At 44.0% G+C, this 144179-nt stretch overlaps 1 protein-coding gene across 1 annotated transcript; it reads left to right on the forward strand.

Annotated features, from left to right (window-relative positions):
- The first annotated feature begins 4206 nt into the window (after positions 1-4206).
- SH3D21 (SH3 domain containing 21) lies at positions 4207-121194 on the forward strand. Its single transcript, XM_040424414.1, has 20 exons — positions 4207-4468; positions 22582-22742; positions 28495-28561; positions 29752-29864; positions 40185-40275; positions 42124-42206; positions 43148-43187; positions 56015-56133; positions 59803-59901; positions 62497-62542; positions 67334-67432; positions 69985-70083; positions 72788-72874; positions 75776-75893; positions 92634-92695; positions 93582-93697; positions 94668-94733; positions 102585-102760; positions 112780-112843; positions 119722-121194. The coding sequence occupies exons 1-20, from the start codon at positions 4456-4458 to the stop codon at positions 119758-119760; spliced, it is 1758 nt and encodes a 585-aa protein (XP_040280348.1). The 5' UTR covers positions 4207-4455; the 3' UTR covers positions 119761-121194.
- The last annotated feature ends 22985 nt before the right edge of the window (positions 121195-144179 follow it).

The raw sequence follows: 144179 nt of genomic DNA on the forward strand, positions 1-144179 counted from the left end.
TCACAAGTGAGAAAGCTGAAGCGAGCTTTAGATGCACATCAAATCTCTGATGCATGGAGAGTGTTTCACCCTCAGGGGAAAGATTATACCTTTTTCTCAGCTATGCACGGTACTTATAGAAGATTGGATTATATATTTTTGTCAAACCATCTCCTGGAGAGAGTGGAGTCTGTGAACATTGGTCCAATTACGGTGACAGATCATGCGCCCGTGTCAGTGGGAATCCATTTTCAGGGAGCCCCTCCTAGATCCTGGACCTGGAGGCTTAATGAGACCCTCCTAGAGGATGTCAGGCATAGGTCCCAGATAGAGGAGAAAATAAAAATGTTTTTTGAAATAAATGAAAACCCACAAATGGCCAAACCTATCATATGGGAGGCACACAAGGCCTTTGTAAGAGGGGAACTAATCGCCCTGGGTTCATGGGTCCGCAAACAAAGGATGAAGGAGGTCGACTTAGTAATATCCCAGATAGCGGTATTAGAAAACCTTAATAAGAAACAGCCCTCCAGGGTAACCCATGAGGATATAATCAAACTGCGCATGCAACTTAAAGATCTTCTAAATATTAGAACAGCAAAAATGCTTAAAATGGCGAAGTTCCAGACCTATGTCCATGGTAATAGAGGTTCGAAACTACTAACGAGATTAATAAAAGGTCAGAGAAAAAAGACGCATATTGCTCGCATCCAAAACGGTAAAGGTGAATCCCTGACCTCAACTCCAGCTATAGCAAATGAATTCACATCTTTCTATCCTTCCTTGTATAACTTACGAAAAATAGATCCTAAGGACAAACAAGAGAAGGACGCCTCCTTTATTCACTCAGTAGCCGTACCCAAACTCAGAGTAGAAGAGGCAGACAAGTTGTTAGCCCCCCGTCACGGAGGAAGAAGTGAGAGCGGTTCAAAAAGGGGTTTTAGGAAGGACACCATTTACCACTGGAAAACCTGCCTGAAAAACCTGGCCTGTGCATGAAGTAGTGTTTTAAAATATACCACACATCCATGGAGTATTCATTTAATTTCATCCTTTATGCTCCCTGTAATATTTCCACTTTATATCTCTGATTTAGTCCACCTTGCTTGCATATCCACTTTCCAACAATCACTGCATATTTTTCTCTGTGAGACAACCGTGCCCTTTCCACCCCTTAAAATGTTTGTACGGGGGTGCACTTTCCAAAAAGGGTTCACTTCTTGTTTTTTTAATTTTATTTCTGGGGACATCAGGAATGTTTTAAATGCGACATGGCACCTAAAATCCATTTATTCAGGCCTGCAAAAAAACATATTTTTTACTTTGCCTCTAGAGCCCTGCTGTGCACCCATACAGCAGGCTACAAGCACATATGGGGTGTTTGCAAAAAGGAGAGACAATAGGGAACATATACTGGGGTGCATTTTCTCCTTTAACCCCTTGTGAAAGTTGAAAATTGGGGTCTGCTAGTAATTTTTCATTTTTAGAAATGTATGCTTTGAAATCCTTTCTCTAGTATTTCTGTCTTAGCTGAGACACCTGTTTGCTGAAAAGTACCCTTTCTACCACTTAAAATGTTCATACGGGGGTGCTTTTTCTGAAATGGGGTCACTTGTTGGGGTTTTTCATTTCTGGGGCCTCGGGAATGAATTTAAGGCGACATGGCACCTAAAATACATGTCTGCCAATTCAGGTCAGCAAACTCCATAATTAGCTGTTTGACTCTAGAGCCCTACCATGCGCCCATACATCATTTTTTGAGCACACATGGGGTGTTGGCCTATTTGGGGGGAAATGGGGAACAAAATTTGGGGTGCATTTTGCCCTGTTACCCCTTGTAAAAGTGAAAAATGTGGGTGTAAAGCAACTTTTTCCAGATTTTTTTTTTAATTTTTCATTTTCACAGCCAAGCGTTCCTAATTCTGTGAAACGCCCGATGGGTTAAAGTGCTCACTACACACCTTGAAATATTCCTTGAGGGGTGTAGTTTCCGGAATGGGGCCAATTACTGGGGGTTTACTGTAGGGCCACCCCAGGGTGTCTTCACATGCGACATAGCTCCCAATTACCATTCCAGCTAAATCCGCTCTCCTAACGCCATATGGTGCTCCTTCCACTCTGAAGCCTGCTGTGCACCCATACATCATTTTTAGAGCACATATGGGGTGTTGGCGTATTCAGGGGGAAATGGGGAACAAAATTTGGGGTGCATTTTGTCCTGTTACCCCTCATGAAAGTGAAAAATGTGGGTGTAAAGCAACTTTTTCTGGAAAAAATTGTAGTTTTTTAATTTCACAGCCAAGCGTTTCCTAATTCTGTGAAACGCCCGATGGGTCAAAGTGCTCACTACACACCTTGAAATATTCCTTGAGAAGTGTAGTTTCTGGAATGGGTTCACTTTTTGGGGGCTTCCACTCTAGGGGGTACCTCAGCATGTGTTCAATTGCAAGATGGCGCCTGCCAATTATTCCAGTGAAATCTGCCTTCCAGATGCCAGTTGGTGCTCCTTTCCTTCTGACCCCTGTGGTACGCCCATATAGCAGTATACAAGCACATATGGGGTATTGCTGTAATCAGGAGAAAATGGGCAATAAATTAGGGGGTACATTTTCTCCAGTTCCCCCTTGTGAAAGTGAAAAATATGGGCCTAAAGTAACTTTTTCTGGAAAAAAAATTTATTTTTCATTTTCACAGCAAATACCATGAATCACTTTTGAGGACAACGTTCTCACTACACATCTTGAAATATTCCTTGAGGGGTGGTTTCCAGAATGGGGTCACTTTTTGGGGGTTTCCACTCTAGGGGTACCTCAGGGTGTCTTCATATGCAACATAGCTCCAAAAAGCCAATCCTGCAAAATCTGTCCTCCAAAAGCCCTATGCCACTACATCCCTATTGAACCCTGCCATGCACCCATACATAATTTTTGAGCACATATGGGGTGTTGGCGTATTCGGGGGGAAATGACTAGCACAATGTGGGGTAAATTTTTCATTTTCACAGCCAAGCGTTTCCTAATTCTGTGAATCGCCCGATGGGTCAAAGTGCTCACTACACACCTTGAAATATTCCTTGAGGGGGGTGTAGTTTCCGGAATGGGGTAACTTTTTTGGGGTTTCCACTGTAGGGCCACCTCAGGGTGTCTTCATATACGTCATAGTTTCCAATTACCATTCCAGCTAAATCCGCTCTCCAAAAGCCATATGGTGGTCCTTCCACTTTGAAGCATGCTGTGCGCCCATACATCAGTTTTTGAGCACACATGGGGTGTTTCTGTAAACTCCAGATTCAGGGTATTAGATTTTGAGTTTTGTTTGGCTGTTAACCCTTGATGTGTTGCAGAAAAAATAGGTTAAAATTTTAAATCTGCTAAAAGTGAAATTTAGAAATTTAATTCCCATTTTCCTTTAATTCTCGTGGGGCACCTAAAGGGTTAACAAAGTTTGTAAAATCAGTTTTAAATAGCTTGAGGGGTGTAGTTTCTAAAATTGGGTGGTTTCTAATATGACAGCCCCAGAAAGTGACTTCATAACTGAACTGGTCCTGAAAAAAATGGCTTTTGGAAATGTTAAGATTTGCTTCTAAACTTCTAAGCCTTCTAACGTCCCTAAAAAATAAAATGCCATTTTCAAAATGATCTAAACATGAAGTAGACATATGGGGATTGTAAAGTAATTACTTGTTTTGGAGTTAATACTATCTATTATAAAAGTAGAGAAATTGAAACTTGGAAATTTGCTAATTTTTCCACATTTTTGATAAATTTGGTCTTTTTTTATAAATAAAAATGAAAATTTTTGACTCATTTTTACCACTGTCAGCTCAGCTTAGCTCACATTCACTTTATTAGTATTCTTAAATATAGACATAAGTTAAATTTTATTATCTGGGACAAGTGAGGTAATTGGCCGAGCTAGGCTTTAGTTTTTGATGACATCTGAATGACCCTTACAGGGCTGCAATGACTACACCTTACTCACCATACATCCAGAAAGATGTGAGTTGTGACATTTGGATTCCCTGCAGGTCTCGTGGCCTGATAACGGATGTCTCGTGGTAATGCAATGTTACGGAGAGTAGTACTTTACTATTAGTTTTTTTTTCTCAACCCTACACATGTTCACCTTAAACACATTCCTGAATTGTTACCAACACATACCTCCAGCCTGTGCTGTGCTCCTGTAAAACCTGTTCACTCCTCTCCTGCTGTTCTAAACATGTGGCAGGCTCAGTATCTGTCTACCCTTGCATTCATACCTTCAACTCGCCTTTCCTGTTTTCTATCAACCAATCCTTGTGCTCAAGTTATGGCATGCTTTTTTTTTTCTCGTGAGCTTCAGGATTAAGGAACTGTTTCTTTTAGAAAGTTGCTATTGATTGTGAAAAGCAGGAAGCTGGGGCCACCGCAAGGCCTTATCGCATATATCTGGATGTAATTGTCCGTAGGCTGCCCCGCCTTGAGAAAGAGACACAACATGAGTGCACTGGGTAAGTGTTGCCGACTTTAGCTTATAGATATTGTATTCAATTCTAAGAATCTATAGGCAACAGGTAAATGAATATGCAGCCTGGGATACAGTCTAGAGCCACAGATAGCGCTTGCTAAGTGAGATTTATTGCTGACAGTCGACATGGAAAGGTATCCTAGCAGAATGAATGAATGAATATACTTACCCTGTTTCTTCAGCCGCAGTTTGCCACATTTCTTTTACATAGTGTATTATTTTAATATCTATGTTCTGCCTTGTGGGAACAAGAAGTGCACAATATAGTAGTGTAATATATTTTCTCTGATGAGGAATTGCTCAGGGCAGGGTCCTATTTATTCTCTCTGTATCGCTGTGTAAATACCAAGTAACCTTTATCCCTGTTTTGACAGAGGAAGTCACCTGTGGAAGGTGTTTGGTATTCTGGTGATTTTGTTCAGTGGAATAATCAAAAGCAACATGTACTGTAGATAGAGACAATATCTGATTCTCTGAAACCTACCATTGGTTGGCATAGGGTGCATTCACTCGACCGTATGTATTTTGTGGATCCGCAAAAAATACGGGTCACGTCCGCGTTTTTTTTTTTTTTTTGCGGATCCATTGTCCATCCCTGTTCGCAAAAGGCCTCTTTCACACGACCGTATGGCTTTTTCAGTGTTTTGCGGTCCGTTTTTTGACGGATCCACTGTTCCATTTTTTTTTTCCCGTTGTGTTTCAGTTTCTGTTCCGTTTTTCCGTATGGCATATACAGTAATTACATAGAAAAAATTGGGCTGGGCATAAAATTTTCAATAGATGGTTCCGCAAAAACGGAACAGATACGGAAGACATACGGATGTATTTCCGTATGTGTTCCATTTTTTTTGCGGACCCATTGGCTTGAATGTAGCCACGGAACGTGATTTGCGGGCAATAATAGGACATGTTCTATCTTTCAACGGAACGGAAAAACGGAAACGGAATGCATACGGAGTACATTCCTCTTTTTTTTTGTTGGCGGAACCATTGAAATGAATGGTTCCGTATACGGAACGCAAAAAACGGCCTGTAAACGGAAAAAAAAAACGGTCGTGTGAAAGATGCCAAACAGACAAGAATAAGACATGTTCTATCTTTTTTGCAGGGCTACGGAACAGACATACAAATGCAGACAGCACACGATGTGCTGTCTGCATTTTTTGAGACCCATTGAGATGAATGCCTCTGCATTCTATCCACAAAAAATGCAGATCGGATGCGGAACAAAAATACGGTCGTGTAAATGGAGCCTTACTTTAAATTGTGGTACATTTCTGTTGCAAAACAGTACATCTTCAGCCATGTCACGTTTACCGTAAATATCTGTACATATTTTACTTCACTTTTTACAGTTAATGGAGTTATCCTTTTTTTTTAAAATCTTGCCCCGTTAATGTGTAATATGATTTATGTATAGATGATCTTCTTTGCCTTACCGGAACTGCAGTGTGCTCCCAGGTCCAAATAAGTGGGCAGCACTTCGGGATCTTAGTGCGGTTACTACCTGCAATGTACGCAGGTTGGGCAGGCGCAGTTAGGTAGCCTCAGGCACTGACTGCTCAAAGCGCCCGAAGCTGTCTGACTGCGCATTGTGCAACCCCCGTACATTGCAGGTAGTAACCGGGCTAGGATTACAAGGCGAATGTGCAGCACATGATATCGGAACTGCCGGACACTTATTTAGGCAAGGTCCGGGTAACATCATCCTCTCTACAAACATCATATTACACATACAAGTGAGCAAATTAAAAAGAAAAATCGGGATAACCCCCTTAGATTTTGCAAGGGTCTCTGCTGCCCGCAATCAACGAGTCTGTATGGGGATGAGCGATGGCATTATCGATCGTTCCTCTCAATACTGTGGAGGAGATAGCAGCAGTCTCCACCACCTACAAGTAGTGCATGCACTACTTTTTTTTGGTGCGGAAGCACGGCCAGAAACACCACGGAAGCACTCCGTAGTGCTTCCGTGAGGTTCCGATCCGTGTTTTCACACCGCATCTCCGGGTTTGCGGACCCATTCAAGTGAATGGGTCTGCATCCGTAATGCAGAGTGCACACGGCCGGTGCCCCGTGTCTTGCGGACCCGCCGTATACGGGCTGCAATACGGCCACGGCGGGGCAACAGCCGTCTGCATGAGCCCTTAGGCTGCACTCTCACTATCACTGATGGAAATCACTGACTAAAACACTGCGTGAATGCAGCATAAGGGTTCATTCACATGTCTGTAGTGTATTGCGGATCCGCAATACACCCAGCCGGCCCCCTCATAGAACTGCCTATTCTTGTCCAAAATTGCGGACAAGAATAGGACATGTTCTATTTTTTTTGGGAGCTGCGGACCGGAAATGCGGATAGCACACTGTGTGCTGTCCACATCCATTCCTGCCCCATAGAGAATGAATGGGTCTGCACCCGTTCTGCAATATGCGGACCCATTCTGCGGACGTGTGAATGGACCCTAGAGGTCCCTTTAGATGGGACTATACAGCAGGTGATTGTCAGCAATGAAGCATTCTTTCCCGACGAGCGCCTGCTCATCAGTGAAGGAGACATCTTCGCAGTACTGGGAGGAGCGATCACTAATGCCATCACTTGTTCATCGAGTGATCCTGTCGTTCATGCAGGCACCAGTGATCATGGCTTCTGGACAGCAGATTGTGCTGTCTAAACAGCGATTTGCTGCTCAGAATCCATGATTCTGTATGAGGACGAGGGATCGTAATAGCGATTCCTTGTCCTCATATAGTGAAGGAGATTGCTGCATGTAAATGCAGCGGTCTCCTTCATTGAATGAGCAGCTGACTGTTGGGAAGAAACACTTCCTTCATGACAATCGGACACTTAGTCAGCCTGTGTAATTCCAGCTTAACAGGGACAAAATCCACACATGGCATTTAGTACAATGATATGTCTCAAAACAATGATTGTAGTATGAAGTGGTATTTTACATGAGACAGAGATATTCATGACTCATTTCCAGCAAAAATATATGTAACATATATATTTAAAGACTCAGAAGGTAATTTACTCGAGATAAATATAGGATAATAACAGTGAATTATAGTTATAATCACAATGATGACAACATACCTGTTCATGTTCTGATAATCCCAGAATCGATTCAGGAGAATTTCTTTGGGATGTGAGCATTTATAGTGCTTCAGTATTTCTTTCTTGTGAAAAAGATATTTGTTAAAGGTATTTCTATAACTTCTGATAAATTCCATGGGATCAGTATCCAACTCCTATCTGGCAAGGAGAATATCAGAGACAATATCTATTTAGTACTGGATCTGAAATAAATGTTAAAAGGAAGCGATCATTCCAACTAGTTCAGAAGGATCATGGATATACCAAGCGTATCCCTCACAATTTACTGCCACCCATACACAATAACACAAGCAGATCCATAGCCTGATCAGAAGAACCACAATATTGTTCAACATTTGCTTTTTTCAGATTAGGGTCCCCTTGAGCCGCATACTCAATTACGATCTCTTTGAAGACACACATACTGTATGCAGTCATGAGAAAACAAGATACATGCCCTTTGAATTGTATGGTTTTACGTCCCAGGACATAATAAAAGTATCTGGTCCTTAGAAGGTCTTAAAATGATACAACTTCAGGTGAACAACACGTGTACAGCGTGTAATTTATTTAGCAAAAACTAGGCCAAAATGAAGACTATGTGTGTAAAAAATTAAGTACACCCTTACTGCTTCCATAGAAATTAAGAGGGTAAGTAGCAGACAGGTGCTGCTAATCAAACACCCCTAATTGATCAACAGGAAGTGTGACCATTACAACCTCTATAAAAGCAGAAGTTTTGGCAGTTTGCTGGTTTGGAGCATTCAAGCATGTGTTAATATAATGCTAAGGAGGAAAATCTTCAGCAATGAACTTACAGAAGCAATTGTTGCTGCCCATCAATCTGGGAAGGGTTATAAGGCCATTTAGAAATTATAATGGGCAGTGGATGTGGACCTACTAAATTAACGAAACATTTTGACTGTGGGCTAGTCCTAAGTGTTATTCGGGCAATTGCCTGGTTTCTACCTTTTAACCCCTATACAGGCATCTGGCCTACAGTAAAGGTGACCAATCAGTCCGCTACCTCTTGGAATGGTCCGAGTGTAGTTGGCAGCTCACCCACAGGGATCAGAGACATCAGTGCAAAGCACCAATTGGTCAGGTGCTACTTATAGTCAGTAAAAAAACAGAAGTCAGGGCAGGCAGGTAGCAAAGGGTAGAATGGTAGGCAGGTAGCAAAGGGTAGGATGGTAGGCAGGCAGCAGAGTAACAGAATCTAACCAGAAGTTCAGTACACTGGAAGACAATAGCACACCTTCACTGGTTAACTAGACAGCTAGAAACCTAAAGCTCAGTCACCTTCTTCCAGGAGAAGGTGCCTCATAAACCCACAGGTGTCCAGCCATTGACTGGCAGAGATTTGAAGCAATTAAACACTGGCCTTGTAAGATGGATAGATGTGCGTGCGTGCACTAAGGCAGACAGGAAGAGGCCTTGCAGCCTCAGGAGTATTGTGATCATCTCAGCTACAAGAAGGAAGAGAAGAGCTAGCGAGGATCGCCAATCAAGCTAGATGAGCGATGCAGCATCTGTACCCACACCAGTTATGGGATGGCACCAAGTATGGAGCGCTGCTGTGATAGTACCCCTCCTTATAACCTCTCTTCTTTGAACCAGAACCTTTCAAAAACTTCTTCAGGAAGATCTGAGCATGAATGTTCTTCAAAAGTTCTCAGGATCTCTCCTAAGGGATAAAAGCTTTCCAGTCAACTGGTTTTGCCGCTAAGCTTCTTCATTTCCAGAATATTCTTCACTTCTTACAAATCTTCAGAACTTGCCAAATAAACAGCTAGACCAGGATGTCTGGAGTACCACAGGTTTGAGAAGTGACCCATGATAGGAATTGGGAATCTGCAAAGAAGCTGGGAGGGACAACTTATAAACAATCAGATTCAACTGCTTTAACTCCACGGAAAGTCCAATGAACCAAGGTTCCAGCTTGTAAGAGGGAACATTAAAAGGGTATTCTTCTATCCACAGAACAGAGAAAAACTAGGGTCCCCACCAATCATGAGAATAGGTGTCCCGTGCACCATTGAGTCCCCCGAAATGAGCAAAGGGCCAGTCAGGCGTGCAAGTGGCCACCCCATTTATTTCTATGGGAGATCTGGAGATAAAACAGAAAACGTTGAATAGCCCACAGGCTGATGGGTCGTAGCCAGTTCAGTACTGCTGATAATTTCTCAGGATCAATCTGTATGCCTCGATCGGATATTATATAAACCATGAATTGGAGGCAGTTTTTTGTCTGAAGATACACTTCTCAAACTTTGCATAAAGCCTGTTCTCCTTCAATTTCTGGAGAACTGTATGGACATGTTTGTGATGGGAAAGTAGATCAGATGAGTATATCAAGATGCAGTACAGGTAGAAAACAACACAGGTATCCCGGAAAATTAACAAATTTACATTTACAACTTCTTGGAAGACTACTGGGGCATTGGTGATCCCAAATGACATACCCAGGTATTTGTAATGGCCATAATCATGGGGATTGAATGGTCTTCCATTCATCTCCCTCACAGATCCATATCAGGTTGTAAGCACCACGCAAATCCAGTTTAGAGAAAATATTATCACCATGTAGCAAAACGGTAAGGAATATCTATTTTTTACAGTAATTTTATTCAAAACATGATAACCCGTGCAGGGTCTGAAGGATCCGTCCTTCTTCACAAAGAAAGAAACAGCTCCTGCTGCCGATAAGGACTGGTGGATGAAATCCCTCTCCAAGTTTTCTTAAATATACTCAGCTATGGCTTGGGTCTCAGGCTTGGATAGTGGGTCAACTCAACCTCGTGGAAAAGTGGTACCAAGAACTAGGTCTATAGGGACAATGGGGGGAGCAAGGTCTAGCTTCCTTTTTTTTTATCAAAGATGTCTGAACATCACCAATTCCACCAAATTTGCATGGGCTACCCACCTCCTACTCCAGCTACTCAAACAGGTAGAACAGTAGTCAGGCACTGTGTGCGACATGCAGTACCCCAGCATAGAAACTGTCCAGAGTTTCAGGACACAACAATGTAGGTGGTATCAAAGAAGCCCCAGAAGTACAGAACTAGTGGAGACTGTCAGAACGTACAAGGTTATTTTGTCTGAGTGGAGTTCGCCCAGATGAAGCTCCAAGGGCAATGTGACATATTGTATGGTCTCAATAAGAGACCTCTCATTAATTGATATCACCAGTAAGGACTTCATTGCTCCCTCATTGTAAAACCGCGGCACTCCCACAGTGATGAGGCCGGCGGCGATGCGCATGTCCTGTACATACAATGAGGTCGATGCCTTTAGCAGATAGGTGACACCACAGGCAGAGGGAGAGGGCATTGGTGATGTCGCAGAGAGTTAGGAGCGCACGGGTAGGCACTAGGCTCTCTAAATACGCCAGCAAGGACTCATTGAATAGGCAGACTTGGGCTCTTTGGACGCTTGGAAACACCCTGCTGGGGATTTTGTTCCTCATTTGCATATAGAACAAACATCATTTTCTGGTGATTGCAAATGCACAATAGAATACCAAAGGTATGTTTTAAACCATGTTTGAGTGCACAATAGCACCATAGCATTACTTATAAGGGATTCTCTTTAATGAACTAAAGCAAGGTTGTAAAGTAGGGCGGGCCGAAATTCCTCCAGAAGAGACTAATAAAGTCACACTGAAAATGAGTACTTCAAGTTATTGCTGGTCAAGGTGGTTCTACGAGCTACTGATTCATACAGTGTGGTGTATTTTTCACACATGGCTTCTGCACTTTGGTGTATTAAATAAATAGTGACACGGTATCATTTTATGTGGTGTTGTTCATCTGAGGTTGTATTTACCTAATTTAAGACCTTCTAAGGACCAGATTTTTTATTATGTCCTGAGATGTAAATGGAATTTAAAGAGGGTTTTTCTCATGACTGAATATAGAAACTGTTTCCTAGAATCTCAGACATCACTTTCTCTCAGACGGAAATACAAAGTCATAATCTAAATCTAGAGCAAGAGGGCCACACTGTAGGCCTATATATAGCAGGTAACCTTGTCAAAGAAGTGTGATGCATCAAAATAAGCATAAAAATCTGATACATTGATACACAATACATGAAAGACGTATAAAAAGTTATAATGAGAATAACCAGAACTAACATTCAGATCATATAAACTTAGTGGTGTTGGTTATTCAGTCTATAGAAACCATGACTTTTCTTGCCTAAGATATAAAGTCAACTTTTTCTCTGCTGCTTTAAGACTTGTTCAAGGCCTACAAATATTTACATACTTTATGATTATGAGAAAGTAGTTATGATAAACTGACCTTAAATGTTAGATTTTATGCAATTCATGTTTTATGCTCTATGATACAAAGCAACCATCTGACAACTAAACTGTTAAAGGTGTTCTCTGGTCCTGTACCTAAAAAGCCTTTTTCAGCTAAACTGTGGAAAGAGGACGCTATGAGCAGTACTTACCCTTCCATCACACCACCAATTCCAGCAATTCTGGATTGATTACTTAACCGCTTCACTGGCTGCAGGCTCTTCCTTTGATGTGCTCCTCTTTCTTACTAGTAAGCTACATCTACATTATGTAGTAGAGACTGAGGAATTGGTGGAGCCAAGAAAGGGTAAGTACTGCTCAAAGTGTATTCCCTTCACAAATTAGTTGAAAGGAGCCTTTTAAGTACAGGCCCAGAGAACCCCTTTAACTTCATTTAAAAATTACAGGAACACAGTATGCCGAGGAGGCATACTGTTAGCGCATCGCACAACCCACCGCTGATCAACTTCAGGCGGTTGATCAGCGATTTTGAAAAAAGAAAAATTCACATTTTTCCCCCTTTTTTTTGTCTTTTTTTTTTTTATTTGTTAGGTTTAGGGTGAGTTCGCGAACACCCGTGCCCCCACACACACGCACACCAAATAAAGATTTACACGCACGCACACACACACACACACACACACACACACACACACACACGCAGACTCACGCAGACACACACTCCCCTTAGGCCCGCCGGATGTTCTCGGCCGAGGAGGCATACGCCCAGCTTGCCTCCGAGTCCGAGAGTCCCAGTGAGGACGAGGATGAACCCACTTTCCTGTTGTCATCCGCGTCCTCATCATCTAGCTATGATGATGAGCCCCCAAGGCGGCGGAGACGCCGCCAGGCGGAGCAAGGGGACCGCCATGCTAGGGACCCTGTGGCCCACCCTTGTACGAGCAGCTCTGGGGCTCGTACTAGTTTTCCGGTCCACCAGTTAAATCCACCGGAGCCCCCTGCCGGTGAACTTGTCTGGTGTACCCCAGAGCGCTATGAGCCCGTGATTCCTGATTTTGAAGGCCAACCAGGAATCCAGTCTTTTTTTCAGTGACCACTTTGTAAATCTAATGGTGGAGCTAAGAGTTATTGGCATATGGAGATGACATTTCAGAATTTCTATTTCTGGTAACCTTGCCTCAAAAAAATGTAATATAGATAAACCAAAATTCATATGTACCCTAAAAATAGTCCCAATAAAACTGCCACCTTATCCCGTAGTTTCCAAAATGGGGTCACTTTTATGGAGTTTCTACTCTAGCGGTGCATCAGGGGGGCTTCAAATGGGACATGGTGTAAATAAACCAGTCCAGCAAAATATGCCTTCCAAAAACCATACGGTTCACCTTTCCCTCTACGCCCTACTGTGTGTCCGTACAGTAGTTTACGGCCACATATGGGGTGTTTCTGCAAACTACAGAATCGGGGCAATAAAAATAGCTTTTTTTTGGCTGTTAACCCTTGCTTTGTTACTGGAAAAAATGGATTAAAATGAAATTTGAGAATTAAAAAATTTTGGCAACTTTTCCATCTCCATTTGCCAATAACTCTTGTGCAACACCTAAAGGGTTAACAAAGTTTGTAAAATCTGTTTTGAATACCTTGAGGGGTGTAGTTTCTTAGATGGGGTCACTTTTATAGAGTTTCTACTCTAGGGGTGCATCAGGGGGGCGTTTCTGCAAACTACAGAATTGGGGCAATAAATATAGCATTTTGTTTGGCTGTTAACCCTTGCTTTGTTACTGGAAAAAATTAATTAAAATGGAAAATTTGCCAAAAAATCTAAATTCTGAAATTTTATCTCCATTTGCCATTAACTCTTGTGGAACACCTAAAGGGTTAACAACGTTTGTAAAATCCGTTTTGAATACCTTGAGGGGTGTAGTTTCTAGAATGGGGTAAATTTTGGGTGGTTTCTATTATATAAGCCTCACAAAGTGACTTCAGACCTGAACTGGTCCCTAAAAATTGGGTTTTTGAAAATTTCTGAAAAATTTCAAGATTTGCTTCTAAACTTCTAAGCCTTGTAACATCCCCAAAAAATAAAATATTCCCAAAATGATCCAAACATGAAGTAGACATATGGGGAATGTAAAGTAATAATTATTTTTGGAGATATTACTATGTATTATAGAAGTAGAGAAATTGAAACTTTGGAAATTTGCAATTTTTTTTAAATTTTTTGGCAAATATGGTATTTTTTAATAAATAAAAATGAATTTTTTTTACTTCATTTTACCAGTGACATGAAGTACAATATGTGACGAAAAAACAATCTCAGAATGGCCTGGATAAGTCAAAGCGTTTTAAAGTTATCAGCACTTAAAGTGACACTGGTCAGATTTGCAAAAAATGGCCTGGTCCTTAAGGAGTTAAGTTTAAGCATTGAATCAAATGAGGTCGCGCGCATCAATTAAAGAAGCATTTCAGAAATTTTATTCCCTGTCACCTATGCAGAGCAGGGGTTTATTCACGTCTAAAATTGTATAATGTCAACCCATAAATATAACAGAAAAATTACAGAAATGTATTATTCTGTCTATTTGGTAGAGCAGGGGTCTATGACAGAAAAAAAATTGTTTATTGTCACCCAAAAATGTTAAATAAAAATTATTGAAATTTATATTACACCCCAAAATTTGTGAATTTCACCCAAAAATGTAACAGACAAATTTTTTTTTTTTAACTGTCTACTAGGTATAGCAGTGGTACATCACACCCAAAAACGGGTGAATTTCACAAAATGTAACTGACAATTTTTTTTTTTTAACCTGTCTACTAGGTATAGAAGTGGTACATCACACCCAAAAATTGTTGAATTTCAACTGAAAATGTAACTGACAATTTTTTATTATTTTTTTTTTTACCTGTCTACTAGGTATAGAAGTGGTACATCACACCCAAAAATTGGTGAATTTCACCGGAAAAAGTAACTGACAATTATATATTTTTTTTTCGGTCTACTAGGTATAGCAGTGGTACATTACACCCAAAATCTGGTGAATTTCATCAGAAAATGTAACTGACAATTTATTTATTTTTTAAAATGTCTACTAGGTATAGCAGTGGTACTTGACACCCAAAAATTGTTGAATTTCAACAGAAAATGTGACTGACAATTTTTTTGATTGTTTAACCGGCCTACTAGGTATAGCAGTGGTACATAACACCCAAAAATTGGTGAATTTCACCCGAAAATATAACTGGCAATTTATTTATTTTTTAACCGGCCTACTAGGTATAGCAGTGGTACTATACACCCAAAAATTGGTGAATTTCACCGGAAAATGTAAATGACCATTTTTTTTTTTTTAACCAGTCTACTAGGTATAGCAGTGGTACTATGAACCAAAAAATTTGTGAATTTCACCCGAAAAAGTAAATGACAATTTTTTTTTTTGTAAACCCGTGTACTTAGTATAGCAGTATATTTTTGAAAATAGGGTACACCCTAAAAGAGTGTGAAATTTCCAAAATACAAGAATGAGCATTTGCACTGCAGTATAACAATGGCTGGTTAGTGCCGGTATACATGTCTATTCTGCACACGGTACGGACAAGTACTGAGGGATCCATGCCTGGTTCATTTTAATGGAAGTGAGCTTGTCCACGTTGGCTGTGGACAGGCGGCTGCGCTTGTCTGTGATGACGCCCCCTGCCGTGCTAAACACACGTTCAGATAATACACTGGCTGCAGGGCAGGCCAGCACCTCCAAGGCGTAAAGGGCAAGCTCAGGCCATGTGCCTAATTTTGAGACCCAGAAGTTGAAGGGGGCAGACCAGTCATTCAGTACGTGTAGGCGTGTGCACACATACTGCTCCAACATGTTGGTGAAATGCTGCCTCCTGCTAAGACGTTCCATATCAGGTGGTGGTGCTGGTTGTTGTGGCGTGCTGACAAAGCTTTTCCACATTTCGGCCATGCTAACCCTGCCTTCTGAGGTGCTGGCGGTGCCCCAGCTGCGTTGGCGACCTCTTCCTCATCCTTCGCCTTGTGCTTCCACTGTGCCCCCGCTGTCAGGTGGGAATGCCACCAGCAGCGCGTCTACCAGCGCGCGCTTGTACTCGCGCATCTTACGATCACGCTCCAGTGACGGAATTAAGGATGGTATGTTGTCCTTGTAACGGGGATCCAGCAGCGTGGCCACCCAGTAATCAGCACAAGTTAGAATGTGGGCAACTCGGCGGTCGTTGCGGAGACACTGCAGCATGTAATCGCTCATGTGTGCCAGGCTGCCCAGAGGCAACGAAAAGCTGTCCTCTGTGGGAGGTGTATCGTCTGTGTCCACTGTATCCCCCCATCCATGCACCAGTGATGGCCATGAGCTGGTCTGGGTGCCACCCTGCTGTGAACATGGTTCCTCCTCCTCCTCCTCCTCCTCCTCATCCTCCACCTCGTCATCCTCCAGAACTGTGCCCTGGCTGGACAATTGTGTATCTTGGGTTTGTGGGTGCAGGAACCCACCCTCGGAGCCACTTGGGAATGACTGGCCGGAAACCCTACGAAATGATCCCTCTTCCTCCTCCTGTGCCACATCCTCTTCCATCATCACCAGGAGTGTTTTTTCAAGAAGGCACAGAAGTGGTATCATAACGCTGAGAACAGCGTTATCGGCACTGGCCATGTTGGTGGAGTACTCGACCCAGCGCAACAAGGAAAACAGGCCTCGTATGGAGGCCCAGTCATTGGTGGTGAAGTGGTGCTGTTCCGCCGAGCGACTCACCCGTGCGTGCTGCAGCTGAAACTCCACTATCGCCTGCTGCTGCTCGCACAGTCTGGCCAGCATGTGCAAGGTGGAGTTCCACCTTGTGGGCACGTCGCATATGAGGCGGTGAGCGGGAAGGCCGAAGTTACGCTGCAGCGCTGACAGGCGAGCAGCAGCAGGGTGAGAACGCCGAAAGCGCGCACAGACGGCCCGCACTTTATGCAGCAGCTCTGACATATCGGGGTAATTTTTAAGGAATCTCTGCACCACCAAATTCAGCACATGCGCCAGGCAAGGGATGTGCGTCAAACCGGCTAGTCCCAGAACTGCTACGAGATTTCACCCATTATCGCACACCACCAGGCCGGGCTTGAGGCTGACTGGCACAAACCACTCATCGGTCTGTTGTTCAAGGCCCGTCCACAGCTCCTGCGCGGTGTGGGGTTTGTCCCCAAACAGATACGTTTTAAAACTGCCTGCTGTCGTTTACCCCTGGCTGTGCTGAAGTTGGTGGTGAAGGTGTTACGCTGACCGGATGAGGAGCTGGTAGAGGATGAGGAAGCAGAGTAGGAGGAGGAAGCAAACTGAAGCGCCCTGCAATCCTCGGTGGTGGAAGGACATGCGCCAAACTGCTATCTGCCTTAGCCCAGCCGCCACTGCATTTACCCAGTGTGCTGGTATGGAGATATAACGTCCCTGACCGTGCTTACTGGTCCACGTATCCGTAGTCAGGTGCACCTTGCCACAGATGGCGTTGCGCAGTGCACACCTGATTTTGTCCCCTACTTGGTTGTGCAGGGAAGGGATGGCTCGCCTGGAAAAGTAGTGGCGGCTGGGCATGACGTACTGTGGGACAGCCACCGCCATAAGGCCTTTAAAACTATCCGTCTCCACCAGACAGAATGACAGCATTTCAAAGGTCAGTAATTTAGAAATGCTGGCATTCAGGGCTAGGGATCGCGGGTGGGTAGGGGGGTACTTCCTTTCCCTCTCCAGCGTTTGGGAGATGGAGAGCTGAATGCTTCCGTGGGACATTGGGGAGATGCTTGGTGACCCAGGTGTTGGTGTTGCTGGCAGATTCTCTGTTTGCAGGGTGGCAGGTGGCACTGTCACTCCAGAGGTGGATGAAGAGGCCGGGACTGCAGAAGAAGAGGAAGCAGGAGGAGCCAGAGACCTTTCTTGGTTTTTGAGGTGTCTACTCCACTGCAGCTTGTGCTTTGCACTTAAATGCCTGGTCATGCAGGTTGTGCTCAGGTTGAGAACGTTTATGCCCCGCTTCAGGCTCTGATTGCACAGCATGCAAACCACTCGTGTCTTGTCGTCAGCACATTGTCTGAAGAACTGCCACGCCACGGAACTCCTTGGAAGCTGGCTTTGGTGTGCTCGGTCCCTTGCTGCGGTGGGCAGTAGCAGGCGTACTGTCTAGAGGACTGTGCTGGTGGCTCTGTGCGACCACCCCCTCTTCCTCCGAACTACATAGGTCACTCGCATGACCTTGATTCCATGTGGGGTCGAGGACCTCATCATCTTCCACCCAGTCTTCACCCCTGCCATCCTTGTCGGTCTGAACACTTTCGAAAGCCCCAGCAGTTGGCACCTGTGTTTCGTCATCATCCGAGACGTGCTGCGATGGTCCTCCCATGTACTCATCTTGAAAAATAAGTGGTTGGGCATCGGTGCATTCAATCTCTTCTACTTCTGGGGCAGGGCTAGGTGGATGGCCCTGGGAAACCCTGCTAACAGAGTCATCAAAAAGCAGAACAGACTGCTGCATGACTTGGGGCTCAGACTGCTTGGCTGATTTGCAAGGGGGTGAGGTGAAAGACTGATGGACATCGGCTGCAGGTGCCAACTGTGGTCTTTCAGCAGGAGACTTGGTGGGAGACAATGTGAAGGAACTGGATCCACTGTCAGCAACCCAATCTACTATCGCCTGTACTTGTTCAGGCCTCACCATTCGTAGAGCCGCATTAGGCCCGACCAAATACTGCTGCAGGTTCTGTCGCCTACTCGCATTTGAGGAAGGGGTTTCACTTGTGTGTGTAGCTGGCACAGATCGACCACGTCCTCTCCCTGCAACAGGAGCTCCACCAGCAGCACCACAACCTGGGCCATGTCCCTTATTTGACGGTCTCCTCATATTTTTCGAATTTAGGATCTTGCCCTAAATGGGTGTTTAATTAATAGTAGAATAGAACGACAGTATGTAAAGGGTGTATCTCACACGGCCTGAACCAGACTAGGCCTCAATTAAAGATTTCTTTGCCAAAAATGGCAGTATTTCAAATGCCTGAATCAAACCCCTGTATGTAAAGGGTGTATCTCACATGGCCTGAACCACTGTAGGCCTCAATTAAAGATTTCTTTGCCCAAAATGGCTGTATTTCAAATGCCTGAATCAAACCCCTGTATATAAAGGGTGCTTCTCACACGGCTTGACCCACTGTAGGCCTCAATTAAAGCTTTCTTTGCCCAAAATGGCAGTATTTCAAATGCCTGAATCAAACCCCTGTATGTAAAGGGTGTATCTCACACGGCCTGACCCACTGTAGGCATCAATTAAAGATTTCTTTGCCCAAAATGGCAGTATTTCAAATGCCTGAATCAAACCACTGTATGTAAAGGGTGTATCTCACAAGGCCTGAACCACTGTAGGCCTCAATTAAAGATTTCTTTGCCCAAAATGGCTGTATTTCAAATGCCTGATTCAAACCCCTGTATGTAAAAGGTGTATCTCACATGGCCTGAACCACTGTAGGCCTGAATTAAATATTGGTGCACCAAATGGCGGTATTTCAAATCTCTGAATCTAACCCAAATGTATTAAGGGTGTATCTCACAATGACATATGCAGCAAAGGCTGCCAAATAAACTTTTTTTGCACAAACGGGTGTTTGTTTAATAACTCAATATGGCAGCAGTATATAACCCAGGAATTTTAAATGTGCTTATGCTGCAAGGCCTGAAATATTGTGTATTTTGACCCAAAAAGGGTGTTTTATTAATGAAAGAATATAAGCCCTGTATATACAGGGTGTATCTCACACGGCCTGACACACAGTAGACCTGAATTAAAGATTGGTGCACCAAATGGAGGTATTTCAAATCTCTGAATCTAACCCAAATGTATTAAGGGTGTATCTCACAATGACATCTGCATCAAAGGCTGCCAACAATTTTTTTTTTTGCCCAAACAAGTGTTTGTTTAACAACTGAATTTGACAGCAGTATATAAGCCTGTAATTTCACACATGCTGATGCTGCAAGGCCTGAAAATAGTGGTTTTTGGCAAAAAAGTGTGTTTTTAAAACCACTGAAAATGATGTGTGTATTTCTAGCTTAAATTGCACACTGACTAATCCAGATGTTGTATATTGCCAAAAAAGTGTTTTTTTGGTAATGGAATATGAAAGCTGTATATATTAAACTTGAATTTAACACTTGCAGATCAGGAAAATACTTTTTTGGCAAAAAAAGTGTTGTTTTTAAAACCCAGAAATGATGGCTGTATTTCTAGCTTAAATTGCACACTGACTAATCCAGATGTTGTATATTGCCAAAAAATTGGGATTTTCAATGTCCCAAAAGCTCAGATGTAGTGCTGGTAGAACGCCCCACCTAACTGACTTATTAAAGTTATTTTTTTTCGGGCACTGGGCTCAGGGCAGGATAAAAAAAATTGTGCCCTGCACCCCAAACACAATGTATGTAGATCGCTGAGTTAGATTCAGATTTTGAGCAAAGAGTCTCTCCTATTCTCTCACTTGATATCACCAGCAGCATCCTCTCCCTACACTAAGCACAGCAGAGGTGACGTTGCAGCGATACGTGACTCCAGCTTATATAGAGGCTGGGTCACATGCTACACTGGGCCAATCACAGCCATGCCATTAGTAGGCATGGCTGTGATGGCTTCTAAGGTCAGACAGTTAACCGCTTGTTGATTGGCTGCTCTGCAGCCTTTCAAAAAGCGCCAAGATAGCGCCAAACACCGAACCCGAACCCAAACTTTTACTGAAATGTTCGGGTCCGGGGTCCAAAAATCCTAAAGTTCGGTACGAACCCGAACTTTACAGTTCGGGTTCGCTCAACCCTAGTTATGTGCTTAATATGCTCACCTTTGTTGGTTGTGCTGAGCAGGCACAATGCTGGGTGCAGTTATTTGGTAAGGTCTTTGTAACTACAACCATCTTCCACTAGCAGGAAAGAGTTAATAATAGCTGGAGTAAGGGCTCTTGATCTGATAAATTAGATCCAGGCAGAGGTACAGTATATATTAGGTAAATATATATTTGGATATGTGTTTCAGCACTGGAACGATGACTTTGTCAGGCCATATCTGATGGAGCCACTATGGCCTGATACATTCCGGTGATGAAACATGTCGCCAAATAAAAGTGGATGCAGTTCTTTTCCTTTGGATATACCAGACAATGGAGAACAAATGTATTAGACAGTAATAATCGTCATGAGTCCTATAGGAATCTCAAATAACTGAAGAATTTACAACAGCTTGTTGCATCCTGATTTAGTAAAAGCCTTTGGGGGAGATTTATCAAGACAGGCACTCGTCTTCAAATCCGTTGTATTACGAGTCTCAGGCCTGATCATAAGTTAGGCGCATCCTCCAGCGGTCCGTGCGCGGTAACTGGCATAAATGAGGATAAATTTGTCAGGGCAGCTGGCAACGTCCCCTTTAGGGAAAATGGCAAGAGGGTTTTAAATCCGAGAGATGCGAATTTTTTTTAAAAAGTAGTGTTAAAAAGCCACAAACACATATAGGGGAATTTATCATGAGGGCAATATATGAAGTCCGTTGAGTTGCTTGAGTCTGCGTTGGAGTACTTTATGCCACATTTATCAAATGTCACAGGTTGATAAATTTGGCTTGTACTTAAACCTAACACTTCTGTCTAGAGAAGCTACTCCAGTTTTCCTATTCCACCCTGCTCCTGGAGTGAGATTGTGACCTATTTGCGACTTTAAAAAAAAAAGTCGCAATCATAAATCTGGAGTGAAACTCATTAATATAGCTAACCACACCCATTTTTCCACCCATATTACAAAACTGAAGTAAATGGTGCAAAAATGCAAAAGTCGCAAAATAAAGCTTAGAATTCTCTATAGCCTTTCCCTCTATTGTATACAGAAATAAGGCAGAATTTTATATTAAATGACATGCCATATCTAGATGAATAACTTATTCATTTGCATTTGTAACTGTATTGCAAGTAAAATTCACCACTAACCGGAGGTACTTGACATGTCCTTAATGGTCCTAGTAGTAGTAAAATTATCACCAAGCGTTCCTGTTGGCCCACCGAAAATAGCCGAGTGGCGCGTTCGGCTATTATCGGAATCCCCATAGAAATGAATGGGAGCGCGGCTGCTGCTTCCATTCACTTCTATGGGGCTGACAAAAATAGCAGAGCCAGCACTCGATTATTTTTGGCGGCCCTCCTTCACTTTGTCAGCTACGTTTACTAGATAGATGCAGGTCCCAGAGGTGAGACCCACACCTATCAGACAATGGGGGCATATCCTAGCGATATGCCCCCATTGTCTGAGATGGGAAAACCCTTTTAAGTTTTATCACAACCTATACCAAAATTCAAACTGCTCATACAACTCTCTCACTCAGAGACAAAGTTTGTATTCACTTTCATGCTAGTTCTTCACTTCATTGTTTGTTGACACTGCAGTGCTTGAGAAGTTGTGGACCGTTGCCCAGGTTAAAGCCCCCAATGGGAGCAGCCTGTGACAGGGCTCGATCTCCACAGCATCTTAGGAGTGAGAAAGTCTAAGACTGCTCATGGTGATGTCTATTCAATGTGTGCAAATGACACAAACATAAGCCTGATGGTTCAAACTTTTAAGGACATACTTGTACATTTTTAGGATTGGAAGTCTTAAAATTTGCATTGTTGATGTCTGTAGGACTAATATACCACTAATTTGTTTTATTCATGTCTTATTCCTTGCAGGAGAAATGTTGGCCCTTGTGGACTTTAATGGGCAGCTTGAGGATGAGTTAACCATCAAAGCTGGTGAAGTAGTAAGAAATGTTAAGCAGACTGGTGAAGCAGGATGGCTAGAAGGAGAATTCAATGGAAAGAGAGGGTTCTTTCCTCAAATGTTTGTCAAGGTTAGTTTCCTTAATTGTTTGTCAAGGTATCATTAGTTCTCATTGACTTCTCTAATCTGGGTCTTTCTGTAGCTCAGAACAGCCATGCACAGAAGCCCATTGAGTTAAGAGGAGATATGGCCATCTTTGTACTGGCTTCAAAGCACATATTCTTACAGTATGTGGTAACATGATCTTCAGCACACCAAGTTGAAACTTAGTAGATCCGATAATTTTATTGAGGTTTATTCAAGGCAACAAAAATGTGATGTTTCGGTCTAAATTACCGTTATCAAACACTACAGATGAAACAGAACATTTGGGGTGTTATACTACCATGTGTCTCAGTTGTTTTACCATTGGTGAACTTTATGTTAGATGATTAGATCATCTCTATGCAACTATCGATGTGGTGGTTCCCCCTGCTGCTGCTGCCTCCATGAGGCAGCAGTGTCCAGTTGCCGGGAACCAGGGCTGCTGGGAGGATTCTGCTAATGTCGCAGCCCTGGGCCAATGAGGAGGTGCGCCGGGCCTCCCGGGCATCAGAGCGCGCGGCCGGCAGCTCCACCCAGCGTGCAGGCATGTCAGCATGAGCTGCCTTTCTTCAGTACAAAATGCCTGCACCTCTGGCTCCTCCTACTGGTCCCTTGTGTTTATTGAAGACTCATTTGGCTTGGAATTCTGGATTTGGTATTGTGACTATGTTTTTGGCTTCTTGGGTTTTGGTATTGTATTCATCTCCTGGTTCTGACTGGTGTGTTTAATTTTCTTGTATGCCTCTGGTGTATGTTGTACTGTATTGTCTGACTGGCATTTGACCTTTTTTCCGTACGATGACTCTCTTAGTGTTTCTCTGTTTTTTTGTCCCCGTTTGTGTGTCGCCCCTTCATGTATTGTAGTATAGGGACTGTCATCCAATGTGGAGTCACTGCCTAGGGTGACCATGCAAGTATGTAGTGAAAGTGGGTCCTGGCAGTTTTAGAGCTGCACTATTCCTGTTTGTTTTAGCCCAGCAAGTCCATAACCAGAAGACTATTCAAGGTCGCCGGGCAGTACCTCAAGCTTCACCACTAAGGAAACCTAAAATGTAATTTTCTGAGAAATTTGCAGGCGACAGAAAATCATTTTTTGCCTTAAGGAGGGCTGTAAACTTTTTCTAACGGTTTCTGAATAGCAGTGAGTGGGGATTGTCATTTCATTGTTACAGGGAGACCCCCAGGAGTGGGCATTCTCTCTTTCCTCCGATTCACCTGTTTTGACCTCGGTTGACCATTTCTTTTCAGCTTTAGGTCTGTTGTATGATGAACCTGACAAAGCAGCATATGCTGAAAGTAAGCTCATCAGTTTAAAAAAAAGGTAGTCATTGTAGATAAGTTTTGTGCAGAGTTTAGGAACATAGTTTATAAGAGGAGTTTATAAGGCTGAAAAAAGACATCTGTCCATCCACTTCAGCCTGTTATCCTGCAAGTTGATCCAGAGGAAGGCAAAAAAAAAAAAAAGTGAAGTAGAATCCAATGATCCTCACTTAGGGGGAAAAAATTCCTTCCCGACTTCATTCAGGCAATCAGAATGACTCCCTGGGTCAACAACCCATCTCTAGTAGCTATAACCTGTAATATTATTAAATAAAGAATCCTCTTCTATGTTTGTGTACAAACCTTCTTTCCTCCAGACGCAGAGGATGTCCCCTCGTCACAGTCCTGGGAATAAATAGATGATGGGAGAGATCTCTGTACTGACCCCTGATATATTTATACATAGTAATTAGATCTCCCCTTAGTCGTCTTTTTTCTAAAGTGAATAACCCTAATTTTGATAATCTTTCTGGGTACTGTAGTACATCCATTCCAGTTATTACTTTAGTTGCCCTTCTCTGAACCCTCTCCAGCTCAGCTATGTCTGCCTTGTTCACAGAAGCCCAGAACTGTACACAGTACTCCATGTGTGGTCTGACTAGTGATTTGTAAAGTGGCAGGGCTATGTTCTCATCATGGGCATCTATGCCCCTTTTGATGCAACTCATTATCTTATTGGCCTTGGCAGCAGCTGCCTGACACTGGTTTCTACAGTTTAGGGTACTTTCACACTAGCGGCAGGACGGATCCGACAGGCTGTTCACCCTGTCGGATCCGTCCTGACGCTATTTTGCCGTGCCGCTGGACTGCCGCTCCGTCCCCATTGACTATAATGGGGACGGGGGCAGAGCTCTGGCGCAGCACGCCAGTGTGCGGTGAGAGGCTGTCGGACTAAAAAGTCGGACATGCAGTACTTTGTCTGGCAGCCTCTCGCCGTGCACTGCTGTGCTGCTCCGGAGCTCTGCCCCCGTCCCCATTATAGTCAATGGGGACGGAGCGGCAGTCCGGCGGCACGGCGAAATAGCGGCAGGATGGATCAGACAGGGTGAACAGCCTGTCGGATCCATCCTGCCGCTAGTGTCAAAGTAGCCTTAGTTTGCTGTTCACTAAAATTCCTAAGTCCTTTTTTCATGTCAGTGTTACCTAGTGTTTTACCATTTAGTATGTACTGGTGACTTGTATTATTCCTTCCCATGTGCATAACCTTACATTTGTCAGTGTTAAACCTCATCTGCCACTTATCTGCCCAAGCCTCAAATCTATCCAGATCCATCTGTAGCAGTGTACAGTCCTCTTTTGTGTTAATTACTTTACACAGTTTTGTGTCATCTGCAAAAATTATATTTTACTGCGCAACAAAGATCATTAACAAATATATCGAAAAGAATAGGACCCAATACTGACCCCTGAGGTACCCCACTAGTGACGGTGACCCAATCTGAGTGTGTACCGTTAATAACCTGTTTTCTATCACTGAGCCAGTTACTTAGGCCGAATGCACACGGCCGTGTTCCGTGGTATGCCGGGCTGGATTCCTGTTCAGAGCAGGAGCGCACGGCATCATTGGTTGCTATAACGCCGTGCGCTTCATGTTGCTGCTGCACTACAGTAATACACTCGTATGATCTATACGAGTGTATTACTGTACAGCAGCAGCGGCATGAAGCGCACGGCGTTCATAGCAACTAATGACGCCGTGCGCTCCTGCTCTGACAGGAATCCAGCCCGGGCATACCCACGGACCGCTCGAGGAACACGGCCGTGTGCATTCGGCCTTACTCACATACAGACATTTTCTCCCAGCCAAAGCCTTCTCATTTTATATACCTATAGTGTTGAGCGAACTTGTGTTTTCAATAATAATAATAATAATGCTGGCCATAGACTTCAATTATGACGGAATGCAATACGGAATGCCTTATATAGGCTCCCGTGGTGCATGCTGTCATAGAATTCCGTTATGGTCCGTAGTAGCGGAATCCATAACGGGATTCTTAGATAACTCGAACCTTGTACGCCGGACTTGAAAACACAAATTCCCTCAACACAAATATATTACCTTTTATGTGGTACAGTAATCAAATGCTTTGGAGAAGTCAAGATATACGACATCTATTGATTCGTCGCGGTCAAGTCTAGAAGTTACCTCGTCATAGAACTGAATTAAATTAGTTTGACATGACGATCCCTCATGACAGCCCTGCTGATATGGCGTTATTTGCTTATTTTCATTGAGGTACTCTAAGATAGCATCTCTTAGAAAACCTTCAAACAGTTTACCCATGACAGATGTTAGTTTTTGGACCCTTTTTGAATATTGGAATTACATTAGCTATGCGCCAATCCTGTGGAACACTCCCTGTTAGGGCTGTTTCACACGAGGGAGTCCATTGCAGGAATCATGCTCCGTGTGTGAGTGTGATCCTCTGCTCTGGACTTGCAGGAGCGCATGGCATTATCATGATTTATAATGCTATGTGCCTCTGCTTGACCTTATTTCTACAGAATCATACTGACAGCTTTATGTCACTATGATTCTGTGGAAAAAAGGCCATGCAGAGACACATAGCATTATAAATCATGGTAAGGCCGTGCGCTCCTGCAAGTCCAGAGCGGAGGATCACACTCACACATGGAGCATGATTCCCGCAATGGACTCGCTCGTGTGAAACAGCCCTTAATATAGAGTCCTTAAATATCAGAAATAAAGGTCTGGCTTGACATTACTTAATTCTCTTTAGATATGGGACTGTATGCCATCTGGTTCCAGTGATTTGTCTATTTTAATCTTTTTAAGACCCCACTGTACTTCTTCCTCGGTCAAATAGGGCACTTTTAATGAGGAATTTACTTTTACATTCTGCATTTCAATTGGCGGTTTATTTTCCTCAGTGAATACAGTGGAGAATTTTTATTTTTTTAACAGCTTTGCTTTCTCCTCATCACTGTCTGCAACTCCCCCCTCATCCCTCTGTAAAGGGAAGTGGTGTGTTACCTCCAGTTGGACCCCATAGTATTCCTCTCCCCCCTTCCCCATAGTACCCACCATAATGTGTCCCAGTATAAAATTGTACTGTACAGAGCGCCCCATAAGAAAATACCCCTTCTTTGTGGCCTCAGTAGATGCCCCTATAGTCCTATAGTGCCCCCAATCATGTGCCTGTATTAATAACAGCCCCTCCCATGTGTCAGTATTAACAGCCCCTCCCATGTGCCAGTATTAACAGCCCCCCCGTGCCAGTATTAATAACAGCCCCCCCCCCTGTGCCTCGTGCCTGCAGCCTATCAGAGGAAGGGAAAGGGACACGCCTCTCCCTCCCCTGCCTCAGCACAGTCATCTGTATCGCTGTCCTGAGGACGGCGATACAGATGACTATGGATATCGAACGCTTCACACTGGAAGCGTTCATCTCCCTGTGCCCCGCCGCCAGCTTGGGGGGGGGGGGGGGGGCAATTGCACCGTTGCCCCCCCCCCCCCCCCCCCCCCCCCCCCCCCTGGATCCGCCACTGACCTGAGTACAGTATTTATATGAGTGCCACAAAACCTACTATTAACATATTTGTTTTACAGGTCATTTGCATTTTTACAAGTTTCTTGCTTAACAGGTTAGATTAGGCATGTTTTTCAAATTAGTGTTTTCCTAGTTATTTATTAATTTAATGAGGGTTTCTGGCATAGGCAACCCCATTACATATGCTATTTTAGTGCATGTTGAGCTTCTAGACACTCAGAAACAAAAGCTGTGTGAAGTCCTAAGCAATGCTGTTAGATGTTAAACACAGCAGCTGATGGTTGGGCACCCCGCTTTCAAAGCTGATGATAAAGAATTGCATTTTCTATTCCAGGGGATGGGATTTACGGTAATTGATTTGCTACAGATTTGTCTATGACAAAAATTATCAATTTTGTTTGTTCCCAGTACTGGACGGCTGGAGACAAATCTACTAGTGTGGACCATGCTGCATAGAAGGTCCGGTTGCACACAGTGAATCATCCAATATTAGGATTATTTCCTAACATTCCCTAATAGGATTAAGATAATCCAGAAAAGTATGGGTATTAATGTCCATGACTAGACAGGTCACACTCATTGAAGCCAAATTATCATAATGTGTATGCCAAACCTTTGGTTATTTCCCCTCGCTCTACAAAATGTTATATATGAATATGTTCTCCTGTTTAAATAGAAACAACTTTACTGCTTAGAATCTTGATTTTGTAAATGGCTCTGCCAAAGTATCTTGCGAGATGCCATTAGCTTTATGAAACAGGAAGAACACATTGTTTTACTACATATAGTTTCTGAAGGAGAAATGAGTCTTAGAATAACATTGTAGAATACTCATTGTTATACCGATTGTACATTATACATAAAATGCTTGCACTCATTCCAAATCTTTTTGTATTTCTGCCACAGGAAATTCCTTCACTTTTTCTTAACGATAATGGTCAGAGGTTTCCAAGATCCATCAGGAAAGTCAATGGTAAGAGCAACATTTGTTTAAATAGATAAAATTAATAAATGGTGACCCTTCTATTCTTGAGTTAGAATCAAATCATTTGAATTCTCCTTAAAAGGAATGGGTCTTTAGAAAGTGACCTATTTTTATATCAAGTTTTTATGTTAAAGATATATTTTTTAGAATTGTTTTGATTGTGATTTCTTTAATTTTCTATGTTGCTGGCTATATTTTTAAAAGATCCTAAAATGTTGCAGGCCATTAAGCCTGATATACAAACTTCTGTTCTGTACAGATCACTTTTCAACAGTCAGCTCAGGGGTGTAGCTATAGTGAAAACAAGGGAAATGGCTGCCACTCTGCCTGAACTCAGAAGGGGCCCCCTGGGAGGACTGAAAGATTTTATTGTCTGGTCCCCCTTAACAATGCAATGACATTACATACAGTGACAGTATATACAGCGACATGACATACAGTATATACGTGTAGGAATGGATTGTTAGCGGCTGTCTGGCCTGGACTGAGAGAACTATCTTGACTAGCTGCAGAAGTGAGAGTAGCATGGCAGGAGTGGTGTCACCACAAATGCAGTACAATCTGCAGTTAGCATGTTATTCAGTGGGAGAGGCTGAGCAGACTGATATATAGTTTTTTGGGAAAAGATTCAGGAAACCCTGTACATTTCTAAGGTAAGACCAGCTATGAATAGCTCTCAATACACACTGGAGGTGTTATCGGTGATTGATTGCATTCTCTGTATTAGGCCTCTTGCACATGAACGTGTGCTGCCCGTGCCCGTGCTGCGACCCGCAAATTGCGGTCCGCAATGTACGGACACCGAACGTGGGCCAGCCGCATGCGGATTGCGACCCCATTCACTTGAATGGGGTCCGCGATCCGTCTGTTCCGCAAAACGATTGGACAAGTTCTCTCTTTTTGCGGAACGGAAGCACGGAAGAACCCCACGAAAACACTCCGTAGTGCTTCCGTTCCGTGGTTCCATTCTGCACCGCATCTCCAGATTTGCAAACCCATTCAAGTGAATGGGTCCGCAACTGTGATGCGGAATGCAAACGGCCGGTTTCCCGTGTATTGCGGACCCACGGTTGTGTGCAAAAGGCCTAAGTGTGTACACACAGATAGCTGTCATTCCCTGGTAACATATATATGCAACATCATGCTGCCATTTAACAGTAATCATCTTTATTATTTAGTTTGTCCTCAGAAGAAGAAACAGCGTTGGTGTCGGGCAGAGTACTCATACAGCCCCAGTAAGCCAGATGAATTGGAGCTCATATGTGGAGAAGTTCTGGAAGTTCTAGAGGAGGTGACCTCATGAAAATGTCTTTTATTTCATTTCATGCTGCTGCATTTAGATTTTAGGGATAAAGTGCTCAGGCTTTGCTGTTTACAGAAATTACAGAGGAAACTTGTACAGAATCACAATATCAATCTGTAAAGGTGTGCAGCATGGAAAATATGAAAGATATGTATATGAACTTCCTGACTATGCCACAAGCAATGTATCAGTATCAGGCAAACCAATGACAGACAGATGACTGAGATAATTACAAACAGATATCTAAAATGTACTCACCACAAAATTCAGGAAATGATAGACTTTCGAGATATTTGAAATGTCAAACGCAAATAATAATTTAAGGAACATCTTACAAATTCCCACACACATAATGGGTAGGCTTTGTGACTTTTCACAAATTTTTTATGTCTTGGTAGGATGTCAGCTTTTTCAAAAGGAGAAATGAATTGGCCTTATTGGGTCATTTCCACTCATTTATTTTCCCTTCATTTGCGCTCATCGTCATCCATAGACATTATCATGTTATAATATACAGTATATATTAAATAGGTTATTTTTAGGGATGAGCGAACCCGAACTATATAGTTCGGGTTGTACCGAATTTTGGGGTGTCCGTGACACGGACCCGAACCCGAACATTTTCGTAAAAGTCCGGGTTCGGTGTTCGGCGCTTTCTTTGCGCTTTTTGAAAGGCTGCAAAGCAGCCAATCAACAAGCGTCAATACTACTTGCCCCAAGAGGCCATCACAGCCTTGCTTACTATTGGCATGGCTGTGATTGGCCAGTGCACCATGTGACCAGCCTCTATTTAAGCTGGAGTCACGTAGCGCCGCCGTCACTCTGCTATGATCAGTATAGGGAGAGGTTGCAGCTGCGACGTGTCTAGGCGAGAAGCCGATTAGGCAGATTAACTCCTCCAAAAGACTTCATTCTGTGATCGATCTGCAAGCTGTGGATCATTGAAGTGCTATTATTGACTTGCTCACTTTTTTGAGGCTGCCCAGAGCGGCTTTTTAGATCACTTTTTTTCTGGAGTGATCGGCGGCCATTTTGTGACTTGTGGTGCGCAGCCACGAGCTATCACCAAGTGTATTTACCATCGATAGTGTGGTTATTTTGTGCTATATCCTACATCAGCTGCAGGCTGAGCCTGTGTCACCGAAGTGCATTTAACCATCAACAGTCTGGTTATTTTTTGGCCATATATACATCAGCTGCAGGCTGAGCCCGTTTCACCCAAGTGCATTTAACCATCAACAGTCTGATTATTTTTTGGCCATATTACTACATCAGTTGCGGCTGAGCCTGTGTCACCCAAGAGCATTTAACATCAACAGTTCTGGTTATTTTTTGGCTTATATTACATCAGGGGCAAAGTTGAGCCTGTCACCCAGCGCTAAAAAATAGACCTGACATTTCTATTCAACCAAATCTGCACAGTTTTAGCTGCGTCAAGTTATTTGTAGTGACGTCAAAGCAGACTTTTTTGTTCTGGGTTGAAAAAGCATTCCCAAATTTGCCATTCTGAAAACTAACTAGATGTGGTATTTCAGGCCTACTTGAAATCTATCCCAAAAAGAAATCTTCCATTGAAGTTATTGATAGTATCATTCAGAAAAACCTAAGACACACGCTAGCGTGCTGATAGAAGTGTCATTCTGTGATTAAAACCTATAACTGTCACACAGCGCAAAAAAAAACAGGTCTCACATCTCTATTCAACCAAATCTGCACAGTTTTAGCTGGTCAAGTTATTTGTAGTGACCGTTCAAGCAGACTTTTTGTTCTGGGTTGAAAAGCATTCCCCAAATTTTGCCATTCTCAAAATTGTGTGTGACGGGAACAATGAGGAAAAATCTAATAAGGGACGCGGACGTGGCACATGGTCGTGGTGGTAGTGGGCCCCTCTGGTGCTGGGACGAGGACGTGGCCGTTCTGCCACAAGCCACACGTCCTAGTGAACCAACTACCTCAGGTCCCAGTAGCCGCCAGAATTTACAGGGATATTTGGTGGGGCCCAATGCCGTTCTAAGGATGGTAAGGCCTGAGCAGGTACAGGCATTAGTCAATTGGGTGGCCGACAGTGCATCCAGCACGTTCACATTATCTCCCACCCAGTCTTCTGCAGAAAGCGCACAGATGGCGCATGAAAACCAAGCCCATCAGTCTGTCACATTACCCCCATGCATATCAGGGAAACTGTCTGAGCCTCAAGTTATGCAGCAGTCTCTTATGCTGTTTGAAGACTCTGCTGCCAGGGTTTTCCAAGGGCATCCACCTAGCCCTTCACCAGGGGTGGAAGAGATAGAATGCACTAACGCACAACCACTTATGTTTCCTGATGATGAGGACATGGGAATACCACCTCAGCACGTCTCTGATGATGACGAAACACAGGTGCCAACTGCTGCGTCTTTCTGCAGTGTGCAGACTGAACAGGAGGTCAGGGGTCAAGACTGGGTGGAAGACGATGCAGGGGACGATGAGGTCCTAGACCCCACATGGAATGAAGGTCGTGCCACTGACTTTCACAGTTCGGAGGAAGAGGCAGTGGTGAGACCGAGCCAACAGCGTAGCAAAAGAGGGAGCAGTGGGCAAAATCAGAACACCCGCCACCAACTGACTCCGCCTGCTACTGACCGCCGCCATCTGGGACCGAGCACCCCAAAGGCAGCTTCAAGGAGTTCCCTGGCATGGCACTTCTTCAAACAATGTGCTGACGACAAGACCCGAGTGGTTTGCACGCTGTGCCATCAGAGCCTGAAGCGAGGCATTAACGTTCTGAACCTTAGCACAACCTGCATGACCAGGCACCTGCATGCAAAGCATGAACTGCAGTGGAGTAAACACCTTAAAAACAAGGAAGTCACTCAGGCTCCCCCTGCTACCTCTTCTGCTGCTGCCGCCTCGGCCTCTTCTGCTGCTGCTGCCGCCTCGGCCTCTTCTGCTGCTGCTGCCGCCTCGGCCTCTCCTCTGCCTCTGGAGGAACGTTGGCGCCTGCCCGCCCAGCAAACATGGAAGATACCACCAACACCACCACCTGCGTCACCAAGCCATCTCAACCATGTCACACGGCAGCGTTCAGCTCTCCATCTCACAAACATTTGAGAGAAAGCGAAAATTCCCCACCTAGCCACCTCGATTCCTGGCCCTGAATGCCAGCATTTCTAAACTACTGGCCTATGAAATGCTGTCATTCAGGCTGGTGGACACAGACAGCTTCAAACAGCTCATGTCGCTTGCTGTGTCCCACATTATGTTGTTCCCAGCCGGCACTACTTCTCCAAGAGAGCCGTGCCTTCCCTGCACAACCAAGTATCCGATAAAATCAAGTGTGCACTGCGCAACGCCATCTGTGGCAAGGTCCACCTAACCACAGATACGTGGACCAGTAAGCACGGCCAGGGACGCTATATATCTCCCTAACTGCACACTGGGTAAATGCAGTGGCGGCTGGGCCCCAGGCGAAGAGCTGTTTGGCGCACGTCCTTCTGCCACCAAGGATCGCAGGGCAACATTCTTTGCCTCCTGTCGCCTCCTCCTCCTACTCGGCTTCCTCCTCCTCTTCTTCCACCTGCTCATCCAGTCAGCCACACACCTTCATCACCAACTTCAGCACAGCCTGGGGTAAACGTCAGCAGGCCATTCTGAAACTCATATGTTTGGGGGACAGGCCCCACACCGCACAGGAGTGGCGGGGTATAGAACAACAGACCGACGAGTGGTTGCTGCCGGTGAGCCTCAAGCCCGGCCTGGTGGTGTGTGATAATGGGCGAAATCTCGTTGCAGCTCTGGGACTAGCCGGTTTGACGCACATCCCTTGCCTGGCGCATGTGCTGAATTTGGTGGTGCAGAAGTTCATTCACAACTACCCCAACATGTCAAAGCTGCTGCATAAAGTGCGGGCCGTCTGTTCGCGCTTCCGGCGTTCACATCCTGCCGCTGCTCGCCTGTCTGCGCTACAGCGTAACTTCGGCCTTCCCGCTCACCGCCTCATATGCGACGTGCCCACCAGGTGGAACTCCACCTTGCACATGCTGGACAGACTGTGCGAGCAGCAGCAGGCCATAGTGGAGTTTCAGCTGCAGCACGCACAGGTCAGTCGCACTGCGGAACAGCCCCACTTCACCACCAATGACTGGGCCTCCATGCGAGACCTGTGTGCCCTGTTGCGCTGTTTCGAGTACTCCACCAACATGGCTAGTGGCGATGACGCCGTTATCAGCGTTACAATACCACTTCTATGTCTCCTTGAGAAAACACTTAGGGCGATGATGGAAGAGGAGGTGGCCCAGGAGGAGGAGGAGGAGAAGGAAGAGGGGTCATTTTTAACACTTTCAGGCCAGTCTCTTCGAAGTGACTCAGAGGGAGGTTTTTTGCAACAGCAGAGGCCAGGTACAAATGTGGCCAGACAGGGCCCACTACTGGAGGACGAGGAGGACGAGGATGAGGAGGAGGTGGAGGAGGATGAGGATGAAGCATGTTCACAGCGGGGTGGCACCCCAAGCAGCTCGGGCCCATCACTGGTGCGTGGCTGGGGGGAAACACAGGACGATGACGATACGCCTCCCACAGAGGACAGCTTGTCCTTACCTCTGGGCAGCCTGGCACACATGAGCGACTACATGCTGCAGTGCCTGCGCAACGACAGCAGAGTTGCCCACATTTTAACATGTGCAGACTACTGGGTTGCCACCCTGCTGGATCCCCGGTACAAAGACAATGTGCCCACCTTACTTCCTACACTGGAGCGTGATAGGAAGATGCGCGAGTACAAGCGCACGTTGGTAGACGCGCTACTGAGGCATTCCCAAATGTCACAGGGGAACCAGTGGAAGCCCAAGGCGAAGGCAGAGGAGGAGCAAGAGGTCGCCAACGCAGCTGTGTCACGGCCAGCTCCTCTGAGGGCAGGGTTAGCATGGCAGAGATGTGGAAAAGTTTTGTCACCACGCCACAGCTAACTGCACCACCTCTGATACGGAACGTGTTAGCAGGAGGCAACATTTCACTAACATGGTGGAACAGTACCTGTGCACACCCCTCCACGTACTGACTGATGGTTCGGCCCCATTCAACTTCTGGGTCTCCAAATTGTCCACGTGGCCAGAGCTAGCCTTTTATGCCTTGGAGGTGCTGGCCTGCCCGGGGCCAGCGTTTTGTCTGAACGTGTATTCAGCACGGCAGGGGGCGTCATTACAGACAAACGCAGCCGCCTGTCTACAGCCAATGTGGACAAGCTGACGTTCATAAAAATAAACCAGGCATGGATCCCACAGGACCTGTCCATCCCTTGTGCAGATTAGATATTAACTACCTCCCCTTAACAATATATTATTCTACTCCAGGGCACTTCCTCATTCAATACTATTTTTAATTTCATTTTACCATTATATTGTGGGGCAACCCAAAGTTGAATGAACCTCTCCTCTGTCTGGGTGCCGGGGGCCTAAATGTGTGACAGTGGCCTGTTCCAGTGGTGGGTGACGTGAAGCCTGATTCTCTGCTATGACATGAATACAGATTCTGCACTGACATAAGGCCAGATTCTCTGTTACGGGACCTCTCTCCTCTGCCTGGGTGCCGGGGCCTAAATGTGTGACAGTGGCCTGTTCCAGTGGTGGGTGACGTGATGCCTGATTCTCTGCTATGACATTAAGACAGATTCTGTGCTGACATAAGGCCAGATTCTCTGTTACGGGACCTCTCTCCTCTGCCTGGGTGCCTGGGCCTAAATGTGTGACAGTGGCCTGTTCCAGTGGTGGGTGACGTGAAGCCTGATTCTCTGCTATGACATGAATACAGATTCTGCGCTGACATAAGGCCAGATTCTCTGTTACGGGACCTCTCTCCTCTGCCTGGGTGCCTGGGCCTAAATGTGTGACAGTGGCCTGTTCCAGTGGTGGGTGACGTGAAGCTTGATTCTCTGCTATGACATGAAGACAGATTCTGCGCTGACATAAGGCCAGATTCTCTGTTATGGGACCGCTCTCCTCTGTCTGGGTGCCGGGGCCTAAATGTGTGACAGTGGCCTGTTCCAGTGGTGGGTGACGTGAAGCCTGATTCTCTGCTATGACATTAAGACAGATTCTGTGCTGACATAAGGCCAGATTCTCTGTTACGGGACCTCTCTCCTCTGCCTGGGCCTAAATGTGTGACAGTGGCCTGTTCCAGTGGTGGGTGACGTGAAGCTTGATTCTCTGCTATGACATGAAGACAGATTCTGCGCTGACATAAGGCCAGATTCTCTGTTACGGGACCGCTCTCCTCTGTCTGGGTGCCGGGGCCTAAATGTGTGACAGTGGCCTGTTCCAGTGGTGGGTGACGTGAAGCCTGATTCTCTGCTATGACATGAATACAGATTCTGCGCTGACATAAGGCCAGATTCTCTGTTACGGGACCTCTCTCCTCTGCCTGGGTGCCTGGGCCCTAATGTGTGACAGTGGCCTGTTCCAGTGGTGGGTGACGTGAAGCCTGATTCTCTGCTATGACATGAATACAGATTCTGTGCTGACATAAGGCCAGATTCTCTATTACGGGACCTCTCTCCTCTGCCTGGGTGCCTGGGCCTAAATGTGTGACAGTGGCTGTTCCAGTGGTGGGTGACGTGATGCTGATTCTCTGCTATGACATGAAGACAGATTCTGTGCTGACATAAGGCCAGATTCTCTGTTACAGGACCTCTGTCTGGGTGCCGGGGCCTAAATGTGTGACAGTGGCCTGTTCCAGTGGTGGGTGACGTGATGCCTGATTCTCTGCTATGACATGAAGACAGATTCTGTGCTGACATAAGGCCAGAATCTCTGTTACAGGACCTCTCTCCTCTGCCTGGGTGCCTGGGCCTAAATGTGTGACAGTGGCCTGTTCCAGTGGTGGGTGACGTGAAGCCTGATTCTCTGCTATGACAGGAATACAGATTCTGCGCTGACATAAGGCCAGATTCTCTGTTACGGGACCTCTCTCCTCTGCCTGGGTGCCTGGGCCTAAATGTGTGACAGTGGCCTGTTCCAGTGGTGGGTGACGTGAAGCCTGATTCTCTGCTATGACATGAATACAGATTCTGCGCTGACATAAGGCCAGATTCTCTGTTACGGGACCTCTCTCCTCTGCCTGGGTGCCTGGGCCTAAATGTGTGACAGTGGCCTGTTCCAGTGGTGGGTGACGTGAAGCCTGATTCTCTGCTATGACATTAAGACAGATTCTGTGCTGACATAAGGCCAGATTCTCTGTTACTGGACCTCTCTCCTCTGCCTGGGTGCCTGGGCCTAATGTGTGACAGTGGCCTGTTCCAGTGGTGGGTGACGTGATGCCTGATTCTCTGCTATGACATGAAGACAGATTCTGTGCTGACATAAGGCCAGATTCTCTGTTACAGGACCTCTCTCCTCTGCCTGGGTGCCTGGGCCTAAATGTGTGACAGTGGCCTGTTCCAGTGGTGGGTGACGTGAAGCCTGATTCTCTGCTATGACATGAATACAGATTCTGCGCTGACATAAGGCCAGATTCTCTGTTACGGGACCTAAATGTGTGACCGTGGCCTGTTCCAGTGGTGGGTGACGTGAAGCTTGATTCTCTGCTATGACATGAAGACAGATTCTGCGCTGACATAAGGCCAGATTCTCTGTTACGGGACCGCTCTCCTCTGTCTGGGTGCCGGGGCCTAAATGTGTGACAGTGGCCTGTTCCAGTGGTGGGTGACGTGAAGCCTGATTCTCTGCTATGACATGAATACAGATTCTGCGCTGACATAAGGCCAGATTCTCTGTTACGGGACCTCTCTCCTCTGCCTGGGTGCCTGGGCCTAAATGTGTGACAGTGGCCTGTTCCAGTGGTGGGTGACGTGAAGCCTGATTCTCTGCTATGACATGAATACAGATTCTGTGCTGACATAAGGCCAGATTCTCTGTTACGGGACCTCTCTCCTCTGCCTGGGTGCCTGGGCCTAAATGTGTGACAGTGGCCTGTTCCAGTGGTGGGTGACGTGATGCCTGATTCTCTGCTATGACATGAAGACACATTCTGTGCTGACATAAGGCCAGATTCTCTGTTACGGGACCGCTCTCCTCTGTCTGGGTGCCGGGGCCTAAATGTGTGACAGTGGCCTGTTCCAGTGGTGGGTGACGTGAAGCCTGATTCTCTGCTATGACATGAAGACTGATTCTGTGCTGACATGAAGCCAGATTCTCTGCTATGGCATGAAGAGACTGATTCTCTGCTGACATGAAGCCAGATTCTTTGCTATGGCATGAAGAGACTGATTCTCTGCTGACGTGAAGCCAGATTCTCTGCTATGGGACCTCTGTCCAATTGATATTGGTTCATTTTTATTTTTTTAATTTTTATTTTAATTCATTTCCCTATCCACATTTGTTTGCAGGGGATTTACCTACATGTTGCTGCCTTTTGCAGCCCTCTAGCTCTTTCCTGGGCTGTTTTACAGCCTTTTTAGGGCCCAAAAGTTCGGGTCCCCATTGACTTCAATGGGGTTCGGGTTCGGGACGAAGTTCGGATCGGGTTCGGATCCCGAACCCGAACATTTCCGGGAAGTTCGGCCGAACTTCTCGAACCCGGACATCCAGGTGTTCGCTCAACTCTAGTTATTTTGCATTAGATATTGGTCAATATGTAAGATGTCTGACTGTACGTATGGCCCTCTGCTATACAGTTGGTTAGAATGAGTAGATCTTTTAACCAGAACTGGCCATACACAGTAGCTGTTACTCCTGACACCACTATAAACATGTACCCTAACTTGGTGGAGCATGCATGTTTTTTTAACTGGTGAAGTAGAATAATTTGCTCGCAGAGGGGTATTATCTCTTGCATTAAGAAATAATCAGTTATATTCAATTCTGACATACCTGACTCTTCCTTCACTCCTCATCTGCCTTCAGGGCAAAGTCAAAAATCTCACATACATATTAGATTTTTATATGATCCACCAAAATTGGCAGGTTATGATGTCCTTTAATGTGTATGGCCAGATTTGTCACATACGTGTATACATATAGATAGAGCAAGAAACTCTTAGGCTTAAAGAAACACTCCCATAGTTTTTTTTTCTTCTCAAAACCTAAAGTATGTCAAAACAGTTCTGTTGCTTCATCTCGTCTACAAGTCTCCTTTCAGGTTTTCCTGTGCTGGTCCGCCATCTTTATCTGCCTTTTCACTCTACTATAGTCATTATAAATGGCGACTTCTCTTTCAATTTTCCTTCCCATGTTGCTGCAGTCTTGCCTACAAGTCCCAGAATACTGCTTTCCTCAGGAGGAGAGTGTAAATGTGGGTGGACGTTTCCTCCATCATGTTCTTTCCACCCCTGACAGTCTGTATTCTCATTTTTATTTGATTAAATTATTATGTTTAATTTCCTTATATAAAGGGGCGTATAGAATATCTCACATAGACATATGCATTTGCTGGTTGTTTCATTTATCTGCTAAGTGTAACCTATGTTTGTGTGGGGTGGCACGTTTTTCGTCCACAAAGTGTCGTTGTTCGACAGGTGCCAGGCAGTTAAACATGGCATGGATCTAACAGCTATCTCTCTTCTTTTAATACAGGTATATGCATCTTTTAGTAACCCTGATTGCTATACATCTAATCCTGCATAATAACTCTGCTTTCTGTAAATCTCATCCTGCATAATTATCACATATGGTATGTGCATCTTTTAGCAACTCTGATTGCTGCACATCTCATCCTGCATAATAACTCTGCTTGCTGTACATTTCATCCTGCATAATCATCATTTATGGTATATATGACTATGGTATGTGACTTGATTTGGTCATATGACCTTAGCTTAGTAATTTTAAGCATTCTATGTGGGGGCTGGAGTGGGAGGAATGAAGAGAGGGTGGAGATACAGCAGATGACAATCTTCGTTCAGTATCTGCTTGTAGTTTCTATCTGCACAGGAAGGGCAGAAACTGGAAGACATAAGTATAAGGACAGAATGGTTAGTCCTAAGTCACATGATGCAGTAAATAAAAATGAAGATGTGAATTTCTGTATAACGAAGCATTTAAAAATATTACTTTATTAGTAAAGAAGGTTTAATGTCTATTTAAAATGCATGTCTGAAAATAACCATCGGAGTGGTTCTTTAAATATGCAATAACAATAATTGAGGGTCATTCATTTGCCTCAGACTGATGACTGCATACAAATCCTAATGCTGAAATGTGTGTTAATTGTTTTCTTTCAATATCCATGAATGATGGATGCGCACTTGTAATACTAACTCTAGCTTCTATGGTGCTCATGTATTGAACTGTAAATCACCCTTGAGATAAGCATCATGCAGTTTCTTCTGTATTTTTTCAGATTGAAGATGGCTGGTGGCTGGGCAAGAAGGGAGATTTGGTTGGAGCTTTTCCATCCAACTTTGTGCAAGAAACTTTTGAGCCTCCTCCAGGTATGTCTGACGGGGAAAATTTGAAAACCAGACAGTTCAAATAATCTAAAATGTCTCTGGCTCATTGAATACACACTGATCCATAGTTACTAATACTTTCTAAAAGTAAGGCTGTGTAAACTTAAACTGAATTTCAGGTGCCTATTTCACTATGAGAAGAACAAAAATTAAAGTACATTAGTAAAATTAATCACATTTGCAGTACATTTTGATAAAGTTTAGCTATAAATTTTGGTGCACTTTAAAAAAAAAAGTGTTGCAAGGCATGTGCACCATTTTTAGTGGCAAATTGTACCAGAATTCTGGAGTATTTTGAAGAGTAAATCTGAATTATATAGCTTTAGGCAAAACTTCCTTACTGAATTTTACAATCATATAATTGTCCATTTTGCACAATACCTTTTGTTAGAAGGATCCCTTGAAAATAGGATAATTAGAGGTTGTTCCACAAGTGGGATCGCCAGAGATCGAATATAATCTAAGCGGAACCTATTTAACCCTTTACCGGCACTCACTGTAGATATACGGTGGGTATCGGGTCTTTAACCCCTTCCCGACCTCCGCTTTTCATGTATGGTGGAGGTTGGGTCTTTAAACATGGTGCCCACTCAGAAGCTGAGCGGGCATCATAGATGCTTGGTGCCTGCCATCTTACATAGCAGACACCCAAATGCAATGTCTGTGATTGGCGATAACGCTGATCATGGACATTTAATCCCTCAGATACTGTGATCAATTGTGCTCACAGCATCTGAGAGGGCTTTCACTGAAAATTGCGGAGCTGTTCAGCTGCTGTAGCAGCCTCGGACCCTCTGAATGCTCAGAGGCCTGCCACAGTTATGTTCCTATGAATCTCACATATGATGCAATGGTAATTTATTTAATTCTATGAAACAAGCAATCTGACGACTGCATCTGAATGTCCCTTAGGCAAAGTTAAAAAAAAAAGTTAAAATTATTTTTTTTTCAATGATATATGTCCCACAATGGCCAAAGTATTAAAAAATAAATGTATTTATCTTGCATGGTGAACGCAGTTATAGAAAAAAATCTATTTGGAAGAAAATATTTGAATTAAAAGTGATCAATTGATCACTAACAACTACAGATTCCCCCCACATAAATGAACCCTCATGCAGCTTCATACATGTAAATATAAAAAAAAGTATGGGGGTCAGAATATGATGATGCAAAGAAAAAATACATTGTTTCCAAATTTTTTTGTTTTGTTAAGTATTAAAACACAAGAAAAACTATAAAAACATGGTATTGCTGTAATCATACTGAAGTAGAGAATGAAGGTAGTATGTCCGTTTTACCGTATAGGGAACGTCTTAAAAACAAAACCCATAAAACTGTGGTGGAATTGCATGTTTTTTCCAATTCCACCCAATTGAAAAATTTTTTCCAACTTCTCAGTACACTGTATGCAATATTAAATGGTGACATTAGAAAATACAAATTGTTCTGCAAAAAATAAAGCCCCCAGACTTGTTAATGGGAAAAATAAAAAAATTATGGCCTTGGGAAGGCAGGAAGTAAAAAAATGGAAAATCAGGAAGGGTTAATTCCAATCCCACCAAAGGCAAATTAAACATTACATGTTGCCCACTAAAATCCATGTAATGTTCGGGTGTGCTGGGTCCTCCATCGAAAAATAATCCTTTTTTGGCTGCTTTGTGCTCTGTCAAACTGATGTAGAGGTATCAGGTACTCCGCTCTATTAATTCTGAGTTCTGCAGTAAGATATTTTAAAGCAGCTTTATTAAACCCAGCAACCCCTTTAATGCTCTCAAACATTTATTTTCATACCTCACAATTTATTAGGTTTGCTTTCTTCTTATGCAGATAATGCAGTCATTTTGAAGAAAAATAATAAGCAAAGACCAAAAGTGTTGGACATAAGCTTTGCCCCTACGGAAGACAGCACGGTAAGACGCTGATGATTGTTACTGAAGTTTACTATACTGAAGAGTAGACAGAATACAATATACACGGATCAGCCATAATATTAAAACCACTGAAGGGAATAACATAGATGATTGTCATGTGACAATATCGCCTGTCATAGGGGGGATATATTAGGCAGCAAGTGAACAGTCAGTTCTTGATGTTGATGTTTTGGAAGCTGCAAAAACAGTGACCTGCTCATGGGTGACTGAGGCTCCTTGATGCACTATGGTAATCCCCCAGTGACTTTTTAGCAGGAAAAGGCATTCTGTCAGACCACAAAAATTGTTCACAAATGGTTTGAAGAGCATAACACAGCATTCAAGGTGATGATTTGACCAACAAATTTCCTAGATCTCAATCTGATCATATGTGGAGTGTTCTAAAAAAGCAAGTCCGACCTACGGAGGCACCAACTCTCAATTTACAGGACTAAAATGAGTTTGCCAAGTCTATAAGTTAGTCCCTAAGCACAGAATAGGGGATAACTAGCTGATCGCAGGGGTCCAAACGTTGGGAACCCAGCCAATCCCGAGAATGGGGGTCCTGTTTCCCCATTCTTATTGAGCAACAGCCCGATCATGCGCCCTGCTGCTCCACTCATTCTCTATGGAACGCTTGGAGATAGCCGACTGCTGCTGGCACAACCCCTTTAAGGGCTTAAAGGATATGCTGCTAACATCTTGCTGCTAGATGCCACAGAGCTCCTAAAGAGGTCTTGTGGAGCCCATACCTTGATGGGTCATTGCTGTTTGAGGACACAGGAGGATCTAGACATTATTAGACAGATGGTTTTAATGTTACAGCTGATCAGTGTAAGGTGGGGTGTCATCTTTTTTTCCTTATGTGTTCCATAAATATGGTATGAGCCATCTCTCTGTCTGTCCATCTATTAATTTTGTATATGTTTTCTTTATTTCAGATGAAGCAGAATGATAAGGTTGCAGTGAAAAATATAAAAGGTAAAACATTAAAATAAAGGAAATATTTTGTGAACAGTGCACCTAATTAGAATATTTACGGTATATTTTTGTTTAAAACGCTGTTCAAATTTTATGTTAAAGATTTTTTATGTCAGAAAAAGAGCACATACTGTATAGAGAAGGCAGATTGGTGGTTTTCTACTAAACACAGTTTATTCTTAACTTTCCAAACGTTGCAGTTATCCTTTTTAAGTATGGACCTGTGGAGGTCCATGAGTATGGACCATCACCAGGTACTACAATGAGGGATCCTGGAGCTCATAAGCTCTCCATGCCCCTATGGCATTTATTTTGACAATCTCAGCATTATAACTGAGGAACTAAGGCTACTTTCACACTAGCGTTTCTATTTTCAGGTATTGAGATCCGTCATAGGGTCTCAATACCGGAAAAAAACGCTTCCGTTTTGTCCCCATTCATTGTCAATGGGGACAAAACAACTGGACAGAACGGCATGCTCAAAAATTCATTACGTTCCGTTCTCATACCGGAGAGCAAACCGCAGTTTGCTTTCCGTCCTGGGATGCAGAGCAAAACAGATCCATCATGACCCACAATGCAATTCAATGGGGACGAATCAGTTTTCTCTGACACAATAGAAAACGGATCCATTGACTGTCAATAGAGTTCATGACGGATCCGTCTTGGCAATGTTAAAGATAATACAACCGGATTGTTCATAACGGACGCAGATGGTTGCATTATCAGTAACGGAAGTGTTTTTGCTGAGCCCTGCCGGATCCAACAAAAACGCTAGTGTGAAAGTAACCTAAAGAATGTAATGTGCCTGCCAAAGCCCATGTATCTTAGTGTTCACAAGGCCCTAGCTCTGAAACTGACTTTTCTTACATTAACCCATTAAGCACAATTATGGTGTAAAGGTTTCTTTTATTTTCACCTCACCACGTCCCAACAACAACTAAAAACTTTAAAAAGTTGGATTTTTCCATGTCACTATTTTAAAGTGATTTTAATGCAACAATTTTAAGACTGAATAAAATATCAATTCTGTCATTTTTTCAATTTATTTAATAAATTTAGCTTTTATGGACTTTTTATCTAATCTCTTTTTTTTGCCTAACAAGATTCTTTTTCTGCTTATTTACACTTTTATTCAAAAATGCATTGTATGCTTTGGGTGTTATAAATAGGTTGATGAAGGTAGTCTGCCTTCCTTTTTTTACACTAGTAGGTGCCATGGTCATATTGACCATTGTTGGCCTTCAGAGTTGAGATGTCAGTTGTCAAAACTTAGTTATTAAAGGGAATGTGTCACATTGACAATGATGTTGTCACGGGGTTCCGAAGGTGCACTCGGTCCCCCATTGCCCGCAGAACTGTTGCTTAGCTTTTGGAATGAGGTTCTGTGTTTGACCTCATTCCCAGGGCGGCTTTACTAGCTGGGTGGCTCCCTGCTCCTAGTCTGCCTTGAGCGCCGAGCTGATCACTCGGTGCTCGACTGGTTGGTCTGTCGGTCATGTGACGCTGGCCACGTCACATGACCCTCACTCCCCACTATAAATACAGGCAGCCTGCTGGCTACAGGTTGCCTGTTAATTTCTAGGTTCCTGGCTATTTGTTGGACTGCTGAATACTTACCTGATCCTGTTCCTGACCATCCTTTTGCCTGCTCCTCTTGTACTGCGCTTCCGTTCTGGTATTGTGACCTCGGCTCCCGCCTGACTACTCTCTTAGGACTCCTCTTGTGCTTCTCTGCTCTCCTGGTGTTTATGACCCCGGCTTCTCCTGACAATTCTCTGCTTGCTCCATTTGTACTTTGCAGCTTTCCTGGTATTGACTCGGTCCGTTCACGTCCTGTTGTTTGTCTGTCTGTCATCCCTGCACTTACTCCAAGTTAGGGATTGCCGTCCAGTTGTCCCCTGTCATTAGGACTCGCGAGGCAAGTAGGCAGGGCCAGGGGTAAGGGTGGAGCGCAGTGGTCACTTCCCTTCCCCCTGTGTGTGTGTGTACGCGACCGTTACAGATGTCTGAGCTGCAGGCAGCATGTTATAGAGCAGTAGGAGCTGAGCAGATTAATATATAGTTTTATGGAAAAATATTCAGTAAAACTTGTATTTCATTCATTTAAATTCCTGTTCATTCTGGACTTTGAAGTCAATGAGGCAGTCCTATAAGTGATTGACAGCTATGTGTATACACAGTCATAGAGGAAGGCTGCCAATCACTGATAGGGCCACTTCCCTGACTTCAAAGTCCAGAATGAGCAGTAGTTTAAATGAATAAAATACAAGTTATACTGAATCTTTTCCCATAAAACTATATATCAATCTACTCAGCTCCTCCTGCTCATGGTGCCTGTAGCTTTGCATTTGAACATTGCATTTTCATGATAACAGGTTGCCTTTAAATTCTTCAGAATATTGTAATATCACTCAGGCCGTGGTGAGCTTTTGGCTTAGTAATCTGTTCTGCAATTTGGTATAATAGCTGAGAATACCTCTTTCTATAATACACTGCTTTTAACCCGTAGGATACTAGCGCTGAGATCGGGCCCGATCAGCTGCAGGGGTCTGGCAGTCACTGATAGCTGGACCACTGCTGTATGCGCCGACATCGATGAAAACACTGATGGTGGCGCATTAACCCTTGCACTGCCTCGCTGACCGCGGCACATGCGGGGTGTCCATCGGGTCCCTGCGCTGCTGTGAATGGGGACCCGATGGCAGGGAAGGCAGCCCGATGCTTTCCTTAGGCATCGTGGCAGCCTTCCGTGAGAGCCTGTGAGATCCAGCCCCCTGGATCTCACAGGCAGGAAGCTGTAAGTGTATTACAGTGATCCAATGCATTAGAATACAGAAGTATTGTAATGCATTGTAAAGGGGATCAGACCCCCAAAGTTGAAGTCCCAGAGTGGGACAAAAAATGAAAAAAGTTAAAAAAATAAAGTTTTACCAAAAAATGTAACTTTTCAAGTTAAAAAAAAAGCGTCCTTTTCCCAAATAAAATAATTGTAATTTTTTTTTAGAAATAGGGAAGAAAAGAAAAGTAGACATATTAGGTATCGCCGCGTCCGTATCGTCCGGCTCTATAAAAATATCACTTGAACCACCCTGTCAGGTGAATGCTGTAAAAAAATTCTAGAAATAAAAACAGTGTCAAAAAAGCCATTTTCTGGTCACCTTGCCTCACAAAAAGTGTAATACCAAGTCTTATGTGCCCCAAAGTTATACAAATCAAACCGTCATCTCATCCTGCAAAAAATGAGCCCCTACCTAAGACAATCACCCAAAAAATAAATAAAAATGGCAACACAAAAACAAGATTTTATTCTGTTCAAAAATGATTTCACTGTGTAAAACCTAACAAAATAAAAATGATAGACATATTAGGTATCGCTGCATCCGTGACAACCTGCTCTATAAAAATATCACATTATATACCCCTCAGGTGAAAGCTGTAAATTTCTTTTTTTTTAAAACTATGCCCAAATTATTTTCACCTTGCCTCACAAAAAGTTTAATACCAAGCGATCAAAAAGTCATATAAGACAATCACTTAAAAAATAAAAACCAATGGCAGCCATAAACCTATCCATCAAAATCTGCACTGCAAAAGCCATTACGGCACTCCTTCCGTTCTGAGTACTGTCATGTGCACCCACAGCAGTTTACCACCACACATGGGGTGTTGCCGTATTCAGGAGAAAATGGGTAACAAATTACAGGGTGCTTTTTCTTCTGTTACCCCTTGTGAAAATGAAAAATTAGGGGCTAAAGCAACATTTTATTGCAAGAAACAAAACTTTTTATTTTTACAGCCAAGTTTTTCCAAATTCCGTAAAATGCTTAGGGGTCAAAGTGGTCAGTACCCCCCTTAATATATTCTTTAAGGGGTGTAGTTTCCAAAATGGTGTCACTGTAGGGATACGTCAGGGTCTCTTCAAATACAAAATGGTGCCTAAAAACCATTCTAGCGAAATCTGCCTCCAAAATCCATATGGTGCTCCTTTCCTTCTGACCACTGCAACGTGCCCATAGAGCAGTTTACCGCCACATATGGGGTATTTGTGTAAACTGCAGAATCAGAGTAATATATACTGATGTTTATTTTGCTGCTAACCCTTGCTGTGTTGCAAGAAAAAAATCTACCAAAAAAGTGAAATTTCTAAATTTCACCTTCATTTTCCTTTAATTCATGTGGAACACCTCAAGTGTTAACAACCTTTGTAACATCAGTTTTGAATAATTTGAGGGGTGTAGTTTCTAAAATGGGGTCATTTATGGGTGGTTTCCATTACGTAAGCCCCTCAAAATCACTTTATAACTGAATTGGTGCTTAAAAAAATGATTTTGGAATTTTTGTTGAAAATTTGAAAAATAGCTTCTAAACTTCTAAGCCTTCTAACGCCCCCTAAAAAATTAAAATGACATTTACAAAATTATGCCAACATAAAGAAGACATATGGAGAATGTTGATTGATGACCATTTTATGAGGTATTACTATCTATCTTAAAACTAGAGAAATTTAGAAAATTTAGAATTTTTCCAAATTTTTGGTACATTTTGGATTATTTTAAAAATAAAGGTGAAATATATCAAATTTTCCACTGTCATGAAGTACAATGTGTCACGAGAAAACTGTCGCTGAATGGCTTGGATAAGTAATAGCGTTCCAAAGTTATTACCGCATAAAGTGACACATGTCAGATTTGCAAAAATCGGCCTGGGATTTAAGGGGAAAAGTGTCCTGATACTGAAAGGGTTAAATAGAATTCACACACAAACTGTAAAACACAGACTTATTATTGTAAAAAAAATATTCCTAGGACCACTCTCTGCTGATAATTGATAAGGTGCTACCAATCACACTATGAATGCACAAATGATCATTCAGCAAGTGAAAGCAAAGTTAATGCAGTCAGCTAAATCATTGTTTCTGGGCACCAGATCGTGCTGATAAAACAGGGATCTACTGCCCAAAGGCAATGCTTCTCTATTGGGACCAGCGATCACAGTAGCCATCGCTGCTCTCCTTACAGAGGAGATGATTGCTGCACTTTTTACCTCCTATGATAAGAAGGAAATATGGTTCTTTCCCAACATTTGTCTTCTGAGTCAGCCCATGTAAAAGTGCCTTTAGTCCTTATTAATGATGGTGGGCCTAAGGAACCCCACTCTGACACATTTTTTTTCCCATCCTAACCTTCATACAGCAGCATGTAGTGAGACCAGTTTTCTCTTATGTGTTTGCTTCTGCCAGGTTTTCATAGGGAAGTGCTTGGCTTGTAGTAGGGCCTGGCTTGGGAAGGACTGCTGTAATTTTACAATCACGCTTCTTAACAAGATCAGACCTGTTCAGATGTGGTCGCTGAAGCTACTCAATGATAAGGAGGCATCACCCATGTCATTTAACAAGCACAATGTTTTGTAGAGCTCAGCCTGCAATGATGCATACATTTGGGCGTATTTCCTGATCTTTATGTGTCATTTTAATACATGGACTAGTTTCATTACATTCATTAGGTAGCCCAGTCTGAATGTATACAATTTTTCTGTCAGTAATCTAATAGTTCACCCATATTATTTCCTAGTCCTTGCATCTGCAAAGTCAATAATAATCCAGACTTGCACTTTCTTCCTCTTAAAGGGAATCTGTCACCTATTTTGAGCCTATAATACTGTTAACATAGCAATGTGCAATAAAGTACCTTCATTCCTGCATGTGTCCTCTTTCTTTTATTCAACTTTTCATTCAGATGAAAAAGCGATTTTTCTGATATGCAAATTAAGTCTCAAGGTGCCCAGAGGGGCGTTATTACTCTGCTCTAGTGCCCAGTAACGCCCCCCTGCAGTGCCCAGCCCGCCTTTCTTCCAACCCCTGCACGCCTCCTAAGAAATAAATGTACTCCTAGATCCTTGCCGAACGGCGCCGCCCCCTCCACTACGTCATTTAATTTATTCACTGCACTGTCCTTGCTTCCTCCTCTCTTGGCCTCCAAAATCCTGCGCAGGCGCAGTATTGATGAGTGCCTGCGCCTGTACGATACTCCTGCCTTTTCCGCCTGCTCATTCCAGTGGACTGTCACTGACTTGTGTCCCTTCAAAAGGCCTGTCAATGGTGCGGCGACTGTAGCAGAATTGGGGACAAACCTCATATAGTACCCCACCATACCCAGGAACGACTTTACTTGCCGAGTAGTGACAGGTTGGGGCCAATTCCTAATTGCCTCAATTTTGTTCACCTGAGGTTTGATCATTCCGCACCCAATGACATACCCCAGGTACTTGGTCTCTTCTAACCCTATCGAGCACTTTTTTGGGTTAGCGGTTAAGCCAGCCTTCCTAAGGGAGTCCACTACAGCCTGTACTTTAGGTAAGTGACTTTCCCAGTCGGTGCTATGGACAACGATATTGTCCAGGTACGCCGAAGCGTATCGACTATGTGGACGGAGTACAATATCCATTAACCTTTGAAACGTGGCGGGAGCGCCATGTAGACCAAAGGGTAATACCTTGTACTGATACAGCCCCTCTGGCGTGACGAAAGCCGTTTTTTCTTTGGCAGCCTCCGTCAAGGGTACCTGCAAGTACCCTTTGGTGAGGTTCAACACAGAAAAATACCGGGCTTGGCCCAACTTTTCAATAAGCTCATCCACTCGGGGCATGGGATACGCGTCAAACTTGGACACCTCGTTAAGTTTGCGGAAGTCATTACAGAACCGCAATGTCCCGTCTGGCTTGGGTATTAATACTATCAGACTGGCCCACTCACTTTTTGACTCTTCAATGACACCCAGCTGGAGCATTAGCTGCACTTCCTCTGTGATAGCTTGTCGCTGAGCCTCGGGTACCAGGTACGGTTTTAACCGGACTTTCGCCTGAGGCTCAGTGATAATGTCATGCCGGATTACGGACGTGTGTCCAGGGAGGTCTGAGAACACATCCGTGTTCCGACTAATGAACTCCCTGGCTTCCTGAGCCTGTTTAGAGGAGAGGCTGTCAGCAATTTTCACGGTGGCAGCCGCTTCCCCTGCTTCAGACCGAGGGGCCGAAACCGCTTCCCCTAGAAACCCTGGTCGCGGGCTGTCTTCCGTACAGGTTTCCCTTTCCTTCCACGGCTTGAACAGATTCACATGGTACACCTGCTGCGGCTTTCGCCTTCCTGGCTGGTGTACTTTGTAATCTACCTCTCCAATTTTTTCAAGTACTTCGTAGGGCCCCTGCCACCTAGCTAGGAACATACTGTCTACAGTTGGTACCAGAACCAACACCCGATCACCCGGGTAAAATTTTCGGACCTCAGCCTGCCAATTATAGACCCTACTCTGGGCTCACTGTGCTGCCTCCATATGCTCCCTAACCAGAGGTAACACTGTTTCCATCCGTCCCTGCATCTGGGTAACGTACTCAACAACACTTTTTGTGCGGTGTGGTTTGTTGTTCCCACGCCTCTTTGGCGACATCCAATAAACCACGAGGGTGTCTGCCGTATAGCAGTTCGAAGGGCAAGAACCCGGTAGAGGCCTGGGGCACTTCTCGCACTGCGAACATGAGATAGGGCAGAAGAAGGTCCCAGTCCCTCCCATCCTTAGACACCGCTCTTTTCAACATATTTTTTAGCGTCTGGTTAAACCTCTCTACCAGGCCATCCATTTGCGGATGATACACGGATGTCCGTAATTGTTTTATGTGGAGCAACTTACAGAGTTCTCTCATGACCTTGGACATAAATGGGGTCCCTTGTTCAGTTAGAACCTCCTTAGACCCACTCTAGAAAACATTTCCATCAACTCCTTAGCTATGAGTTTAGCTGACGTGTGACGCAGTGGCACCGCCTCCGGGTACCTCGTGGCGTAGTCGAGGATGACCAGGATGTGCTGGTGCCCTCTAGCTGACTTCGGTACTGGGCCTATGAGATCCATAGCGATCCGCTCGAATGGAACCTCAATAATCGGGAGAGGGACAGGTTAGCTCATGTGGTATTTTTATAGAGCAGGTTGTCATGGACACGACAATACCAAATATGACTACATAACAAAGCATTTTTTGGTTTGATTCATTAGTGTCTCCACATTCTAAAAGCAGTGGCAGGGTACGCCAATAGAGGCAGGGTACGCCACTGCTATGGGGCCTGCGGAACCGGGGGGCCCGGAGCGCTCGAAAGGCCCCACCCCCTGCAACTGCGCTCACTGCAGGCTCAGAGGCGGTCTGCACACTTATAATTGGCTCCCAGCGCCGCCGATAATACACGCCCCCCCCCGTCTGACTTCTCATTGACTGTGCGCTCCCTAGGACCCAGCCGCACTCCCTCGGCTCGTGCGTCTGCTGCGCCAGCACTGCTTCACATACTGGGCCAATCAGCATTAGCAGTGTGTTAAGATCCTGCTGCTGATTGGCCCAGCCAGTGCAGGCAGCCAGTGCAGGCAGCATGGAAGAACTTTAGAGTGAGTTGTGCTGCCCGCCCGCCGGCCGCGACAGACGCCAGTGCCACCCAAAACCATCATCTTACAGCCAGTCCGGACCTGTGCCACTGCCAGCCCGTCCACACAGTAGGACTATCTTTACAACCGGGATCATTAATGAAAAAAATGTCTGTACTAATAACAGTCTGTACTAATAACAGTCTCTCTTAGCACTGGCGTAACTAGAAATGACTGGGCAGTGGGCCCCACAGGAAATTTTTGAACGGGCCCCCCCCAGCTGTTTGGCACCTCTGACCGGCAGAGACACTTGACTTCTTCCCTAATACAGTCCAAATTCTAATTATCGTACAAAAGACAAGTCATGGAAATATATGTATACTGTAGTATGATATTTTGACAGTAAAGGTAAGAATAAAGGTCTTCTGGTTAGTACAGTATACTTTCTATATTTCCATGACTTGTCTATTGGACGATAATTGGACTGTATTAGGGAAGTCAAGTGTCTTTGCTGGTCAGAGGTGCCGGACAGCTGGGAGGGGGGCAATTCAAAAATTTCCTGTGGGGCCCAGTCATTTCTAATTACGCTAGTGCTAATAGAGACTGTATAAAACGTTCCAGTTCCAGAACTTCATGTATAGGACTTTCTGAGGGCAGCAGCAAGCAGAGTTCCTGTGGGGGTGGGCGGTACTGTAGGCTCATAGAGGACTCAGGAATGTGCCAACCCCCTCGCCCCCCCATGAACTCTGCTGTTAAAGGGAACCTGTCACCTCAAAAACACAAATAAAACCGCCAGCATTAGTCGTCCCCAGTCTGTTCATAATTAGAGATGAGCAAATTTCATATTTTAAAATTCGTTCATGCTTCGTTTGGTGGTGAATAGTGAATTGCATTATGGATTCCGTTACCATGGACCAGAATGCAATTCCATGACGGAATGCATAACTGAATGCCTTTATAGGCAGCTTTATAGGCATTCCATTATTCATTCTGTCATAATAGAAGTCTAGGGCCTGCATAACGGATCCGTCCGGTTTGCGTTATGCTGGAGTCCTCAGTAGGTCATGTATACATTTCTTTATTGGCAAATGGGGGTGTGGCAGGGGAGGAGCCAGGGCAGGAGGTAGGATGGGCCATGGTAGTGGGCGGGGTTAAGGGGCCCAATTCAGATTCTTGGCTATGGGGCCCAATGATTTCTATGTACGCCCCTGTCTAAAAGCCATAGTTTTATTTATTTTGAGAAACTGTCTTGTGTAGGGGCTAATTTTTTTCGGGATTAGATGACGGTTTGATTAGCACTATTTTGGGGTGCGCATGACTTTTTGATCGCTTGCTATTACACTTTTTGTGATGTAAGGTGACAAAAAATAGCTTTGTTTACACCGTTGTTTTTTTACGGTATTCATCTGAGGGGTTAGGTCTTGAGATATTTTTATAGAGCAGGTTATTACAGATGCGGCGATACCTAATATGTCTGCTTTTTTTTATTTATGTAAGTTTTACACAATGATTTCATTTTTTAAACAAAGAAAATCATGTTTTAGTGTCTCCATATTCTGAGAGTCATAGTTTTTTCAGTTTTTGGGCGATTATCTTAGGTAGGGTCTAATTTTTTGCGGGATGAGATGATGGTTTGATTGGCACTATTTTAGGGTGCATATGACTTTTAGATCGCTTGCTATTACACGCTTTTTTAACACCGTTATTTTTTTTTACGGTGTTCATCTGAGGTGTTAGGTCATGTGATATTTTTATAGGGCAGGTTCTTATGGACGCGGCGATAGCTAATATGTGTTTTTTTTATTTACTTAAGTTTTACACAATAACAGCTTTTTTAAAACATGGCTCTATATTCTGAGCCATATTTTTTTTTATTTTTTGGGCGTTTGTCTGAGGTAGGGGCTCATTTTTTGCGGGATTAGGTGATGGTTAGATTGGTACTATTTTGGTAGGCATACGCCTTTTTGATCGCTTGCTGTTGTACTTTTAGTGATGTAAGGTGACAAAAAAATGGTTTAATTAGCACAGTTTGTTTAGTTTTTTTCCGGTGTTCATTTGAGGGGGACTTCAATTTTTGGGGGTCCGATCCCCTTTACAATGCATTCCAATACTTCTGCATTGGAATACATTGGCTGTATGAGTAATACAGTGTGTATTACTCATACAGCCTACTGCCAGTGAGATCTAGGGGGCTGGATCTCACAGGCTCTTCACCGGAGGGCAGCCCCGATGCCTAAGGAAGGCATCGCGCTGCCTTCCATGCCATAGGGTCCCCATTACAGCAGCACGGGGACCCGATGGCAACGCCGATCCCCGCCGGAATGACCCGTAAATGATGCAAATCGCAGGTCTCAATTGACCTGCGGTTTGCAGCTATTGCCGATACGTGGGGGGGGGGGGGTCGCATGACACCCTTCAGCATTGTCACAGAGTGCCTGCTTAATGATTTCAGCAGGCACTCTATTCCGATCACTGCCCGCCGGAAATACACAGGGCGTACCTGTATGCCCTGTGTCCTTAAGTACCGGGACATCAGGGCGTACCTGTACACCCTGTGTCTCCAAGAGGTTAAACTAATGCTTGGTTGAAGCACCTTTTGATTTTATTACAGCCCTCAGTCTTTTTGGGAATGAGTCTATCAGCATGGCACATTTTGACTTGGATGATTTGCCCACTCTTCTTTGCAAAAACACTCCAAATCTGTCAGATTGCGAGTGCATCTCCTGTGCACAGCCCTCTTCAGATCACCCCACAGATTTTCAATCAGATTCAGGTCTGGGCTCTGGCTGGGCCATTCCAAAACTTGAATCTTCTTCTGGTGAAGCCATTCCTTTGTTGATTTGGATGTATGCTTTGGATCATTGTCATGCTGAAAGATGAAGTTCCTCTTCATGTTCAGCTTTCTAGCAGAAGCCTGAAGGTTTTGTGCCAATATTGACTGGTATTTGGAACTGTTCATAATTCCCTCTAGCTTAACCAAGGCCCCAGTTCCAGCTGAAGAAAAACAGCCCCAAAGCACATTATTTATATATTTTTTTTGTTTTCTTCCCTCCACCTAAAATATCTCAGTTTGTTTTTCAATTAAGTGGTAGAGTTTATAGGTCACATTAAAGGTGGAAAAAGTTTTGAAATTATTTATCTTTGTCTAATTTTTTTACATCACAGAAACCTGACAGGGGTGTGTAGACTTTTTATATCCACTGTATATACAGCAAGAAAAAACATGTATATGTATACCATCTGTATACTTTTTAAATTATCTATTTGAAGGATCCATCAAAAAGGGTATGCCGTTGTATACAGCTGGCATCTGATTAAGAGATTCATTTTTGGTCAAAAAGGATAACATATACAAATGTGTGCCAATATGCTTATATCTGTCTGCAATTCCATTACAAAAAAAAGTTGAACTTTATTTGTGGTTTCCTTGTTTCCTGGTTTTTGTGATAAGCATAGCAGCTGAGCATACACTTTTAAGTACTGTAAAAAAATTATCTGGGCATAAATCTGCCAGCATAGCATTTAAAATTAGTCTACCCTACATTTCAGCACTTACTATGCAGGTCAAACTGCCTGTTCGCTTCACCTCCTGGAGGCCAAATGGACAAATCTTGTATTGATGGTCCCTAGTTTTGTTGATAAGAGAATACAAATCATTAAATATAGCTAACAATAGGGATAGCTTTGATGTCCTTCTAGAGAAAGTTCAGAAACATCAAAATAAATTATTTTAGGACCCTTAAAACTTAACTTTTAATAAAGATTAAATTAAAATCGCCCAATGTACCTAGGCGAATGATATTAAATATACATGGGCAAAGATGTGGCCCAACTACCACTGAGCGTGTGTCATTCACTGGATAATCCCAGTGATGGAATGTGTAAATAGCTTAGAAAAAGGCAAAACCTAAGGCAGTAATAGTGGCAGGACTAGGAGGCCTGGGGCAATTATGTAAGTGCCAGGGAGAAGAAAGAAAAAACTTTTCCTGTACATGCCCTAACTAGGCCTCAGCCCAGGGGCAATCCCTAATGGTGGGATTTCCCCATCCTCGTAACTACCCTATTTGACCCTAGGAAGCCCTGAATGATAGAAAATACCCTGGATGGAGGGTAGATAGAAAAGATAATTACAGAGTATCCCTTGATAGTAATTAGTATTACCAACTCCGTGAGTAATAAGCACACAAACCCCATTGTACTATCTATACAGACAAAACAGGAAAAATGTGGGTGTCTATAATATTTCTGCTCCAGGAAAGTTTTTATAAACAAGATATAGCAGAAACAAAAAACCTGCAAGTTGTAAGTACAGACTTACAACTAATTAATGAATCAAATATAAAACACAAGAGACATTCCCTGTGGAATGCAACATACATTTTTGGGAATTGATAGAATCATGGTTGTAATTTGCTTCTTCTACAGATTCATCCTCTGGGCCAGTTCCTATCAGTGAATTTGCCAGGGTTATGTTTGACTATGTCCCCACTCTGCCTGATGAGCTAGCCCTGAAGAAGGGGGATGTGGTGGCAGTTATCAGTAAGGTATGTCACCCTTATATGGTTTTTAAATTAGGATTATTTTATTGAATGATAGTGAATTTATTGTGATTTCTTGACACTGATCAACACAAAAGAGCTCATAAAGAAACCTTCCTACTGATTGGCCACATTTATCCTCAGCACCTTCCACTGTACCCTAAGTATAAAGCCAGAACTACGCTGAAATAGGCATTCATGATAATGTTATGGAATGGCCAAGTCAGGTCTGGCTATTTATAATTTACTCCACAATGACCACATGTACAAAGCTGAAAGAAACATGACCGCTCAGTAATTGCTCTAAAAGTACCTTTCCTATCCTAATTACTTACTAAAAGGGGTCTATGATATCACACCAAGAAGAGGCTCCCATTTCAGTGTTCACTGGGTCCCTGTTGGTCTCTTCTTCCTGGTACCAGCTCGACACACAAGAAATGCCTAGAGATGTCTGCTCAGCTAATCACAGGCCGTTGTCATGACCTACCTTAGCCAGTGATTGGATGAGCAGACATTTCATGACATTTCCTGTGTATTGAGTTGGAACCAAGAAACAGAGACTAACAGGGATCCGAATGAGTGGCTGGGGATTGTGGGGGTGAGTATCCCTTCTTTTATTTATTTTTTATAGCACTCTAAACCATTTCTGAAGATTTCTTTTCCACCTGGACAACCCCTTTAAAGATAGAAAATGAACATTTATAGAAGTGATGCAAAAGGGGAAAAAAGGCCCAAATTATTCTTGTTAGCCACCACATTTGTGTCTGCAGTCATCTACAGTGAAAGTATGGATTTTGTTGTGAACGTATTCCATGCAGTGCATGAATAATAATAGCATTTAACACAGCGCTGTAAAATAAGTTATAGCAGGCATGCTCCACCTGCAGCCCTCCAGCTGTTTAAGTTATAGGATACCTTCACATTTATCGGTCCACTTTTACAATATAAACATAAGCAGAGGGCCCTGTTTGCAATCTACAAAGAACAAGGGGTTAAATAGGAACAATGTTTTTGTTATATTACTGCATTTGCACATATCAAAAGGTAAGATTAAAGTAAAATGTGTAAAGAAGTGCATAGATATTGTAAAGCAAGGTGAAAGTTATATACAGGATAGCCTTAAGACAGGAAGTGGGGAACAAGTGATGTACTTCATTAGCTAGGTACTGGGGCATGCTCCCTTGAAGAGGTGGCATTTTAGAGACAGGTTAAGTAACCACAATGTACATGGTTTACTTATTTTGCAGCATGTTGATCACGACAGATGAGTATTCATTTCCATGGGGATCACACAAATGCCTAAGTGTATCAGTCTTTATCAGTTCTGTCTTGATCATTTTTTTGATGAGATCTTTCATACCCAGTTGTATATATCATTGAGTTATTGGGTGACGGGCTGAAAAAACACTGATTTAAACTGAAATCAACTGATCATTAAAGTGGCATTTCTATTATGTGAAGTTATCCCCTATCTACAGGATAGAGGATAATAATTAGATTGGTGGGACATCCTACCACTAGGACTTCAATGATCATGAGAACAGGGACTTAGTAAACCTTGGAGACCTACAAAATGAACTGGGTGGTCGGACAGGCATGTCCGCAGCCAATCTATTCATTTCTATGGGAATTCTGGAGATAGCCATCTCAGCTATCTCCATAACTCCCATTGGAAAGAATGGAGGGGCTGCGTGCATGCCCAGCAGACCACTCTGTTCATTTTGGGAGACTCCAGCGGTACAAGGTCCTTGTTCCATCGTCAGCGGGGTTCCTGGCGGTAGGACACCCACCAATCTAATAGTTATCCTCTATCCTGCAGATAGGGGATAACTTCCCATAACCGGAGTACCCCTTTGACCTTTCATTAAGTTGCTGAGCGAAAAAAAAGTACTGTAAAAAATATTCTTCTACTAAAATAAAAATGTAAGAAATGCAGAACTCAATTCCTCACATACGTCCCCTTAAAAGGATTTTATTTCAATATCTGTGAACTAATTTTCTGAAAATAGAGTTTTCAGACCACAGGCCAATTTCTCTTCTTTAGCCACAGTGTGTTCTATGCAAAAGACATCACTCTCAGTGCATGAATTTTATTTAGGTGTTCTAAGTCCAGTCACAAACCACCACTTTAGGCCCTGCACTAAGTATTACAGGGTGTATCGGTGTTCCTTTAGAACTAGTTCTAGAAAATGTTACTAAACTGGTTCCACATGTATAAACCATAACCATGGTTTAATTTGTTGATTTAAATGACAGGACTTTCTCACTGTAGTTAATAAAGAAAAAACTAAAATCTCCAATAAAGCTGTGTCGCATAGGTCACGATGTAGTTTAAAAATAAGTGCAGCTAAACCCCAAAGTAATCACATCAGTGCTTAAAGGGGTTCCTCTGGATAGATCATCAGCATCTGATTGGTGGGGGTCCGACACCCGGGACCCCCGCTGATCAGCTGTTTGAGAAGACAGCGGCGCTCCAGGAAAGCCGCAGCCTTCTCACTGTTTACCGCTGGCCCAGTGAAGTCATGACTAGTATCAACTGGCCATTCAAGTGAACAGAGCTTAGCCCCACCCAGGCCAGTGATACTAGTCACTGGGCCTGCAGTAAACAGTGAGAAGGCCCCTGGAGTGCCGCTGTCTTCTCAAACAGCTGATCGACGGGGGACCCGGGTATCGGACACCCGCCGATCAGATGCTGATGATCCAGAGGGTAGATCATCAGCTTAAACTAACTGCAGAACCCCTTTAATTTCAGCAACCACAATTATTCCCTACTTGTTCAGTAGAGGCAGCAGTGACCCCCGCTCTTCCCTAGTATTCACAGCAGTGCCGCCCCAAATACTTACAGCAGGGTCTTACTCTCCCACAGTAGTCGTAGCAAAACCTCTTCCATTTCTTCAGTAGTCACATTAGTGTCCACCCTTCTCCCAGTGGTAACAGCAGTCCCATTCCCTAGTAGTCACAACAGTGCTTCATTCTTTTCTATACAGTCACACTTTCTTTAAGGATCACAGCTTGATGTTACTGTGGCAGTGCCTCTCTGCCCTAGTAAAACCAGTGTCTCTCTTCTACCTCCAATAGTCATGACAGTATATTTCTCCAATTTACTCCACTAATTACAGCAATATTCCCCATTTAGTTACATGATGTGATTGCTGTGGGGTTTATCTGCACATATTGTTTCAGAATTTTTTAAACTACAATGTGACCTATTCAAATTTTATCTAGTAATCACAGAATCACCCCCTTACCTTACAGCACAGTTGATTTCCTCTAACCCAGTAATTACAGCAGTGACTGTCTCCCATAGTAGTCACAACAGTGCCTCTCTTCTCCAGTAGTCATAGCAGTGTATTCCCCTTCTTCCTCCAGTGGCCACAGCAGTGACAAATTCTAACCCCCAATACCGTGTTGTTTCTCAAACGGGTTGTCCATTTTGGACAATCCCTTTTTGTTAGATGTGTTACACAGATAACAGAGTGTTCCGCAGCCCGGACCCCCAGTGATTCACTGAAATCTGCATGGGAACTTGGCAGATATGTCTGGTTCTTCAGAGTGCAAAATGCTCTTTGTAGTCAATAACCACTCAGGCTAATAGATGAGCGTCCTCTATTAACCCAGAATGTTCTATTCCAAACCTGATATACATTTTGTAATATTGTTTGCCTCTCTACACAGGAGACAGAAGATGAAGGCTGGTGGCGAGGTGAACTTAATGGAAAAACTGGGGTGTTTCCAGATAACTTTGTGATACTGATACCTCCAAGCTCACAAATTGTAAGTGTGAACAGCTTTGTTGGCTGGTAAATGTACATCTGATGACAAGTAGCCATGTGCATTGCAATATTTTGGTCCAAAAACGACCAGCTATGGTCAACTGTTGATTTTATTTACCTTGTGATCATGAATGTTTCACTGACCATGAATGGGGTTAGAAATCTCACTAGTGTATACCACTTTATGGTCTAGTAATTTATTGATCTTTGTACGATCTGGGATTTTTGGCAATAGCACATTGTTCATCCCCATAAAGTAATGACTTTGACACATTTGCTGTAGCATGAGATGTGACACAGCCTTCTATCGCTGAACACTGTAGCGCACAACTACAAAGTACAAACCACTTCCTGTTCTATAATACATTGTGACAACAATCTATTACACCACAAGACGACTGTTTAGCAGTTTACAGAGATACCATAGTGTGTATTTCTTTCCGCATCATAGTATCAGTATTTCTAAACTTCTTTATATCATCAGTATTGCTACTGTGGGCTAATATAAATCTCACACAGGCTGATATTGTAAGGTTGTGCACATGCAAACTGTGCTGCAAAAACGAACTTCACTTGATTTTGTCTGTAACATTGTATATGTGTAAAATGATGATCCAGCTGTTGGGAAGTCTCTACGACAATGCTCCCATGATTAAATAAAATTGGCTAAATATCTCTTCTAAAGAGATAAGGAAATTATCTTTCTAGTGCCTCCTATAGGTGGCTTTCCTCTAAATCACTGTCAGAAAACATAGGAACTTTGTTATTAAGACTGGAATGTGCTATGCCAGTCTTGATAGGGCCTGCGCTGCCGGAGGAGGCATGTCATTTATGTTAAACTTATTATCTTTGGTGCTTTTTTATAAATTTTCTACTAAGCCTAATAATATGCTTATATTTCCTGTTCTGTAGAAATCGCTTTTCAGCAGTCATCCTATTATCATCACAGACAGGATTACAGTGAAAGTTAACCCCTTTATATAGATAGCTCAAGATCCTCCATTCGCAATAGGTGATTTTACAGCTTATACATCCCCCCCCCCCGCACAATGATCTCTGCACAGTTGATACTTCAGGATGTTACACATGCTCTATGTCACTAAACTTCTGTTCCCCTGCTTCATAATGTTAGGTTTATGCATAATGTCATCTGCTAAAAGTTTGCATCATTTCCTCTACCATGTGTATTTTCCAGTTCTGTTGCATTATATTTATGCTGTAGGTGGCAGCAGTATGTAGCAGAATCAAGCCAGTTAGTATACCTAGACTGGAATAGACCATTCCAGGCTAGCTTCCCCCTACCTGAGGAGGAGTGGAATGTTCCCACACTCTACTTCAGAGGGAGGATAGAAAGTTCTAGGCAGTGTTCCAGCCACCCCCTGTTGGGGTAGGCTGTGTGAATAGGAGCTCCCAGAAAACAGGGATCCCAACAAAGGATTCAGGCCCTTGCTAGGCCCAAAGCAACATTCCCAGCCTGAGTTCCTTACCTCAGCTGGATGACAAAGAAAGCAGCCAACTTCAGAACTACTAGATCTCCAGGAAGAAACCACCATTCCCTGCGAGCAGTCCTGTAAGTACAGATTCCAAATACAAGGAGAAGATAAGTACCTCCATAGCTAGTCAGGCCCAAACCAAGCAGAACCCAAGACAGAGCAGAAGATAGATACCTGCCAGATTCTTAAAGGCGTATGTTCAGATGCAGAATATATATATAATTCCTGCCACATATTGCCAATACCTGCTGGGATCCTAGACTATTGCTGTAACATTGTATGGATCTACAGCTGCATAAGATAACCTCAAGTAAAGACAAGTTGGACCCTATTCTCTGTGTGGAATTCCATCATTCCTTCATTACTCCTATTTACAACACTCAATTTGTTGCATGTGAGCCAGGATACAGGAGTCCAGCCGTACTAGGGTAGGAGACACCGTGGACACAATACAGAGACAATATCCCCCTCTGGCATTTCTAACCTAATACATGAGCTATACCATCTTAAGGGGCCCTTTTACAGTACCTGCGCAAGCTGCAACTGGCGTCATGAACTTAGTTACACCTAAATCTGACCCACTGCATAGCAGCCCCAATGACCCAGTGTCCTGCTCATTGCACATGTCTCGAATACTCAGTGGACATCTGTCTATTTTGCTTATGGTCCATGTGGCTATTGGGAAGCACAGCTCTGAACCCATCCTAATCATGTACTGAAAATAAAATAAAAACATGTACAATCAGAAAAAGACAGATAAAAAAAAGGAAAAAGGAAAAAAGTTATTTGCAAATCTCTGTCACCATGATCTTGGTCTATCTGCAGTACTACATGAGTAATACTACAAATAAGCAGTCCAGATCAAAAAAATTTACTGTCCCACTACCCTTCAATCCCCCACAATCAGAGCTCTAAGTTGTGCTGACTGAAATTGTCACTGCAGTGCACATGTACTGAAGTCCAGGCTGTGAAATTCAGCGTCGGATTAGGCACTGACAGTGGTTGTCTGTTGGTGGGTCTTTGGAGACTGTTATACAGTCAGAGCCTGGTGTTGGACAGCAGCACTATTTAGTCATGTCATTTTTTATTATTAACATTTGCAGAAATCCAGCAAACCTCCTACACGAACTGCCACACTGAAAGGACCAGGTAAGCTATAAACTTCAATAAAATTTCTCAAGTAAGTATGCAATATATGAATAAGAGTATTGGGTCTCCTACAATGACATTCCATTGTAAGTCCCTAGGCATTAATGTAGATTTGGTCTCCCTTCTGCAGTTAAAACAGCTACTCTACTGGGAAACAAGATTTTGGAATGTGTCTGTGAATTTTTGCCTATTCATCCAAAAGAGCATTTGTGAAGTCAGACACTGATTTTGGACAACGACCTGGCTTTCAATCCCCACTCTAGTTCATCTCCAAGGTGTTCGATGAGGTTGAGGACAGGGTTCTGTGCTGGCCAGTCAAGTTGTTCCACACCAAACCATGCCTTTATTGACCTTGCAGGCGGGCCTTCCCCAAACTATTCATACAAAGTTGGAAGCATGCAATTGTGCAAAAATGTCTTGGTATGCTGAAGCATTAGGATTTCCCTTTTTTATTATTATTATTATTTATTTAAAATCGCCATTAATTCCATGGCGCTGTACATAAAGTGAGGGTTACACATACATAATATAAAAAAAACAAGTACAATAAGCATCAAACTATTAACTAACTGGTACAGAAGGGAAGAGGACCCTGCCCGCGAGAGCTTACAATCTACAAGGGAAGGGGAAGGACACAGTAGGTGAGGGCAGAACCTGCTCATCTGGTTGTATGGTGACAGCATGCTCATTGTAGATGGTAGGCTTTCCTGAGGAGGCGGGTTATCAGGTTGATTTTAAAGGTTTAAGTGTTAGGAGAGAATCTGATGTGCTGGGGAGTGAGTTCCAGAGTATGGGGGATGCACGTGAGACATCTTATATAAATTGTGTGAAGAACAGATGAGAGGAGAACAAAGAAGGTCCTATGAGGATCAAAGATTACTTGTGGGGATCTATCTGGAAAGCAGGTCAGAGATGTAAGGAGGAGACAGGTTGTGGATGGCCTTATATGTAGTTCGCTGGGCAATGAGGAGCCAATGAAGCGATTTGCAGAGGTGAGCAGCAGAGGAGAAATGAGCAGAGAGGTGGATTAACCAGGCAGCAGAGTTGAGGATAGATTGGAGGATTGGAGGGGTGCGAGAGTGCTAGATGGGAGTCCACAGAGGAGGATTTTGCAGTAGTGGGAGGAGAAGGGGTCTAGGTGAACCTCTGAAAAACAATCCCATAGCATTATCCCTTTTCCACTAAACTTCACAGTTGGCACAATGCAGTCAGGCAGGTACCATTCTCCTGGCATCCGTTACACCCAGACTCGTCCATCAGACTGCCAGATTGGGGAGGGAAGTATGATTTGTCACTCCATAGAACGTTTCCACTGCTCCATTGGTGGTGTGCTTTACATCACCCATCTGACATTTGGTATTGCACTTCATGATATAAGACTGGCATGCAGCTGCTCAGCCACTGAAACTCATGCCATGAAGCTTATAGTTTTTGTGCTGATGTTCATGCAAGAAGAGGATTGGAACTCTGCAGTCAGCAAAGAGTAGTGGTGACTTTTACGCACTCAGTGACCCTGCTCTGTAACTTTATGTGGTCTCCACTTCATGGCTGAGTTGCTGTGGTTCCTAAACTCTCCCATTTTGCAATAATACCACTCACAATTGGAATATCTAGGAGGGAAGACATTTCACAAACTAACTTGTAACATTGGTGCCATCCTATTACCGTACCACGCTGGAATTCAGTGAGCTCTTTAGAACGAGCCATTCTTTCACTAATGTGTGTAAAGGCAGACTGCATGTCTAGGTTTTTATACACCTGTGTCAATGGGACTGAATGAAACAATTATATATTAAGAAGGCCTGGACATGTTGGATTTCAACATGTTTGATCTTTTGTTTTCAGAGGCGCAGATAAGCCACTGCCACAGGGGTCTGGAAGTAGCTTATTCTCTACTGCCCACTGAAAAAACATGCATGCTTGGCTCAGCGCTCTTTTAGAGTGGCCACTTTTAAAATATAGTTTCAAATATTATTATATGTAAAAATATATTGGGGAATTGCCTAAAAAGCAGAATCACCTACTTTAGTTACCCATTAATTAATATTAAATGGATGGTCTGTTACGGACAACCACTGTTTATCTTCCTGAGGCCTCATGCACATGACCGTATCCGTTTTGCAGTCCAGATATCTTGGATCCACAAAATACACATACCGCCGGTGTTGCATCTGCATTTTTTGTTGACCCATTAAGATTTTCTTTTAGTAAAACTAAGGGCCCTAGCCCAACCCCTGAAAAACAATCCCATAGCATTATCTCTCCACCACCAAACTTCACAGTTGGCACAATGCGGATGCAACACAGACGGTATTCGCATTTTGCGGATCCGAGATTTGAAGGCTGCCAAACAGATACAATCATGTGCATGAGGCCTCAGGCACATGGACAGTGGTTGTCCATAAGAGACCATCCATTAAATATTATCGAATGGGTCACTTAGGTAAACTAAAGTATCTGATTTTCATTTTTAGCAAATGCACCCAGGCTTTGGTGCCAGAGGGAGCCCAAAGGCTTCTTTGCCACATAAGAAGACATCAGTAATGGTACAGTACTTGGTAGATGTGGATCCCTGTTAGAGATTTTGAGTCCTAGGGCTATGAGTTACGTCTCTGCATACCTTGTTTTAGACTAATTCAGTGACTTGGGTCCTGTATGATCAATGGAGTGGTTAGTGTACAATAATAGGACAATCAGATGGTTCAGTGCTAAGACTTATATTGATATCTGGTGTTGGTCACCACAGAAATACATAGCAGTAGCAGCATCTTTCAACTCATGCAGAAAAAAAATCAAAAAATCAAAACCTTATTACATCAAACACACTCGAGCTCCAACATTTCTTAAGTGGAGGAAGTCTTACCACCAAGTTGTTTAATTTCACTATGTTATAGTATCTCTACTACAGTGTCCAGTATATACTAAGATTTGATAGATTATACAACTCTGCTTTTTTTTTCTTTAGTTATGTGTTTTAGAGGTTTTATTCTTATCTATATTTTTTTTATTCTTCATTTTTGTTACTCTTTTGTTGTTTTTCCTTTTGGTATATTTTGCCAACTGTACCTAACAATTCTCATAGCTCCTAGTGTTATCACTGTGTCTTGATGGTACAGATAAACAATTGTACAGTATCGGGACAATCAGGGTGCCTGGTATGTAGCCCTTTGCCTAGGTCTAGTGACCACAACCCTGTCTAATTTCTACAGATTATTAAATTCTTTGAAAAGGACATAATCATTTACCAAATATCACTGAAAAGGCCACACTCACTGATATCAGGTTCACTGCAGGACACAGCCAGGCCCCAATGGTGTATGATGGAGGTAGCGCATGAGCAAAATACCGATGGACATCCACTTACACACCTATCATCCATAAGGGGGTAGATGTTTAGGATTCTAAAAGCGCATGACTAGAATTTCCATAAAGTGCCAGTTACGTGGTTACATGTGGGTCACCATCCTAGCTAAAAGCTTATTGGTAGTGCCCATGCAATTACATCAGGTGGGCTTATCCATCGTCACTGTAAGTACATGCTACAACTGCTACACCCCAAACATCACAAGGACTGGCTGCATGCTGCAAAAATTATTAACATGAGGTGTTAGTTGAAATTTTGGTAGGTTGTGGTGGCTCACTAGCAAGTAGTTAAGGTATGGTACTGCAAGCTCATATAGAGGGAATCACACCACCCTCTCTTAAAGGCAAATGTAATAATAGGAAAATGAGCAAGCACTCGTACACTTGGCAACCAAATTGACATATGGACCACTGAGGAAGGGAGAGTGAATCTACCCGAAACGCGTATGGTAAAACAAGTGATGTACCTGCATTGAAAAGCCTCAGATAAAACTGTATGGCCATACAGAAGAAAATTTCTACAGTAAAGGATTAACTATTCTTATCGTCGAAAGCTGCACCAAAGGAAATTGCGGAACAGAGTAGCAACTCCCGCGATCTTTGGAACTCCCGCGAAATTTAAACCAGCTTGATGTATGGAGCGACTTAATAAGCTGGCAAATATTTAAAGCTCCATTGAAGCAATAGGGAGACAGCAGACGCTAGACAGTAAGCCAAATATCGATTTAAAGTTTTCTTCGATTCAAAATTCATATCGACCTTAAAAGGATATGCTATAAGAGACTTTTCACATTATCAGGATTCCTGTGGACACTTTATGAACATATTGCACTCCCAGTGAATATACCTACAACATTTTCAGTGACATTAAGTTTCCCAAATTGGGATAGAGCTCTAGAAGATAATAACCCCTCTTTCCCAAATAACAGCATATACTTGAAGTTTTTGGTGTGATATATGTTATTGAATTTATCAACACTATTGAGTGGTATCGAATATTCTATCGAATATTTCAACATTGAATTTTCTACCATTCAATTTATCGAATATTTTTATCGATCATATCTACCACAATATATGTGATTGTAATGTTGTATATTATTGCTACATTGTTCTTATAAATTGTATTACTTGTATTTTATGGGGATTTAATAAATATTTTCTGCATATGTCAATTTGGTTGCCAAGTGTACGAGTGTACGCTCATTTTCCTATTATTACGTTAGTTGAAATTTGTTCAAAATACATAAATTTGCAACCTGCGTAAAAGGTCGTCATAGTCTTGTGAGTCTCTACACTAAAATCAAAAGCGATTCACTGAAAATGACAAATGTTGAGACAGTTGTTTTTTTTTTAGGGGTGTGTAAATGCAGTTTTATACTTATCTACCATTTTAATTTTTTTAAAAAATTTTTAAAATAATTTTAGTAGTGAAAAAGGACACAACTGCCGTGGAGCTCAAGAAACCCGTGAACAGTCCACAGTCACCCAATGCCAATTCCAGTGCCAGTTCCCCAGGGCAGAAAGGTAGTGCAGACAAGTGTGGATGTTTTAAAGTTTTTTTTTTCATGCATGGTATAATATACAGCAACCCTTAATAGAATGTGACTAGGATGGATTGCCATTGTAGAGCTGCTTAGGGGAGTTGAGGGTCTCACTACACTGCACTCTGTCTTCATTTTATATTGCTGAGATTTACTATCTGGCTGTTTAGTCTGACATATCATATGCACAACACTCCATTATTATGTATTGTAGAGTAGGAACTCTGCTTTACAAGATAGCAATGATGCCTTCTCGTGTGTGATATGCCGTCATGGCTGAGAAGCCAGCCTCTTCAATATATAGTAATAATGCCATATTGTGTGTATGGTATGCTCTTATGGCTGAGCACCATGCCAGGAAAGGAGAGAAGGATCACTCTACAATAGATGTTAATGATGCAGTTGGGTGTTCAATAAGCCATCATGGCTGAGTAGCCTTACAGAAACAAGGAGGAAGATTGCACCCCTCCTCCCTGTTCCTGTCAGGCAGACGCTACTCCATGATGATGGCATTCAAAAATTTCAGCAGTGTCATGTGAATGTAGCACAGTATAGTGAGGTCTTGCCCCCTCACCCACATTCTAGGATGGGTTGCTGGAGGCCTTTAAAGAGTAAGACATTTTGATGTTTTCACTGTTGGTGTAACAACTGTCCCTAATTGTCATAACTACTAGTATTGCCACTAAGTATGTATTGCTACATTTCTTGATGATACAGAATTACGGTAAAGTGTACAGTATGGCAGTGGAGCTGCCAGAGGGCCACATGACGGCCATTGAAAGGGTGTATCTCACCCAGAGGAGCCTGGGTGAGAACAGAAAAGTCCCGGTAAAGCATGGAAAGGGGGTGTTGTTTGCACCAGGAGTGTGTCACCAAGAGGCCCGGCCTTGGTGGAGTAAAGGCCCTAGATATAGGTGGCCACTAAGCTAGTTGGTGGACACCAAGCTACTTAGCTTAGCTGGCTCCAGCTAGTCCAAAGCGGGCTTTTACTAGGAACAGGCAATGTGTTGGGTGGGTGCCTGTTCCCCATGCTCCACTCCGGGATTTAAGAATATGCCCATGTCCAGGGATGCTATTTAATCCTGTTGCTGGACTTGGGTGGGGCTCTCAGTCTGAGGAAGGAGCAGGCTGTGCTAAAGCCTGTGGGAGCTGGGACCCTCTGACCCTGTGTGGGGTAAGCACTGCGGTTTTTTGGGGAGCTGGGTGGTAGACCCAGATCCTGCTAGAGAGGGACTGTTTAGTCAGTGGCCAGACGGCTGAGGATTTGTTTTGATTTATGTTTTGGTTGCTGTTTGTGCATGAAGACAAATAAATGCACTGTCTGGAAGAAGTCTGTGAGAATGACCCCCGAATAAAAAGACGATCCCTTACAACAGTTATGGGACAACCAGGCTGCTCAATGTTGAGCTCCATATCTACAGTGTGCCTAGTAACCAAGACACATCTGCTTTGTACATATTATATAATATATATATAATAGCTCAGTATATATGGTACCTGACACAGCATTTTATGGTGGTAAATGGAGTCCTTGCGGCTCCATCGTAAGGAACTGTGCATATCAATGTATTTATATCATTGTCTGGTGTAAATACAATGAAAAATAGAGGATTTGGACTCAGCACCATATGTATGAAGTCAGCGAGGGCGAGACTTTTCTACTTAGAAATATGTTGGAAAAAGTCTGATCTGGGATTTTTAGCCTAAGCCATATCCATCAACACAGCATGAACCGTGTTGATAAATGTTTTACCCCCGCCACAGGGTAGAGATACAGGCAGTGGGTAAGGGGGGTATGCTAAGTTTTGCTGTGGGGCCCTTTGTTTTCATCTGTCAGTCAATAGAAACATTCTTAGGCCACTTTCACACAGTCTGTGCTTGATCAGTGATTTCCATCGATGATTGTAAACCAAAACCAGGAGTGGAGCCTTCACAGAGATAAGGTATAAGGCAGGCATCCTCAAACTGCGGCCCTCCAGCTGTTGTAAAACTACAACTCCCACAATGCCCTGCTGTAGGCTGATACCTGTAGGCTGTTTGGGCATGCTGGGAGTTGTCGTTTTGCAACAGCTGGAGGGCCGCAGTTTGAGGATGCCTGGTATAAGGGAAAGATTTCCTCCAGACCTGCGTTTTTGACCGCACAAGGTTTAGGCTCACAATCACTGATGGAAACTACTGATTGACCGACTGTGTAAAATCTAAACAGTGAGAAATTAACACACAAAGTGTAATACAAAGCTAAACCACATTTATTTATACAGTGATGAAGCATTATTTATATAGGGTTGAACAACTCCTTTAGAATAAGCATGCCATACCTTACAGATCTCCACTGGTTGGTACTCCCACATGTCCAAACAAGGAGCTGAAGACATACCAGGTTTTGCATCATGGAATAATACAGTACTTCTAATTATATTCTTCAGTCCAGAACAATAAGCTCAGTCAGTTATATCCTACACCTTGATTATGTTGTTGATTATGTATGTGTATAAACAGGTCTTTACACCATTGCATTTTTACTCTTCAATTTAGTATCAAAAATGAACAATACAACCATGGACCTCAAGCCTCCAATAAACAGCTCCCAGTCTCCCAGTGGCAAGCTCTGTTCTGGTTCCACAGGACAAAAAGGTAGAAAATTCTTGTTTTTACTGCTGGTGCATTTTTAGCAACTGTGCAGGTACTCTGACAGTACTCCCTTAGGCCTCTTTCACACGGGCGTTGCGGGAGCGTTGCGGGAGCGTTGCGGGAACACCCGCGATTTTTCAACACGAGTGCAAAACATTGTAATGCGTTTTGCACTCGCGTGAGAAAAATCGCGCGTGTTTGGTACCCAAACCCGAACTTCTTCACAGAAGTTCGGGCTTGGGATCAGTGTTCTGTAGATTGTATTATTTTCCCTTATAACATGGTTATAAGGGAAAATAATAGCATTCTGAATACAGAATGCATAGTAAAACATCGCTGGAGGGGTTAAAAAATAAAAATAAAAAATGTAACTCACCTTAGTCCACTTGATCGCGATGCCCGGCATCTCCTTCTGGCTTCATCTGATCTCTGTGCAGCAACAGGACCTTTGGTGACATCATTCCGGTCATCACATGATCCATCACCATGGTAAAAGATCATGTGATGATCGGAGTGACGTCACCAAAGGTCCTTTACCTGTAAAATGCTCACCACAGGTCCTGTTCAGCAAAGGAGACAGAAGGAGATGCCGGGCCGCGATCAAGTAGACTAAGGTGAGTTAAATAATTTTTTATTTTTTTTAACCCCTCCAGCGATGTTTTACTATGCATTCTGTATTCAGAATGCTATTATTTTCACTTATAACCATGTTATAAGGGGAAATAATAATGATCGGGTCTCCATCCCGATCGTCTCCTAGCAACCGTGCGTGAAAATCGCACCGCATCCACACTTGCTTGCGGATGCTTGCGATTTTCACGCAACCCCATTCATTTCTATGGGGCCTGCGTTACGTGAAAAACGCACAAAGAGGAGCATGCTGCGATTTTCACGCAACGCACAAGTGATGCGTGAAAATCACCGCTCATGTGAACAGCCCCATAGAAATAAATGGGTCGGTATTCAGTGCAGGTGCAATGCGTTCACCTCCCGCATCGCATCCGCGCGGAATACTCGCTCGTGTGAAAGGGGCCTTATGGTACGGCTACATGTTCAGATTTCTGGATGCAATTTTGGAAGCCAAAATGAATCATAAAATGATATAAAATATAATGGTCAGATATGACTTCTCTTTTCTGAATTCGCAGCTGCTTTTGGCTTCCGAACCTGCATCAAGAAATCTGAACATGTGGTCGTACCTTTAGATACTGATTCAAAAAGGACCTTTATCGGTTTCTGTGAACATGTAGCACTGTAAAGTTCAGTAAAGACTGTATTAATATTCATCTAAAAGTTGTGATCTCTGGAACCAGGGTTGCAGTTATCTATTGAGGCCTTTAGTAATGCAGGTAAAGCTGAAATTTGGAGGTAGGAAGTTTTTAAAGGGTATATTTAGGGTATGGGACTGAAATGCTACAGTAAATCTACACCATTTCTGCTGGAAACCTACAGAAGAAAAAGAAACGCAGAATGGTGTGTGTTTTTTGTTGCGGATTTTGTTGCCATAGATGTCAATCTTTTGCATTGCATAGCACATGCTCGACCACAAGTCCATTCAAACTACTCCTAGCTGCTGTCTGTTGGCGATTGATGGAGATCCCAGCAGCCAGATTCAGCCAACTTAGTATTTATCACCTATCCATTGGCTTTTAATTAGAGCATAGGGTAGCCATAGCCGAATCCTACATGGTTATGAATTCATTTTGTAGGCCTAGAACCAGGAGAGGCAAGGTCCCCATCCAAAGAGGGCACCTTGTCATTGGTGGATGAGCCCACACAATTTTGAAGAAAACGTTCACAAAGTGCCTCATATTTTCATGTGCAGCAAGTATAGCAGTGAAGCAATTCAGATTAATCCATGTTTTCAATGTATATATATACTTTGCCCATGGAGCATATTTGCTTTTATATGTCAGCCATGGTAGCATGCACCTGTATGTTCATTTTGATCCAGTGGATGCATGACACCATAAATGCTTCAAGCTGGAAACCCCCTTTAAATGGTTCCATTTATTTGGAAGATCTCTTTAAACTTCATTTAGAAAACTGCATATCCTTGAAGGTATAGTGCTGGAACCATAATAGAACTATATTCATGTTTGAAATGATCCCTGCTCTCGATTGTGACTTTATATAACCCTATGTTATCACATACATAATTGATCATTTGCACTTTAAACAACCAATCACAATAAAAAAAATTACAGCAAATTAACGGTATTAGCTTTTTTTTTTTTTAGCTTTTAATATGTTGTCTCAATGAGTTATTTGTAAACTACGCCCTAATATTCTACTGGCACGTGTTTTCTATGTTCTGTGTGATACGGGAAAAATGATTAATAAGACACTTTGGTTATTCAGTGCCTAAACCTTGTCATAAGAGTGCATTAGAACAATACATGATGGTGCAGTGATCATCACCACAGACATACCTCTTATTTCAGCAGTAGCAGCTGTCAGCCCACACAGGAAAAGACTTGTAATATTTTATACAGCAGGTTGAACTCCTTCAGGTAGCAGCAAGAAGAAGAGCTCTTTTCACCAACATTTCTATGTTTAGTGCTATCAGGTATTTCTAACGACCTGAGTGAAAAAATAACTTCTGAAAAACTATCATGTGGCCTCCTTATATTGATTAAAGACATGGTGTTTTATGTGCAGTGGGCTCTTCAATATACTCTTTCTCATTCTCTGCTCTTCATTTTAGTTACCAAAATGGACACACCTACCATGGACCAAAAGTCCCCTGCGAACAGGCCACAGTCACCCGCTTCCAATTCTACAGGTCAAAAAGGTAGGACAAAATCTAAAACTCCTCAAGGACCTATCAGTGTATACAGTGTGTAGTGACTTTTCCTGTTTTCCAAGGCCATTAGTGATGCCACTGAACCAGCATTTGCTCAGTTGCCTGGCCAGAATAGGTGAGGACAATGTTGGTTTAAGGAATCATTCCATTTCAGATGTATTAGAGGCTTGAGGCCCATATGAGGATTTATAGTAATATACAGGATCACGAACCTCAACACTAACCTCTAGGTATAAAATTAGTAAAATTGTGTTTCCATTTTATTAAGGTATTGTTTTAAGTTATGGTTTTGGTAGGTTGATATCAATGGTTCTTGGTGGTCCTTCTGCTTCTTTTTCCTCTTTATTTGCCTCTGTCTCAGTTTACACGTGTGGAAGTTGCAACGTGTTACTTTATATTGGCTATTAACCCCAAATAGAATTTGTATTTTATAGAATAAATGACTTCAAATAACGTGAACTACTGAATGCTTGAGTGGCATATCCTACATAAAATACAAAAACTGTTCCTCAGTGCAGCCAAAGTTTTATATGTGCTAATTAGAGATGAGCAAATTGATTCTAATGAATTGATTCGTCTCTTCAGAAAAAGTTCTTCACTGGCGAGGGGCTATCCCCACAGGTGAAGTGTCCAGCTGCTTCTTGATTTACAAGCTCATGCATCTTGGCCAACCCTGACAATCTTGCGCCTGGGTCGAACCTCTGAGTAGCAGTACAAGGGCAGAGGCTCAGCTTCTGGTACTGGAGCAGCAACTGCTCATGCGCCGCTGCCGGGAAGCCCCTCACAGGTGAAGAACTTTTGCTGATGAGACAAATCGTTTTATAATTTCCTATTGACCAGCATGTAATATCTGGTAGAGGCATTTAAAAAAAAAAAAGAAAAATCCAGCGTTTTTTAAAACAAAACCCAGATATAGTGTGAAATCGCCATTAGGGTGCTAACACGCATGAATTATCAGTAAAAAAATAAATTACCATAAAAAAAAAAGCCAGAATAACTGCTGAAATTTTTGATGTTTTTTGTGATGGTATTTCTGGGTTTTTTGCAATCAGTGTATCTTACCACTAGTGTTTCCTTTTTGGCATTTTTCACGTATAGAGAAGATGTTGTGAAAAGGGCTCAAAAAACGGCAAGAGCTAAAGCATTCAGCGTTTTTTAAAAGACAACAAGAAAAACAAAAACCACCACTTAATGAACAAAAATGCCTGTTGAGACAACACTTGTGTGTCCTGCGTTTCATATCTCCCATACACATTCAGTTAACATATGGAACTGCCGCCAAAACACTGGAGCAACACCACTAAAAATGATTTCTGAAAGCATTTGAATGCTGTTTCCAGAATAGAAGTAGACCATATTCTAAAATCATATAAACATTTTTACGCTGAATGCCATTTAAAAGGTCTATACTCCTATAGACAAAGCATAGGCAATGGGGGGAGTGCCCGCTGTGCAACCACTTTTTACAGGGAGCAGCTTACAGAAAAGGGGTAGCTTTCGTATAAATAATGTGAAAAGCCACTGCTAAGCCATGATGAATTCAAAATCATTGCTGTATTTAGCATTTCATAAATAGCAAAAGGAAATGTTTCTTCAGAGGGTGTAGGTCATAAGCAATAGTCATGAAATGATTCATGCAGTCTGCACAGTGTGGAATAGATTTTTTGAAGTCTACATAATTATTCTATAAGTGCTGTCGCATAGACTAAGAGAAATCATATTCAATACTGACTGATGATCAAATTAAATCCAGATATTATCGGGTGCCCAAACTTTCTGATAACTTTTTAGAATCAGATACCACTATATACCACCATTGCATGATTTGTATCTGGCATTTTTTAACAATTTTCTCCTTTGCGTTCTCAGTTGTCTCTGAGCTGGTGTGAGGAGCTGCTCATCAGCTACCTATATAATACACATGGAGATAGGAGATTTGGCTTGCTAACTGTCTCTGACTCACTCATAATCTTTCATAAGTAGCATATACATCATTATAGAGGAGTACTAAGTAGTATACATGTGAATAAAACACTTGGGTGACATTAAAGAGTGGTACAGGCATGATATATTGATGACCTATCCTCAGGATAGGTCATCAATATCTGATAGTCATGGGATTGACACCTGGCACCAATCAGCTCTTTGAAGAGGAGGCAGAGCTCCATGTGAGCGCTGCTTCCTCTTCATTACATTGTGCGTTATCTCCCTTGCAGCGGCTATGTAGTGTGATTACAAGTACTCAAGTGAATGGAGCAAGTACTTGTAATTACACTGTGCCGCTGAGACTTCAGAGACAACAGGCAGTGTAATGAGGAATGAGGAGGAAGTAGTGCTTGCATGGAGTACCACTTCCTCTTCAAACAGCTGATTGTGGGGGTGCCGGGTGTCGGACCCCGACCAATCAGATATTCATGACCCCCTCCTGAGGATAGATCATCAATATATACTGCCTGCACAAATCCTTTAACACTTACTAGTGGCTGATGAATCTGCTGAATCAAGTCTGGTCTCTCTGCACTTTCTCCCTCCTCCTCCCTCTCACCTCTCCATAAACTTCTATGGGAGGATGTAATCCGATCCTTTGTTCAGCAGGCAGCCTGTCCTGGTCTCAGAGATGAATTTCTTTTAATTTCAGAGAGGAAGTTAGTTTACAAAAGGGTAGGGTGGGGTGATAACCTATATTGCAACCTTTCTTGTAGTCACCTGTACTAATAACAAAGCTGTCAGAAAGTGCAGTGTGGTTTAATAACAGTTGTCAAATGACATGTATAGATCTTGGACTAGTATTTTGTAGGGTCTGTAAGAAGAGAATGAAAGGGTATTTTGTCAACTGATAATAAATAAGAACATGACAAATTACACATAATATTACACTACTTTTTTCAGAGCAAAAAGAAAATAAGGCAGAGTCTGCTCCCAAGGTGGCACATCAACCAGGAAAGAAACCTGCGCCACCTCCACCAATACCAGCCAAGACCAAACCCAGCACTAGCCAAGCCAACAAGTGAGATTTTAAAATCATCAACACATTTTCCCACCCTGAACATTAATTCTCAAGTCCATTTTTTTTTTTTTACCAACTCTGAACAGTGGCTATCAAGAAATAGGACATATCCTATTTTATCTGTTTTCATGGCCCGACAGCCCCCATACAAGTCAGGGGGGACATTTTACATAGCCATTTTCAAGAAAGTTATCCATGAAAAAATGGCCACGAAAAATTGACCATTTAACTGTTTTTAATGTCATGTGAATATAGCCTAACTCCATGGTTATACCGGGAATACGAGAATAAGGCTGGGTTCACACGGGCGTTGCGGGAAAATGTGCGGGTGCTTTGCGGGAACACCCGCGATTTTTCCGCGCGAGTGCAAAACATTGTAATGCGTTTTGCACTCGCGTGAGAAAAATCTTGCATGTTTGGTACCCAAACCCGAACTTCTGTGCATTGTATTCTGTACATAGTTATAAGGGAAAATAATAGCATTCTGAATACAGAATGCATAGTAAACTAGCGCTGGAGGGGTTAAAAAAAAATAAAATATTTAACTCACCTTAGTCCACTTGATCGCGCTGCTGGCATCTCCTTCTGTCTCCTTTGTTGAACAGGACCTGTGGTGAGCATTAATTACAGGAACAGGTCCTTTGATGACGTCACTCCGGTCATCACATGATCCATCACCATGGTAAAAGATCATGTGACGTACCATGTGATGACTGGAGTGACGTCATCAAAGGTCCTGTTCCTGTAATTAATGCTCACCACAGGTCCTATTCAACAAAGGAGACAAAAGGAGATGCCGGGCCGCGATCAAGTGGATTAAGGTGAGTTAAATTATTATTTTATTTTTTAACCCCTTCAGCGCTGTTTTACTATGCATTCTGTATTTAGAATGCTATTATTTTCCCTTATAACCATGTTATAAGGGAAAATAATAATGATCGGGTCTCCATCCCGATCGTCTCCTAGCAACTGTGCGTGAAAATAGCACCGCATCCGCACTTGCTTGCGGATGCTTGCGATTTTCACGCAACCCCATTCACTTCTATGGGGCCTGCGTTGCGTGAAAAACGCTGAATATAGAGCATGCTGCGATTTTCACGCAACGCACAAGTGATGCGTGAAAATCACCGCTCATGTGAACAGCCCCATAGAAATGAATGGGTCGGTCGGTATTCAGTGCGGGTGCAATGCGTTCACCTCACGCATCGCATCCGCGCGGAATGCTCGCCCGTGTGAAAGGGGCCTAACAGAGCTTTGGCCAATATGAAGATTTATAGTGAGAAACTTACAAAAAGTACACAATGTTGTCCCCAGAAATGTTTAAAGGGGGTTGTGTCACTTCAGCAAATGGCATTTATTATGTAGAGAAAGTTAATACAAGGTACTTACTGATGTATTGTGATTGTCCATATTGCTTCCTTTGCTGGCTGGATCACATTATACACTACTCATTTCCATGGTTACGGCAACCCTGCAATACATCAGTGGTGGTTGTGGTGGCATACGCATGGCATATGTGTTTTGGCATTCTGGTTTTAGGAATTGGCAGAGGATCTCAAAACCGGGCCAAAATGGTTCAGTTTTGTCCCCATGCTTTTCCAAAGAGATCCATTCAGGATGCATCAGGATGCCTTCCATTCCATCAGCATTCCGTTTTGTGACCGGACACAAAACCATTGCAAGCTGCGTTTTTGTGCCTGGTCATCAAAACTGAATAAACCGGATCCGTCGCTAAAAACAATGTAAGTCAATGGTGACGGTTCCGGGTTTTTAGGATCCTAAAAAAAATTATCCATCACCCATTGACTTTCAATGTACACTGCTCAAAAAAATAAAGGGAACAAAAAAATAACACATCCTAGATCTGAATTAATTAAATATTCTTCTGAAATACTTTGTTCTTTACATAGTTGAATGTGCTGACAACAAAATCACACAAAAATAAAAAAATGGAAATCAAAATTTTCAACCCATGGAGGTCTGGATTTGGAGTCACACTCAAAATTAAAGTGGAAAATCACACTACAGGCTGATCCAACTTTGATGTAATGTCCTTAAAACAAGTCAAAATGAGGCTCAGTAGTGTGTGTGGCCTCCACGTGCCTGTATGACCTCCCTACAACGCCTGTGCATGCTCCTGATGAGGTGGCGGACGGTCTCCTGAGGGATCTCCTCCCAGACCTGGACTAAAGCATCTGCCAACTCCTGGACAGTCTATGGTGCAACGTGACGTTGGTGGATAGAGCGAGACATGATGTCCCAGGTGTGCTCAATTGGATTCAGGTCTGGGGAACGGGCGGGCCAGTCCATAGCATCAATGCCTTCATCTTGCAGGAACTGCTGACACACTCCAGCCACATGAGGTCTAGCATTGTCTTGCATTAGGAGGAACCCAGGGCCAACCGCACCAGCATATGGTCTCACAAGGGGTCTGAGTATCTCATCTCGGTACCTAATGGCAGTCAGGCTACCTCTGGCGAGCACATGGAGGGCTGTGCGGCCCTCCAAAGAAATGCCACCCCACACCATTACTGACCCAATGCCAAACCGGTCATGCTGGAGGATGTTGCAGGCAGCAGAACGTTCTCCACGGCGTCTCCAGACTCTGTCACGTCTGTCACATGTGCTCAGTGGGAACCTGCCAGTGGCGAATTTGCCAATTTTGGTGTTCTCTGGCAAATGCCATACGTCCTGCACGGTGTTGGGCTGTAAGCACAACCCCCACCTGTGGACGTCGGGCCCTCATATCACCCTCATGGAGTCTGTTTCTGACCGTTTGAGCAGACACATGCACATTTGTGGCCTGCTGGAGGCCATTTTGCAGGGCTCTGGCAGTGCTCCTCCTGTTCCTCCTTGCACAAAGGCGGAGGTAGCGGTCCTGCTGCTGGGTTGTTGCCCTCCTACGGCCTCCTCCACGTCTCCTGATGTACTGGCCTGTCTCCTGGTAGCGCCTCTATGCTCTGGACACTACGCTGACAGACACAGCAAACCTTCTTGCCACAGCTCGCATTGATGTGCCATTCTGGATAAGCTGCACTACCTGAGCCACTTGTGTGGGTTGTAGACTCCGTCTCATGCTACCACTAGAGTGAAAGCACCGCCAGCATTCAAAAGTGACCAAAACATCAGCCAGGAAGCATAGGAACTAAGAAGTGGTCTGTGGTTACCACCTGCAGAACCACTCCTTTATTGGGGGGGTCTTGCTAATTGCCTATAATTTCCACCTGTTGTCTATCCCATTTGCACAACAGCATGTGAAATTGATTGTCACTCAGTGTTGCTTCCTAAGTGGACAGTTTGATTTCACAGAAGTATGATTGACTTGGAGTTACATTGTGTTGTTTAAGTGTTCCCTTTATTTTTTTGAGCAGTGTATGTAGTGTCCCACTAGGTAAAGGTGGGCACTGCACAAAAGGGGTTAATGTGTCTTAATTGCATTTAATGTCATGTGTATGCATTTTCCCTGTGTTAACTGCGTGTCAGGCCTGTCAGGGTGCAGTTTAGCCTCCCAGACGTTAGAGGGAGCCAGAGAGCCCTGGTTATATATAGGTAGGCCCAGACAGGGGAAGTTAGTTCATTCCAGGGGACTAGAGGAGTTACTTCGTCTTCCTGAAGCTCCTGAGGCTAGGATTAGCTCAGTTGAGACACCCCAGTAGAAGGACAGAACCTCCTGGGAGAAACCTGCAGTCATTCACAAGTCAAGTAAGGATATTTCCAGCCAAGATAAGTACATTAATAGGCAGAGGAACTATAAAGCAAAGCAAGGATTTATACGGGAGGAAGATATATATATACCAAGGATTTAAGCCACCATTTAGGCATCCGGGCCTTGGGATTGAAACCAGACAGGAGTTCTAAAAGAACAGTGTACACTATTTCTGAGGAAAGGTACAACATGATTCTGAGTGTGTTGTGGATTTACCCTCTGAGTATCTTGCATGATCAATACCTGCCATCTTTTGAAATAAGCCTGCTTGTGAAGCTTGTGATCTAAAGGACTGTATTACTATCTTGATGTACAAAGTTAGACTGTTTAAGTAAAGCAACGTTTGGTTCACTATACCACCTGTGTACCTCACTTATTCCGACTATAAATCGGTGTGCCACCGTTACAGGCACTGGCGTCACGAATCCAAAAAGGACCTTGCCCCAGGCACTCAAAATACCTGTAACATCCAGGGCACCTCATCCACCATCAGGCCTGGTCCCTACATACCGAGTGTGCCACAGAGGAACTGTGTCTACCTCTCCTTCACTGCCGCATGCCTGCCCAGGGTTCTCCAATACAGTGAGCAACCATCGATTGCCCATAACCGTGACCTCACTTCGCTATACCCTGCAGGTCTGGCGTGCTGCATAAATTGGCGTCACGAACAGGATAACGAACATTCCTGCGCCATTGCGGATATAAAACTGTGTGCTGAAAATTGCCTTAAAGTGACCAAGCCCTATTGCTTTATTAAAAATTGCTGGGCCAAAGAACTGGAAAAATTAGCGGTGTGAAGATAATATTTTCTGGACTGTTTGCTGCTTATTTGAGCCACCGCTTGCTGTCAGTGAATAGACAGCGATTTTGCCACTTAACCTGAGGTGGATTGCAAGAGCGCCCGGTGAACCGTTTGGCGCGAAAAAGAGGACTTTGGCGCGAAAAGAACCAGGCTGAGTCATCACCCAGCCAGCGAGGAGGAAGAAAAGTGCCGCCTACCTGAGTCCCGGAGCTATGAGAGGCCGCGCCCACCCGCTGTACGCAGGACGTTCGACGCCCGTAGCCACGCATCTCGCGAGACTTGGAGCGAGCACCACCGGAGTGAGTACCGACTTAGAACTTTTGCCGGCTCCCCCGATCACCTTACCGGAATCTTCCTGACCCCTGCCAGGGTACCGGAGGGACCCCTGCTGGTAACCGGAGACTTTACTGTGAAAAAAGAATAAAAAAGTTGTTACCATTGCCACTCCGGTCCGCTCCGCTACATTTAAAGGGCCATACCCACCTAGGAACGCCATGTCTACGCCTGAGGAAATCGGACAGGTGGCCCCAGTCGTGCCTTCTGAAGTATCCCCAGCCAAACCTAGGGCCCCTGCCGCCGCGGCACCGCCAAGCCTGATGCCGCTAACTATGCCGTACTATTTTGGGGCCCCCTGGTTCCCACGTTATTCAGGGGAGGCCCACAAGTTAATGGACTTTAGGGAGCAGATACTGGCCTTGTTCCGGCTTTATCCCATAACTGCTGAACAGCAAATGGAGATCCTCCTAGCTCAGTTGGAAGGGGCCGCCCGCAGGGAAGTCATGTCGTGGCCCCGCTCTGAGAAAAGTAGCCTGGAACAAATCTTTGATCGCTTGGGCACCACATTTGAGGCCAGAACGGTGTCAGAAGTTAAAATGCGTTTCTTCAGCAGAAAGCAGCAGCCTGGAGAGTCGCTCCGCGATTTTGCCCTGTCCTTACAAGAGACACTGAGAGCTGTAGTCCAAGTGGATCCTAAGGAAGCTGAGGACCAGGACCGGACTCTTAGAGAGCAATTCATTGCGGGCGTAAGTACTGAGCATTTAAAGGGCCAGTTACGCATGTTGTCAGCTCAACACCCCCACTGTGCATTTCTGGACTTTAAGGAATTGGCCATCAGTATATTAGGCCAGAACCCTGCTCCAGGGCCCGCAGCCTCCTATGAACCCCAGGCTTGTCAGCCCAAGACTGTGAATGTGGGGTATGCAGGGGTCAGTCAGGCCACCCAAGCTCCAGTCACAGATGTAGTGGCAGCCCTCATGGAGCAAGTGAACCATCTTACTCTAAGTCTAGAGAAGGTGTGCAAGAAGTTAGAGGAGTGGGAGAGACCATTGTTACTAGAAGATGAAGGTCCTTTTCCTCCAAGGCTCCCACCTGCATATGGAGACGTATACCCAAAAGAGTCTGATGGGCGACCAAGGTACCGGCCCAGAAGTAGGAAACAGCCTGTCTGCCAGCACTGCAAGAAATATGGACATACTGAATCAATGTGCTGAGGCAGAGGACCGCCCCTCGGGAGGTAGAACAGTAGGTCCAAAGGATCCAAGCTGGATGCCTAAGTATGTAGGATCCCGTCCAAAAGTCAATATATGTATCAACGGGATACCCTTTGAAGCCCTGTTGGACACTGGGTCACAGGTCACCACCATTCATATATTGACTTTTGGACAAGTTCTGGGATCCAAGTCTCCTCACCCAGCCACCAGAGTCCTGGCTAGATATCATTGCCAGCAACGGTAAGCCAGTGAAAGTGCATGGGTATTGGGAACCTACCCTTCAGGTGGGAGAAGCCACCCTGCCACAGCAAGGCGTGATTGTGGTACAAGCAGGAGATAAAGGAGGACACCCTGTGATATTAGGGACTAACGTTCTAAAAAATTGTTACTCTGAAGTGCTTGACGCATTAAATCAAACTATATCTTCAGCCTCACCTGCTTCCAGAAGAGTTATTCAAAAGACTATTAGTGTGCTGTGTGCTCAACAAAAGTTCGCCAACAAGAAAGGCAAAATTTGCATTGTCCGGATCCGGGATAACCGGCCGGTAATTCTGCCTCCTAATTCCCAGATCATCCTGTGGTGCCGTGCGGTGTTAGGGATCCAGGGCCAGGACTATCAAGCCCTAGTGGAAACTATTCCCTTTGAAAATCATCCCTTCGTACGGACAGCCAAGAGCCTGGTGACTGTGTCTCAAGGTAAAGTGCCTGTCCGCTCAATTAACTTTGGTGATCATCCCGTTACTCTCCTTAAACATTGCCCCGTTGCTCAGCTTTTCCAGGTGTCTTTCCAGGATGTAATCCGTCTGCCTGCCACGGAGGCGTTCGAGACCGCACAGAGCAGCAGCACCTCTTCAACATCCTGGTGGGAAGAACTACATGTGGGGGATGAATCCACCCCAAAGGAGCAAATAGAGGGAGTCCTGAAGCTGGTGAAGGAGCACCACCAGGCTTTCAGCAAGCACTCCACGGACTACGGAGAGGTCAGTGTAATCAAACACACCATACCCACCGGCTCTCATCCTCCTATTAAGGAGAGGCACAGACCCATACCACCTACTACCTATCAGTCTGTGAAAGAGATGATACAAGAGATGAAAGACTCTAACATAATCCGGGACAGTCATAGTCCCTGGGCTGTGCCCCTAGTACTTGCCCGAAAAAAAGATGGCAGCATAAGGTTCTGCGTGGATTACAGAAAGATTAATCAAATCACCCACAAAGATGCATATCCATTGCCACGCATTGAAGAGTCCTTGACTGCCCTGGGGTCTTCAGCCTATTTCTCCACCTTGGACTTAACCAGTGGGTACTGGCAAGTACCCGTGGCCCCAGAAGATCGAGAAAAGACTGCTTTCACCACACCTATGGGCCTGTTTGAATTCAATTATATGCCGTTTGGACTGTGTAACGCTCCAGGAACGTTCCAGAGGCTGATGGAACGTTGTTTAGGCCATAGGAATTTTGAGACTGTACTCTTATATCTGGATGACGTCATTGTATACTCCAAGATGTATGAGGACCATTTAAAGCACCTGGGTGAGGTGTTTCAAGTTCTTGCTAAATATGGCCTCAAGATCAAGCCATCCAAGTGCCACCTGCTGAAACCAGCGGTCAAATACCTTGGGCACATTGTTAGTGCCGAAGGAATACAGCCTGATAAACTTGCTGCTGTTCGCAACTGGCCTACTCCGACAACCGTGAAAGAGGTGAGAAGCTTTCTCAGTTTTGCAGGGTACTACAGGCGTTTCATCCCGCATTTCGCACAAATTGCAGATCCCATCCAGGAACTTTTGAGGGGACATCCAAAGAAGAGCCCGAAAACTCCTATTCCTGTTGAATGGAACCAAGAACGAGAAATTGCCTTTCAAATCCTAAAGAAGAAGTTGACTGAACCCCCTGTTCTGGGTTACCCAGATTATCAGAAGCCATTCCTCCTCTACACGGATGCCAGTAAAAGAGGCCTGGGGGTCGTGTTGGCTCAAGTGCAAGATAACAAAGAAAGGGTAATTGCCTACGCCAGCAGATCCCTGAAGGGAGCTGAAAAGAACGACCAGAATTACAGTTCCTTCAAGCTGGAGTTTCTTGCCTTAGTGTGGGCTGTGACTGAAACGTTCAAAGACTATCTCGCTGCCACACCATTTGTTGCCTTCACGGACAATAATCCCCTGGCGCATCTGAATACAGCCAAATTAGGGGCACTGGAGCAAAGATGGGCCTCCCGCCTTGCCAACTATGACTTTACTGTGAAGTACCGGGCAGGCCGCTCCAACGATAACGCTGATGCTCTGTCGCGGCTTCCCACTACAGAGGCCCCAGATGAACCGAAAGATGCCTGGGAAGAAGTAGAGATGCCCGCGTTCTACAATAAATTTGCCCAGCAGGATAATATCCGTACTGAAAATCTTCCTGCTGCTGATCCTCCCTTATCAGATGATCCTGAGTCCAGAGGCGATCAAGAAAGGTGGATTAAGCTCTAGTCCGAAAGTAGAGTCCTCGGTGAACTGCTCGACTTCCTTACCAGTGGGAAAATCCCTGAGAGAATCCGCAGGAAGAGTGCAGACCCAGAACTAGTGAGACTGTGGAGACATCGCCACCAACTATTCCTTCAAAGAGGCCTGTTGCTCAGAAGGAGTCTGGATCCAGTGTCCTGTGATAGAGTGTACCATATTCTCCTGCCACGTCGGGATGCCAGCCTGGTACTGGACATGTACCACAACCAGTCCGGACACTTCGGTGTGCAAAAAACTGAGGCCACCATACGGAGAAGATTCTATTGGATTGGGATGAGAGAGGATATCGAGAAATGGTGCCGAGAATGCACTGCCTGTGCTGTGGGGCGGACTGAACGCCATGACCAGAGGGTGCCTCTCCATCCTATTGTAAGTACAGCTCCTTTAGAACTTGTCGCGATTGATCATGTGAAGTTGGAGCCGAGTCGCTCTGGGTATACATATGCCATGACTATAATTGATCACTTCACCAAGTTTGTCGTAGCAGTGTCTGTGAAAGACCTGACAGCCAAGACCACAGCGGAGGCGTTCTGAAAGCATTTCCTGTTGCCCTACGGCTGCCCAGAAAGGATCCTCACCGACCAAGGGTCTGCGTTTGAGTCACAGCTGTTCCATGAGATGTGCCTGCTGCACAACTGCCAGAAAGTCCGGACCACCGCCTATCATCCGCAAGGTAACGGACTCTGTGAAAAAATGAATAAGACTCTCATTGAAATGCTGAGAGCGGTAACCCCTGATACGAGGGGTGATTGGCCTACTCTGTTGCCACAACTTATGTACACTTATAACAACACCATCCATTGTTCCACCGGTTACACCCCGTTCTATCTGATGTTTGGGCGACAAGGGAGATTACCTGCGGATCACTCCCTGGGGGTACAAGTGCCGGATGTGATCAACCCACTGCCCAGGACTGATTGGGTAGTGGAGCACCAGAGGCGTCTCCTTAATGCCAAGGAGATCGTGCAAGAACGCATGGAAACTGTCCGGGAACGCCAGCAAAAAGACTACGACCAGACTGCCCATGCGGGACCCCTGGCTCTTGGAGACAAGGTATGGTTGAAAAACAACCATCGGACCAGCAAGTTGGACAGCAAATGGGAAAGGATTCCCTACATTATTACTGCCATACCCAATGCTGCAGCCCACATTTACCAGGTCTCCAGAGAAGGAAAAGGTCCCCAAGTCGTTCACCGGAACCGCCTCAAGCCCTGTATAGAAGGAGAACCAGCGGCGGAGGAGATGGAGCCTGAGCCTTCTGAGGAAGAGTTGCCGGCTCCACCTATGGACCCTATGCAGGCTGTGGAGAACTTGATCCATGATAAAGAGCCGCTCCACTGGGCCCTCATGCCTTGGTTAAATTTACTGGTTCCTGCTCCCGTTCCTGTTAGTCCTCCATCTCAGGACATTTTACCCCAGAGAGCTCCGGAAGAAGTTCCAGAGGCGGTGAGCTCCCCTGACCTTCCTGAGTCCAGGCAGGAAGAATCTCTGCCACTAAGGAGGTCCACTCGTTCTACCAGGGGACACCCACCTGTGAGGTTTGAGGACTACATCATGGGCCCAGGTAGCCCCTCACGGGAAACCCCTGTTTAACCCTTTTGCAAGCCTGGGTACGGACTCATGTGATCCTTTGAGCCTCCAAGGACTTATGTTCGTTTTCATTGTTATGGACAATTTGCACTTATGGACTATCCTGGTATCATTGATACGCTGCACCAGGTCAGCGCCCCTGTTCCCTCACACTATCCTGAGAGAAGAGAACGACGCCCCTTGTCACCGTTTCTTCAGTTACAATGTTTGTTAATCTTTGTATTGTTGCTGTGATAATTGCCATGTATGCCGGTTCTCTATTTTGTCTTTCAGGCTGCAGTATCCAGCCGGGCAGGGCCCCTCCATGTTGCGCCGAGGACGGGCAACGTTATAGCGTGGTTGTATGTAGTGTCCCACTAGGTAAAGGTGGGCACTGCACAAAAGGGGTTAATGTGTCTTAATTGCATTTAATGTCATGTGTATGCATTTTCCCTGTGTTAACTGGGTGTCAGGCCTGTCAGGGTGCAGTTTAGCCTCCCAGACGTTAGAGGGAGCCAGAGAGCCCTGGTTATATATAGGTAGACCCAGACAGGGGAAGTTAGTTTATTCCAGGGGACTAGAGGAGTTACTTCGTCTTCCTGAAGCTCCTGAGGCTAGGATTAGCTCAGTTAAGACACCCCAGTAGAAGGACAGAACCTCCTGGGAGAAACCTGCAGTCATTCACAAGTCAAGTAAGGATATTTCCAGCCAAGATAAGTACATTAATAGGCAGAGGAACTATAAAGCAAAGCAAGGATTTATACGGGAGGAAGATATATATATACCAAGGATTTAAGCCATCATTTAGGCATCCGGGCCTTGGGATTGAAACCAGACAGGAGTTCTAAAAGAACAGTGTACACTATTTCTGAAGAAAGGTACAACCTGATTCTGAGTGTGTTGTGGATTTACCCTCTGAGTATCTTGCATGATTAATACCTGCCATCTTGTGAAATAAGCCTGCTTGTGAAGCTTGTGATCTAAAGGACTGTATTACTATCTTGATGTACAAAGTTGGACTGTTTAACCTCTTCCCGACCGCAATCTGTATATATACGTGATAGCTGCACATACCCCGTGCAGCTATCACGTGTATAAACGTCAAACCAGCTCTTTAATCCAAGCGCTGCAAAGCGCTTGGATTAAAGCTTCTGCCCGAGCCCTGCTGCTGTCACGGACAGCATACAGTCTAGTAATGCCGGCAAGGGACCAATCAGAGTGGCCCCTTGCCGACAATCGATCCGATTGGTTAGTCTGTGCAGACTAACCAATCGGATCGCGGCAGTGAAAAAAATGCCGGTTTCATACTCTGATCTGCGCTCTGCAGATCAGAGCATGAAATCAGGTAGGGTCCTCATAATACCCCCCCATCTGTGCCCCCGATCTGTGGCTGTGCCCCTCCAAGCCCCCCCCTTGTGTCCGTCTGCAGATCATCTAGAGGCAGGCAGCTGCCCTGATGCGGTCCGCCCCCTCCCCGCCCCATGCTTTCATTCTGACCCGCCCATCCTGCCCCAGCCTCCCTCAATATTGGCGGCCACACCCCCCCCCCCGATCCCCCCCCCCCTTTCCAGCGCTGCCCCGAACCCCCCGATCCCCCTGCTGTTTGTGATCACGGCGGCTCCATTACTGAGCCGCCGCCATCTGCAGAGAGTGTCAGCTCTATGCTGACACTCTCCTGTAACCCCATAGATGCCGCGATTGCGGCATTTATGGGGTTAATAGAGGGAGGGAGCTCCCTCTCTCAACCATCGGGGCTGCAGCGCTGTGATTGCGGCACCCGATGGTTGCCATGGCAACCGGACGCTTTGCAAAAGCGTCCGCTGTTGCCACCTACAGGGCATTACAGGGCATCTAATAGTATTATACTTTGCAATGCAAGAGCATTGCAAAGTATAGTACAGCCATCAGCTTCACTGGATCTTCATGATCCAAGTGGGACTTGATAAAAAAAGAAAGTGAAAATAATAAAAATGAAAAAAAAAAAAATTGTAAATTAAAAAAATAAATTGCCTTTTTCTATAAAAAAAATGAAAAAATGAAATAAACTACACATATTAGGTGTCACCGCGTCCGTAACAACCGTCTCTATAAATATATTACATGATAGACCCCGTCCGATAAACACCATAAAAATAAAATAAAAAAAACAGTGTCAAAAAAGCTATTTTTGTCACCTTACATCACAAAAAGTGCAACAGCAAGCGATCAAAAAGGTTTATGACCCCCAAAATAGTACCAATCAAACCGTCACCTCGTTCCGCAAAAAATGATATGCTATTTAAGACAATCGCCCAAAAAATAAAAAAGCTATGGCTCTCAGACTATAGAGACACTAAAACATCATTTTTTTGGTTTCAGAAATGCTATTATTGTGTAAAACTTAAATAAATAAGAAAAAGTATACATATTAGGTATTGCCACGTCCGTAACGATCTTTTCTATAAAACTATCACATGACCTAACTTATCAGATGAACGCTGTAAAAATAAATAAATGAAAACTGTTCCAAAACAGCCAATTTTTGGGTCACCTTGCCCCATAAAGTGTAATAATGAATGATCAAAAAATCCTATGTACCCAAAAATGGTACCAATAAAAACCTCAACACTTTCTGCAAAAAACGAGCCCCTGCGCAAGACGATCGGCAGAAAAATAAAAAACATATGGCGTTCAGAAAACCAATCCAGCACAATCTACCTTCCAAAAACCGTATGGCATTCCTTTCTTTCTGCGCCCTGCCGTGTGCCCGTACAGCAGTTTACGACCACATGTGGGGTGTTTCTGTAAACCGCGGAATCAGGGTAATAAATATTGAGTTTTGTTTGGCTGTTAACCCTCAATGTGTTAAAGAAAAAAAATTATAAAATGGAAAATCTGCCAAAAAAGTGAAATTTAGAAATTTCATCTCCATTTTCCTTTAATTCTTGTGGAACGCCTAAAGGGTTAACAAAGTTTGTAAAATCAGTTTTGAGTAACTTGAGGGGTGTAGTTTCTACAATGGGGTCATTTATGGGGGTTACCACTATGTAAGCCCCACAAAGTGACTTCAGACCTGAACTGGTTCTTAAAAAGTGGGTTTTGGAAATTTTCTTAAAAATTGTAAGAATTGCTTCTAAACTTCTAAGCCTTCTAACGTCCTAAAAAAATAAAATGACATTTCCAAAATGATGCCAACATAAAGTAGACATATGGGGAATGTTAAGTAATAAATATTTTATTAGGTATCACTTTCTGTTTTAGAAGCAGAGAAATTGAAATTTGGAAAATTGTGAATTTTTCTAAATTTTTGGTAAATTTGGGATTTTTTCATAAATAAAGGTGAAATATATTGACTCAAATATATGACTATCATGAAGTACAATGTGTCACGAGAAAACAATCTCAGAATGGCGTGGATAAGTAAAAGTGTTCCAAAGCTATTACCACATAAAGTAACGCATGTCAGATTTGTAAATTTTGACCTGGACACTGGGGCATCAATGACCCTTGGTCATGAAAGGGTTAAGTAAAGCAACGTTTGGTTCACTATTCCAACTATATATCGGTGTGCCACCGTTACAGGCACTGGCGTCACGAATCCAAAAGGGACCTTGCCCCAGGCACTCAAAATACCTGTAACATCCAGGGCACCTCATCCACCATCAGGCCTTGTTCCTACATACCGAGTGTGCCCCAGAGGAACTGTGTCTACCTCTCCTTCACTGCCGCATGCCTGCCCAGGGTTCTCCAATACAGTGAGCAACGCTCGATTGCCCATAACCGTGACCTCACTTCGCTATACCCTGCAGGTCTGGCGTGCTGCATGTATTTAGTGACAGATCCAGTTTGTTCCATTTCGATTTCACACAACCGCATCCTAACGGAACAGATGCATACTGATGTGTAATCAAAACAGAACTGTTTTGGTCCTCTTCCGCATCTCAAAACCTGAAACCAAAATGCATATGGGAAAGTAGAAACTTTTTTGGGTCCAGCATAAAAACATCCATTTGCAGAGCAGATGTTTTACGCTTAATCATAATCAGGTGTTAAGCTGAAGCATGTAAACCACATCATATCTGCTCTGCACATGGATCTTTTTATGCTGGACCCAATAAAAGTTATTTATTTTAATTGGATGTGGTGCTGAAATTGCTTTATTATGTTTACTGGTGGAACCTGCTCTAGAACTGGAAAGCGATGAGCTAGTCCAGGTCCACACAAATTTGTGCATCCAGATACATTATGCATCCATATTGCGGATATAAGGACCGGCAGAACTATAGGTTTAACTGACCCAAATTCACACTCAGCCTGGTTACACATCTGAAATATGGAGGCATAATGTGCTTATAATGCACTCATGTAGACCTGGACTAACACCCCATTCAGATATACTCTAAGGCTACTTTCACATCTGCGTTTTTGCTGTCCGGTTTTGAGATCTGGCATGGGATCTCCAAACCACAGCACAACGTATCTGTTTCAATAATACAACCAGCTGCATGCGTTCAGAACGGATCCAGTTGTATTACATCGAAAATGAACATGATGGCTCCGGCACTAAAACCATTTTAAGTCCACGAGCACCGGATATGTTTTTTTTTTGTGTACGAAAAAACATGGTTTTTGGTGCAGCGATTTTGTGTCCGGCATGGGAACACAACAAAATAGAACGGAATGTATTCTGGTGCACTCCATTCTGGTTTGTTCAGTTTTTTGTCCAAATTGACAAAATTGAAGTATTTTCCTCCGGTTTTGAGATCCTCAGTAGCCAAATATAGCTTCATACATATTTGCGAAGAGCATGGTCCAGAGGCAGACATATGATATGTACAGAGTCTCAATAGGCAAGGGGAGCCACTTCCTCATTCATTACATAACCATTCTTTGATGCAAGAGACTGCCCCAATGATTCCAGTTGCTTACAATTACTGGTGGGTTGGCACACCAGTGTTTTTAAAATATCCATGAATGATGTTTTCTATGACATGCACCTTACTCATATTACATAGGTGGAGAACAAGGGCAGGACAAAACAGGGAAACCTTTAAAAAACAAAGGGTTGTCTGCCTTGAGATTCTGAAATACACTGCGTGCAGAATTATTAGGCAAATGAGTATTTTGACCACATCATCCTCTTTATGCATGTTGTCTTACTCCAAGCTGTATGGGCTCGAAAGCCTACTACCAATTAAGCATATTAGGTGATGTGCATCTCTGTAATGAGAAAGGGTGTGGTCTAATGACATCAACACCCTATATTAGGTGTGCATAATTATTAGGCAACTTCCTTTCCTTTGGCAAAATGGGTCAAAAGAAGGACTTGACAGGCTCAGAAAAGTCAAAAATAGTGAGATATCTTGCAGAGGGATGCAGCACTCTTAAAATTGCAAAGCTTCTGAAGCGTGATCATCGAACAATCAAGCGTTTCATTCAAAATAGTCAACAGGGTCACAAGAAGCGTGTGGAAAAACCAAGGCGCAAAATAACTGCCCATGAACTGAGAAAAGTCAAGCGTGCAGCTGCCAAGATGCCACTTGCCACCAGTTTGGCCATATTTCAGAGCTGCAACATCACTGGAGTGCCCAAAAGCACAAGGTGTGCAATACTCAGAGACATGGCCAAGGTAAGAAAGGCTGAAAGACGACCACCACTGAACAAGACACACAAGCTGAAACGTCAAGACTGGGCCAAGAAATATCTCAAGACTGATTTTTCTAAGGTTTTATGGACTGATGAAATGAGAGTGAGTCTTGATGGGCCAGATGGATGGGCCCGTGGCTGGATTGGTAAAGGGCAGAGAGCTCCAGTCCGACTCAGACGCCAGCAAGGTGGGGCCTTTTCGGGTTGAGGATGGAGTCAAGCTCAACTCCCAGTCCTACTGCCAGTTTCTGGAAGACACCTTCTTCAAGCAGTGGTACAGGAAGAAGTCTGCATCCTTCAAGAAAAACATGATTTTCATGCAGGACAATGTTCCATCACACGCGTCCAAGTACTCCACAGCGTGGCTGGCAAGAAAGGGTATAAAATAAGAAAATCTAATGACATGGCCTCCTTGTTCACCTGATCTGAACCCCATTGAGAACCTGTGGTCCATCATCAAATGTGAGATTTACAAGGAGGGAAAACAGTACACCTCTCAGAACAGTGTCTGGGAGGCTGTGGTTGCTGCTGCACGCAATGTTGATGGTGAACAGATCAAAACACTGACAGAATCCATGGATGGCAGGCTTTTGAGTGTCCTTGCAAAGAAAGGTGGCTATATTGGTCACTGATTTGTTTTTGTTTTGTTTTTGAATGTCAGAAATGTATATTTGTGAATGTTGATATGTTATATTGGTTTCACTGGTAAAAATAAATAATTGAAATGGGTATATATTTGTTTTTTGTTAAGTTGCCTAATAATTATGCACAGTAATAGTCACCTGCACACAGATATCCCCCTAAAATAGCTAAAACTAAAAACAAACTAAAAACTACTTCCAAAAATATTCAGCTTTGATATTAATGAGTTTTTTGGGTTCATTGAGAACATGGTTGTTGTTCAATAATAAAATTAATCCTCAAAAATACAACTTGCCTAATAATTCTGCACTCCCTGTACAGCTAGCTGCATATCTTCTCATTGCATTGTTACAAAATATATAATGGGTATAGACAAAAGTTTGTTTTATTTCCTAGACCCACAATTGAATCACAGACAAAACCAGCAGAAGAGAAAAAGGACAAGAATAAAGAGACAAGTAAGTTTATCCTGCACCAATTACTTAAGAACAAATTTTAGATAAGTGTCTGTCCTATTACATTGGTCAATGCCCGGACAATAACGAACACCGATTGACAATACAACTGTGGCCAAAAGTAACAGAGTAACAGTAACATGTAACAGAGAGGCCCAGAAAGAGGTAAACTACCTCTCCTGTGGGAGGACCTCATAGAACAAGACTTCCTACCTGAACCCCGCCAAGGTGACATGGCAGGGATAGGCGCACTCTAGTTTACTTCCGTAACACTTAAATCTTCATGTTTGCAGTGAAATGAGTGATTTTCCCCTTGATTAAATGTTCCACCTATCAACATGATAGGTGATAAATTGGCGAGGTTCCCTTGGGAGTGAATGTGCTCATCTGTTTCCCATTCTCATGGTCAGTGGTGTTCCAGCAATTCTGCCACCAATCAAACATCCGTCACCTATCCTGTAGAAAGGTGATCAGTGTTATTAGTGGGAAACCCTCTAGTTCTAACAGTCATTTTTATCCATTAAAAGTTTCCATACAGGAAAGTTACTAACATCATAAGGGTCCATTCACACATGCGTATGTGTTTTGCAGATTCACGGATCCGCAAAACACGGACACCGACAGTGTGCGTTCCGCATTTTGCGGACCGCACATCGCCGGCACTATAATAGAATATGCCTAATCTTGTCCGCAATTGCGGACAAGAATAGGACATGTTCTATTTTTTTCGGGGACGGAAATGCGGCCCAATAGAAGTTAAAGGGTCCGCAATTCCGTTCCGCAAAATGCGGAACAGAATTGCGGACGTGTGAATGGACCCTAATACACATTATTTCTCTTTATCTGCCTAAAAACTTGTTTCATATTTGTTTTTTCCTGTATAATTCAGATAGTCCAACTCTGGATGGACTCAAAGCTTCATCAGTAAAGTTGGCGCATCCCACAGCAGACAGACCAAAGATGCAGGGGAAACGTCCACCAAAGAATAAGATTGCCTCCTCAGGGGTAAGCCTTTCATGTTCTTTTACATAGAAAAAATGTTTACTACTGTTATTTCCTATCTTGTAGTGGTCCTCAGTTACAACATGCTTTATAATCTGCAGCTGCATTCACTATTCTGCCCAATTACTATTGGAAACAGTCATGGACTGTATTACAAACTGTAAACCAGAGTCTGTAAAGAATAAGCATTTAAAATGACTAATTTCTTATGTTGAGTAATTATTTAAACCTAAAAACTATTTACAAGAACTCATATCTGTTTTGTGCTGGATGCGGGGGAACAAAAAGAGACAGTTGAGAAGACAAATACATGTCTAAATACATACAATTTATGGTTAATATTCTTTATCAGCTCACCCGTTCCCATGCACATGGAAGATCGACTTAACCCACTGAGAATAAAAAGGTTGGGCATGTTGAAATCCAACTGCCTACTTGTTCTTTTCTCTGACCTGAGTACATGGAAAGGACAGCTTTTGACATCTGTTCACATGGTGCAGTACTGCATGGTTGCCATTTTTGCTGTGATGCTGTGCCTGTGGGTTGGTGGGCACAGTGCCAAGGGGGCCTTGTCTAATACCAGATGTGCATGCTGTTGGACTACTAGGTCACACCATCTGCTGGTGCACTGCTGTAATGTCAGTGGTTGCCAAGTGGTGCCGTGCCAAGTTGGAGTAGGGACCCGTTCATAGAGACAACCTTGACGTGGTGAGTGGGCTTATGCATTTTGATCAAAACATATACAAATGCCTTGTGTACAGTTCGTAGATTATGGCGTTGTATCCTAGTACACTGAGAAGCAATGATAGATCAGTGCATAGCATGTGGACGTCAGAGAGAGTCAATAGACTCCCATACAAATTTTAGATGGTCAGCCAGTCACTCTGAAATCAGTGGGTTTGCTTACATTAATCTAAAGTGTATGGCCAGCTTCAGTCAACTTTAGTGATCTTGCTTTTCTTTTTAATCACAGAATGAATCTGTTAGCAATAAAGATGAAGATCATGTGAATTCCCACATAAAAAGTCCAACAACTAAGGTATGCAGTTTTATCTTCTGTCATCTGTATCTTATGAAACACATACAAACAGGTAATGTGTCTCTAAGGTATGTAAGATTACACCTGTCAGGTTAAATTTCTGAAAGGATACTTTTGTTTTGTTCCCACAATAATAGCAAACATATTGTTAGCATCTTTACAAGGTTTTCTTACATTTTATTTTATGGCATGTCTACTGAGAGAACACTGCTGATACCAAGAATGGTAAGGAGAGGTCATCACACATGCTAGGTTAAATGTCTTAAAATGAATATAAGATGCAGAAAAAGCAGAGTGCTTTTTAAATATACAGTAACATAGTAACATAATTTATAATGCAGAAAAAAGACATTTGTCCATCCAGTTCAGCCTGTTATCCTGCAAGTTGATCCAGATCCTGTGAGGTAGAAGCCAATTTTCCCCACTTTAGGGGAAAAAAATATCCTTCCCGACTCCAATCAGGCAATCAGAATAACTCCCTGAATCAATGACCCCTCTCTAGTAACTATAACCTGTAATATTATTACACTCCAGAAATACATCCAGGCCCCTCTTGAACTATTTTGGTGAACTCACCATCACCACCTCCTCAGGCAGAGAGTTTCATAGTCTCACTGCTCTTACCGTAAAGAATCCTCTTCTATGTTTGTGTACAAATCCTCTTTCCTCCAGACGCAGAGGATGTTGAGATAGATCTCTGTACTGACCTCTGATATATTTATACATAGTTATTAGATCTCCCTTTAGTCGTCTTTTTTCTAAAGTGCAGCTTAGTTTGCTGTCCACTAAAATTCCTAGGTCCTTTTCCATGTCAGTGTTACCCAGTGTTTTACCTTTTAGTATGTACGGGTGACTTGCATTATTCCTTCCCATGTGCATAACCTTACACTTGTCAGTGTTAAACCTCATCTGCCACTTCTCTGCCCAAGCCTCCAATCTATCCAGATCCCTCTATAGTAGTATACTGTCCTCTTCCGTGTTAATTACTTTACACAGTTTAGCGTCATCTGCAAAAAAAAAAATTTTACTATGCAAGCCTTCTACAAGATCATTAATAAATATATTAAAGAGAATAGGGCCCAATACTGACCCCTGAGGTACTCCACTAGTGACAGTGACCCAATCTGAGTGTGTACCGTTAATAACCACCCTCTGTTTTCTATCACTGAGGGTAAATGAGAGGAAAAAGAAACCTGTCAATGGCGCCAAATACCTGGGAAAAGCAATACCATCCCACTAAATAGCAATCACTGGTTGATTATGTGCAATATTCAATTATTGACTGTATAATAAAAAACACATATACCTCTAGACAGAGTGGTCCAGTCATCGATTGATAATAATAGGATACAATCGTGTACTATGAACGTTAGATAAAACGTAAGCATAAAAACATTAAAAGGCACTCACGTCACCCAGGAGGGGCAGGGTGGGATAAAGCTCAAGACACCCACTCTGCTTCCTCCTGCGCCTGGGTCGCCCGTAGAGTTTCCGGAATTGGCAGTCACACTTGGTACATCTGGTCAAATATTCTTTATTAAGCACAGGGTATGGGTGGGGTGCAGGCTCAACACGTTTCGGGGTCTTGCAAGATCCCCTTCATCAGGAGCATAAATACATTGCTACATGGTCTCATATTTAAACATGAAAAAGCGCCAAAAATGAAGGAAGTTACATCCCTTCCGGTCTGCGCTCCAGCGTGGAACGCAAGAGGACCGGTGCGGAAGTAGAGGAGGCGACGTCATTTCCAGTCCGGAAATAGTACACGATTGTATCCTATTATTATCAATCGATGACTGGACCACTCTATCTAGAGGTATATGTGTTTTTTATTATACAGTCAATAATTGAATATTGCACATAATCAACCAGTGATTGCTATTTAGTGATATGGTATTGCTTTTTCCAGGTATTTGACAGGTTTGCAATTGACAGGTTTCTTTTTCCTCTCATTTACCCTTTTGCACTATGTCCATATAGGAACCCTCCTAATTGGACTATATACCTGTGGCTGCCTGTACCTTCCCAGTTACCGATTATACTCTAAACCATCAATACGGTCTTTCCTTTGGTGCCCTGCCAGGATATCCCAGACCCCTTTTTTCTAAAAGGGCCTGTGACTAATCCCATCTCCTTTTTATTTTTCTTGTCCCTGCCTTCTATCACTGAGCCAGTTACTTATCCACATACAGACATTTTCTCCCAGTCCAAGCCTTCTTATTTATATACTAACCTTTTATGCAGTACAGTGTCAAATGCTTTGGAGAAGTCCAGATATACGACATCCATCGATTCGCCGCAGTCAAGTCTAGAACTTACCTCCTCATAGAAACTGATTAAATTGGTTTAACATGACTGAGCCCTCATGAAGCCATGCTGATATGGTGTTATTTTCTTGTTTTCATTCAGGTACTCGAAGATAGCATCTCTTAGAAAACCTTCAAACAGTTTACCCACGACAGATGTTAGACTTACCAGTCTATAGTTTTCGGGCTCTGTTTTTGGATCTTTTTTGAATAATGGCACCACATTTGCTATGCGCCAATCCTGTGGAACACTCCCTGTCAATATAGAGTCCTTAAATATCAGAAATAAGGGTCTGGCTATGACATTACTTAATTCTCTTAGGATACGGGGTTGTATGCCATCTAGTGCCGGCGATTTGTCTATTTACACGTTTTTAAGACGCAGCTCCACTTCTTCCTGGGTCAGACAGGGCACTTTTAATGGGGAATTTACTTTTACATTCTGCATTTCATCGTTTATTTTCCTATTGCAAGGATTTCAATGGATAGTCAGTAACAGGGGCTGCATAGGTAGCAGCTTTACTACTTTCCCTTAACCTCATAAAAAAAAAATAGTATTATCAATACTACATAACATGGAGCTTCAATTTATGCCTCTGGTCACTGTGTATGCATTGACATGGGGCAATTTTTCTCTAACTACTGGGGTCCTTTAGGGATGTCATCCTGAAAAAAAGTGGAAGGAACAGCTTTGCTTCTTTGCATCTCTTCAAACATTATCATTTATAATGTTTGAAGAGGAGTAAAGATGTTTGGTTCCCAACTAAGCAAATAAAGGTTGTGGTGAACATATTATCCCCACATTATCTGAATAACACTACCATGCTGTTATTAAATAAAACAAACTATACAAAGTCCAATATTACCAGCCATCATATAGCCAGTAGATACTAGTTCTTCAGACCATATGAATGATTATACAGTAGAATAGTTAAATTCAGTAACTCATAGGTGACATCGTCTCTGATTGGAGTTGTTTACTTTCCCTTTTCTTCTCTATCTAACCAAGACCACCATGATTACTTCTCCTAATGTTTCACACACCAGTCTAAATAAGAAGTTTGCTAGTGTAAGATATGTCAAGTCGATTAGGAATTGCAAGTGTGTTAATAAATTTGGTGTCTCTTTGGCAGTCTGTGCGCCAGAAAAGCAAATCGATGACAGCTATGGTATAAATTATAGTAAACCTGGGCTGTGAGAGCCCACATCTATTTTTTAAAAGGGGTGAGAGTGGTGTAAAATTGAAAAAAAGTGTACAAAATAGATTTTATATTCAAGACCAAGAAAAATCCAGCTTCCAAGATGCAAAAGGTGGAATCTTTATTGTGCGTTTAAAATCCAAATGCAAGACATCACAGGTTACAGTAACGCGTTTCAGACCACAAGTAAATCAGGGTCCTTCATCATGACAATAAACTTGTGTACAAAACTCAGTTTAAAAAGGCTAATCCACACCTGACACCCCAATCATTGAGTCACATGTCCTGATTAAACTAACTCAGAGCATGTGTCAATCATGAAGGGAGGGGAGGGAGGAAAAGACACTTGGAATACACATGAAAAGATACACATGAAATATATAGAAAAACATAATAACAATGTTTAAAATTGGCAATGTGTAAAAAACATCAATGGCAGGCAAACATGAAATTAATATTGTAATATGAGATCATGTCTCTTGTTCAGACCTTCAGGATAGCGTGTGGCGAGTAAAAACATCCAATAAGCCTCTCTATTAAGCAGCTTTCTCCTCAGGTCGCCACCTCTGGCTGGAATAAAGACCCTTTCAATACCTTGGGCTCTCAGATGGGTCACATCACCACCATGTATAACTGCAAAATGTTCACTAACTGCAGATACGTTGCGATTTCTGTAATGGGGAATATCCGATATATGCTTACGGATTCGTGATTTTATTTGGTTGGAAGTGCAACCTACATACTGCAACTTGCACATTTGGCAGGTCACTAAGTAGATGGCATTTTTTGTGTTGCAATTCAAGTAGCTATTAATACTGTATTTTTTACCATTAGCCATAGAATAAAAAAACTGGCTTACTTGAAAATAATCACAACAAATGCACCTACTGTGCCCGCACTTATAGCTGCCCTTCATTGAAAGCCAGGTCGGTGTCACATTGCTTTTCTCTTCATATAAACTGGGACTGATGAGACTGCCCAATGTGGGAGCTTTTTTCGCAGCACATCTAATGCCTCCCGCTATTATTTCTGACCACTTTTCATCAAAGCTGAGGACTGGTAGATGCTTTTTAATAATTTTGCATATTTCCCTGTATTCGCCACTGTACTGGGTGACAAACGTAATGGGAGTGTGGCTATTCACTTTGCTGTTGCCCGCTGTATCCGTGGGGTTTGTATCAGGAAAGATCAAAGATTTGCGGTCCAAACTCTGAACCGTTTTTTTGATATTTAGCATATGATTCCGTGAATAGGCTCTAAGAGCCAATCTATTCACAATCTTATTACTTTCCTGTTCAAAGGACGAAATGTCCGAACAGTTACGCCTGGTACGGATCAGCTCGCCTCTTGGAATATTGTATATTACATGCGGCGGGTGGCATGATGATGCATGCAAAATAGTGTTACCAGCTAGCTCTTTCCTAAAAGTGGAGGTGTTCACACTAGAACTAGCAGAATCACCGCTCAATTTTAAATCCAAAAAGGACCTGGTATCAAAGTGCAACGTGAAAGAAATGGAGGGTACACATGAATCCATGTATTCGCCAAACAGTAGTATGGGCGCCACATCCCCAGACCATACAAACAGCAGGTCATCGATGAAGCGCCCATACCACTGCAGGCGATCGCAGAAAGGGTGGGTGTCGATGAGGAGGAAGCTCCTCTCCCACCATGCCATGAATATATTAGCAATGGAGGGAGAGAACTTAGCCCCCATCGACACCCCAGATACCTGCAAATAATAACATCCGTTGAACATAAAAAAGTTATGTTTCAAGAGAAAGCTGACCGACATCTCCAAAAATTCTTGCAATTCACAGGTATAGTTGCTATAGGTATTAAGGAACCAACACAGAGATCGCAGCGCCAATTCATGTGGTATATTCGTATAAAGTGACACCACGTCTGCAGTAATCCAAACATAATCCTCTCTCCATTGGAAAGACGACATGGCCTGCAACACAGAACCAGTGTCTTTTAAAAGACACGAATATACCACATGAATCGGCGCTGCGATCTCTGTGTTGGTTCCTTAATACCTATAGCAACTATACCTGTGAATTGCAAGAATTTTTGGAGATGTCGGTCAGCTTTCTCTTGAAACATAACTTTTTTATGTTCAACGAATGTTATTATTTGCAGGTATCTGGGGTGTCGATGGGGGCTAAGTTCTCTCCCTCCATTGCTAATATATTCATGGCATGGTGGGAGAGGAGCTTCCTCCTCATCGACACCCACCCTTTCTGCGATCGCCTGCAGTGGTATGGGCGCTTCATCGATGACCTGCTGTTTGTATGGTCTGGGGATGTGGCGCCCATACCACTGTTTGGCGAATACATGGATTCATGTGTACCCTCCATTTCTTTCACGTTGCACTTTGATACCAGGTCGGTTTCCTTCTTGGATTTAAAATTGAGCGGTGATTCTGCTAGTTCTAGTGTGAACACCTCCACTTTTAGGAAAGAGCTAGCTGGTAACACTATTTTGCATGCATCATCATGCCACCCGCCGCATGTAATATACAATATTCCAAGAGGCGAGCTGATCCGTACCAGGCGTAACTGTTCGGACATTTCGTCCTTTGAACAGGAAAGTAATAAGATTGTGAATAGATTGGCTCTTAGAGCCTATTCACGGAATCATATGCTAAATATCAAAAAAACGGTTCAGAGTTTGGACCGCAAATCTTTGATCTTTCCTGATACAAACCCCACGGATACAGCGGGCAACAGCAAAGTGAATAGCCACACTCCCATTACGTTTGTCACCCAGTACAGTGGCGAATACAGGGAAATATGCAAAATTATTAAAAAGCATCTACCAGTCCTCAGCTTTGATGAAAAGTGGTCAGAAATAATAGCGGGAGGCATTAGATGTGCTGCGAAAAAAGCTCCCACATTGGGCAGTCTCATCAGTCCCAGTTTATATGAAGAGAAAAGCAATGTGACACCGACCTGGCTTTCAATGAAGGGCAGCTATAAGTGCGGGCACAGTAGGTGCATTTGTTGTGATTATTTTCAAGTAAGCCAGTTTTTTTATTCTATGGCTAATGGTAAAAAATACAGTATTAATAGCTACTTGAATTGCAACACAAAAAATGCCATCTACTTAGTGACCTGCCAAATGTGCAAGTTGCAGTATGTAGGTTGCACTTCCAACCAAATAAAATCACAAATCCGTAAGCATATATCGGATATTCCCCATTACAGAAATCGCAACGTATCTGCAGTTAGTGAACATTTTGCAGTTATACATGGTGGTGATGTGACCCATCTGAGAGCCCAAGGTATTGAAAGGGTCTTTATTCCAGCCAGAGGTGGCGACCTGAGGAGAAAGCTGCTTAATAGAGAGGCTTATTGGATGTTTTTACTCGCCACGCGCTATCCTGAAGGTCTGAACAAGAGACATGATCTCATATTACAATATTAATTTCATGTTTGCCTGCCATTGGTGTTTTTTACACATTGCCAATTTTAAACATTGTTATTATGTTTTTCTATATATTTCATGTGTATTTCAAGTGTGTCTTTTCCTCCCTCCCCTCCCTTCATGATTGACACATGCTCTGAGTTAGTCTAATCAGGTCATGCGACTCAATGATTGGGGTGGCAGGTGTGGATTAGCCTTTTTAAACTGAGTTTTGTACACAAGTTTATTGTCATGATGGACCCTGATTTACTTGCGGTCTGAAACGCGTTACTGTAACCTGTGATGTCTTGCATTTGGATTTTAAACGCACAATAAAGATTCCACCTTTTGCATCTTGGAAGCTGTATTTTTCTTGGTCTTGAATATTTCACAGCAATCAAGTCCGGAGGTTGCCATCCGTGCTCTAGGCAGGTGGACGGTGGGTGAGAGCTGCTTACTTTCCCTGTTTTATAAAATAGATTTTATGTGCTAGAAATTGTATAGTCAAATACCCCTAATATCCCTATGACTACACCGAATTGTCTGTGTACAGCTATCAACAGAGGGACAAATAGATGTGTAAACATAACGCTCGAAACTTTAATCATTGGTGTCTCTGCTCAGGAACAAGCTAGTTAAAAAATAAATTTTTAAATCTGTACCGCATGTAAAGTTATATACGGATTGCACTGTGGACACTCTGCAGTGTCTGGATGAGATTTTTTAAATCTCATCCAATGTGCTGCTACTGTAAATGCTGCAGATTCTCCGCATATAACTCCACAGCATTTACAATACGCCTGAGCATACTCTTAATCCACTTATACATCAGAAAACTGCAAACCCATGTCTAACATTTAGTGCTTGTGTATGCAATTATTCACAGTGGTGATGAAAACTTATGTGTATGTCATGAGCATTTTCTATTGTTTTCCTAGAATACTCCAAGGTTTTCAAACCCACCTAATCAAATAAATTTTTCAAATGCAAAGCATTCTGCTTCCATAGCATCCAAGAAGAGCCCTGAACCTGTACAGAATGTTAAAATGGAGGAACTTATGGAAGAAATAAAATCACTTAAACTTATGATGGACATTCTTAAAAATAAGCACTTGTAAGTAAAAAAAAGCTGATATTTTCCTTTATCCTCTATTTCTTTATTCAAGTTATCATACTGTATCTCTATCTGTCCTATGTTTCATTATGTAAGATGTATTGTTTAGCATTAGTGTTGATCGAGCACCATAGTGCTCGGGGGCTCGGGCTGAACACATCGGGATGCTCGGGTGCTCTACCGAGCACCCGAGTATAATGGAAGTCAATGGGAGAACCCGAGCATTAAACCAGGCATCCCCTGCTCTGAAGAGGGGAGGGTGCCTGGTTCATAGAAATGGTCAGAAATTGATGGAAACACCACTGAAATGGTTCAGGAACAGCATGGGGAGGATGTCTGGATGCATCTTTGGCTCCCAGGTCGCTGCTGTGAATGATGTTGTCCAATTAGTATGCCACTTTTACAGACTGACAATAATACGCACCAAACCAAAGATAAAATCGATTTGAGAGGAATATGTATATTTACTTGTATATAAAGTGTAAGTGCTGCCAAAAATTACAAGGAAGGGGCACTCTGATACAACCTGTATATCACATAAAGGAGGGCCTCATTCACATTGTGGTACAATTGTTCAGGTAGTGGGACTCCTACACTCATAAAGCCTATGCACTAAGTGAAAGGGCTGTCAAAAATTACAATGAACCGTCACTACAATACACCCTTTGTTACACATAAAGGAGGGCATCATACACAGCCTTGAAAAATTATCATTGATGGCCTGCTGGTGACCCTCAAAAACATTTGGAGCAAGGGTCTGCTGATCTGACCATCTAAAACATTATGGGCGAGGGCCTGCCGCCGCTTTGGTGACTCTAGATAACCTGGGCCTGATCGCACGTCCCCGTGACGGTGATGATCCATTTGGATGTCTGCCCTATCAACTTTCGATGTTATTTTCAGAGCGAACCATGGTGACCATGGGTAACGGGGAATCAGGGTTTGATTCCGGAGAGGGAGCCTGAGAAACAGCTATGGCTACTACTTCCAAGCAAGGCAGGTGACGGCCTGCTGGTGAGCTGACCCTCTAAAACAGTGTTTCCCAACCAGTGTGCCTCCAGCTGTTGCAAAACTACAACTCCCAGCATGCCCGCACAGCCAAAGGCTGTCCAGGCATTCTGGGAGTTGTAGTTTTGCAACAGCTGGAGGCACACTGGTTGGGAAACACTGCTCTAAAAGATTGTAGGTGAGGGCCTGCAGGTGAGCTGACCCTGTAAAAGATTGTAGGTGAGGGCCTGCTGGTGAGCTGACCCTGTAAAACATTATATGCGTGGGCCTGCAGGTGAGATGACCCTGTAAAACATTATATATGTGGGCCTGCAGGTGAGATGACCCTGTAAAAGAATTTAGGTGCGGGCCTGCTGGTGAGCTGACCCTGTAAAAGAATTTAGGTGCGGGCCTGCTGGTGAGCTGATCTTGTAAAACATTATATACGAGGGCCTGCTGCTGAGCTGACCCTGTAAAACATTTTAGGTGTGAGCCTGCTGGTGAGCTGACCCTCTAAAAAATTATATGCGAGGGCCTGCAGCTGAGCTGACCCTGTAAAACATTATATGCGAAGGGCATATATGCAAGGGCATTATATGCGATGAATAAGCATGTTGATATGATGGAAGAGGAGGAGGAGGAGGATGAGAAAAGGAAGATTCAACCATATACCCTAGTTTGTAGTGGAAGGGGTGCATGGGAATACAGTGTATTCAATACAAAAAAAAAAGCCACATTTAAAGTGCCTTTATGTTCAGCCGCTTTCCTCTGGTGGAGTAGAGAAGTCTTGGTCAATCCAGGCCTTGTTCATTTTTATAAGAGTCAACCTGTCAGCATTTTCAGTTGACAGGCAGATACCTACGCTTATCTGTTATAATGCCACCAGCAGCACTAAATACCCGCTCAGACAAAACGCTGGCGGCAGGGCAGGCTAGCACCTCCAAGGTGTAGAGCGCCAGTTCATGCCACGTGTCCAGCTTGGACATCCAGTAGTTGTAAGGCACTGAGGGATCATTGAGGATGCTGACACGGTCTGCTTTGTACTCCTTCACCATCTTCCAAAATTTTTCCCTCCTCGCCGCGCATCAGGGTTAGGGTGCTGGCGAGGTGTCATGAAACTATCCCAGGCTTTGGAGAGTGTTGCCCTGCCTCTGTTGAAACTGCTATGTGTTCCCCTATGTGTTGTCAGATGGTAATTTTGGGAGCAATTTTTCAACAAGGATCTTCGTTTTGCTCATCCTCTCCACCAGAGGAATGAGAGATGAGAAGTTCTCTTTGTAGCGGGGGTCGAGAAGGGTGAACGACCAGTAATTCGTGTGTGCCAGAGTACCAACAGGCAAGACTTCGCTGTCGTCATCAGGAGGATAACTCTAAATCTCCTCATCCTCTTCCTCCTCTTCTGCCCACCCACGCTGAACAGATGGAATTAAACTTCCATGGGTACTACCCTCTGTAGCGGAGACAACTGTCTCCTGCTCCTCCTCCTCTTCATCGTCCAATTCACGCTGAGAAGACAAACTGAGGGTGGTCTGGCTATCATCCTGTGTAATGTCTTCCCCCATTTCCACATCTTCCACATGCAAAGTGTTGTCCTTAATTGTGAGCAGCGAGTGTTTGAATAGACACAGAAGTGGGATGGTTACGCTGATAATAGCTCACCATCTGTGTTATTTTCTCAAAGTTTCTTAAAACCTCAGAGAGGTCACACATCTATGCCCACTCCTCGCTTGTGAATAGCGGAAGCTGACTGGAAAGGCGACGACCATGTTGCAGCTGGTATTCAACTACTGCCCTCTGCTGCTCACAAGTAGTGATGAGTGGCAGGGGCTATATTTGAATTCGCGATATTTCACAAATATTTTGTAGAATATTCGTCATATATTCGCGAATTTCGAGAATTCGAGATTATTTTATTGAATGCGTTAAATCGGCAATGTAAAAATTGCGTAATGCGATTTTGGAATGCGAAATACAGGCTTGGGTCACTTTGGCTAAATTTTTCATGCTGGTATAAGTTTCCTGAGACTGGAGAAAATGGTTAGCACGGCAGAACATTAGAATAGCTTTATATGCAGATAGAGTCAAGTGCTCCAATATATTCGCGATTATGCTAATCGGCAGTGATTAGAATATTTTTTTCGCACTACGTGCAACTTCACATTTTAGCAGGTCTGGCTACAGATTACTGATTGGTGCACTAAGTATTGTTGTGAACTTGACATTGCTTCCTTCTCATTGCTTACAACCAAGAAGCAGAGAGGAATCATGCCAAATATTCAATATAATGAAGATGTAGCACTAGATTGTAAATATTTGCGAATTCTCAAAGTGGCGATATTCACGATAAAAATTCGGTATTCGAATATTCGTGCTCAACACTACTCACTAAGCCTGGCCAACATGTGGAATGTGGAGTTCCAGCGCATGCTCACGTTGCACAACAGCCGGGGAGCTGGCAATTTCAAGCGCTGCTGCAGCGTTGACGGACCGGCTGAAGCTGTCGATGACTTGCGGAAATGTGCACACACGCGGCGCACCTTCACCAGTAGCTCAGGCAAATTGGGGTAGGTTTTGAGAAACTGCTGAATCACTAAGTTTAAGATGTGGGCTAGGCATGGGATGTGTCTGAGCTTGTCGATCTCCAAAGCCGCCACCAAGTTACGGCCATTATCAGAGACAACCATGCCTGGCTCTAGGTTGAGTGGCGAGAGCTACAGCTCAGTCTGGTCTCTGCCACAGCTCTGCGGCTGTTTGTCCCCTAAGCATATCAGCTTCAGCACGGCCTGTTGCCGCTTCCCCACTGCAGTTCTACACTGCTTCCAGCTACTGACTGATGACTGGCTGGTGCTGCACGCAGATAATTCTAATGTGGAAGGTGAGGAGGAGGCGGAGGAGGAGAAGTGAGGTTTGGAGCCACTAACGTAGGTGCTGGCGGAAACCCTGATCGATGTAGGGCCCGCAATCCTTGGCGTCAGTAGCACCTGTGCCATCCCAGGGTATGACTCTCTCCTGGCCTCCACAACATTCACCCAGTGTGCCGTCAGGGAAATGTAGTGTCCCTGGCCGAATGCACTTGTCCACGTGTCCGTGGTTAAGTGGACCTTCCCAGTAACTGCGTTAGTCAGGGCACGTGTGGTGTTACGGGACACATGTTGGTGTAAGGCGGGCATGGCACACCTTAAAAAATAGTGGCGTCTGGGGACTGCGTACCGAAGGACATCCGCCGACATCAGGCTGCAGAGGGCCTCAGTGTCCACAAGCCTAAATGGCAACATTTCCAGGGCCAGTATTTTGGAAAGCTGTGCATTTAGTGCTATGGCCTGTGGGTGGGTGGCTGGGTATTTGCACTTGCGTTCAAATGCCTTGGGTAAGGACATTTCAATGCTGTGCAGCTTCAAAAAATCGCCAGACTGCGGAACACCAACCCCTTGGCAAGCGAGATTTCCGCAAGGGGGTGCTCTGCGAACAGTTGCAGGCCTGTTTGGTGTGGCCTGCCTTCTCCATTTTGCAACCCCACTGCCTCTTCCAGCCTGTTGCGGTGCTGCAGATCCCTCCCCCTCTGTACTGCTGTACTCGTTCGGCTTTCCACCTTCCCAGGTTGGGTCAGTCACTTCATCGTCCACCACCTCCTCTTCCACTTCCTCACTCTGCTTATCTTTCTGACTTGTTGACCTAACCACAACCTCAGTGATCAACAACTGTGTCTCATCCTCTTCCTCAACCTCTTGAGGCAGTAATTGCTGTTGAGTTATTGGCAACTGTGTCTCATCATCATCCACCTCATTAAACAGTAATTGCCGTTCCCCACCGTCCTCTTCTTGTGACTGAATGCTCAAGTGTTTGGGAATCAGGGCACAAGATCTGTCCCTCTTAAAGCATGCTTGGCAAGAGGGCCAAATCAAGGAATGGCGAGGAAAAGAGGTCCTCGGAATATCTGAGTGTGGGATCACTTGTTTGGCCAGACTCTCCATAGTGGGAGGAAGGAGTATCAAGACTGGACTTGGTGGAAGACAGGGTGGTGCTTAACTGACTGGAAGCATTATCTGCTGCAATCCATCCGACCACCTGGTCGCACTGGTCTGACTTCAAGAGTGGTGTCCTGCACCGCCCTGCAAACTGGGACATGAAGCTAGGTATCGTGGATGACGATCTGGCAGCAGGCACAGTTTCAATGCGCCCAGGGCCACGGCCTCTGCGTGCACCATCAGCATCACGGCCACTTCCCCGTCCCTTACTGCTCCCCTTCTTCATTTAAAATGTGATATATGCTTGAAAGTATGTCACAAGTACAGTAGCGTAGGATTTGGAAGTGTATGCGCAAAAAAATTAAAAAAGGTATTTGGGATGTGGAAACGTCACACAGGAGATATCACCCAGATAATGTCAATGCTGTCACCAGCAGCGAATAAAAAATTACAGGGAATGTCGCAGGTATTTGGGATGAGGAAACGTTATACAGGGAGTGCAGAATTATTAGGCAAATGAGTATTTTGACCACATCATCCTCTTTATGCATGTTGTCTTACTCCAAGCTGTATAGGCTCGAAAGCCTACTACCAATTAAGCATATTAGGTGATGTGCATCTCTGTAATGAGAAGGGGTGTGGTCTAATGACATCAACACCCTATATCAGGTGTGCATAATTATTAGGCAACTTCCTTTCCTTTGGCAAAATGGGTCAAAAGAAGGACTTGACAGGCTCAGAAAAGTCAAAAATAGTGAGATATCTTGCAGAGGGATGCAGCACTCTTAAAATTGCAAAGCTTCTGAAGCGTGATCATCGAACAATCAAGCGTTTCATTCAAAATAGTCAACAGGGTCGCAAGAAGCGTGTGGAAAAACCAAGGCGCAAAATAACTGCCCATGAACTGAGAAAAGTCAAGCGTGCAGCTGCCAAGATGCCACTTGCCACCAGTTTGGCCATATTTCAGAGCTGCAACATCACTGGAGTGCCCAAAAGCACAAGGTGTGCAATACTCAGAGACATGGCCAAGGTAAGAAAGGCTGAAAGACGACCACCACTGAACAAGACACACAAGCTGAAACGTCAAGACTGGGCCAAGAAATATCTCAAGACTGATTTTTCTAAGGTTTTATGGACTGATGAAATGAGAGTGAGTCTTGATGGGCCGGATGGATGGGCCCGTGGCTGGATTGGTAAAGGGCAGAGAGCTCCAGTCCGACTCAGACGCCAGCAAGGTGGAGGTGGAGTACTGGTTTGGGCTGGTATCATCAAAGATGAGCTTGTGGGGCCTTTTCGGGTTGAGGATGGAGTCAAGCTCAACTTCCAGTCCTACTGCCAGTTTCTGGAAGACACTTTCTTCAAGCAGTGGTACAGGAAGAAGTCTGCATCCTTCAAGAAAAACATGATTTTCATGCAGGACAATGCTCCATCACACACGTCCAAGTACTCCACAGCGTGGCTGGCAAGAAAGGGTATAAAAGAAGAAAATCTAATGACATGGCCTCCTTGTTCACCTGATCTGAACCCCATTGAGAACCTGTGGTCCATCATCAAATGTGATATTTACAAGGAGGGAAAACAGTACACCTCTCTGAACAGTGTCTGGGAGGCTGTGGTTGCTGCTGCACGCAATGTTGATGGTGAACAGATCAAAACACTGACAGAATCCATGGATGGCAGGCTTTTGAGTGTCCTTGCAAAGAAAGGTGGCTATATTGGTCACTGATTTGTTTTTGTTTTGTTTTTGAATGTCAGAAATGTATATTTGTGAATGTTGAGATGTTATATTGGTTTCACTGGTAAAAATAAATAATTGAAATGGGTATATATTTGTTTTTTGTTAAGTTGCCTAATAATTATGCACAGTAATAGTCACCTGCACACACAGATATCCCCCTAAAATAGCTAAAACTAAAAACAAACTAAAAACTACTTCCAAAAATATTCAGCTTTGATATTAATGAGTTTTTTGGGTTCATTGAGAACATGGTTGTTGTTCAATAATAAAATTAATCCTCAAAAATACAATTTGCCTAATAATTCTGCACTCCCTGTATAGGAGAGGTACCACCGGTAATGTCACTGTCCAAAGCGTCTACAGAAAAAGTACACTGTATGTCACAGATAACATTTTTAGGAGCACACTTTACACTGGAGATGTGGCACTGGTAATGTCACTGTCCGCAGCGGACACCATCTACTGAAAAAGTACACTGGATGTCACATACTGTATATTTTTTGGATGCGCACACTTTACACTGGAGATGTGGCGCAGCTAATGTCACTGTCCGCAGAGGACACCGTCTATTAAAAAAAGTACACTGGATGTCACAGATATTTTTTGGATGCGCACACTTTACACAGGAGATGTGGCATGGATAATTGAACTGTCCGCAGCGGACACCGTCCACGGAAAAAGTACACTGGATGTCACTGATATTTTACGGATGCGCACACTTTACACAGGAGATGTGGCGCGGATGATTTAACTGTCCGCAGCAGACACAGTCTACGGAAAAAGTACACTAGATGTCACTGATATTTTAGGGATGCGCACACTTTACACAGGAGATGTGGCGCGGATAATTTAACTGTACACAGCGGATACCGTCTACGGAAAAAGTACACTGGATGTCACTGATATTTTAGGGATGTGCACACTTTACACAGGAGATGTGGTGCGGATAATTTAACTGTACGCAGTGGACACCGTCTACGGAAAAAGTACACTGGATGTCACTGATATTTTAGGGATGCACACACTTTACACAGGAGATGTGGCGCTGATAATTTAACTGTCCGTAGCGGCCTATTAGACGCTATTTAGCGTAGGATGCGCTAAAAAAATATATATTTCTGCTGTCACACACAATAGTTTTTAAAAGGACTTTTGGGTCTCTGAAAAGTTTTTCTAATAAAAATCTTCCAATAACACTCCCTACACTCTGTCCCTTCCTATGCACAGCTCTCCCTAAGACTGAGCAATTTAGCGCAGGTTGCGCTACAAACATACTGTATATTGCTGCTGTCACACATAATACTCCTTAGAAGGACTTTTGTGTCTCTGAAAAGTTTTTTAATAAAAATCTTCCAATAACAGTCCCTACACTGTCTTTTCCTTCCTATGTTCAGCTCTCCCTGACTAAGACTGAGCCGAACACGTGTCATCGGGTGCTTTATAGCACCCGATGACGCGTTCCGGCCAGCCAATCACTGTAATGCCAGTAACCAACATGGCTACGGCATTACAGTGTGTGACAGCACCTACCTGCACGTTTATTGGCTGCGTAGCAGCCAAGAAACGTGTGGGGAGGAGACTCGAGTATTGCGCTCCAGCACATGCTGTACTCGGCCGGGTTACCGCCATATGCCGAGCATCGAGATGCTCGAGCCGAACAGATGTTCGGCCGAGCATGCTGGATCATCACTATTTAGCATTCTCCTTCCGCCATTTATAAATATCCTATTTTTTATGTTACAATTTATACATCCCATAGTATCAAATATTACAAATGCTATTACACTATTAGACCTACAAAAAAATAATTGGTAGTAATGGGCTAGCATTAGTGATCAGATTTCTTTAGATTTTTTTCTTATTCTGAGATACAATTTTGGGGGCTTCAGAGCTAATTCCTTATTTTCTAAAGAATTTTCTTTTCAAGTTCCAACATTTTCATCTGTATCAATCTGCTTTATTCCTAGTTCCAAGATTGAGAAGCGTGTTCAATGAGACAAGTACTTTCTTTAAGAAATGGAAATGAATGCTGCAAATTTAAAAGGCAGCTGTGTGAACAGTACCACTGACCAATATTTTTTCCAGTATGCACTTTCAGGGCCAAAACTGGCCATACACTTTAGAATAATGTCATCCAAACCCTCTCATCTTGGCAGAATGTCCAACCATCTAATGTGTATGGAAGCCACCTGACTCTACCCAGTGCCAAATGTTGAGGGAGAGAAGGATGGGGCATGTTGGATTTCAAATGCCTGATGCTTTTGTTCTGAGGTTGTACAGGTGAAACTCGAAAAATTTGAATATCATACAAAGTTCATGTATTTCAGTAATGCAACTTAAAAGGTAAAACTAATATATGAGATAGACTCATTACATGCAAAGAGAGATATTTCAAGCCTTTATTTGTTATAATTTGGATGATTATGGCTTACAGTTTATGAAACCCCAAAGTCACAATTTTGAGGTACCCTTTGCTCAGGGGGTATGGATTAATTAACGGACTAGAGTGTGACACTTTGAGCCTAGAATATTGAACCTTTTCACAAAACTAATTTTAAGTTGCATTAATGCAATTCCTTTTAAGTTGCATTACTGAAATAAATGGACTTTTGCACGATATTCTAATTTTTCAAGTTTCACCTGTAACCAGAGGTTTCTGGCAATGGCTTATTCCCCTTTCTCTATACAGAACACATGCTCATAGTTCGGAGACAGCTGTAGGCTGAAAGAGTGGATGGCCACAGCTATCCATAACGTAAGGAGCTGAAATACACTTGTGAAATGAATCTTTGCAGTTAATGACAGTATGTGGGCAGAGCCTCAGTAGAGTGTCAGTAAATCATTGAGGGTTTAGCAGTAGTACATCAAGCAGGGAAGAACTGTGCAGAAAAAGCTCACATGGTTTTACTACTTGTTGCCACTTTTTAGTATTAAGGCTCATGCACACAACCTTGATTTTTTGGTCCGCATCCGATACCCATTCTTGAGGTTCAGATGTGGACCCATTCACTTCAATGGGGTCGCAAAAGATGGGGACAGCATACAGTGTCTATTGATTACACCCGCAAAAAATTAGAACATGTCCTATTCTTGTCCACATTACGGAAAAAGGATAGGACAGTTCTATTATGGCCAGAAGTTCCGTTCTGCAAAATTCGGAAGGCACGAGGTCGATATCTGTGTTTTGCAGATCTGAAATTTGTGGGTTGGAAAAATGGCTACAGCCATGTGCATGAGTCCTTAAGAGTAGACATGTATAGGTAGTCTTAGTATCGTTGTATCCTTATATACACAATTATGCAATATGATATATATTTTTATTTCTGCAGGACAGATATACAAGAAATTAGATCAGAAATCAGTCAAGAGAGAGTGAAACGCTTAGCACTGGAGGTAAGGGATAAATCAAAGATGAGACATAGTGATTGCTGACAAGTTATATGGCACACAGTCAAATCCGATCCTGTATGGTGACACATGGAGTGCTTAAGGTTCCTTATCCCAGATACATAGGCACACCATATGCTACAGTGTGGTACTTGCATGAGGTACTTTATTCCACCTAATAGCAATTATTCTGGAGGAGAATATCTCTGTAATATTGCATGCAATGGTGCATTAAGGTGGCTCAGTGGTTAGCACTGGTACCTTGTAGCACTGGGTCCTGGGCTTAAATCGACTGACGGCAATATCTGAATGGAATTTGTATGTTCTCTCTGTGTTTCTATGGGTTTCTTCCAAGTTCTCTGATTTACTCCCACAAACGAAAGACATAATGATAGGGAATCAAGATTGTGAGCGCCACTGAGGACAATGAGTGATGATAATGTCTGTAAAGTTCTGTGGAATATGTTGGTGGTATATACAGCAAGAAATATCGGTAAATATTAATAATGCATCTCCACATGAAGACACATGGAGATGCTCTATGGGCCATAAAAGGCTAAATCCTTGAATGGGTTTTCTGGAATTTCATCAGGAGGGGTACGACTCCCAGCATCACTTCCGGTCAGCTGTTTCAACAGGCTGTAGCCTCCTCACAGCTAACCAAGCACAGTGCCATAAATTGTATAGTGGCTGTGCTTCGTCTTGCAGCTGAGGACTATCCCCTTGAATGGGACTAAGCTGCACATAGATCATGTGACCGAAGATCGTGATGTCACTGGCCTAGGAAGAGGCCTGAGAGCACCGCGGCCACTTCAGACATCTGATCAGCAGGATGGCCAGGAGTCGGACCCCCCCCCCCCCTCCATAAGATTTCAAAGACCTATCCCATTCCTGAGGAAAAGTAATATATGAATCCCAGGAAACCATTTTAATGCAGTTGTTTGTATGAGCCCTAAGTAACCTTTAGCCCATTGTCTGGCATGCGTTGGAAATTTGGTCTCTCTAGGTATGCAGTGTTACCACCAGTAACCAAACATCAATGTTGTGTTTTTTATTTGACACCTCAAACTCCAATATATTTCTACACCTTTTTTCAAAGGTAGTCATCTGAATATGTGCATACACAGTCTCTCTCACCACTGAAATCAAAGATATCAGTTGACTTCTACCATTCTTAAAATAGAAAAATGTAAAAAAAAAAAATATTTTAACTAATGATGCCAGTGTCCACGGCGTATTCACCTGTCTTTTTCCCTTCATGTTCAGTGACTCAAGGGGATTTAAGAGGTGAAATGCGTTGCGGATCATGGGAATCATCTGCCAGACTATTTCAGGCAAAGAACAGATGTCCTTAATCTTTTGTGCTCTCAGTGTATCACACAGCACTGAAACCATGAAACCACCCAACCGCATGCCATGATGACTTGCTCTGAGTTTTATTATCGCTTACATGTTTCTTTACATTAAGGTCTCATTTACACAAGCACACATATAGGCTGCTTATATGGAGCATTCTGAATGTGGAGCTATTGTTAGTAAATGGAGTTACTATAACATTGCTATATTCACCCCATAGTATAGAGCCTGAAAATATACTATATATATATATATATATATATATATATATAGTGGGGTTTTGCTCTGGTAGACAGGATTAGCGGACGCAGTATAGAGGCATCAACAAGTTCTTTGGATCAAACAGTTCAGTGTTTTATTCACACTTTAGGCAAGTGACAAAACAAGCAGTCATAATCAAACAAGAAGTCACCTTGCGGTGTTGGTGGTAATTCACACCATGCGGCAATTCTGCCTCAAAGAGTCCTTGACCATAGCAGCACCAACCTGTTTTCACGCGAAACAGGTAGCAAGCCTTCATCCAGCCACAAGGCTTCCAGATTCAAACACAGAGACCTGGCTTCTGAGCCCAGCTGCCTATTAAAGGACAGGCAGGTGCTGCCAAAACCCGACCAGCACTTAATATCAGGTCCGGTATTTGACCTCACCTGGCTGTAAATCAGCCCAGCAACACATGCTGGGAGGAAAATACCTACTTTCACAGACAAAACCTCTCACTGTGTCACATACCCCCCCCCCCCCCCCCCCTTTGTTCAACCCTGAGGGGGTGAACACACGCCTGACAGTGTACCCGGTACAGGGCATGCGCATTTCCCTGTAACCAGCCTGCCCTGTGTTCCACCGAAAACATAGGTTTTGCAGGGAGAGAAACCATCGGGTGACCCAACAATTTCTGTCCTTGGCCTGGCTCATCCACTTGAGACGGGAGTGGTCGGTCTCCAGGCGGAATTTTCTCCCCAATAAATAATAGCAGAGAAATTCTAGTGCCCACTTGATAGCCAGGCACTCTATCTCCACTATACTATACTGGGTCTCTGCTGGGGTGAGCTTACGGCTGAGGAAGACAATGGGATGCTCCTCCCCGTTGACTTCCTAAGATAGTACAGCACTGAGGCCTACTTCAGAGGCATCGGTCTGTACTATAAACTCCCTTTTGAAGTCGGGCGTCACCAAACCCAGGGACCCGCACAGAGCCGATTTCAAAGCAAAGAAAGCCTCTTCTGCCCGATCCTCCCAGCGAACCATCATTGACTTATGTCCCTTTAAGAGTCCTGTCAATGGCGCGGCCACTGTAGCAAAGTAGGGAACAAACCTCATGTAATATCCCACCATTCCCGGGAATGACTTTATTTGCCTAGTGGTGACAGGTAGCGGCCAATTCCGTATCGCCTCTATTTTGTTCACTTGGAGTTTGATGGCTCCGTGCCCAATGACATACCCCAGGTACCTCGTGCCCAATGACATACCCCAGGTACCCATTTTTTTGGGTTAGCGGTTAGACCACCTTTCCGAAGGGAGTCCACTACAGCTTGCAATTTGGGTAGGTGACTTTCCCAGTCGGTACTGTGGATGACAATATCGTCCAGGTAAGCCGAAGCGTACCGACGATGTGGATGAAGCACGATGTCCATTAGTCGCTGAAAAGTGGTGGGGGCGCCATGCAGACCAAAGTGTAAGACCTTATATTGATACAGCCCCTCAGGAGTGATGAAGGCAGTTTTCTCTTTGGCAGCCTCTGTTAAGGGCACATGCAAGTACCCTTTCGTGAGATCCAAAACAGAAAAATACTGGGCTTGTCCTAACCTCTTGATGAGCTCATCCACCCGGGTCATGGGATACGCATCAAATTTAGAAACCTAGTTAAGTTTTCGAAAGTCGTTACAAAGCGGCAAAGTCCCGTCCGGCTTGGGTATCAATACTATAGGACTGGCCCACTCACTTTTTGACTCCTCAATGACGTCTAGCTGCAACATTAGCTGCACCTCCTCCGATATGGCTTGTCGAAGAGCCTCGGGTACCCGGTATGGTTTTAATCTGGCTTTTGCATGAGGCTCAGTGACAATGTCATGCTGGATTATTGATTATGAAACTGCATCCAGGGAGGTCTGAGAACACATCCGTGTTCCGACTAACGAACTCCCTGGCCTCCTGAGTCTGTTTAGAGGAGAGGCTGTCAGCAATTTTTACTGTGGCAGCCGCCTCTCTTGCATCAGACAGAGGGGCCGGTACCTCTTCTCCTAGAAAACCTGGCCGCGGGCTGTCTTCTGTACAGGTTTCCGCATCTTTCCACGGTTTGAGTAAATTCACATGGTAAACCTGCTCCGGCTTTCGCTGCCCTGGCTGGTGTACCTTGTAGTTTACAACTCCAAATTTCTCGAGTACCTCATATGGCCCCTGCCACTAGCCAGGAACTTACTGTCCATGGTCGGCACCAGAACCAAAACCCGATCACCCGGGTTAAAGATCCGGACCCGAGCCTGCCGATTATATATCCGACTCTGGGCTCGCTGAGCTGCCTCCATATGCTCCCTAACAAGAGGCAACAATGTCTCTATCCGATCTTGCATCTGGGTAACGTACTCAATGACACTTTTATGTGGAGTGGGTTGTTGTTCCCACACCTCTTTGGCCACGTCCAAGAGACCGCGAGGGTGTCTGCCATATAGCGGTTCGAAGGGGGAGAACCCAGTAGAGGTCTGGGGTACCTCTCGCACTGCGAACATGAGATAGGGCAGAAGGAGGTCCCAGTCCTTCCCATCTTTAGCCACCACCCATAACATATTTTTTAATGTTTGGTTAAACCTTTCTACCAGACCGTCCGTTTGCGGATGCTAAACGGACGTCCATAGCTGTTTTATGTGCTGCAAGTTACAGAGTTCCCTCATCATCTTGGACATAAAAGGGGTTCCTCGGTCGGTCAGAACCTCTTTAGGTAGTCCTACTCAGGAAAACATCTCAATTAATTCCTTAGCTATGCGTTTGACCGAGGTATGTCGCAGTGGCACCGCTTCCGGGTACCGAGTGGCGTAGTCTAGAATGACTAAGATGTGTTGATGCCCTCTGGCGGACTTCGGTACTGGGCCTATGAGGTCCATAGCTATTCGGTCAAACGGTACTTTGATAATCGGGAGAGGTGCTAGGGGACTACGGAAATGTGGCTGGGGGCTAGTTATCTGGCAGGTCGGGCAAGACTTACAAAACTCTTCCAGTTCTTTGAATATGCTGGGCAAGTAAAACCGCTGTAGAATACGATCCTGAGTTTTCTGCAGCCCCAGGTGACCCCCGAGAACGTGTTGGTGGGCTAGATCTAACACAAGCTTGCGATAAGCCTTGGGGACCACCAATTGTTCAATAGGCTCACCCCGTAGTTGGTTTACCCGATATAACATATCCTGATGAACCACAAAACGGGGAAACACTGACTCTGCCCCAGGTAGTTGTGGTTCACCATCTACTATTAACACATTTTCCCAGACGCGGGATAGGGTTCGGTCCCGACGTTGGGCAGTACCAAAATTATCCACGGAGACATTGAGGTCTGCCAATTCAGGACCCGGCGGCAAGTCCTCCACGTCTCCCAACATCACACTTGGTGTGGTTAGAGACACCAGGGCGGTGGGATAGTCTTTTGATTCTCCATGGATGCACATGACCCCGACTTTCTGGCCAGTATTCTCCGCTGTCTGTACCAGGGGAGCCCTTACTAGGGACACCAGACTCCCTGAGTCCAGCAGAGCCTCCGCTGGAGTGTCTACTTACCTCCACCTGGTACAGGTGGTTTAGAGTTTTTGGGATACCTGCTGCACACAGTTTTCTGGCATATAGCGACTGACGGTAGCCATAGTTAGTCTCCATGGGTTCCACCTGATGGGGACAGTCAGCTCTTACATGGCCCGGCTCCTGACACCACCAGCAGACTATCGAAGCCAGGTCATAGAGGGTACACCCTGGGTGGGTTTGGTTGGTACAAGTCGCCGGGTCTGGGATGAAGATTTACGGGGTTTCACTGCCCCGTAGTGTTTTATTCACACTTTAGCCAAGTGACAAAACAAGTAGTCATAATCAAGCAAAAAGTCACCTTGCGGTGTTGGTGGTACTGTAATTCTAACCATGCGGCAATTCTGCCTCAAAGTGTCCTTGACCATAGCAGCACCAACCTGTTTTCATGCCAAACAGGTAACAAGCCTTCATCCAGACACAAGGCTCCCAGATCCCAACACAGAGACCTGGCTTATGAGTAGGGTGGCCACTGGCTTCACCCTAGAAAACCGGACCTCACCGGCCACGCTCCAAACCAAGCCCACAATGCCCAAAACAACCCAAACCACACCTCCAAACCATGTGAAGCCACGCTCCCACATTAGTGAAGCCACGCCACGCCATCACCGTCGGAAAAACACGGGGGAGGAGAGGGAAGAACTTTGAGAATGGAAGGTGAGCGGGGGCAGCCGGGGTGCTTTTCTCCTCCTCAGTCAGCCACAGGGAGCCATTGCTGCGGCTCTAGTGACTTATTGGGGGTGAGAGAAGCCTCGGTCAGTTGCTGCAGCTCATGCTCAGACAGCGCAATGCTGCTGTCTGAGCGTGAGCTACTTAAAAGGAGGACATCCCTGTGGCCGTCCAGGCACTGTGCCGGACGGTGGACAGGGAGCCTAAAAACTGGACAGTCCGGCCTAAAACCGGACGTCTGGCCACCCTACTTCTGAGCCCAGCTGCCTATTTAAGGACAGCCAGGTGCTGCCAAAACCCAGACCGACACTTCAAATCCGGTCTGGTATTTGACCTCACCTGACTGTAAATCAGCCCAGCAGTACATGCTGGGAGGAAAATACCTGTTTTCCCAGACAAAACCTCTCACTGTGTCACAATACATATACAGTATTTATATACACAGACTTTTTGGTTTACTATAAGTCAGCTGAGAGAAGCTAGGAGTGTTTTTAGCGCTTCTGTCTTCTCTGTTCTCCATACACAACATTCAATAGAATAGCATAAAAAAGTAATAGTCAGAAGTCAGTAGACAATGATGAGCAGTCTGTTTTAGGGTAATATGTCATTGAAAGAAAAATAGCTAAAATGTAAGTGTAAAAATATTGTTTACCTATTTTATAAGCCTAAGGGCTCATGCACGCGACCGTTGTTGTTTTGCGGTCCGTTTTTCACGGATCTGTTGTTCAGTATCTGAGGTTTTTCTTTTTCCTCTGATTTAAGTCCTCTTCCGTTCCATTATTGCACAAAACCTATCCGTATGGTTTTCGTATTTGATCAGTTTTTTGCGGATCGTATAGAGAAACAGTCACTTATTAATCATCAAACACATGAGCAATATGGGCTAGGCATAGCATTTCTACAGTATGGATCCGCGAAATACGGAGGAAATACAGATGACATACAGATACGTTCCGTATTTTTTGCGGGCATTGACTTGAATGGGGCCTCGGACCGTGATTTGCGGACAATAATAGGACATGCACTACTGAATACAGTATAATCTTTAAAAGAAAATCTGAAATATTTTGTATATTTTATAGATGGAAATTGATCATCTCAAGAAGCTATCTTTATCCTAAATACCACTGAAAACTTGGGCTGGTCCCATGAGCACATACAGGAAGCAGCAAACACCAGTTAATAACCATGGAAAGATGGCATCACAAGTCTTCCTGGAGGCTTCACTGGGGATGGACACTGTTTGACATATTCTGAGAAAAAATATGCCTGCCATTGATTTTATTTTATAGGCAAAGAATATTTTTGTCTTGGACAGAGATACCTATAATTTGTGTTGTATAATGCTAATACCTTCTGTAATACAGTCCTCAGCAGAACTGGTATTTATTGATAAATGTTCATATGTTCAAATCATGGACTTGTAAGTTTGGGAAAGTTCAGTGAAGATATTAGGATACTGAACTTATAAGCATAAACAGCACTAACTTTACTAATGGTGTCTGACGAAAGCCTAGAGTCTATAGATCCATGTTCCAAAGGATTTTCTCTGTATCCCAGACTAAACTGTATCGAGAAGATAGACTCTCTCCCTTGGCACAAATAGTTAAAAAATTGTCCCACAGCAGATAAGACACCATTTTGGAGTATAGTATGCCATAAAAAGATGCAAATGCATTGATAAATGTGTGCCATGGGTCTTGTATAAAAACTAGTACAAACTAAGGCCAACAATACAGCATATTCCACCAGGTAAAATGGCAATTGTGTCCAAAAGGCTAGCAACAGCTTCTAATTGATTTCAATGGAAAAATGTAACCTAGTGCATGTAGGCCCATTTTTTGTAAGCAGGTGATTTCAATAATTTTTGAGGCTGGTTTACCCATTGAAACCAGTGGGAAAGGGGTAAAACACATTGAGTAGGAGGTACATCGAAGAGTATTAGATATTCTGATCTGCCACTGATTTTTCAGCTCAGTTTTTTGCCTTGTGAACATTGCCTAAGAAGCAATGTTTTTGGAGACTTCCAGGGATCAAAATCTCTGGATATTGGTATTAGTAAAATCATAGGTCATTGCATGGCACCTAGCAAAGTAAAAGGTGAACATTAATAGAAATTTCCTTTTAGCCTGTTTCACAAAGGGCACAATATGGACCGTGTTAGCACCTGTATTACGGCCACAACACTTGGATCCATCAAGGTTCTACTGAAGCAAAAATTACATGCAAAAAAATGTTTTAGGAGAAATAAGAACCTATAGCAAAGTAAACTGTGTTTTCAAGGAAACCATATCACTGTACCCCATTAAAATCTGCAGTTGTATTGTATGAGACATGTTATACTGTGTAATGGTTTTAATAAGAAAAATGACCGTGTTACCCATAGAAACCAGTTATGTCTCTTTTTCTAATGTAAAATAAAAACTCTGATGGGTTGCTATGGGTAAGAGACAAATTTCATACATAAGCCCTGAAAAGTTTATACAGTATATCATGTTTTTGGAATGGATTTCTACTGTAAAATGTGCAATATTGTCAATAAATATTGAGATGTATTTATTCACACAGTAGTTTAATGTGGATGCATTAATGGGTATATATTTATTGAGCATACATGGAGAATTTCCATATACTCCTTAAAGTGAATATATCACCTATAAAACCAGGTAGGGCTTCTTCACATCTGCATTAGAGGCTCTGTTCGAGACCTCCGTGGCATGTTTCTCCACCAGAAAAGTAGAAACCCGAACAGAAACCAATGGATTCCATTATAGCTAATTGGATTGGCCATCCGAAACGGAAAGATCCTGTAGTGTTCCCCATCTATGTTGTAACAGCATCAGAGAAGAAAGTAGCTTCTATCTCTGCTCATAATAGAGGCCCTGTCCACCACCCCCTGTAAAGCATGCTGGCAGCTCTGGGCTTGTAAAACTTTCCCTGTGCAGTGTGCCCCGGCTGACATTTCTTTTCTCTCCCAAAGCCCATGCTTGTCTCCTCACCATATTATAAGCACCAGTGGTATACTATATGCATGGAGGCATCAGTCCTTATTCACTGGCAGGACATGATACAGACTGCACACCCCCTGTCTCTCCTGACTGTGCTGCAGTAAATTACAACAGCCAAGCTTCTTGCTGGCTGTTGTAACATGGTACAGGCAAGTCAGAGATAGCAGAATAGACAGAACAAGGAGGGAGTGTGCAAAAAGAGAGGACAGCCATGGGTGGCGTAAGAGTAGCTTGGATCCTTGGCTGCTCCTAAAGTGGACCTATAATCATGGGTATTCAAGAATGTGTTTGTTTACTGCCTTTAAAACTGGAAGAAAAACAAAACAAAATAGGTAAAAAATGTACACATGCAAAAAGTGGGTAGAAAACAGTAGCCCACTACTAATGTGAGTGCACCTAGATACTGGCGTAAATAGCTACAAATTTGGCACATTTTGGCACATCTAGGTTTAGAAAAAATATCTGTTCCTAGTCTGACAATGGGGTATGACTGGCGGGAAAGGGGTGTGGATTTTCTGAAAAGGTGGGGTGGCCTAACATTAGCACCATTTAGCGCCAAAATTGCACCACAATTGTGTCATAAATGATGTCTCAAACTAAGCGAACAAATAATTATTATAAAGTTAAAGAAAAGTGTCTGGTCACGCACAAAATTTATCATCCAGTCAGTGGCGCAACTAGAAATGACTGGGCTCCACAGCTAATTTTTTAATGCCCCCCTTCCCAAGAAACTTCTTTGCAATTCCCTCTTCCCGTGCAACCTCCACTCCTGTGGCTAGTCAAAATCGCTCTCTCAGACCAGGCCCGGTAGCTCCTCTATTTCTTACAGTGTCTCTGTATATGTCATTTTATAATACTGTTGAGGGGGCCCTGACAATAAAATCTTTCAGTCCTCATCCTGGGTGGGTCCCTTCTGAGCTCCGTCCCTAAAGCAGCTGCTTCTCCTTCTCCCCTTATACAGTAGCTATGCCCTTGCGTCCGCGGTAAATGTGGTGCCTGTCTAAAGAGCTTCAATCCATGGGATTAGTAAATCTGCCTCCCAAAGTTTTCAGATTCTGTCCACATTGGTGTTTTGGTTTCCTTTTACATCAGTGTTCCTCAAATCCAGTCCTCAGGGTCCACCGGACGGCCATGTTTTAACGATTTCCTTAAGAAGAGACTCCTTGCCCAGAAGGAAACTAAATAGATTTTTCTCTTGAACACTGTTTCACCATATGGATTAAATGAGGGCAATAGCTTTGTACTTTTTTTTGTAATCTTGGGGTTCAGTTTTGGCTCTTGCTCCTCTGTTCCGGATCGTCGCCTTGAGTAAGTATCACTGTTTTTAATGTTTTTAACAGATGTTATATAGTATTTTGGTTATTGTTATGGACATATATTATTTGAGTTGTGCTTCTGTGATGAGTAATCGGTGAAATTAATGATATTTATTTTTTGTACCCACAGTAGGGGGGTTCGAGTGTCGGGACATATATACGTGGAGAAGAACAACTTTCATCTGGTGGCGGATTATTACCTTAGGGAAATGAAATTGGGCACATCTATTGACCATAAGAGTGACTCTGATTCTTTTGGGCCAGTTTGGGTGGTGATACAGCTGATGTTGTACTTTTATGGATCGGGACACTATCAACTACGCCCTGATGGGCTTAATCATTTAAAATTTACATACAGTGTTGCCCATAATTATTCATACCCCTGGCAAATTTTGACGGGACGGGAAATGACATAGGTGTCTCCCAAAAGATAATAAGACAATGTACAAGAGGCATTATTGTGGAAAAAAAATACATTTCTACGCTTTTATTTACATTTGAGCAAAAAGTGTCCAGTGCAAAATTATTCATACCCTTTACAATAATCAATAGAAAAGCCTTTATTGGCTATTACAGTAATCAAACACTTCCTATAATTGTAGACCAGCTTTTTGCATGTCTCCACAGGTATTTTTGCACATTCATCTTTAGCAACGAGCTCCAAATCTTTCAGGTTGGAGGGTCTTCTTGCCATCACCCTGATCTTTAGCTCCCACCACAGATTCTCAATTGGACTCAAGTCTTGACTCTGGCTGGGCCACTCCAAAACATTAATGTTGTTGTCTGCTAACCATTTCTTCACCACTTTTGCTGTGTGTTTTGGGTCATTGTTATGCTGAAATGTCCACTGGTGCCCAAGGCCAAGTTTCTCTGCAGACTGCCTGATGTCGTTGAGAATCCTCATGTATTGCTCTTTTTTCATGGTGCCATTTACTGTGATTAGGTTCCCTGGTCCATTGGCTGAAAAACACCCCCAAAGCATTAGGTTCCCACCACCAAGTTTGACAGTGGGGATGGTGTTCTTTGTGTTGAAGGCTTCTCCTTTTTTACGCCAAATGAAAGAAACATCATTGTGACCAAACAATTCAATTTTTGTTTCATCTGACCATAACACAGAAGACCAGAAGTCTTCTTCTTTGTCCAGATGAGCTTTTGCAAAGGCCAAGCAAGCTTTTGTGTGCCTTATCTGGAAAAGTGGCGTCCTCCTTGGTCTGCATCCGTGGAACCCAGCAGTGTGCAGTGTCCGTTGGATTGTTTGCCTTGAGACATTGCTATCAGCAGAGCCCAGATTCACTAGGAGGGCCTTGGTGGTGATGCTTGGATTCTTTTTCACCTGTCTAACTATCCTCCTGGCCAGCACAGGTATCACTTTTGGCTTCCGACCACGTCCTCTTAGATTTCGCACAGTGCGGAACATCTTGTATTATTTATTTATTTTAAATCAGATAATTTTTATTGAAAATTTTCCAATTTTAGTCACATACAGAACATTATCCCCCCAATTCCCCCTCCCCCCAACATATCCCCTTGAGACAAGAGCAGTTAAATACAGATAAATGATATTGCATCATATGGTCTGACATATCGGCACATTGATTTTACATATTGTAGTGTATCAACGTCGTACATCACAATTTTAGCAATATAATACATTTTGTAAAGGTGACTATTCAGGTACACATGATATGTAACACTTTTATTCCCTAACTAGTGGAAGATTACCCTTTTAAACGCCTATTCCTCTTATATTCCTTCTCTCTTCTCATCTCCCGTTCCTGTATATCTCTCTCATACATTCCTACTCATTCTCTCATTCATTCCTTTACATTTGCAAATTATAATGTTGGATCCAGAGTGCCCATATCTTTTCAAACTTTTTCATACAGTTCCTCTTTTGGTATACATATTTTTCCAGGCTTATCAGCACATGTACCTTTTTTTCCCATTCATCCACTGATGGGGGTTGAGCATCTATCCAATGGAAAGCAATTACCTTCCTAGCTTGGTAAAGCACTCTAATAATGGCCAATCTTTTTTCAGGCACCAATCCCGGTACATCCACACTCCCCAATATACACGTCGCAACATTCATACTAAGGTCGATATCAAAGACAGTTTTTACTATCCCTTCTACCCCACTCCAGTACCTTCTTAGTCTAGGACAGTTCCACATGAGATGGATGAGGTCCGCATTCGCTACATCACACCTCGGGCAACAATCATCCGCTCTATACCCCATTCTTTTCAACATGACAGGTGTTTTGTATACTCTATGGGCTTCACTCACCGCTACCTGTGTAAACTCCTCTAGGACAGTGTCCCATTGCTCCTCAGTTAATTCTGGGGCATCCCTTTTCCATTTATCATATAGCGGAAAATCCTGTTTTTTAAATTGCGCTTCCATAAGACACGTGTAGTTTACAGATATCACACCTGCTGTACCTCCGCCAGACTTTACCAAGTCAACTATTGAATTTTTTTGTGCAGGACGTACTGCCACTACCTGTTCCTGAGCACGTAGAGCATGCCTAAGTTTCAGATAAAGGTAAAATTGGGACTTCTGCAATCCAAATTCCTGTTGTAACCCTGAAAACTCTTTGAGGACATCATTGTTGAACAGCTGGCTCATATATTTAAGCCCCGCATCGGCCCATACCTTAACTCGTTTGACTTTGTCCACCTCTGTATATATATAATTCGGCCAAATAGGAGTGATATCAGAGTAACCCTTTATTCCTATTATTCCCCTAACTTTCCACCAAGTATTATGAATGGCTCGCAGTACCCGGTATGTACTACCCAGTGTATGGAAAGTACCCTCCTCCAGAGCAGATCTCAAATTCTGACACCCTACCAATGTCTGTATAATTTTACTAGCAGTACTCATGCCATCCGTCGACTCCCATCCTCTCATATGCTGCATTTGTGCCGCCAGGTAATACATCCACGGATCCGGAACCCCCAGACCCCCATTCGTCTTTGGCCTACACAGAGTTGCCAACTTAATGCGGGGCACTCCCTTCTTCCATATAAGATCCCTGAAAATTGCATTAATTACATAGAAAATCCTCAGAGGGAGCCATACAGGAGCATTGTGCAGCACATATAGAAGCTGTGGCATTAGTATCATTTTTACTAGATTAGTTCTACCCAGGGCCGGACTGGCCTACCGGGATACCGGGAAATTTCCCGGTAGGCCGCTGGCCCTGGGGCCGCTTTAAGATATTCCTGCACTTATTCGGCGGCCGGCAGGCCGAATCCGAAAGCTCTGACTCTGAGTTCTGTAGTGGTGGCCGGTGGGTGGAGCTGAGCAGGCCGGCCGGCCTCCGTGGGAGCGGCACTACTCCCTCCGACCACCTGGTGTCGCTGTGAGCGGCAGCCCCTGATCCTCCTGGCCCGGCCTGGCTGGCTGTCCTGTGTGTGGGCGGCCGCCCCTCTCTTCCTGCAAGTGGCCTCAGGCTCCCACCGCCTCACCTCCAGATTCAATATGCCGGGCCCAGGCCGCAGACCGGAAGCAGAGCCAGACCCAATGTAAACACAGCCCTGAGAGGACTTGAGGAGCCGCAAATACTGGGGGTAAGAAGGGGCCAGGCTGTGCCCACATGTGACTGTGCAGGCTGTCAGGGTTATGTAGTGTATATTATTTACATACAGTCTTATAAATTATAAGACTGTATGTACACTAATATACACTACATAACCCTGACAGCCTGCACAGTCACATGTGGGCACAGCCCTGGCATCCAATACATGTCACAGAGAGCTATACTGTGCATTATAAGCTATACTGCACAGTATAGCTCTCTGTGATATGTATTGGATGCCAGGGCTGTGCCCACATGTGACTGTGCAGGCTGTCAGGGTTATGTAGTGTATACTATTAGTGTACATACAGTCTCCAGTTTACAGGAATCTCCAGGAGTGGCATCAGCTGGGCAGATCAGCATCTAGGATCTGGGCTCCATGGGCCCTCTGTGGCCCTCACATGCATCACAGCAAGGAGATGATTGGGGCAGTTGACAGCAGGGCTCTGGCTGGAGGTAACACTTTGTGAAAGGTTGTCACACAGGTTGTCAGGGGCTGGGAGGGGAGAACATCTTGGTGTGTAACCTGGTGTCACTGTGCTGTACCAAGGATCTGCTGGGCATGGAGTCTCCACAGAGGGCAGGGAATCAGATTGACTGAGGAGGGCTTGTACTTTGGAGAAGAATATGTGGCTTCATGTGACAGAGCAGATGAATCGCACAGAAGAGTGTGTGGATGAGGATACGTCGTGTCTCCAGGAGCTCTGCCCCTGACATCTCCAAGTGACAGACACTGCTGGACCCCCCTGGCACCCTGTACACATTATACATGCACAGTATAGCTTTCCCTGATATGTATTGGATGCCAGGGCCATGCCCACATGTGGCAAGTGGCGGTGCATTATACACAGCAGCACGGTGTCCGGTACTCACACAAAGACGTGGTAGACAAATGCCCAGCCCCGGGGTCTCTCCAACACGTTGCGCAGGTAGTTATGCAGCCTCCGGTACTTCACGTTCCTCCGGCAGCTCTGGCTGCTGTTATACGACAGCGGCTTCCCCAATAAGCTCATGCAAGCTCCCTGCTTCCCCCGGCGGCTCTCCTGCAAGCCCCCTCCCGATCCCACACCGCTGCCCCTGTCAGTGTCACTGGTGCCCAGGAGAAGCAGCCCGTCCCCTCTACTGGAGTTCAACAGCACCCTGTTGCCCCAACCCGTAGTAACGGTCCCTGCCCCTGCCTTAACCTCCAGAGCTGCTTTTTATCCAGAGCCTCCCACATCACCTCCACTATGGTTGCGGGACATGGCATCACCGGCGTGGGCACAGAGGGCTCCGGGTGCATGCACAGGGACAGGGTGGCAGCGCTTCCTGGCTGCAGACTGTCAGATCTGATCACAAGTTGGCACCAGCCATACATACATGAAGGCTCTGTGTGCAGGGTGCCAGGGGGGTCCAGCAGTGTCTGTCACTTGGAGATGTCAGGGGCAGAGCTCCTGGAGACACGACGTATCCTCATCCACACACTCTTCTGTGCCATTCCTCTGCTCTGTCACATGAAGCCACATATTCTTCTCCAAAGTACAAGCCCTCTGCCCAGCCGATGTCACTCCTGGAGAGTCCCTTGCTGCTCTCTGTACAGGAGGGGACAGTGATCACACAGCTCTCTGCATCCAGCAGGCTGCTCAGCCTCCACACAGGCAGCTCCCAGCAGTCTACTGTGCCTTCATACATAGAAGCCTGGAGGTCACTTCCAGGCAGCTGAAACTCCATGCATGATGGTCAGAGTGGCTGTGAGAAGCTTGGAGCCCACCACCTCCAGGCAGATGCACTTCAACAACTTTTCCAGGAGAATCCAGCAACTCTGTGACAGCAGGAAGGGGTTGCCAGTCACTCACTTGTCCCTGTGCAGCCTGCAGCTCCAGTCCTTCTCCTGGTGCTGCTGCTGACATACATTCAAGGGGGACAGAACGGGAAGGGAGGGGGGGAAGGGGGGTGAGGAAGAGGGGGAAAGCCAGGTACTTACAGGAGGACTATATCTGAGTATAAATTAAAGGGGTTCTTCGGGTTCAGAGCTGAACCCGGACATACCTCCATTTTCATCCAGGAAGCCCCCCTGACTTGAGCATCGGAGCAGTTCATGCTCCGATGCTCTCCTTTGCCCTGCGCTAAATCGCGCAGGGCAAAGGCATTTTTTGAAGATCTGGTGACGTACCGGGGCTCTCCATGGGGCTGCCAGGAAGCCCAGTGACGTCACCGTCGGCCGGGATTTAGCGCTGCCCTAGCCAGTAAAACGGTAATATGAACAATGGGGTTCTACAAAAGAGCTATTGTGGGGCAAAGTTCATATTCGTGTTTACACACGTGTTTTAAAATGAATGCTTTCCCCTTTTATAAACAAGTAAATAATGACGCAACGCCGTGGGGCTGGTGTGCAACTTTTTCCAGGGCTGGTTTTTATCCCCAGTCCGGCCCTGGTTCTACCTATAATAGATAACTGCAGTTTTGTCCATGTATTAACCTTCTGTTTAAACTTCTGGAGTAGAGGAGAGATGTTCAGTCTCTCAAAATCTAGGTCATTGCAAGAAATCTGAATACCCAGATATTTGAAAGAGTGCACAACTTGTAAGCCCTCCACACAAGAGTTATTGTCAACCATGTCTTCATTTAATGGCATTAGCACGGACTTAGTCCAGTTAATACAAAGACCCGACATTTTTCCAAACCTATTAATAACTTCCATTGCCACCGGAAGTGACACTCTCCAATCATCCATAAATAGTAACAGATCGTCTGCATATAGTGCCACTTTCTCCTCCAGGGAGCCGTATGTGAAGCCCCTGATCCCTGTAGAAGATCTAATAGCTTCAGCTAGAGGTTCAATTGCAATTGCAAATAACAAAGGGGATAGCGGACATCCCTGCCTCGTCCCCCTATGGAGTGTGAAACTATTTGATAGATTGCCGTTCACCCTAATCCTAGCCACTGGCCTATCATATAAGAGCTGAATCCACCCTATAAATGATTGCCCGAACCCTAGCTTCCTGAGTACCTTCCATAAGTATTTCCATTCTACACTATCAAATGCTTTGGCCGCATCAAGAGATGCGACCGCCGCATTTGAAGCATATCTCCTACTCTGGATATTTAGATAAAGGCTTCGGAAGAACCACAATTGTCGCCTCAGTCATACTGGGGGGCAGTCTTTTTTGTGTCATCGCCTCCTTGAAGACCTCCAACAACTGAGGCAGCATGACTGAGGCAAATCGCTTGTATATTTCGGCCGGTAAACCGTCACCACCTGGAGCCTTATTGTTAGACATACTTGACAGCGCCACCTCCAGCTCAGTAATCGTTATAGGAGAGTCTAATTTAATACTCTGATCAGAAGTGAGTATAGGCATGCGAAGCCCATCCAAGAATGAATCTATTTCTGCATCTGAGGCCGATAAACGGGAAATATATAGGTTGGAGTAAAATCCCTTCATAATCTCCAGAATATGCTCCGGAGCACTACAGAGATTTCAAGTTGGGTCCCTGAGATTCGCAATATAATTGGGGGGTCTCTGCGCCCTAGATATCAGAGCCAGCATTCTTCCCGTTTTTTTCTCCTTCTTCGTAATATACAGTTGCAAGAAAAAGTATGTGAACCCTTTGGAATGATATGGATTTCTGCACAAATTGGTCATAAAATGTGATCTGATCTTCATCTAAGTCACAACAATAGAGAATCACAGTCTGCTTAAACTAATAACACACAAATAATTAAATGTTACCATGTTTTTATTGAACACACTATGGAAACCTTCACAGTGCAGGTGGAAAAAGTATGTGAACCCTTGGATTTAATAACTGGTTGAACCTCCTTTGGCAGCAATAACTTCAACCAAACGTTTCCTGTAGTTGCAGATCAGACGTGCACAACGGTCAGGAGTAATTCTTGACCATTCCTCTTTACAGAACTGTTTCAGTTCAGCAATATTCTTGGGATGTCTGGTGTGAATCGCTTTCTTAAGGTCATGCCACAGCATCTCGGGTTGAGGTCAGGACTCTGACTGGTCCACTCCAGAAGGCATATTTTCTTCTGTTTAAGCCATTCTGTTGTTGATTTACTTCTATGCTTTGGGTCATTGTCCTGTTGCAACACCCATCTTCTGTTGAGCTTTAGCTGGTGGACAGATGGCCTTAAGTTCTCCTGCAAAATGTCTTGATAAACTTGGGAATTTTTTTTCTACCTTCGATAATAGCAATCCGTCCAGGCCCTGACACAGCAAAGCAGCCCCAAACCATGATGCCCCCACCACAGTTGGGATGAAGTTTTGATGTTGGTATGCTGTGCCTCTTTTTCTCCACGCATAGTGTTGTGTGTTTCTTCCAAACAACTCAACTTTGGTTTCATCTGTCCACAGAATATTTTGCCAGTACTGCTATGGAACATCCAGGTGCTCTTGTGCAAACTGTAAACATGCAGCAATGCTTTTTTTGGACAGCAGTGGCTTCCTCTGTGGTATCCTCCCATTAAATCTATTCTTGTTTAGTGTTTTACGTATCATAGATTCGCTAACAGGGATGTTAGCATATGCCAGAGACTTTTGTAAGTCTTTAGCTTACACTCTAGGATTCTTCTTCACCTCATTGAGCAGTCTGTGCTGTGCTCTTGCAGTCATCTTTACAGGACGGCCACTCCTAGGGAGAGTAGCAGCAGTGCTGAACTTTCTCCATTTATAGACAATTTGTCTTACCGTGGAACTGATGAACAGCAAGGCTTTTGGAGATACTTTTATAACTCTTTCCAGCTTTATGCAAGTCAACAATTCTTAATCGTAGGTCTTCTGAGAGCTCTTTTGTGTGAGGCATCATTCACATCAGGCAATGCTTCTTGTGAAAAGCAAACCCAGAACTGGTGTGTGTTTTTTATAGGGCAGGGCAGCTGTAACCAACACCTCAAATCTCATCTCATTGATTGGACTCCAGTTGGCTGACACCTCACTCCAATTAGCTTTTGGAGATGTCATTAGTCTAGGGGTTCACATACTTTTTCCACCTGCACTGTGAATGTTTACATGGTGTATTCAATAAAAACATGGTAACATTTAATTCTTTGTGTGGTATTAGTTTAAGCAGACTGTGATTGTCTATTGTTGTAACTTAGATGAAGATCAGATCACATTTTATGACCAATTTGTGCAGAAATCCATATCATTCCAAAGGGTTCACATACTTTTTCTTGCAACTGTACTTGTTTTTGGAAAAACTGTTTGTTCTTAGCATTAAGTAACAGCCTGTCATTTAACTCCTTTTGCGCCCCCTTCCGTAATTCCCTACACCTATTATCCGTTTTTTTTCACATAATTAGCTTCAGCCACTTCTACCGCCCTTGTGTCACGAGTTGGAGGTCCCAGGAGAGACCACCGCGTCGTCAAGCAATAAACGGAAATCAGGTACAGACACATAAAAGTTTATTGCACAAACAAAAACATGGAAGGCAGCACAGACAAAACATGAGCTCTATGTACCGTCAGCACAGTGGGAGAAAACCCCCACTGCGCCACTGTCTAGTAATACTCCAGAGGGGCGTGACTAAGCAACTCCTGGTTTTCACTAGGGCCTCAGAAGGTAAGGTTAGGCTTTGCCGCAGGAAGTTGCCAGGGTCCACTCTGGAGCGTGAACTAGACAGTGACAGCAGGGACGAATGGACAACAGGTACCAGAAGGTACCGACGGCACATAGGCAAACATAACAGACAGGTAAATACAAAACAGGGCAAATAATAACACAAGCAGGAGTTCATGCAAGGGAGCAGGAGTGGCAATGAGCAGAGAAGGACTTGCTCCACCAGTAGTAAACTGCATGGCCTTGTCATGCCACTCTGCTGCAAAGGCTTGCTGAACACAGACATCAGAATAAACACAAAGTAACTAAAACATAACAGGCAGAACAGATAACAGACAGACGACGTTAATGAACAAGTAGGGAAACCCACAGAGCACAGACAGACAGACACGGATCCCATGGGTCAGCAGCATGGGAGAGAGAGTACAAACCAGGAGCAGGACAAGACAACACACACCAGGAGAGCTGACACAGAACTGAGGAAACCTCAGCCTTAGGCCTCCTGCACACGAACGTATTTTTTTGCGGTCTGCAAAAACGGGTCCCGTTTTTCCGTGATCCGTGACCGTTTTTTCGTCCGTGGGTCTTCCTTGATTTTTGGAGGATCCACGGACATGAAAAAAAAGTCGTTTTGGTGTCCGCCTGGCCGTGCGGAGCCAAACGGATCCGTCCTGAATTACAATGCAAGTCAATGGGGACGGATCCGTTTGACGTTGACACAATATGGTGCCATTTCAAACGGATCCGTCCCCATTGACTTTCAATGTAAAGTCTGGAGTCCCTTTTATACCATCGGATCGGAGTTTTCTCCAATCCGATGGTATATTTTAACTTGAAGCGTCCCCATCACCATGGGAACGCCTCTATGTTAGAATATACTGTCGGATATGAGTTAGATCGTGAAACCTCATTTCCGACAGTATATTCTAACACAGAGGCGTTCCCATGGTGATGGGGACGCTTCTAGTTAGAATATACTACAAACTGTGTACATGACTGCCCCCTGCTGCCTAGCAGCATCCGATCTCTTACAGGGGGCTGTGATCAGCACAATTAACCCTTCAGGTGCTGCACCTGAAGGGGTTAATTGTGCTATCATCTCCCCCTGTAAGAGATCAGGGCTGCCAGGCAGCAGGGGGCAGACCCCCCCCTCCCCCCTCCCCAGTTTGAATATCATTGGTGGCCAGTGCAGCCCCCCCCCCCCCCCTTCCTCCCTCTATTGTAATAATTCCTTGGTGGCACAGTGTGCGCCCCCCCGCCCCCCCCCCCATCTTCCTCCCTCTATTGTAATAATTCCTTGGTGGCACAGTGTGCGCCCCCCCCCCCTTCCTCCCTCTATTGTAATCGTTGGTGGCACAGTGTGCGCCCCCCATTGGCCCCCCTCCCTCTATAGCATTAACAACATTGGTGGCCAGTGTGCGGTCTCCCATCTAGCCCCCCCCCCCCCTCATTGGTGGCAGCGGGTTACTAGCAGTAGTGATTCATACTTACCTGGGAGCTGCGATGTCTGCTTCCGGCCGGGAGCTCCTCCTACTGGTAAGTGACAGTTCATTTAGCAATGACACTTACCAGTAGGTGGAGCTCCCGGCCGGACACGAACATCGCAGCAGCCGGTAAGTATGAATCTTCTACTATTGTACTATTGCTAAGTAACCATGGCAACCAGCGTCCTGGTTGCCATGGTTACCGATCGGAGCCCCAGCGATTAAACTGGGACTCCGATCGGAACTCCGCTGCCACCAATGATGGGGGGGGGGGGAGATGGGAGGCCGCACACTGGCCACCAATGTTGTTAATGCTATAGAGGGAGGTGGGGGGCGATGGGGGGCGCACACTGTGCCACCAATGAATTATTACAATAGAGGGAGGGAGGGGGGGGGCGCACACTGTGCCACCAACGAATTATTACAATAGAGGAAGGGAGGGGGGGCGCACACTGTGCCACCAACGAATTATTACAATAGAGGAAGGGAGGGGGGGGGGGGCGCACACTGTGCCACCAATGAATAATTACAATAGAGGGAGGGGGGGGGGCCGCACTGGCCACCAATGATATTTAAACTGGGGAGGGGGGGGGGGGAGGGTCTGCCCCCTGCTGCCTGGCAGCCCTGATCTCTTACAGGGGGCCGTGATCAGCACAATTAACCCCTTCAGGTGCCACACCTGAAGGGGTTAATTGTGCTGATCACGGCCCCCTGTAAGAGATCGGGTGCTGGCAGGCAGCAGGGGGCAGTCTTGTACACAGTTTGTAGTGTATTCTAACTAGAAGCGTCCCCATCACCATGGGAACGCTTCTGTGTTAGAATATACTGTCGGTTCTGAGTTTTCACGAAGTGAAAACTCAGCTTTGAAAAAGCTTTTATACAGACGGATCTTCGGATCCGTCTGTATAAAAACTAACCTACGGCCACGGATCACGGACACGGATGCCAATCTTGTGTGCATCCATGTTCTTTCACGGACCCATTGACTTGAATGGGTCCGTGAACCGTTGGCCGTGAAAAAAATAGGACAGGTCATATTTTTTTCACGGCCAGGAAACACGGATCACGGATGCGGCTGCAAAACGGTGCATTTTCCGATTTTTCTACGGACCCATTGAAAGTCAATGGGTCCGCGAAAAAAAACGGAAAACGGCACAACGGCCACGGGTGCACACAACGGTCGTGTGCAGGAGCCCTTATATACAGGTTCCATGGGTGCAGCAGAGAGACCACACCCATGGAGCAGACAGAGGATTAACTCCTAATAGGAATACAGGGGAGTTAACCCATACAGAACCACAAATAATACAGAGGAACGGAGCTGCAGCGAGAGCATAGACAGAAGGTCACAGCCAGCGGTAATGACTGTGACACCTTGTTAGACCTTGAACCTTAGCTCTAGTTTCATTCTTTTTCTTATTAATTTGTGCTATAAGTAACCCTCGCATGAATGCCTTCATGGCATCCCAAACTATTAACCTTGCAGTTGTAGGCAGATTAATCCTAAAGAACTCCTCCAACTGTTCTTTAATATTACCAATCTCCAGCAAAACATAACCAAAAGGGGTTAAATGACCACATCATTCCATGTCCTATTCTACTGGGCCTAAAAGCAGCGGAAACCATCAGTGGGGAGTGATCTGACAACCTGCAAGGAAGATATGCAGCTTCTTGTATCAACCTACCCATTTCAGAGTTTACTAATGCCAAATCAATTCTGGACAATGAGCCAAATGTACTAGAACAACATGAGTATTGTCTCTCCGTCATATTCCTTTCCCTCCATATGTCTATTAGCGATACTTCCTGTATGAGTCTCCCAAATGCGGTATATTCTCCTGAAGGATCTCTTTCCACTGTCCCCATCCTATCAATGTCAGGACTAATTACATTATTAAAGTCACCCAGTATGAGAGTTGGCACCCCAGGGAAATCTGTTATGAAAGATAGAACCTTCCTGATCACTAGTGGGGAGTATGGGGGCGGGACATACACTCCACATATCACACATGGCTGGTTGTAGAGCGTACCATATAGGCACACATAGCACCCATCAGCATCCACTTTGCTAGAAATGCAGCAAAATGGTATGTTTTTATGTATCAAGATACTAACTCCTCTAGCATATGTAGAGTACGTGGAGTGAAACCCCGCCCCCACCCAAGCCAGTTTGAGCAAATGTACCTGTTCCGGCAGCAAGTGTGTCTCCTGCAGGCAGCATATGAGAGGATGTAGCGGACGAACACATTCCAAAATTGCCTTCCTTTTAGTCTTTTCTTTGATTCCCTGAACATTCCAGCTAAGGAATTTAATGCAGTTAGCCATTAATATTATAAGATAATCTCCTGCATATCATCAGAGTCACACCCCTTACAATAATATCTCTGTCTCTCTGCTCTGGAGGAAGGCACACCCCCTCCCATTCCACACTCAGCCAGCCATACTTCCATTCATAACCATTACTGCTCTGTCTCGTAACATACCCCAAACCTCCCCAAGATTGTGAACTTGCCATTAAGTGGCAAAACATTATAAAGAACTACAGTTCACTGGACTAACCGATAGGCTCCACACCACGCCCAAAATTTAGGCCTGTGGAATTATGCTACACCAGTCGGTGAGACCAGATGAGTCTCCCAGCTAATAAACGGTATTAGCCGGAGGAACGTAGCCAGAACTGACTACTAATAGTTTTTTTACCAATATGAAAACTAAAAACTGTCTCTTTTTGTAACTGATCGCCCTCTAGCTTCCCGCACCTTACCCGGGGACACATAACATATCTACTGCACATATGTAACGCCCACATTTAACATATGGATTTTAGTATTTTACCCGTGGTATCTTGTCCAATGATCTGGTTTCAAAGGCGGTAAGGCATTCATGTCTATATCTAAGGTAGACGCATCAACATATGAATTCACTGCAATATATGTCCTGTACGACCTAGCATATCAGTTTCCCTCCCCCCCTCTCTTCTCTGTAACCCACCTAGTATGAATAATCAATAGGAGACAGACATTAAGAGAGAGAGAACATTACATATAAAGGACATTCAGGTAATCACTTGCATAGTAATAGCTGAGACCCATTAAGAAGGGGGCTGAAGCTCCATCCTAATCTGACGTTCATTTCTGTCCATCCATTTTGTCGCTTCCCCAGGATCTTCAAAGAAGCTGGTAGTATTCAGGGCCACTACACGCAGTCTAGCTGGGTATAACATGGAATATGGGACTCCCCAATTTCTTAGGCGCTTTTTAACTTCTAGAAAACGAGCCCTCTTTTTTTGTACTTCCATAGAATAGTCCGGGAACAGCGATATTCTCTGACCGTCAATGGAAAGTTCTTGTAGCTCCCTGGCCTTGCGCAGGAAGAAATCCCGGTCTCTATAATGTAATAACTTTGCCAAAACTGTTCTCGGAGGCGCCCCTGGAGGTAAAGGTCTAGTTGGCACCCTATGGGCACGTTCGACTGCAAACATTGGGGTTAGTGAGTCTTGTCCCACTTTTTCTTTCAGCCATGCCTCAAAAAATTCAGTGGGATTTCTCCCTTCCACCTTCTCAGGTACTCCAACAATGCGAACATTATTACGGCGCAGGCGATTCTCCATATCGTCTTGCTTAGCCGATATTACATTTAACAATCTGGAATGTTCTGCAGTGTCTCTCTTTAAAGGCTGCACCTCATCTTCCACCTCTCCCACTCTATCTTCTAGAGCCGTGGTACGCTCCGCCAATTTTCTAAAATCATGCCGCATAATAAAGATGTCCTCTTTTATAGCGCCTACCTGGACCATTAGTGCACTCAGGGACTTGCCACATTTGGAAATGGCGTGTAGCACATCTTTAAGAGTAGGTTCCCCGGAGTCTGAGTCGCATGTTTCACGCTCTCGCTCCTCATCATTTACTTGCAGCGCCTCATACCTGTTGCTCTGCCGCATGGTAGTGGCGGGAACCTCTTCATGTTCCGATTCGTCCCCTTGGTCCGGTATCACAGCATCCTGGCGCTGTCTAGTATTGGCTGCCTGGGAGGACCGCACAAATTGACTTAGTTTCACCGCCGTTTCTTTCTGCAGCTCTGCAGCGCGATCCCGCCGTTTCGGCGTTCCCATCCCGGCGCCATCTTGGGCCTCCTTATCCACACCTTTGCCTTCTCTTTTCCGCGACATGCTTGCCTCCCCCGCTGTCCAGAACTGTCCAGAGCCCCAGTCACGACCACTGCTCCGATCCCCGACCGCTCAGGTTTAGTATTTTTGCTGGAACTAGGGCTTAAACAGGATAAATGGCCGGGCAGATGCGGGAGCTCTCTCAGCGTGCGACCGCTCACATGCCTAGCTAGCCACGCCCCCCTACATCTTGTATTTTTTAATAATACTTTGCACTGTAGCCACTGGAACTTGAAAACATTTAGAAATGGCCTTGTAGCCCTTTCCTGACTTGTGAGCAGCCACAATGCGCAGCCGCAGGTCCTCACTGAGCTCCTTTGTCTTAGCCATGACTGTCCACAAACCAACTGCAGAGAGCTGCTGTTTTTCACCTGTTGAGTTGATTAAAACAGCTGTTCCCAATTAATCACGGTAATTAAGATGCTTTAGAACAGCTTGGACTATTTGGAATGGTATAGAACTTTTGATTTTCCCACAGACTGTGACAGTTTGTGAAGGATATGAATAATTTTGAGAAATGTTTTTTTTTTTTTCCCACAATAATGCCTCTTGTACATCATTTTATTATCTTTTGGGAGACACCCATGTCATTTCCCGTCAAAAAATTACTTGCTGGTTGAATAAAAGTATCTAAGTCAAAATTTGCCTGGGGTATTAATAATTATGGGCAGCACTGTATATATATATATATATATATATATATATATATATATATATATAAAAATACATTCTGTGTATGAGCACTGCATGGCACGAACACTTTATTTTGCACTATGGCACTTTCACTGTTGGGTGTGATTGGGTGTGATTTTCACTCATTCACTTATTATACAATCTTTTTTGGTCTTGTCATAATATATTGTCATTTATTTTATCAATATCATGTTGAATATGGTTGTAGGTTTATAAGCTTGAGTAGGACTCACGGTTGTGGATAGGAGGATACTTGCTGTCTCTCCTCCTCTTGATTGTCGTATTTATTCAGTTTTATCACTAACTAATGTGTCATATTAAGCACAATTAATGGATGTCCTGTTCCAGAGGTTTTAGGGTGACCACAATAACTGTAGAGGTACCCCAGTATAACACAAATTTATATGGTATATATTAATTCTAGTCATCTTTTCTACTGTTCATGGTCTGTGTGTCTAATATATGTTCAACAGATATGGTGATTAATCATGGATGTAAAATGTATTTTTAATGGATGTTTATGTTTAATAGATATGTGTATATTTTATGCTCCATATGTATATTTATTTATGGACAAGGTGTAACGGATCGCCTGGCACCCCGACTGAGTACCTCCGTTGACAGGTGCGCCTAGCGTTTTCCTCAGGTTTCCAAGCACTCTGGCAGACACCACAATCACCGAACCGAAGCAGCTTATAAATCCTCTTCAAGCATATGAATGCTGTAGGCAGTTGAATAGGAACCATACGAATAGGTTTACACTCCTAGCAGTCAAACTGGGACAGCATACCATAAATCCTCCCCCAAGCATGAGACGACACTTCACCTTGAGGGTTAAAACAGGAACTCACTTTATTTAGACACAGCACACTACTTTAAACCCAACAGCCTCATTTACATACAATAGGGCACCTAGAGGACTCTGGTACAAGGAAGGGTGGGGCCAGACAATAGCAAGGGCTGATGGGAGATTGAGGAGGGACAGAGCAACTGGTTTAAACTGGTCTCCCTGCGACAACACATTGCTGGAGAAACAATGGGACAGGAAAAAGGGGGAGGAGAAGAGGCACAGAACACCAAATGTCTGTAACATGCAAACATTACAGCCAGGGCAAGATATATACAGTCCACAACACACAGCAATACAAAATACCACATGCCCAAATTGCATTCCACGTACAAATTCACCAGGGGCCATAGTCAGTAGGTAGGAGGCGGGTAGCCAGGCCTCTCCAATGCCCAGTGGCGAGGCGGGTTCCGCCACACAAGGAATCATTGATTATATATTTTATGGTTGTAGATTGGGGTATTTGCACGATGGAGGAGCCCCTCGACAATCTGCGATCATGTGATTGGTTATTATTTATGGTGTCATGATTTCTAACATCACACTTACCTGTAGGTATGTCCGCCCCCCTGCTAAGATGAGGGATCGCTGTGCTGGATGATGCATCGGCATGGCGCATGCGCTAAGCGCCCGGTCATGCGACCGGTCACGTGATGTATTGCGTTGCAGGGTCATGTGGCCGGAACTATGCACTCGGCTGGTGCCGCATCTCCCGCGGCTATTGGTGGAAACCTTGTGTGTTGAGTGGGCGGGATGATGATGATGGGAAGCCTGGACCGATGTGCACACCCCCTCTCTCCATGGATGGTTTCGGATTGGAGTGAACTAATAATTGCGGAGTGATCCCAGCTGTGTGCTGGGTTTATACTGTGGGTAGCAACTCAGTGATTTCATTCCTCCTTCTCCCTCCCCACGGATACCAGTGTCAGTATATCGTTTGTGTGTGTTGGGTTGTCCATATCACTCTGACTGCTTTTAGTGACACGTACTGGGATTTCCCCAAGTTGGAGCCACGTAGTTTGGAACATATTCTATGGGTGACCCTGGGTGTGCCCTGGCTATGTGAGATGAGTATTGGACTTTTTTTTACTGACCAGCCATAAATGACTGCATCATACCCTATAGCATTAGCACTTTACTATGCGTTACCTGTTGGTGTGCTATATTACCTGCATATGTTAAATAGGTTTATAGTGTTTGTGTGTGGGGGGAGGGGGAGATTTTTTTCTCTATAGCTCTCACCCACGGATTCTATATTGTATTTTTTGTATAATATCGAGTTGATATAATTATGTGTAATAAAGATATTTTTCTATACTACATGTCTGGTTCTATTTAGTAGGTATAGTCAGTTGGCATGGTTCCACACATGACATATATGCTTTGGTTTATGGTTGTTGTGTTTCGGTGTTCTAATATTTCCTGTATTATTACAGAAGAGTTTCTTAACGAAGAAGTAATGGACTTTCGGTCACGTGACAGTTCCTGGTTATCCCAGGTCGACGCGGTCTTTGCGGGGGGAGCTGTGAGTGGGGACGATCCGGTTCAGAGGAGCAGTAAAGAGCTTAGGATGAATCTTAAAAAGCTGCTCCGTAAAAAAATTAAAATATGGCTGAACAGAGCCACTCTTGAGAAATACATTACAAAGGGCCTCATTCCTTGGGGCCTTCAAGTTCAGATGTTTCCGTCTTACGGTCGAGATGACGATGAGTTTGGTCGTAAATGGGAAACGGCCTGTGGATCATGTTCGGTGAGCCTAATGCAGATCATTGTAGAATTGAATACCAAGATGTTGACACATCTGGAGATGGAAATCTATTCGGTTGAGGGGCAACTATTGACAAAATCTACCCCATTTGAACTAGTGAACTTTAAAATGGAGATGGAAGAGTTATATGTGAGTTGGGAGAGACGGATGAAAACAACTAAGACTAAGAAGTTCCAAAGAGATACCCAAGATGCATAAAACAACACTGTATATCGGTGGAGAAATAAAGAACAAAGATATCGCCCACGTTCCATTTCGATATCATCAATCACATCGACTAGTGAGGATGGAAATAGATCCACACATGAACTAAGGAGAAATCCTAGGAGATCCACCAAATGCAAGTTTGATGACCCACAACAGCCAATGGGAAAGAGATGTCAGGAGACTAAACAGCAAACTTTACAGGTAATAAATTTATCTGAACATAATCTAACTCAGGATCAAGTGTTGATCCTCCAAAAAGGTTTATCCTTTTCTCCTGCATGTAACTTTGACTGTTTTTCTACAGTAAAAGATCTGCACCTCTTTGCGAGGAAACTCATCTTCAGGAAGATTTTTACTCACACTCACTTCCCTCATGGAGGAGCAAGATGCGAACAAGGAAACTGGTGAGTTCCCGAGACAATTGATACCTAAATCTAGGAAGTTTCCACCATTGTCTCTCTATCCGAATAGTGATTTATTTGTGCAGTTGGTCTGTGGGGAATTAACTAAAATTCCCAGGACAAAGACCATGGATAACTGCACCAGAGGTATGTTTTATGGTGAACGACCATAAAACCGGAGGATATAAGGGGGCAATATAGTGATATGGCCAAATAGTATGTATGAAAATGAGGCTCGGAGACAACTGAATGAGTCACGATGCTATGAAAAACTTACTTTTAACCCCCTGATAAAATATACGGGAGAACTGGACAATATACTTCAATATTTGATGCTGGAACACCCAGTAATTCCAACCTTATACAGTCCTGATCAAAAGTTTAAGACCACTTGAAAAATGGCAAAAAATCATGCGTTTAAAAGGCCAAATCTGTGCAAAGATGTGGATTCATTGTCATTTTCTGTCAGGTAGTCACACGTTGTGATGGCAAAGGCAAAAAACCTCTCCCTTTTTGAACGTGGTCGGGTTGTTGAACTGCATAAGCAGTTGGGATGGGACGCAGTAAGACAGTCATTTGGAATTTCTTAAATGATGCTGAGGGTTATGGAACAAAAAAGTCAAGTGGAAGACCCCCAAAAATTTCATCAGCACTGAGCCGGAGGATCCAATTGGCTGTCTGTCAAGACATTGGACGATCCTCGACCCAAATTAAGGCCCTTAATGGTGCTGACTGCAGCCCCATAACCATCAGACGGCATCTGAGACTGAAGGGCTTCAAAAACAAAAAACTTCTTCAAAGACCTCGTCTCCTTGAACGCCACAGAACTGCTCGTTTGGACTTTGCAAGAGAGCACCAAACATGGGACATTCAAAGGTGGAAGAAAGTTTTATTCTCTGATGAGAAAAAATGTAACCTTGATGTAACCTTGATGGTCCTGATGGTTTCCAACGTTAATGGCATGACAAGCAGATCCCACCTGAGATGTTTTCTACGCGCCACAGTGGAGGGGGCACCATAATGGTCTGGGGTGCTTTTTCCTTCAGTGGAACAATGGAGCTTTAGGAAGTGCAGGGGCGTCAAACGGCCGCTGGCTATGTCCAGATGTTGCAGAGAGCATTCCTCATGACTGAGGGCCCTTGTCTGTGTGGTAACGACTGGGTTTTTCAACAGGACAACGGTACAGTACACAATGCCCGCAGGACAAGGGACTTCTTCCAGGAGAATAACATCACTCTTTTGGCCCATCCTGCGTGTTCCCCTGATCTAAATCCAATTGAGAACCTTTGGGGATGGATGGCAAGGGAAGTTTACAAAAATGGACAACAGTTCGAGACAGTAGATGGCCTTCGTGCAGCCGTCTTCACCACTTAGAGAAATGTTCCCACTCACCTCATGGAAACGCTTGCATCAAGCATGCCGAAACAAATTTTTGAAGTGATAAACAATAACGGCGGAGCTACTCATTACTTTCATGATTGGAAGTTGGATTTCTGTTTTGGGGGGGGGGGGGGTTAGTTTTTTTTTTGGAAGTGTGGTCCTAAACTTTTGATCAGCTGAAAAACAGCCTGTTTCAGTTTATTCATTGTTTTAATTAAATTGAATGCTCAAAAAAAGTTTTTTCTCACTCCCATTTCTTCTTGTTGCGTGTTGAAGCTCTACTTGGAACCTCGTTAAGATCCAGCCATGCTAAATATGGCATTTTTCAAGTGGTCTTAAACTTTTGATCAGGACTGTATTTCCTGCCGGAGGTACACAAGAATGCAAAACAACCAACGGGAGACCGATTGTTTCGGGGATTAACAGCCTAAATGATGCACTTTGTAAATACGTGGAATCCATTCTACATCCTTTGGTGGAGGGATTACCCTCTTATCTACAAGACAACATAGATTTCCTGAGAAAAGTAGAAGAGATACATCTGGACCCAGATAGTATCATTGCCACATGTGATGTCGAATCACTATATACGACGATAAGACAGGATGATGGTTTGATGTAAGTTTGTATTGATGCTGCTGGAATTCGTACTTACCCATAATTTGTTTGGGGGCTCCTTCTTCCTACAGCTCCAGGGGACAGCTATAGGGGCGTCTTGTGCGCTCTCGTATGCTAATTTGTTCCTGGGGCTGTGGGAGAGGGAGACCTCATCACTAGAGTTGAGCGAACACCTGGATGTTCGGGTTCGAGAAGTTCGGCCGAACTTCCCGGAAATGTTCGGGTTCGGGATCTGAACCCGACCCGAACTTCGTCCCGAACCCGAACCCCATTGAAGTCAATGGGGACCCGAACTTTTCGGCACTAAAAAGGCTGTAAAACAGCCCAGGAAAGGGCTAGAGGGCTGGAAAAGGCAGCAAAATGTCGTTGAATCCCCTGCAAACAAATGTGGATAGGGAAATGAATTAAAATAAAAATAAAATAAATAAAAATTAACCAATATCAATTGGAGAGAGTTCCCATAGCAGAGAATCAGGCTTCATGTCATAGCAGAGAATCAGGCTTCACGTCAGCCAAAAC

This window comes from Bufo bufo, chromosome 3 (genome assembly GCF_905171765.1).
Source record: "Bufo bufo chromosome 3, aBufBuf1.1, whole genome shotgun sequence".
In the NCBI taxonomy this organism is placed as follows: Eukaryota; Metazoa; Chordata; class Amphibia; order Anura; family Bufonidae; genus Bufo; species Bufo bufo.

Coding starts and splice junctions, on each gene's coding strand:
- SH3D21 (XM_040424414.1), top strand. Junction 29,865..40,184: donor TTCTGGAAGTTCTAGAGGAG/GTGACCTCATGA, acceptor GTATTTTTTCAG/ATTGAAGATGGCTGGTGGCT. Junction 102,761..112,779: donor ATTCTTAAAAATAAGCACTT/GTAAGTAAAAAA, acceptor TTATTTCTGCAG/GACAGATATACAAGAAATTA.